Source organism: Chanos chanos, chromosome 10 (assembly GCF_902362185.1).
Source record: "Chanos chanos chromosome 10, fChaCha1.1, whole genome shotgun sequence".
NCBI lineage: Eukaryota > Metazoa > Chordata > Actinopteri > Gonorynchiformes > Chanidae > Chanos > Chanos chanos.
Window position 1 is genome coordinate 25,741,615 of NC_044504.1, and position 139,226 is coordinate 25,880,840.

The 139,226-nt window shown below is 40.3% G+C and overlaps 5 protein-coding genes across 6 annotated transcripts; 1 reads left to right on the plus strand and 4 right to left on the minus strand.

Moving 5' to 3' along the window:
* Positions 1–3,233: 3,233 nt before the first annotated feature.
* On the minus strand, positions 3,234–4,842 carry c1ql2 (complement component 1, q subcomponent-like 2). Its single transcript, XM_030786916.1, has 2 exons — positions 4,252–4,842; positions 3,234–3,413 (listed from the first exon to the last, which is right to left on the minus strand). Exons 1-2 carry the CDS (start codon positions 4,837–4,839, stop codon positions 3,234–3,236), a joined length of 768 nt encoding a protein of 255 aa, XP_030642776.1. The 5' UTR covers positions 4,840–4,842.
* Positions 4,843–38,929: 34,087 nt separating this feature from the next.
* On the minus strand, positions 38,930–71,959 carry epb41l5 (erythrocyte membrane protein band 4.1 like 5). Its single transcript, XM_030786041.1, has 26 exons — positions 71,811–71,959; positions 70,831–71,042; positions 66,794–66,898; positions 65,925–65,967; positions 65,147–65,225; positions 64,960–65,004; positions 64,240–64,292; positions 61,732–61,852; positions 61,040–61,127; positions 60,481–60,569; positions 60,269–60,359; positions 57,815–57,984; positions 55,896–56,002; positions 55,742–55,760; positions 53,874–53,913; positions 53,315–53,439; positions 46,918–47,072; positions 46,418–46,503; positions 45,367–45,495; positions 44,858–44,922; positions 43,256–43,378; positions 40,771–40,852; positions 40,573–40,650; positions 40,175–40,225; positions 39,702–39,829; positions 38,930–39,017 (listed from the first exon to the last, which is right to left on the minus strand). Exons 2-26 carry the CDS (start codon positions 71,008–71,010, stop codon positions 38,951–38,953), a joined length of 2,319 nt encoding a protein of 772 aa, XP_030641901.1. The 5' UTR covers positions 71,011–71,042; positions 71,811–71,959; the 3' UTR covers positions 38,930–38,950.
* Positions 71,960–76,264: 4,305 nt separating this feature from the next.
* ptpn4a (protein tyrosine phosphatase non-receptor type 4a) lies at positions 76,265–121,588 on the minus strand. Its single transcript, XM_030785907.1, has 27 exons — positions 121,221–121,588; positions 104,387–104,541; positions 99,961–100,068; positions 98,860–98,902; positions 98,610–98,688; positions 98,116–98,160; positions 97,889–97,941; positions 94,982–95,102; positions 94,121–94,208; positions 92,514–92,602; positions 90,992–91,055; positions 89,215–89,387; positions 88,675–88,743; positions 86,064–86,198; positions 85,354–85,515; positions 82,885–83,038; positions 82,421–82,504; positions 82,251–82,307; positions 81,763–81,919; positions 81,192–81,358; positions 80,016–80,106; positions 79,861–79,922; positions 79,497–79,643; positions 79,171–79,299; positions 78,747–78,895; positions 77,870–78,005; positions 76,265–76,625 (listed from the first exon to the last, which is right to left on the minus strand). Exons 2-27 carry the CDS (start codon positions 104,522–104,524, stop codon positions 76,539–76,541), a joined length of 2,787 nt encoding a protein of 928 aa, XP_030641767.1. The 5' UTR covers positions 104,525–104,541; positions 121,221–121,588; the 3' UTR covers positions 76,265–76,538.
* Positions 121,589–124,621: 3,033 nt separating this feature from the next.
* Positions 124,622–126,237, minus strand: tmem177 (transmembrane protein 177). Its single transcript, XM_030786267.1, has 2 exons — positions 126,182–126,237; positions 124,622–125,713 (listed from the first exon to the last, which is right to left on the minus strand). Exon 2 carries the CDS (start codon positions 125,676–125,678, stop codon positions 124,746–124,748), a length of 933 nt encoding a protein of 310 aa, XP_030642127.1. The 5' UTR covers positions 125,679–125,713; positions 126,182–126,237; the 3' UTR covers positions 124,622–124,745.
* Positions 126,238–129,043: 2,806 nt separating this feature from the next.
* Positions 129,044–134,855, plus strand: mrasa (muscle RAS oncogene homolog a). 2 transcript variants are annotated; one of them, XM_030786270.1, is made up of 7 exons: positions 129,044–129,060; positions 129,332–129,390; positions 131,638–131,844; positions 132,537–132,690; positions 132,891–132,990; positions 133,662–133,741; positions 134,376–134,855. In XM_030786270.1, the coding sequence occupies exons 3-7, from the start codon at positions 131,652–131,654 to the stop codon at positions 134,473–134,475; spliced, it is 627 nt and encodes a 208-aa protein (XP_030642130.1). In that variant the 5' UTR covers positions 129,044–129,060; positions 129,332–129,390; positions 131,638–131,651; the 3' UTR covers positions 134,476–134,855. The 2 variants fall into 2 exon arrangements, with proteins under 2 accessions (XP_030642130.1, XP_030642129.1); XM_030786269.1 differs by lacking the exon at positions 129,044–129,060 and having other exon boundaries at positions 129,294–129,390.
* The last annotated feature ends 4,371 nt before the right edge of the window (positions 134,856–139,226 follow it).

Genomic DNA, 139,226 nt, shown 5'->3' on the forward strand with positions numbered 1-139,226 from the left:
CCCTTTAGTATATACATACCGAACAGCACTTTCCACGTCTGTAGGTAGATGACATTGGATTTGAACTTGGAGTATTGCAACAGCCTTGAACAACTCTCTTGGTGCTTGAAACAGGTACAGACGAAGTGCAACAGTCTACAGAGCAGGTGGAGAAGGTGAAGACTGGTATGAAGGCTGGGGTATGAGGAGGGATGGAGAGGCTGAGAGAATTTGAGAGTCTGAAGGAGATGGCACAGTTGTGAAGAGAGGTCATGGAGAGATTTAATGTGTGAGTGGATGCAGAGTTGGTAGATTGGTATACCTCTGGTAAAATCCCTTGACAAACAGTGAAACTGGCAAGAGAATGAGAGGCATTTTTCTGAAGACTCAAGTGAATCAGCAAGCAATACTGACTTGCATTTGTAAAACAGAGATAGTGAGAATACTCACAAAATGGAGGCTTTTCATCTGTTGATACGTATCAATATGGTGTCAGAGAGTCAATTCACAATCAAACATTGTTGCATGCTTCATTATCATGGCTAAGAACTGGAAATGCTGAGTGGGGGTGTCTTTCTTCTGATGGGATGGAAATGACAGACGTGTGAGATATTGAATTACATTGTAATGCTTACGTGCTTATAAACTACATTTTATTTAGTTATTCTGAAAGTCTCCAGTTCCAGTGAGAGCGCAGGAACTATGAGCACTGGTAGCCACAAAATAACTGGAAAAGTGCCTGAGTAATTTTGGTGACTAAAATGCGATTCCAAAAAATCTCTTAATCATTTATTTTGCCAAGTTGCTTAAAATGTGATCACTGTCAAAAATGCACAAACAAAGTAACTATATATATATATATATATATATATATATATATATTAATAAAACGGACTGCTCATCAGTGATTAAAATTCTTCTCAGAGCTGTAAATGATCTTAGCTTTCTATATTACAGCGAAATATTATCCCATCATTTCCAGGACTAAGTGGTGAGTCCTTACATATGAAATCTCCAACCAGACTCTTTCATGCAAAAGCCATTACCACACCCTAGTTCTTAACTTGGTGGAATAAAAAAAAAAAAAAAGCTTAACCAACACACTGCCAATTATTTCAAAATAATCAAGATAATGTAACATTTCTACATTGCATGAACAATTGTACACGGTATCTCACTGTCCTCTGTTTGCACTGGAATCACCCTCTTATGCGACCCAAAATGCTAAATGCTAAGAACAATAGATATATTTGCTCAGGAATTCAGCTGAATCCACTGACACTGTGGAATACCCTCATACTGTCTAAACTTAATAAACTTGTCAAAAGCAAGGCTGTAAACTATATGAGCCCAGAGAGAGGATCATTTTTCACCTTCTGCCCTCTCATCTATCTGAAATAAGCCCATAACATTAAAACACACCTTTCATATTCTCTATCTTCACTATGTTTGGGTATTATGTATGTCCTTGATCAGTTCTCCAGTACTGTAAATAGTGATGGTTGAGGATTTAGTGACTAAATAATGATTAACAAAGTTTTACTTGTGTTCTAGCGATCCGAAGGAAGCAGCTGATCTCCAGCTGTTCCATCCAAGCATTGCCCCTCAATCTGAAAAACCTGATGACTTATACATAGCATTAAAGACAGATTGCTCCTGAAAAATACCATGTTTGCATATTGTTCTATGTAGTCATCTAATCTAGTGATAATTGCTTGTCCTACTAACTATTCATTTGACGTGGAACAGTTATGCATACCATGTGCATCAGCCTGGCATATTTTCTTAAATGTCACCTGCAACAGTATGTATTTAGTCTGCATTGGTAATAAAATGATTCTTACATTGGAGTTATTTAATATCATTTTAGACAAGGATGGTCTGCATTATGATACCTTCCCCTCATGCTAAGAGGGTGTGTCTTAAAATTTTAATCTATGCAAGCATCACATTCAAGGTGAAAACAAACTATTAGTTGTGGTTATTCTGACTGTTGATCAAACCAATAAAGCTCAAGCACACATAGTGAGTCCAGAGGAATTTTATTACTGTTCTTTATTGAATTACTGTGCAACTGACAATTGTGAATCTGTAAATTGTGAATTGAAAAATCTGTTTTCCAGAAATAAACAGCCAACAGCACCTAATATTTAACCTTCCTCAAATAAGAAGCTAACAGAAGTGACAAAATCAACAAGAAAATAATAATGAGTCCCAAATTCTGGATGCCTCAAACGGACTGTCAGAACAGAGTCCTCTGAAGCAGCCCAGATTTCAAAACCATTTTCAATGTTACAGACTTGCTCCTGCCATTGACCACACCTGTCAGTCCTTAGGACCAACCTCATCAGAGGCTGTAGAACAATACACTTAGAAACTGATCCATCCATAATTTTAATGCTATAATAATACAAACATCCCGAACATCCAGAGGTAAACATCATTAACTTTTGTGGGTGCCTGTTACACATGACAGTATCCCTTTCTAGGCTGTCTTACCCTTTGAGTTATTATGTAGAACTACACATCATATACCTTCACGGTAGTTACATCACATGTAATAATACATAACTTACGGGCAATTCATTTCTCAGGGAGGGCTCAGTCTTACTGCAGCACATCACATTGTTTATTGCAAAATATTAAGTCAGACCACTTAGTTGGGTTGGGGACCTCGAAAGTGGTATTGAGTGCACTCACTTTCAGAAGAAAAATGGATGGTAATGATGAGGACATCTGCAATCTACTCAGCTGCTGATGGTCTGGGGGAATAAAATACACATTTTCTCACAAAACATTTTGCTATAAGTGAAAAAATAAATATACTTACATCTTCTGGAAAATTCCACAGAGAACGCTATTATATGAAACAATTTTATTGTGATAGGAAAGATATACTGACAGTGCAATGTTTGATAAAGAATTACTGGACGAGACATTTTAAGACGTAATTTGAGCCTTCGAGAACAATAATATGCTATCAGGTAAATATCTTGCTGCTAACTCTGTCGACTTAGTAGACACATATTTTGAATAGATTTTTTTTTCTGAGCACAACACACCATCAAACAGAAAAAATAAACACATTCAAAAGAATTAAATCTCACAGCGGCTATTGTCCCACACTGATAATCCGTTATCCCACATTTATACAAGAATCACGATATCTTATAGGAGTGCCAGACTCAAGGCAAGTTCGTCTGTGGAGGAGCCAAATATGTTGACCACAGTGACAGTTCATTCGTAGAGACTGTTCAGTCGGGGTATAGTATGAAACCCGAGAAGGTGCTATATTTGTTGTTGTTGCCTCCGTGTGCCTTGCCGCCGTCCAGTTTGACATATATTTCGTCTCCAGAGTCCAGGTGCAAAACCACACTGTTGCTTGCATAGTCGTAGTTCTGGTCCGCATCTTGAGCGATAGCACTGGCTCGGACCTACTCGAGGTGAAACTCAAAAGCATTAATGACTGGAATAAGTGAGTGGAGCTAATTAACTATTTTTAATTTTTCCTAATAGTTTATATAATCACTAAATGCGCTTCCTTTAATACGTTCTAAGACACTAGAATTCTCGTTATCTAAAGTGAGTCACAGTTGCGTGTTTTTTCCCCTGTACATTAATACTGTTAAAACAGACATTGTCTATGTCTGTACAGAGTGGTCCATGTCTTTTGAATGTTAGGGCAACCACTTTAAACCCCACTTTTAATTATATAACGAAAAGCAAGATACAGATAACTTAGATAATAACGTTGCGAAGTGCCACTTGCTCCTGTGTATCATTCAGATAGATACTGCTATATTTCCGTTGTGCATCTGTCATCCGATGATGACTCTCTGAAATAAACTTATCCAGATACACAAAGCAAATAATGCAAAATATATAAATAACTAAAGAGATTGCCCAGAGATCACGTAGATTAATGCTGGGATTATTACAATGTCATTTCGCTGAAAATAAATCACCATATGGTGCTTACTTGGACAAACGCATAATTTCAGTTAACGTGTATTGTTTGTTACACAAAATTCATGACTTAGCCGGAAAAGTCAGGTCGAAAGAGCCTTTCTTATTTTTTACGCACGATGGGGTCCTAACTTCTTTCCAAAAAAGAAGAAAAGTCAGGGCTAGGCTTTATGTTGTTTATACACAAGGATGCAAGCACGCACAGTCGCAGTCACACCTAGGCCGGCCAACGTAATGTTTTTTCTTACCATAATTTAGTTAACCAAACTATCAGTTTTAAATATAAAGGCATCGTAAAAGTGTTACCTGTCCATTCTTACAAAGATCTGCCCACATGCTTGTGCCGTCTCCCCCTCGCATCAGCACATGGTATGTGAAAAAATAAATCCCGGACACTTGACACGTGAACTTCCCGGTAGATGGGTCGTAGTGGTTTCCCAGGTTCGTGACCACATCGTCAAACCGGAGTACCTCGTAGCCCTCGTGAGGATTTTTCAAACCTACGTAAAATGCGATCTTGATACCCCCCAGTGCGGAGCCAAGCTCCCCTGTTTCGGTCCTCGCTGTCCCAGACATGATCCCGGTAAATCCTGGTTTTCCCGAGTCTCCTCTGTCACCAGGGGGTCCCCTAGGTCCAGGTGGACCTGGTTCACCCGGTGGACCTCTCGGTCCGGGTTTACCCGGACGCCCCGGTTCACCTTTAGTCCCTCGGGCAAAAGGTGGTGGAGCTGGCGGTATGCCGCTTAGATCTTGCATGACCTCCAAGGCTGTGGCGCTCGGCTTGGGATTGTATGGATCACAGATCATGCGACAGGTGCCCATCATTTCGTAGTGTGCAGAGATCTTCGATGTCTGGACCAGCAGCGGAATAGCTATGATAAGTGCCACAACCATGACGATGCCAACTATTGCGGCGACGAGTCGCTTCCTCTGGATGGCCCGAGAAGCAAGCGCTAAAAAGTCTGGTTTGCTTTTGGAGGTAATGGTGATACGTTGTGAGAGCGCTCTGAAAAGTAGAAACAGAAAAATTGGGACGGACAACAGAGGATCACCCTTTCCTGGAATACAGAAAAAAGACACAAAGATACACACACTCAAATGTGTTGTTACCTTAAGCTTCGATCACCTTAAGGCAAATTTACGCCGTGCCAGTATCGCTTGGCATCACAGACTTGACAGGGAAACTATTCGTTTTGGCATGGCTGTGACGCGCGCTGGATCTCAGGAGAAGAGTGGAGAAAGCTGCGAGCGATTTGTGCCCGTCTTCAACAATGAAGGGGAGAAAAGACGTGCTGACGTAACGAATTCATTGTAAAGCCTGCTGCAATTCGGATTAGGACTTCTATGATACTGTTTGTATCTGTTGCGTTTGAATAGCAACAACTAGATTCCCAGAGATTTTCTTGAATAAGAGTGCGTTGCAGAGGTGAACAAATTCTAGTTCTAACATATTATTTCGAAATCCTTCTGTTCATCCTTCTGTTTATCTCATTCCAATTCTGGATTTGTTCTGGTGAACAACGTTACTGCACTACGTGAATGTGCATGTTCTTATTCTGGGCTCATTTTCTGTCCTAGAGTCTTTTTTCTGAGCCATGAATTCAGCACAGTCTTTTAGGCGCCCGACTGTGTGCTTTGCAGACTAGCATCTAACTGGGAGGCTGTTAATGCAAAGCAGCGAATAAAAGAAGCCTGGAAAAAGTTCAGGGGTTTACACTTGGAAGGGGAAATATATACCAAACAAGTTTAAATGTCACCTGAAGACTAATATTAGAAAAATAACAATAGATTTATGGATCCAAAAGGACACTACAGGTAAAACAGATTAACCTTCTTTTGTCCTTGGGCTCTGTCATGTCTGCATATTAAAAAAAAAAAATCTCTGCTGAGGACAAATAACTTTTTAAACAATAAAGTCTGCTCTGGGTGAGATTATACGACACAATATTTTAAAAATTAAATGAATAAATAAATAATAAACAGACAAGTACAATAATGGCAGTCCAATTTCAGATTGTTGTGGTTGCAGATAAGTTGGGCACTCTCTGCCAATAAGTCAATGCCACAGAGTACTCATTTAGGCTGAGTAAAGGGTAAAGGCAAAACAAGTCTATCTCTGTGTTTTCCTGTGTGCATGAAGCTGTGTGATTTAAGAACATTTTTTGTGATTCACTGACATGAGGAACATCACAAAAGAGATGCTTCATATTTGTCCTTTTACAAACCATCTCTTCCACCCACAAACCCTTCTCTCTGTCTGTTCTTTCCACTTCTCAACCTATTGTTTTGACATTAGCTTAGTTTTCTACTGTGGCATCTATTAGTCCTAGTTACTGGCTGTGGATTCAATACTCCTCATCAGCGAATGTTTCTATGCATAGTATGTGCATTTTGCATGCTGAGCTGTGAGCTAGAGAGGAAATGGCCACAGGGCATTTAAGATCAGCGTCACACGTCTTTTGAGGCACAGGTTGTGACATACAGGAGAAGGGACATCAGTCAAGCTCTCATTCATCTAGAGGACACTGCAGTGTCAGTCGGATGCGTTTTTTTTCTCTTTTCATGAAGGTCTGATAGCACTGATCTGTTCACAGTTGTGCTTAGTTATCATGTATATATGTGTGTAAAAGTGACCACAAACCAATCAGCTTTGGGTTAGTTGTTGACTGCTGCTGTTATGAGAAGTGACTTTAATGAGATTTACATTTCCTCCCCTTTGACATGGCTTCCCATGTCTACATTAGGAGTGCAGATGAGAGGGTAGGTGTGTGTGTGTGTTTAAATTATGTGTGCTGTAGCTTAAACCTTTTGGAGACAGATTAAGACCTTGTCATGCACTACTAACAAGATGTGCATATATAAATCAGATTAGGCAGAACGGATCTAGCATGGTCACGGAGTCACTGCACATGCAAATGAATGCTAGTCACCCAAGGTAATGCCAATCCACTACTCAAACACACACACACACACACACACACACACACACACACCCACTTCTAGCTTTATATATATATATATATGTATATATATATATATATATATATATATGCATACATGTATGCAGTTCCCTTTGCCTTAGGGAACTGAAGAGTTTAGGAGGTCACAGTCCAGCAGGGCGTGATGGCCTATCTGTTTTTCCCTTCGTTAAGTTTACTTTGGCTGCATCATCTTCTTCCTGCTGAGTGACTGAGATTTTACAGTAGCGGTAAGTAGTTGTTGTCAGAGGAATTGCATGCTGATGATGCTGATTCTGTCTGAGCATTTCTGAGTTTGTTGTGAATCAGCCAGAAATAGTGTTTGGCAGAATTGTAAAATAATATTTAGATGCTACCACGCAAACGCATACATACATCACAGCTTACACACGTGCTTAGACATTTTTTTGTTTGATTGTATTTTACATCAGTGGAATTACTCATACCCCCACTTCATCCTTCTCTCTCTTTTCTCCCTTGCTCCCTTGCCTTGTGTAAATGTCACCCAGGCGTTTGTGGTGCAGTGTTAATGACCCCTCTGAATTCTCCGTGTACTCAGAATTGTTGAGGCCAGCACGGTCCAGCCTGCCTTTCAGTATACACGTCCAGCAATGTGACCTGACCAATCAGACATGTATGGATGAGTGTACTTACCGCACACACATACACACAATGCACAATCAGCTACTTTGGTATAGGGAATAACACACTCCTTTACACACTTGCACTATAATTATGCTAACTTTCATTAAAAAATACTGTGACAACATTCAATATTTTCAATAAAGTATACCTAAACAAACATAGTTATTCATAAGGGATGTTTTGAGTTATGTGTTTTTTTATTCTTGTTTAGTTCGGTCATGTCATATGTATGCAAGAGTAATATACATATGTAAGGATACAGTTTTGTGGGGGGTGGGGGGGGGGGTTTCAGTTGTTTGGAGGGCTGGTCTGTGCTGAAGTTGCCTGGCACATTTCGGGGTCAGAACTCTGCCACAAGCTAGAGCTGCTCTCAAACTGTCGGACTGACCAACCCCCCAAACACACACACACACACACATACACACACACACACATACACACACACACACACATACACACACACACACACACACACACACACACACGCACACAAACACAAACACCAGCTAGTGATAGGAAGATTAGATGGCTGGATGCCTTTGGTTTAGATACACCTCTCTCCTCTCCTCCTGTCTCCATTCCTGAGTCCATTTGACTACTGCCAGCATGAGCGACAGTCCCACATGTGTGACTGGGTTTTCACTGAGTGTGTTGTCTAAGGTGAGACTGCCTTTGAACTGCCCTTGGTACACTGTAAGTATGTACACACAAGGTCATGTTTGCTTAAATTAATACATAATGGTGAAGGATGATACAGATATCATTCAGCATTCAAACATTTAACCATACAATGCAGATGTCCTGTATTCATCATGTGCTGCTATGAATAAAAAATATTAGATTTGATGTTTTTGCTTTATTCTTTTAACAGTCAAGCAGTTCTGTGACCTCAGTGAGCTGAACATACTTCAGCTCTAAAACCAAGTCTGACACATACAACATGACCATCAACACAAGACTGTCTCCCTACAGCTCAGAAGCTTGTCAAGTCTTTTAAAAACACACACATTTGCCTCACTGTTGCATGAACAAATGGCTTTTCAATTAGAACTCTATCAATTCTACAAAATTTATGGCTCCTAAAATCCTGACACCTTGGTCCCAAAATAAAGACAACAAACCTGAGGTCTGAAGAAAACTGTGTAGTGCTTCTCACAGTATTCTGTCATCAAAAGCAGTCTGCACTTGGAATAGAGAATTAAAAAATAAAGTAGATTTCTTTAATTTGGCAAAACCATGCTGATTATCAGCCTAATTATTAGATTATTGGACTTCCAATCAGTCTGATTATCTAAATTATTACATTTTGGGGTAAGGTAAACAAGGTAAGGTAATCTAATCTGTTGTTTTATAGAAGGGATAAATTATTCATAGGATTTCTCTTAGAACTGAGTTGCAATCTTTGGCTGTTTGGGGTAAAGACAAAATCTGCAACAAGATTCTGACTGTATTTCTCGGTGCAATACAAATTCAGTAATTGTTGCTAAATGAACTCAGGAATAATCCGCAGGCTGCCAGCCCTGTATTGCAGGCGATAACACGATTGAAAATTTCATTGTCCTGCACTTTTTTGACCTCTGTCAAGCCAACAGGTGAGGTGAAAAGAGCTATAATCAAAACATACTTTAACAAATCTGACATTTAGTGTGTATTTATTTATAGCTGCTGTGATGGATTTGTCAGGGTTCCTGCAAAGCTCCTGCGGTCATGTTTGACATGCTGGGACTTTGTTTTGTGTATCTCTTGCTGTCTGTACTGAAATGTTTCCTCAGGCAAGGTGGGGCCTGTCTCCTCTGTAAAACACTGTGTGACTTTGCCTCTGGAACTCTGTAACATTGCCAGTTACCCACAGGAAGGCTGATCACAGAGAAATAATGTTTGCCTGAGTCCGCCTTTGAAAAGCTCCAACCCAAACCTGTCGTTGAAAATGAACTGTACAGACAGGCAAACACACACACACACACACACACACACACACACACACACACACACACATATACAGAGTGAGAACGAGAGAGAGAGAGAGAAAAAGAGGGAGAGAGAGATAGAGATAGAGAGAGAAAATAAATTTATTTATCCTGATGTAGCATTCAACCACAAGCAGCAGCTCCAAGTCAACCTCATGTGACCTCTGATCCAACCGTACCATTCTATATTCTGACCGAGAGAGAAGTAGGGAGAGAAACACAGAGGGGGAAAGAGAGGGGGAAAGAGAAGGAAACTGAACATAGATAGAGTGTTCATGTGGTTCACTGTAGACCAAGCGCAAAGCTTTCCGTTCACTTCCCGACACAGATGAAAAGTTAGAACACACCCATTTCTGTGGCTCTGTTCTGAGTCTTTCTCACCCCCAGGCGTGTCTACAATGTCTTTAAATTAACGTTGCTTTGTTTCCCTTTGTGTAACGAATCTGTGTTTGGCTTTCTTCTGTCTTGTCCTCATACTCAAGCTCAACTTTCTGAGGGAACTTTTTGTATTTCTCTCGATTTCCTCTCTCATCTGGGGTGCTTAGTTCTCTAACCTTGCAAGCAGATTAGGAGATTAAAAAGAAAAACAAAATAAAACGTAGAATTCAGGAATGTGCAGAAACAGGGAAAGTGAAACAATAAGTAAAATGCAGCTTATATACTGAAAAGAGAGAAAATGAGTGTTGGAGGGTATTTACTAAAAGAAAGGAAGAAAGAAAGAAAGAAAGAAAGAAAAAAAGAAAGAAAGAATAGGTGGGGGAGATATGTTGAACAGTGTCCGTGCCTCTGGCTGTAGGAATCTTCCAGTCTGCACACACAGTTCAGGAGAAAGCAGCTCGTTTGTGCAAAATCAGTACTACGCCCTGTGGCTCCACTGACCCAGTTCCATATGAGTGAGTCCACAGGCCTGTCAGCCAGTGATCTCATACCTCAATCTAACACACTGCTCTTTACTTTATTAGTCTGAACCTCAAATGAAGTTAAAAGCATGTGAGTTTACTGTCACATTTTCTCTTTTGAGGAAATCACGACCTGCTGTTAGCCATGACTCTGAGAATGACTCAACGCTGGTGAATGGTTTCTCACAGCAACTCCCCTGGCATTCAGCAGCAGATTATGACTGTTAATTAAGTGACTGTAGAACAGACTATCACCATCAGTGACAGGTTGGTGGCATGAGGCGCAAGCGCGCGGAATGTAAAATCTCTATTAGACCTTTCATTCATCTCACAAGGCAACCCAAAATGTAATCTAAAACAGATTTTAGAGGGTTTTCATATACACACTGCCAGACTAAGGGGCTAAGGGTATATCAAATAACATAAATTAGAGTCACTCACCTGTAGAACCCTAAGTCCGGTAGTCTGTGTGAAGCTCCCCTTGGTACACCCTAGTCCTCCATTTTTGCATACCAAAGCAAACTGCTATAGTCACATGTTTGGTAAAACTCAGAGTAAAATTAGATTTTTTTCATTTGCATTGTAGGCTACTTTTTTTTCATGTGAAGAAACATCCTGACATAAATATCAATTTTGTCATAAAGAGATCGCATTTGCAGTATTGGTACTAAAGCTAAAATGGAGAGAGAGAGAGAGAGAGAGAGAGAGAGAAAGAGAAACTAGGCAAAGCGTAATAACTTACCAAGTTACTTAATTCTTCCTTTGATCTGTTATTTGATGGGTGTAATTTTCCTATGATAATCATATTGCATATCTGTTTGCTCTATCAAGCATAATTAGGAGTATGAGGAGAGATATGGGGCGACAGACAGGACCAAGGCATATTTTGCTTGAAGTTTATCTTCTGCTCAGGGTGTTTGCATGTGTTGTGAAGATGGTGGAGCAGTTGTGACAGCAGCAGTATAAACATCACTTCCTTGACAGAAGAAAAGTGCTGTTAACCATGGGGCTAAGAGTACTCTACCTTCAGCTGTGTAATACAAACCGCATCTAGGCACGGAGGGCTTGTGTCCAGATCCTTTTCAACACTGCTACATGGACTTTTTTTGCTTTAGAACTAGGAACATTTCAGTTCAAAGCCAGTCACCAGAGTGATTAGTACCACTGGTACTAATTAGTTATACTCACACTTGAACAGAATGTCTGTTTGATAGGTATTTACCTCATACTGTTTGTCTGGCTCCTCTGTCCCAGATAGCTGTTGAAAACTGTGTGCACTTCATGCCAGCTTAAATTGGGTTTGTGGAGTACAACCTTTCAGCCTATGCTCAGTCACACAGCCCTTGGCACGACAACTCCCAGTTTAACATGCAGAGCAGTGAGAGAGCAAAGACAGCCAGAGGTCCCACTGAGGCAGATTCACTGCTCTACTTCGTATATTATAATGAAAAAAAAATACTTGTTTGTATGCATCCTAACAAAGCAGATTTTAGGAAGCAAAGCATTAAGGGTATGAGTTGATTTAGACTGCTCATGGGGAAAGCCTGCTGTGTCTGCAAATGTATTGGCTTAGCCAAGGAGAAAGGTTGCCAATTGCTCTTTTGTTTCTGTTCATTTTTAAGGATGTAAACTGCAAAGGTGGTAATATAACATGTTTTGTCTTATGTCTAACAACGACACTCACTTGTTTTTTTTTTTGTCTAGAACAGATATTTGCATAGTAGGTAGAGCTGATTTGTTTGTTTGGTTTGATTATATGCCTTGACATCAGAGGTCTGTGTTAAATATACAAAATCTCCAGCAAGACAAGGTTCCAAGCTTTTTAGCTGTTTCGATTCCGCAGTAAAAAAAAAAAAAAAAAGAAAAAAAGAAGAAGAAGCCTTCACCAATTCTTATTTATTTATTTTTTATTTTTTTGCTACGCTCACAGTACTCTACCATTAAACTATGATACTATCCAATTTAGGATGCTGATTGTTTGAATTACGTTGATAATTGTTGGATTAAGTAAATGAGTAAATGATTGTTGAATTATGACCATCAGCCATCACACCTGGTAGGATGCATCATATGCCTCAGCTTGAGGGTTGTTTTCAAATTGGGAAATGACTGTAAAACAAGGAATTCACCTGCCTGCCTTTGTCTTTTAAAATAGTGAATGTTTATGTCTGGTTATTGTGCAGAATCATCTCTGGCCCACTCCTCCATCAGATTCTCCTGGTGTGCTATAATCCTTTGCAGTCTAAGAAACACTGTTAGATCCTGCATTGTCCTGAAAATCAGCACAGTGTCAATATATGACTGAGTAAAAAAATGCGTTTCATGTAAACGTATTATAAATGTGTAGGTTTCATATGAAACAGATGTAATCAAAGTGGACTGTGATATTATGTGATGTGAAATTATATGTGCATTATTGTTAATGTGGAAAAATCTGTTTTAACCCACTCACAATTTTTGCCTTCTAAACATTTTTTTACACTAACTTCAGGGGAATCTGAGAAGATAGGTCAGGTCACATGCATTATTTACATGATTATGGAGATGCTTGTAAACTAGCAGGTGAACTGCTCAGAAATTCATGAATCATCCCTCTCTTAGTCATTGAGAGAACTTAATCCGGATATTTGTTCATTTTCAAGATTCTCCTAGAGAACAGAGTTTTCCATCGCCTTCTCATATGTAAAAAGTGTTAGTTACATGATTGACTGTGCTGTTTACCAGAAGCTGGTATGAAATGTTTACAGATTGACTGTGTATCAGACACATTGAGAATGAAGAGGTTTACTATTTGTTCTTTAAGGCAGACTGTCAGTCATTTTATCAGTTGCTGAGTTACATACAGTACAACATTCCCTCAGACACAGGATGTTACAGAGTTGAAGGCGGCATTCATTACTTATTTTTATGACAGGTTTCTCTGAACCGACCTGCGGTCTCACAGGACACATCTGTGTGGATGAAAGAATGAGCTGATCACGGGCTCAGAAAGGCTCAGAAGAACTGTAGATATTAACATGCTGACCTTTCCACCATCAGCAGTGAGAAACAGGTTCAACTGCTCTCCTGTGCCGCAAAGCATCTTGGTAGGGGATACTGACAGCAGGATTAAGCTACACAAATACAAGTGAGAGGGAAGCTAGAAGTGGTCTGACAAACGAAATGAATAATTTATACAATGATCTTTCTGTATATACTGATGTCCACAAGACCAGTCATAGATGGTGCGGTGCTGGCTGCTCTGTTTTTTTGCTATGTTGAGCACAGAGTACAGAGTCAGTAATGTGGCACTGAGGAGAGTGGGTGATGCCTAAATAACATATGTATTCATCCCATCTCTTTTTTTTGTCTGCAGCTTGGCTTTGAGTCATTGGAGATGTACTGATGTATCAGGCCTTAACTGATCAGGGAACAGCGTCAGCGCTGCGTCACAGACCGCTACTGTTGAGCCCTGAAGGGGGAGAAGAAGTTCTGGGAACCCAGAATCTGTGAGGTGACATTGAATTTCATCTGATAGAAGTGGTGTCCAAATGAAACCCATGTGGCTGATATATATAACTTTAGTTAGGCAAGTGCCGTCTTCCAAAAAGCAGATCTTCACTAGCAACCTCCTAAGTATTTTTGTATTTATAATTCAGAATTTGTAATTAAATTCTGTATGCTATTCAATTTTCTGAGATTTTTTTTTGTTTAAGACTGAATCAGAATCAGAGCGGCTCATTTATTCAAAGTGTGTCAGAAGCATTTTCTTGCCATCATTCATAAATAATAAATATTTTTACCATGTAGTGACATAGAAGATTTCAGAATTCAAAGAGGGTGATCAGTGTGCATCACAGCTGCCCAAAATGTGGACCACAGGGCAAAGTGGCCTTGTGACAACTTTTCATCTGGCCTGTCAAACTGGTTGTCAGTTATGATATAAGTCCTGCTTTTGAAAAATACAACACAGTGATTTTGCTGGAGATTTCTCATCCAGTTATGTAGAGACAACTAACAACTAACAACTAATTCAGTTGTTCTGAATTTAGAAAGCTACAAAGGTGACAGCACACCAATATCATAAACCCAAGACAGATGACAACATTTAATAAAGTTGTGTCACACACTGGTACTCTGTAAAGTGTAATTTTGCAGAAAATTGGTAAAACTTTTCTTTTAATTGAGAACCAGAGAAATATGTCTGAATAATATAATAAGTTGTTGTTGCAAGCTATGTAACATCAAAGTGTTCTCGTCCATAAACACTATGGCCATATTTAGAAACACCTGGCCACACATGTTATGATAACACATGTTATTGGCAATGTGTTTTATTTATTTTGGCTGGTTATTTACCACTCAGATACCTTTTCTCTTAGCAAGGTATGCAGTAATATAAGTTGGCTTCATTTCAGTTACATTTGTGGTATTTGAAATGTCATAGTTTGTGAGGAACTTTTAATCTGCAATAGAAACTTCTGACTTATAAATCATTAAACAAGTATGAATTTATTTGCCATAATGCTTACACACAATATTAGACAACCATTTAAACTCAAATCTGTCTGACTGATAGACGAAAGCCCAATTTCTTTCAAACAGGAGAGAAACATCCTCCAAAAATCCTCAGACGAGGAGAAAAGCTCTCAGAGGTTCAAAATCGTAAAAATAGACAAATAAATCTAAAGAACTTTCTTAGATTAAGCCCTGAAAGTGAAATTCAACAGTTTAAATGTAAAGCAGGTTCTTCAGTTAATACTATGCTTCCATCTTGTGGTCGGAGAGCAGTTATGCAGAAAGCAGTAAAGACAAATCTAAAATGCGTTCTCACCCCAGAGGCCATTGCTACAGATCACTTTATCAACAGATAGCAGAAAACTCTCCACCCATCAACACAGCCAACTCTTTCAGAACTGTACCTCTGCACTAAAGCTTTAATTCTAGAAGTGGAAGTTACATTCCACGAAAGGATCTCGGAAAGCTCATGGGTTGTCCCAAGACAGTTACTGGAATGTGGGAAGAAAACTTGACAATAAAATTTCATGCAGGCCTAATTCTTGACCACTTTATGGCCAGCCATCTAATCTGCTAAATGATTTATGCAAACCACATTTTCCACACTCGTATTTTTTTGTTTTTTTATATAAAAACAAATACTTGTCATGATTCGGCATGGAAGCTGAAAAAGCAACCATCTCCAGCATCAAACCGAGGACGCGGCTGTTGTGCTTCAGAAGCAGCCGACACACCCGTCTCATTAAGAGGAGTAAGTTCCTTATACTAAAGCTACTGAACATGGTAGAGAACAGTTATTTGAATGTGTTTCTTTTACATTATGATGATAATCTGGGAGCTGTATAGGGTGTGTATATATTTGTGCTTGCTTGTCAGATATTCTAGAAAGCTTTTTGGGGGGAGGGTGTAGATCGTGGATTTCTAAAATAATGCTTTGGTTGATGTGAGTTAAAATGTGCGAGAACCACAAGGTTAAAGAACACTGCTGTATTGCTTTCAGTTCTCCAGACAGTCATCAAGTGCTCATTTGCTTCTTTCAAATGCTCTCGCAATGGACATTATTTACATGCTGATCCCTGCTGCTCATGTTACCACTGATGGTAAACTTTTAAAAAAGCACAGAGTCTGTGCCTTCAGTCTGAAATTAGAACTGTCATTAGTGTCACTTTGACTAATGGTCAGCCTGTCAATCAATCAATGAGAAAGTCTGTACCTCTGCCAAAGGCAACATCGCTGTATGTCAGCCTTTTTTGTCCTTTTTCACTTCATTTGCACACACTTGGCTCTAATACTGGTTATTCAGCACTATTTTTGGCTGATATCTCGGAGGCCTCCTTACCTATTGATGTTCATTTACTAATTGTCAGCGCTGATATATCAGAAAATTATGGATCTCTTAATGTTTGCCACAGATGCAGTTTTTTTTTCTTCACTCGTGCACATATGAAGGGTTGCTTACCCTGAAGGAGTTAGGCTGTTGCTATACGTATTGAAGTGCTCTTCAAAGTCCCATGGAAATTCATTCCAAATTAATTTTGTCCCTTTATATTTTTGCATGAAAGCACAAAATACGTTCCCATGAAATTAATATTTGAAGGTTTTTGTAAACTTTAACAGGGTCATTTTCCAGATAAGAAGACTAAAGTTGTTTTGATGGTCATTGAAGTTTTTGATGAGTGAGTTTCATGTGAGAATTGCTTTTAAACAATACAACATAATTCACGGCCTTTCTTATCAATCTTTGTGAAATGAAGATAATACAATAATACAGAGGAATACATTTAAATACAATAAAAAAAAATTTCAAAAATTGAGAAACTTTCTAAGCATGCAAATACAGACCCCCACTCCTGAAGGAATGGAGCACCTTTCAGTGATGTGTCAAAAGAAACAAACAAGCTTTGCATTTCATACAAATTCAGGGAAGATTTGCAAGTCAGTATTCCTGTCAGTGTTGTTCTTGTGCTTACAGTGTTTTTGGTGTGAGTGAGTTCATTTGAAATTTTTTTTTTTCATGAAACTGAAGATTTGTTTATCAGATTTTTAAAACAGCAACCATTATTCATACATCCGATGTTTGGTAATCTGCCCCGTCATGTGACAAGACAGACTGTGATTGGTTGGTTGCAGTTCATTTGGGGTAAAAAAGCTACCATTTGAATTGGCTGTGTCTTTATAAAGGTAAGAACATTGTTATAGATCCCTGTCATCCTAATACAGGCTGCACAATGCTCTTGGCCAAAGAATCTCCACTGACTTTATACCAAAGAGTCTCTATGGAGAAAAAGGCAACATTTATTGTGTTCCTCATGGGTCTCTGTGGTCTGAGCTCCAGTTTTAGGGAACACTTCTTTGTGAAAGATAGAATGAGTTGGCGGGATGCTCAGCAGCACTGCAGAGATCACTACACTGATCTGTCCACCATCAGCAGTGCAGAAGAGGCCAGGCAGGTCATTGCTTCTGCAGAAGGTCTTGGTAGGACTACTGAAAGCTGGATTGGACTTCGCAAAAGCCCAGGAGGCTGGATGTGGTCTGGAGGAGGAAATGTATCATTTACAGACTGGAGCCATAACCAACCAGACAACAGTGGGCTTGATATATGTGTTGACATTCACCAGACAAGTAATAAATGGCTTGATGTTGACTGCTACCACAATCTTCCCTTTTTCTGTTTTAAGACACGGGAGCATATCGTGGTGCAACAAAGAAAGACATGGGAAGAGGCTTTGAACTACTGCAGGCAGAACTACACAGACCTGGCCATGTTGAGCTCAGAGTGGAGAATGGATCATGCAGTGCGGGAGAGCCAGGCTGCTCAGACAGAACACCTTTGGACTGGACTGCGCTTTTTGGCTAGTGAATGGCTTTGGTTAAATGGAGATTCGATGGACTACCAGGCCTGGCCTGGGGGAGTGACACCCCAGTGTCCTGCACTAGACCACCGCTGTGGAGCACTGAAGAAGGAAGAGAAGCTTTGGGATCCCAGAAACTGTGACGAGACACTCAACTTCATCTGCTACCACGAAAATTAAGTTCAGCGATACACATGGTATAAATTTCTCTCCACTGCTGTCTCAGTTTCATTTGCTTCGAGACTCTCCACACACTGCTTTATCAAATCCTGGCTGAGGAAAACTGCTCTTTTTGCATTACTATACTTGAGTAGCATTGTACAATAACCCTTTTTCTGTGATTAAAAGAAAACTGAAATACACTTTAGTGTTCTAATATGTAGCTGAGTTGTTAATATTGAAGAAGTTTTTTTTCATATTTATTCTTATTTGAAGCTTAAAATGGATGTCAGATCCTCCTTAAGGAACAACATACACAGATGTTACATGGAATCTGGGCTGTTTTCAGAATGATTTTGAGAATCAATCGAACAAAATGTTTGTGTGATCTTGATTTATGAATTTTAACTGTGTTATACCTCTCTTCTTATGCTCAGTGCCAAATCTCCTGAGAGAATTATATATCACTACTGTTTGGCTAAATCACATATTTCACAGTCCTCTGGACCCAAAATGATTCATTAGTTGTGCACATTGTGATGAAGATGTGATTATACAAGACAGTTTGTAGAAACAGAGAAACTTGTTTATTAAAAGAAAGATAAAATATTCTGCCTGGCATACCACAAGTTATTAGTGCTTTTTAAGAATCTCCTATCAGCATAAAACAATATTAATTGAGAATTGAAAAAAGGGGGATGCCAATAGGAAGAGCTAAATAAATTAAAGGGACTAGAAGAAATCGCAACACCATTTTTATTACTAATGATCACATTAGTAGACATTAGTAGCCAATGGTTTGAACATTTTCCATCCCAGCTGGCGAGAGAGGACTTTTGCAAAATACCCACACACAAAAGATAAAGTGGAAACTAAACTAAGAAACTGAGTGGAACTGTAGGACTCCTGACCCTACTATTATCGACGTGAATGTCGTTCATATTAAACATTAAACATCATCCAATATCTCACTAATATTTTACCAGCTTATTTAACATCAATGCTGTCGCAAAGGCTTTTCTGAGAAGACGCACTTTTTGCTGGAGGGAAAAAAAAAAGCTTCAATAAACACACAGCGTGTTCTCCCTACATTCACAAAGGTTATTAAATCAGGAGAATACTTTAGTAATTTTTTTTTAAAATCCTCACCAGATAATATGATCTTGTTATTTTTCTGCTCATGCAACAGTGACAGTATTCCTACTTCAGCGGGTGTGATCTGTAAGTTCCTGTCTGTGACCAAAAGCAACAAGCTCATGAACAGAAAATCGTGGTGAGCAAAGACTCTGTTGGTACTTCGGCAGTGTGAATGTCAACAAGATGACATTCACTTCATTACTCCATGCAGATGATATCATAAGGGTCTCTTCAGTTGTTTGATTTAACCATTCATTCATTGGTTCCAAATATCATGTTGTATCATTTTACAATTTTAGAAAAGAAATATAACGCCATCATTAATGTCAAAAAAGGCAGAGCTACATACACCAGTAATGACTGAACAGTTCATTATTGAACATGAATATGTTTTTGCGATTTGCACAAAAAGGGAAAATCCAAATCTTAAAACACATAGCAAACAGGGTTGAAATCCAAAAACACACAAGATCAAAACTACATGAGCAAAAACACAAAGCAAACATGAACTCGCACCTAAAACTGTCTTCTTAGAAACTTGAACCCGAGACCAAGTACACAGAGGAAGATGAGAACACTACAACATTCAAAACATTGAGGTATCCAAATGACAGAGCCCTGCAATGGACTGGCAACCTGTCCAGGGTGTTTCCTCGCCTTTCACCCAGTGAATGCTGGTACAGGCTCCAGCACCCTGCAGGACCCTAATGAGGATAAGTGACTTAGACAGTAAGTAAGTGAGAGTGAATGACAAGGCTGGATACTATGGAAACCTGGAACAGAACATGTAACAGAAACAGACACAGGACGCACATGACACACACAACACATGCATGCATTCTAGCAGGAAGTAACAACATGTATTTTGAAGATATAACTATTTCAGGAAATTAAATGCTTTGTATCAGTGATGAGATTTAGATATTCAAAATTACATGCCCAAGCAGGTTAGAGTAGATACTCAATTTTTACTGAAGATTTGTTATAGCTCAAATTCAAATGTATCAATGTTCAAATGAACTTTGCTTTGTTTGCCTGTGTCTCGAGAGCTATATTTCCTTAGCAGAACAGAGACACGTCTACAGCTGTGAACACACTGGGCTGGTGAACTCAGTCAAATCATGTGATACTACCTTTGTCACACATCTCAAGGCTACAGTGACCTACACTACTGTCTGTACACATAAAGCACACAAAAGGCAACATTAGTGTCTGTGCATACAGGGCATATGAACAGAAACATTACTGTCTGTACACATAAAGCACACGAAATTTAACATTACTGTCTGTACATGCAGGGCATATGAACAGAAACATTACTGTCTGTACACATAAAGCACATGAAATTTAACATTACTGTCTGTACATACAGGGCATATGAAAGGAAACATTAGAAGAGCAGCACTCCTATGGAAGTGAAGAAACAGAACAGAGATGGGGAGAGATCACAGCTGAAAATGCAAAGGCAATTCATTACTCCATTCCCATATTAAAATACAGTGTGTTTTTGTAATGATCCAAATGTCAAACCTGTTCTTTCTGTATTAGAAGTTAGCTGAAGCAAAACTAGCCATACAGACAGGGCCGGTCCAAGCCTTTATGGGGCCCTAAGTAGAATTTTACTGGGGGCCCCCAACCACCTTGGCACCAATGCTATTGACTATTCTCAATGCTTGATCATTTGCACACCTACTGTAAGTCTGACACACCCATTATCAATTTTATTAGTTGTAGCTGTGTTGCTTACATCATACCAATGTCACCCTGGCATGTTTTACCACTCTGTGGTTTTTAATGCTAAAAAGTGGAAAACTCACAAGAGTTGTCTGGTGTTAATGTGCATTTTAATATTCAAAGTGATACAGTACTGAATGTGATGTACTGAAAAGTAACAAAATAAACCAACAGACAATGCATTTACTGCAAACAAGTTAATCACTTTAATTGTTTTTGGTTTAAAAAATTTGCAATGTGCAAAAGTGCAGAACATTTTAGGGCCACATAGATGAATAAAAATTCTGAAATTTCGAGACTAAGGTGGTAATATTACGAGAATAAAGCTGTAATTGAAAAAAAAAGTCATAATATTACGAGAATAAAGTTATAATTTAATGAGAACAAAGCCATAATATTTCAAGAAAAATTCATAATACGAGGACAAAATTGTAAAATTTTAAGGAAAAAAAACCCCAACATTTTTTTACAAAAATATTTTACTGACAACCAACAAAAAGGGCGCAGGGACAGTCAATGGCAGCCTGAGCTTCTAGCAACTGCTGTTTATCTCAGGCGTCGTGCTGTGCCACAAACATGACAGCAGGTAACTTTACTTAATCATCTTAGCCCAGCTGTTCAGAAGTAATCTGATCAGAGATCGGCCGTCGGACTGGATCAAATCTTGAAAACAGGTTGCTCAAAAGAAAAAAAAAGGATTCTGAAATCAGATTAGATCACGTTATCCCATTTTGGTTTTGATCTGGATCAAACCCTCAGTATGTGTTTTTCAAAACTTTTTAGCAGGATTGGGATATCTTTGATCCAACAAATCAGGATTATGCTGATCCCCATAAAATAATCCCCCAAACAACTGTCAATATCAAGCAAAAATAATATATTTAATTGTAACTGTCATTTACCACTGTATATTAATTACAGTGATACAGCCATCAGAGATGAACCAGTCAAAAGTAGTTTCCAACAATTGTGTCTGCCCTGTGATGGACTGGTGACGTGCAATTGGGCTCCGGCACTCCCTGTGACCCTGATTAGGATAAGCGGCTTAGATAATTAGTGAGTGAGAGAGAAAATAAAATACCCATACACTACCCATAATGCATTGCCCTTAAAGAACCCACGCTACATTTGACAACTTTTTGAACAACTGAGGGGTATTCCAGAAAGTGGGTTTAGTGAAAATTCAAGAGTTAGTTAACTCAGAGCAAGTAATAAACCTCCTAATGGAAGAGCCCAGTGGCTTTGTTTTGCTAGGAAAACGAAGCCATAGGGCTCTTCTATTAGGAGGTTTACTACTAACTCTGAGTTAACTAGCTCGGAGTTTTCACTAAACATGCTTTCTGGAATACCCCCCTGGACCCTTATCATTAAACATTTGATAGATGTGGTTTGGCTTGTTGAGCAAACACAGCTTTACAGTTTTGTACCTCATTTGCAATGCAGGCGGCAGGCTGCTCTTCTGGTATTTGCCCTCTAAAATAACACGTAGCCTAAAATTATGACTTCATTCTTGTAACATTATGACTTTTTTTGCGTAAAATTACGACGTTACTCTTGAAGTGTCGTGACTTTTTTCTTGTGAAATAACGACTTCATTCTCATAATACTGCGACTTTATTCTCTTTTTTGCTGCTTTTTCCATCGACACAGAGGAGTGTAGTGCAACCAAAAGTTAGGGTGACTAACTGTACTTGCATCAAATTGCAGCTAACGTCCGCTACACTACGCATGCGCATGAATGTAACACCAGCTCTCACAGAGGCAGCAGGGATTGATTAAACCAGTAATATTAGCTAGTCAGCCCGTTAACATAATATTGCGTTTTTGCATGATTATCATTGAAATATCACAAAATTAAATAAATAAAAATATTTAAACTCGTGGGACAGTTCAAGTGCTCTTGAGGGCCCTCTCGTGGCCACAGGGGGCCCTAAGCAGCCGCTCAGTTCACTTCTGCTTCGGGCTGGCTCTGCATACAGAGTTTGTACTAGTGAATCTGTGTAAATGAGCAGTGAAATATCTAATAACTAATTATCTCTTATAACAATCTAATAATCTGCAATTCTGAATTGCACTCTCTCTCTCTCTCTCTCTGTCTCTCACACACACACACACACATATGCACACACACACACACACACACACACACACACACACCATAATTGTCTTTGCAAACTCATCTTTGATACACTACACTGTTCACTCAGTGCTGGTCTCAATGTCTATGCTGTAGACATACTTCTCACACATTGAAAATATGCTTATTTACAAATGATGTAAGTTTCTATATTTTGCACAACATACATACAAGTGTTTGTGTCAACACTGTAATGTAATTTGACTTTCATTATCTTGGTGAGTGTCAAGGAGTGTGGTGCTTTGTGTGGATGGTGCTTAGTGGATAAAAGTGTAGATTATAATGTACTGAAGCTAGGGGGAACCTTAAGTTTAGTCCAATACCTACAGCCATGAAAAATCATACATGATTACAGAACCTGGTTCAATAAGTGTATGTAAAGTTAAAGCATATTCAAATAGAAAATTGAATGGTATCTATAACCTTTATCACTTTATGGGGAGAAGTGATAAAGAAAACTCTCTGGATGAGAGAACAGGGACCATTCACACACTACAGACTCCTTGGATTCTGTCAGACAAGCAGTGTATTATGAAAGAACAATGCATGACACTTTGACTTGTTAGACTGAGAGAGAACATGGAACATTGCCAAAGAAAGAACAAACAAAGTCTTGTTAAACCGCTGTACATGTGCAGCTCCAAGCAGTAGATTTAGAAAGTTACAAAAGTGATAGCACACAAACCAATGATAGATAAGATTTAATTAGGTTGTGTCACACTTTGGTACTCCGTAAAAGTGCCTGTTTACAGAACATTGGTAGTATAAAACCTTTCTGTATATATTTGAGAAACACAACGATATAACTTAATAAAATAATCATGAGGCAATTATCTGAAAAAGAAAAGGTCAGCTGCTATCACTGCAAGGGACGTGACATCAAAGTATTCTTGGCTGGCCATAAATAATTTGTATGGTCCTACAAATTCTTTGTATTGTTTTTTAATTTGTATTGTTATTTACAATTCAGATACACTTTTGACTTAATAAAGTACATATGACATGCAGTGATATCAGCTAACATTTCAGTTTAGGTTGTGGTAGCTGAACTTTAATGCTTTATGATGGAGTCTTGTTCTGCAATAGAAATGTCTATCTGATTAATAAATTATTCAGCTAGTGCTGATTTATGGTATATTGTGTCTTAATGTTTGAGCATAATATTGGGCAGTTATTTAGACTTCATACTCTGCTTGTTGGTCCTGTGAGACCAGTGTCAACTGCTGCCTTTATTAAAGGAAGTGTGAAGTGCTTTAGTCGGTTAATGGTACACTGCCATCTTGTGTCACAGCACCAACGCAGTAGCAAGGACAGATTTTAAAATGTATTTTCATTTTAATCAATGATGAATTTGGATTTGCTATACATACTAAATCGTTAGTTTGAATTGAGTATCTACCCTTACCCCATTTTTGCCCAGGCATGTGTTTTATTATTTCTAAATCTTCTCATTGCATTGAAATAGTTAAATTTGTTACATCTTATAAATACACGTGGTGCAAAAGTTTTCATATAAGGTATTTAAACTAGTTTAACAAAGCCAAATGTTAAGTGACAATTTCAATATTACTTCTTCAATACTTACAGGTAGAGAGATGGATGGATGGATAGATAGATCGATAGACAGATAGACAGATTTATTCAGTGAAGATTTAAGAACTGTCTTAATGTTTAAATTGTTGAGATATTTTGTTCAATCACATGTTTTGGCACAATCTGAGAGAAAATTATTTTGCAAATATTTATACTTAAATGCCCATTTCATTTCAAATATAAATGAAACAAATAATAAAATACATCTTTTGAAATTTATGTCCAGTCTTGAAATGGTATTATTCCAAATTCGGCGGAAGATGACCCTCAAACCTTTTTTTTCTTTTTTCTTTGCCGCTTTATCTATTTATTTATTTATTTATTTATTTAAATTCAGAAAAAGTGTACTTCAGATCGCTCTTCTTACTTTACACAGGAGGTGGCTTCTGTGAGAGGGGGGTGCTTAGTTAACAAATTAATTGAACAAGTCGAAGTTATGTTAAATTCGTATAAAGTACATCATTTAAGAGAAAAGAAAAAATGGTTACACGGTACCACGTTCATGCAAATTTTTGCAAGTGGTTCACACAAAGAAATTCGTAAAAATATAGGCTATTCACGTTCAATTACCAACTAACTGTTGCATGATTATGAGTTTATGTAGCTTTGTCTTTTTACACATTCATGATTATGTTGTATCTCCTTTCTAAAATTATAAAGTTACACAACGTGACGTTTTGAACTGTGTAACTTTATAATTTTAGAAAGGTTGCTAATGTAGTTGCTAATGTAAATCAAACAACTGAAGAGACCCCAATGATATTATCCATGTGAAATAACGAATGGAGTGTCATCTTATCGACATTTACGTCACTGAGGTGCAGGCAGAGTCTTTGTTAACCGCGATTTCCTGTTGAGGAACTGGATAATTTTAATCACAAACATGAGCTAGAAGGGCATACCCGCTGAGGTAGGAATACCGTCCCTGCTGTATGGGCAGAAAAATAACCCGACCATGAAAAATTCATAAATTCCGGTGAGGATTTCAGCAAACACTTACTAAATCATTCTCCTGATGTAATTACGCTTGTAAATGTAGGGGGAACGCGCCTCACTACGCATACGACTGTGTACTTGCACTTAAAACAAAAAGCGCATCCTCTGAGAACGGCCCTGCGACAACACTGATATTAAATAAAATGTTAAAATATTGGTTAGATGTTAGCTGATGTCTAACGTTTAATGTGAACGTAGATAATAGTAGGGTCGGGAGTCCTACAGCTCCACTTAGCTCACCTGTCTCATCTTTCTTTCTTTCTTTCTTTCTTTCTTTCTTTCTTTCTTTCTTTCCTCATTCTGCCGTTGGCAAAATTCTGCTGGCTACTGATGGCTATTAACCATTAGTAATAAGAATGGTGTTGCAGTTTCTTTTAATTCCTTTATTTATTTGGCTCTTCCAGTTGACATCCCCCTTTTGGAAATCTGGAAATTCTCAATCAATATTCATGTTTTTTACGGTGTTGGGAGATTCTTACAAAATACTAATAACTTTTGGTATGCAAGGCAAAATATTTGATCCTTCTTCAAGTAAGCAAATTTCTCTGTTCCTACAAACTGTCTTGTATGTTCCCCCATCTTAATCAGATCTTCATCACTATGTGCACAACTAGAGGTAGTCTAGAGGTTAGAGGTTAGAGAACAGGGCTTGTGACCGAAGGATTGCCGGTTCGATTCCCAGGACTGTCACCCACCAGCTGTGTACCCTTGGGCAAGGCACTTAACCTACAAGGAATGCTGCCCACTGCTCCTGCATCTGGTGTTGTGTGTTCACTACCTCAGTGTGATCACAGAGATTAACATTACATTAATCATGCTGGGTCCAGAGGACTGTGAAACATGTGATATATAATTCTCTTAGGAGATTTGGCACTGAGCATAAGAAGAGAAGTATAACATAGATAAAATCCATGTTTGCTTAATTCTCAAAATCATTCTGAAAACAACCCAGAGTCCAGAATGATCTGTGTATGATGTTCCTTAAGGAGGATATGACACCCATTTTAAGCTTCAAATAAGAATAAATATGAAAAAACTTCAATATTAACAACTCAGCTATATATTAGAACACTAAAGTGTATTTCAGTTTTCTTTTAATCACAGAAAAAGGGTTATTGTACAATGCTACTCAAGTATAGTAATGCAAAAAGAGCAGTTTTCCTCAGCCAGGATTTGATAAAGCAGAGTGTGGAGAGTCTCGAAGCAAATGAAACTGAGACAGCAGTGGAGAGAAATTTATACCATGTGTATCGCTGAACTTAATTTTCGTGGTAGCAGATGAAGTTGAGTGTCTCGTCACAGTTTCTGGGCTCCCAAAGCTTCTCTTCCTTCTTCAGCGCTCCACAGTGGTGGTCTAGTGCAGGACACTGGGGTGTCACTCCCCCAGGCCAGGCCTGGTAGTCCATCGAATCTCCATTTAACCAAAGCCATTCACTAGCCAAAAAACGCAGTCCAGTCCAAAGGTGTTCTGTCTGAGCAGCCTGGCTCTCCCGCACTGCATGATCCATTCTCCACTCTGAGCTCAACATGGCCAGGTCTGTGTAGTTCTGCCTGCAGTAGTTCAAAGCCTCTTCCCATGTCTTTCTTTGTTGCACCAAGATATGCTCCCGTGTCTTAAAACAGAAAAAGGAACAGGTAAGTTCGCAGAGAGAATCAAACCATTTACCAGATGCTGGGAGTACACGAACACATGTGGGAGGATGAACTCTGTCTGGTTGGTTATGGTTCCAGTCTGTAAATGATACATTTCCTCCTCCAGACCACATCCAGCCTGCTGTGCCATTATAAAGTCCAATCCAGCTCTTAGTAGTCGTACTAAAAGCTTCTGCAGAAGCAATGACCTGCATGGTCTCCTCTGCACTGCTGATGGTGGACAGGTCAGTGTAGTGATCTCTGCAGTGCTGCTGAGCATCCCGCCAACTCATTCTATCTTCCACAAAGAAGTGTTCCCTAAAACTGGAGCTCAGACCACAGAGACCCATGAGGAACACAATAAATGTTGCCTTTTTCTCCATAGAGACTCTTTGGTATAAAGTCAGTGGAGATCCTTTGGCCAAAGGTATCTTACAGCTTGTACAGCAGGATGATAATGACCTTTAACAGTGTTCCTTTCTTCCCTTTATGAAAACACGGCAAATTCAAATGTTAGGTCTTTGAATCCTGGTAAACTGCAACCAGCCAATCATAGTCTGGCTAAGCTCATCACTGCACAGATTACCAAACATTAACCTGAATATACAAATTGAGGTCACCTTTTTGAAAATCTGATAAACAAATCTTCATTACCATCAAAGCAAATACAAATGAACTCACAAACAATTTTGACAGATTACTAGCTTGTGAAGGCTCTGTGCATTTGTATGAATGCAAATCTTCTTTGTTTGCTTGACACATCATTGTGAGGTTGTGAGCTTTCATCAGCATGAGTTTTTGCATTTGAGTCCTCAGAAAGTTTCACACTGTTTGGGTTCTTTGAAACACTGAAACTTTTTTAAGCTAAAAGTTGTATAGTTGTAAAGATATTTAACGCTTGTTGTAGCGCAGATACTGAAACGTTTCTATATCTATGTGTTATTGAGTATGCAAGTGACAGTTGTCATTTTGCATGCTGCAGATTAGCATTTTTGCAAATTATGGTTTGTTAAAAAAATTTCTATGAGTAATGGGATTTTGGAAAATCAACAAAATAACGCCCATGGTAGTTAAATAACTGCTTGACCCGAAATCGATTCTGTTGAATAAAATGGATCTGTATGTCATCTCTGTGTAGACTTCAGACCCATTATATCTCTATACATTTATTGATGCACACAGTTGACCTTGTTACACCATATCCTATCACTATACACACCAGGGAATGCAAGATATTCACCGCAGTTACTGTTTATTAGATTTGATTACATTAGACTCAACTTAATTGTGCAGAGTGCAAGAACACAGCCACATGCGTCCAGCCAAAAGGGAATGTGAAGTAGAGTCAGTGTCAAAAAAAGTCAAAAGTCAAAAAGTCAAAGCATTTATTGTCATACAAGTTTCCCCATACAATGAAAATCTTACTTTGCCTTCCACTCTGAGTGCCGTTTATCAAAGAAACACAAAGGTATAGAAAGTAGAGATAAAGGAAAATAATAAAAAGATATAAAAATATTCAAAGAATACTATGTACAATACACAGAGTGTGTCGAAAAAAGAAGCCCAAGAAAAATGATCTGGGAAAAATGATCTCAAGTATGAATTGCTTTTTTTAAATCAAGTGGTACATGTAAAGGGCAGGCCAAGAGAAGAGCACAGAGACAGGAGCGACAGTACAGAATTTTGCTGTTTATTGGAGGAAGCATCAGTTCATTGTGAAAAAAGAGAAGAAAATTCATTAAACTTTGGAAACCGAAAGTGAAACAAAATAAAGTGAAAAACAAAATAATTCTATACAGCTAAACAAAGTCTCTGGCCTCCGTTGACAGAGGTCTAAAACCAGCAGAAACCAGTTTAGCCTTTTAGGAAAAATAAATAACCAGTTCTCTGGTACACCTGGACAACAGACAGGGACCCTAAACAGGGGCAAAACACAGGAACAAAAGACAGGGACAAAAAAAACAGGGAGCTCCCACATACATACATATAGTTTGGTGGCCAGCACCAAACAACAGACAAAGGGGGTAACAAACAATAGAGTATAACTAATTTATAAATATATAAGGTTATAGTCAAACAAACATATCAACTGAAATTTACACAATGTTATTTAACAAATAATCTTATTAAAGAAAACAAAGCAAAACACATTAAGAACAATTAGGAAACACAGGGTGATGTTTGGTCCCCTCAGGTAATTAAAGATGGTATTTCCCACAGCCTTGCCTCTTGGAACTCAATAAATAGCCTGTGTTTCCACACGTACCTCTTCTCTTGACGGACCAACCTGGAAAGATGACTCAGGCAGGTAACAATGGATGAGGGTGAGTTACAGAGTCCCTAAGCAACTACATTTGTGCACTTAACTCAGAAACTGAAAGTAAATAAAAGGTTGTGGAAGACAAATGGTAGTTTGTGTTATTATATATTGCATATTTTGTGTGTATGTGATAAATGAGGTGGAAACTACTGATGTCGTCACAGTACAGGTTTCACTGTTTCTTACAGTTCAGCAGAAAAAACAAAAACCATTACGACATGGAATGAAATACTGTAACGCTGTCAAAGTTGAAAGTAAAAAGTGAAAAGGTGAAAAGCCACAAAATGAATCACCCCCTTCACAGAGCATACACAACACCCTATAAGAGGCTCCAGACGAAACTACAACCTACTTATGGCTGTCACATATGCAACACTACCTCACCTGGAACCTTTCTCCATATGTTTTGGAACTGTCCAATTATTTTTAACTTTTGGACCCATGTGAACTCTGTTTTATCTGATTTACTTGAAATTTCATATGATCCTAATTCAGGTTTGTGCCTCCTTAATGATAATTCTGATCTCATTTTAAAGCAAATTCAAAACAAAATGATATTTGCTGGTTTTACATCTGCAAAGAAAACAATTGTAAAACATTGGTTTACACCTGATATATGTATGAAATCATTCTGGATCCACAGCCTTGTCAACATTGTAAATCTTGAACATACTACTGCACGACTCAATAAGGCTCGACCAGCAACTGTGGAAGCTTGAAAATCCTTTTTGTCAAATATAATTTTCTGGATAAGGGCCAATGACTGAATGCCTGCAGAACACTATGTATTGCATGGTGTATACATATGCAAAATTTACCTGTATTATCACTATTGTAATAATAGGGATTATCATTCTGTCTTGCTACTCCTCTTACCATTGTCCAAATATCTGCCTCCCCCCATTCCCCATTGTTGGACTGTTTGAAAAAATCGATAAAAAATTTTGAAAAAAAAAAAAAAAATCACCCCCAGGTCATAATTAATTTACATTAGTATGCTGTCACTCAACCTGGGCAGAAGCCTGTAATCCCACTACTCCATCCCGATCAGGGCTGGGCTCTAGACACAATGGGTAAAAATTCAACAAACACATTGTGTGCGTGTGTGTGTTTTTTAATCAATAATGCAGCAGCTTTAGGTGTCAGCTATGAAAGATTGATAGACAAAGGTACAGGAAGAAAGAATAAAGAGATAAAGAGAGATTTCAACACAGAGAGAGGAACACAAATGAGACAAAAAATAGATGACTGGGAGGGACAAAAGCTGCAAGTAAAAAAAAAAGAATGAGAGAGATGTGTCAATAAAAGAAGAGAAAAGAGAAACATACAGGAAGAAAGAATGCAGGGAGATTTCAACAGAGTGAGGAACAGAAACCAGAGTCCAGCCTACACTTCACACACAGCATTGTCTTTTGGGTCCTGCTGATCACAACACGCTGCGAGGAAAACCTCCATGTCCTCAATGTTGTCAGACAGAAACATGAAGGGGTCCTTAGGTTCAAGGTCCTCTCCCTCCAGTGCCACCCTCAAGGCGTTCTGCTGGTCCTCTTATTCCATTCGCAGGAAGGTTGGCTCTTTTACCTATCCTGCAAACACCCCCAAGGTGCTGCAGGCCCACTGTACAGCCAGATGGAGGTCCTTCATGATACTGGGCTCCTCCTTCGACAAAGTAAAATACCTGAGGTTGGGATTACCCTATAACATCAGCTGTTGGTATGCCATTACCATACGTGAGTAACAACAACAGACATGCTAGTCAATGCATGCAGCAACAAAATGCTGGATGGAAAACTGAAGATGGCTGTCAGGTGAGTGTTGGCCATACCCTCAGTGGGTTGCTGCGGGTATGTCTGCAGCAAGAGGCTCTAGTCTTCCAGCCACCAGTGCCTTTGCCTCCTCTGTCCAAAAGGCAAAGCGCTGTCCATGCCTTCTGAATAATCAAAGTATGGTACTTTCAATGTAGTGTCATCATGAAGCAGACCGATGTTTTCCTGTTTAAAAGTTATCCTACCCTTCAATGGAGAACCTCTCTATGAGCTGAACACACCACCACTTGAGAATGGATGCCATGTCTCTGTAATACACATGAAATGTTGGTGAATTGCAATTGAGTTTTCATGTGTACCTAAGTTACATGAACTACAACTTACTTCCGGGAAGTCAAATGGAGCGCCAATGCAGATGCAGGGGGCGTACTGTGAAATAGAGAAGCACTTTCCAATCATCGTGTTCCTCGTTGACGTATTTCCTGAGGGAATACTCTCTGTTTTGGTTGGTTTGCTCATCTTTCACCATAAGAATACACAGTGAAATGAGTAAATACACATTCCAAGCACACAAAAGACTGACCGTTTGAACACCGATGACCTATCCCTTTTTGAGTTGTAGAGATTTCTGTGACAACTGGCTGACTCCCAAGACTCTGCCCTCCTCGCTAATATTTTTAGTCTGCTGGTGTCCACTGTTTTCATGCTAGTCTCCCAGCACACTGAAACAAACGGATGTATGTGATAACACACTTACTTGGCCATTGATTTGGGGATGGTATGCACTGGACACTGCATGTTTAATGTTCGGTGCCTTGAAGACTCTGCTATTAAGCTGTCAGTGATTAAGAAAGACATAACACTGCATCATGCCCTTGCATCATACCCTATATCAGTCAGTGTCAGAAATGAGGCAAGATAAGCAACCTAAAACTGACATTACATAACATGTCATGATTTTTACCAAGTGCATTTAATTTGCAATGCCTTAGAACATCTATGTGTAGGGGGAGAGTATAGGAAGTGAAATATAATGTCCCAAAGTTGTACTCTCAACACATACCTCATTCACAAATTGTCTCCCTTGGTCTGAAATTATTTTATGGACCATTTCAAAAAAGTACATTTTGGATACTAACGCTGCTGACACCTCACTTGCAGATTTGGTTTGCAAAGCCTCTGCAATGACTCATTTGGTGTAAAGATTGGTCACAGTGAGAACATACTGTTTTTTTCCAGCTGTCTTACTTAGAGGGCAAATATGGTCCATTCCCACCACTTCCCATGCCTCTTTAACCTGTGGAGATATATGCAGTTAGCACATTACCTTGGATAAGTCTTTTCACTGCATTTGTGCTTTCGGCAGTAGACTCTACCTTGACTGGATGCAGAACTGGTGCCACCGTCTTAATTGGACCGTTCAGCTGACAGTGACAACAACATTTGACCTGATGTAGGGATTCATTGTTTAAAACAGAAAATAAATGTCATGCATATTGAAAAGACAAGACTAATAAGATGTGAAATCTGAAGTTGAATGAGGAGTAAATTGTAGAATGATCTGGTGTGCACAAGTGCTCACAGCAAGAGCACTATGTGAAAGCCATGATGTTCAGTTCAATCCTATGAAATACTCTTTACCCAATACATCTTTCTTTACAGTGGACCAGTAATATCTGGCAACAACCCCGTCTGTGCTGCTCCTCAACACCATTGTGGTTGCCCATGCCAGGATTGCTGTGGCACTCTTCCAGTTCTGTCTGCTTTTGTTCATCACAAGGAACAATCAGCCTCAAGGGCCAGTATAGAATAACTGATTGTTTAGAGAGAGAGAGAGAGAGAGAGAGAGAGAGAGAGAGCGAGAGAGAGAGATTTACTGTGTTAGTAAGATGTGCTAGTAAGAAGTGTCGTAAAAGAGATTAAATTTTGCGCATATGCTGATTTTGGCGCATACGGTTTTCCGACTTGTTGTTGGGAATGCAGTCAACTCGGGTGTGACATCATTCCCAGCTCCGAGTTCCGACTTCCGAGGTAAAGGGAATGCAGCATTACAGGTGCTTCAATCCCTCCATTCCTATCTCCTCTAGCATAGGGTACACTAGATCATCCTGTAGAAAGCAAAGGAGATAATTTCGTTCCACAATTCTTTGCGGCAGCAACATTTAAAGCAGCGCACCATTCGGCCGTTCACGAAACCAAACGATTAGGTGAATGTAACACAAACTGTTGGTATGGAAGCTGTTGGTATAGTATCTCATTATTTAGAGATAATATGTCGTTATTTAGAGATACTATCTTGAAATATTGAGATAGTATGTGGTTATTTAGAGATAGTATCTCATTACTTCGAGATATTATCTTATTATTTCGAGATAGCAGACTAATTCGAAACTGAGATGTTTCTGATCTCTGGTGGTCAGTCCGTAAATAGCAGAGGAGACTAGTGAACAATTAGCCTAGAACAGTAATGGATTCAGTCATTGAAAGCTATTACAAATTGTGAAATTCTAGGCCTTTTAAATGACATGGTTCATTACGTCGTTTCCGTTCATGACCTTGGGCAAATGATACAGTTTGAAAATGAGGCGTGGCTGCAGCTGGATGTCTTGATGCACGAGTCGATGACGGCGCATGTCAAGACAGTTCAGGAGGGCGCGCATTAATCCTCTTGAACATGCTCATTAGCCGAAATTATTTACGAAGATCCATAAGGTATGCTCGTGGTGTTCAACACAGCCTACACCTCATTAGCACTCATGTGAATAGAGAGAGCAAGCGTAGGCCCTAGTGTAGCCTTAGTAATGTTGTCTAGTGAAATTCTGAGTTCTGCTTTAAAAGGCTTACAATCCTAACAATTCAATGCCCTCAATTCCCGCGATGCATAGCTGATGGATAATTTTGGTGTTGGTTGGTTCGGGTTGCTTTCAGACCAGTGGACCGCACCAGAGTTCGCAAGATGATGCGGAAGTAGACGACCCCTCCAAGGGGTCTACGGTTCGATTCAAAGGCTGCAGGTGTGAAAGTACTCTCAATAACGACATAACATCTAAATATTTTGAGATACTACCTCTAAATAACGACATACTGTGTCAAAATAAGATGAGGATTAAGTCAGGGGTGCCGTCCTGTTTTTATTTTAACTGTTGTGGCCTGTAAAGCCCTTTGATATTAGGCTCTAAATAAGCTAAATAAAATAATGAGATACTATCTGTAAATAATGACATACTATCTCAAAATAACGAGATGTGATCTGTTTATTTTTCTCTTTTAAGTGGCGGAAACGGGCTTCCATAGAAAAACAGTTAAAGTTCACAATATGAACTTAAATAATTTACTAACAATTTTCCAACTATTTCTGAGTAGGCCCAAGTCTCAGCACAAGCAGTAGTAATTGCAAAACAAATTAAATTCTGTTTTCTAAAAATGGATCAGATCAACATGACCGACAAGGGATATACATGAGACGTTTATAGCCGGATGATGTTTTGAATTCAACATGTTTGAAACATAAGAATAGTAGTAGATTTGAAAGTCTAAAATGTTATTCCTATCTTGCATAAATTTAACAATTATTTTCATACAATCATATTAACTGGGATTCAAGTCGATAAATATGAGTGGACAGGAGGGTGAGTGTGAGCGTGAGCAACCATTCACTTCACCTTTGTGACTGGTAGCCCATATTCCTTTTTTTAAATTAAAGTTTCATCCTTGGCAATGAAGAAATATTTTTCACCGGCTTGTCCACGTTTATATAGCCTGCGTGAAACAACAGGGTAAGAGCACACGAAGCAAAGTATCTACAAGCGCTTTTAGTAGTCCATACTCGGAACATTGCAGTTTTACCACGGTAGACCCATGTCAATAACATCCGCTGTCACATAATTACGTAATCTAGTGTAAGTGCAGTTGGATTCTCTTAGCTCCGTGGTGGTCTTTTCCTAAGTCCTTTTTACCCCCTTCCCCCCCATCTTTCCTGGACCTGGTGACGTTTTCCATTGAGGTCTAGTAATGATGAAACATTGTTATCAACACGTTGTATGACGTATTTCTAGACGACTATGGTCTTCGAAGTGTTCTAGTGTTTTGACAGACCTTTGTATCAGCCACAATCAGACTGGCCCTACTGGCACTGATCAAAACTGTCAGGTGATCAGGCAGCAGTGGCAACACATCTGTGTAAACCTTATAATTGACCTTTATCACCCAAAGAGGAGATGATGTAAAAGAGGATGTTGAGCGTTTAAAAGTTTCTACAGTTTGGGATCAAACAGTGAAATAGAGATTCATATAAAGAAAACTCAGCCAAATACCAGACATACCATTGTCTCTCTCCTTCATGAAGAGGTTACATTGCCATTATGCTCTTATGCACTGACAAACTAAATCCTCAAGAGGACAAAACATTTTAAAACCCTACACTGTAACAAATTTCTGTGGTTTTCACAGCATTATTAATGTACAATGACATTTTTGCGAGGATCGTTTGTTTTCTGAGCCTCGTCGAAGGGCAGACTGCAACAGCTAAGTTGGATAGATTTTTGCTAGCCTAACTTTAGCATACAGGGGTCTCATTCCCAACCCGTGGAAGTATAATAAATTTGCACCATTTGGCTCTTTTCTTTTTTAAGTGATGTCTATAGCAAGGTTCGAGGGGTGACCTAATGTTGGTTGTCTAATGGTATGTCTGTCAGTATTGCATGCCACATTTTAGGTGTTTTTATGTGATTTGCTTTTAATGTGAAAAGTTAAACCCTGTCAGGTTGAATGCTGTACAGTGTCAACTTAATATTCAGAAGAGTTCATTCTGGGAGCAAAGAAATGGATGCTCTCCATTGAGGGCAGAGTTGTCCTCCAACTGAGTGACCATTAAGATTTCACTTCTGCCCTGGCTGTCCTCTTTGGGTCATACTATGTGTTCAACATTCAATGTCCAGAGGAGGCAGCCACATCTCTGGAATTTATTCAGAGGTAAGCACTTATTTGTTGTTGATATTCTTCACTACCACTCTATGGGTGAGAATCCGAACTTTAACCAAATGTTTTCTCCCTGTCGGGGTTATGTATGATGTCTTTTGTGTTTACAGATTTTTTGTCAGGATAAATCCAGAGGTACTGATTGATTGACAGGCTGACCATTAGTCAAAGTGACACTAATGACAGTTCTCATTTCAGACTGAAGGCACAGACTCTGTGCTTTTTTAAAAGTTTACCATCAGTGGTAACATGAGCAGCAGGGTTCTACATGTAAATAATGTCCATTGCGAGAGCATTTGAAAGAAGCAAATGAGCACTTGGTGACTGTCTGGAGAACTGAAAGCAATACAGCAGTGTTCTTTAACCTTGTGGTTCTCGCACTTTTTAACTCACATCAAACCAAAACGATATTTTAGAAATCCACGATCTACACCCTCCCCCCAAAAAGCTTTCTAGAATATTTGACAAGCAAGCACAAATATATACACACCCTGTACAGCTCCCAGACCAGCATAATGATTAAAAAGCAAGACATAATAACAGCTGTATTTGTGTTCTCTCCAATGTTAAGTAGCTTTAACACAAAGAATTTGTTTCTCTTAAAGAGATGGGTGGATTGGCTGCGTGTGAAAAAAGCAGAAAACAGCAATGAAGAATCAGTTAAAATACATTTTATTTCAAAGACATCCTAAAAATAATACAAAATGATTAAAGTAAATGTACAAAGAATAATAATGCAAATCATTGTGGTGATCTCTACAGATGTAATAATATCATAAATACACATGGTAAAATAGGGTGCACAATAAAAAAAAAAAAAAAAAAGCAGGGAGAACCGTATGTCTCAAAATAACACGAAAATTGCACTTTGACTTTCAGTTCTAAAACCAGTGAGTACATGTCTACATGGGGAATGTTACAATAGAACACAAATATAGACTATTCAGAACTGTCAAACATTGTAATCATTACTTGTTCTTATGGCAAAAACAGCTGTATGTATGTGTTTCAAACAAGAGGGAGAAAACAGACCATTTTAGCTCAGTGTTTCTCCAGAATATTCCAGCATGTACAGCAACTGACAAAGAATCATCATTTCATAAAGTCATGTAACTGTACTGAATCCCATGTAACAGACAGCAGCAAGGGCTAAAATAATACCAGGAAATGAAGGTCCACAGGAAAAAATTGCCATTTTGTAGTTAGTAGTGATGTGAAACTGTTGTTCTCTAATACTGAACAGTTCTGTTGTGTTTGCCCAGTTATCCAGTGATGTAAATAGACAAGGACATGGCGGATATGACTCAGGAGGACAGAGATGAATACATGAAGCAGCACTAAACTTGCCGTTTCCTCTGACTCACATGTGGTTCAAACAAGACATCAACTCAGTCAACAACTAGTTCATAATCAGATGTGTTTGTGATGTCTTGCTACCAAAAAATAAAAGAAAATAAACAAACCAAAAAAATGTACACTTTGTCACGTGTAAATATCTAACAGTCCTTTCTCGATTAATTAAGAGATGAAGCTTTTCTATATCCAGTGAGAGCTGCTGCAGCCTTAGAGTCCTACTGCATTCACACAGTGTAAAGACTTCAAGACGGTTTCCATTACATCCAGTGACCAGGTCTAATCAAACACAGTAGGTGTACATGTAAACAGAACCAGTAGCTATGTGCAGTAGACTGAGAGGAAGCACAGCCCTCAGCATAACTGTTACAAAAATTGCTAAATAAGGCAGATCACTCCTACAATTTGAAACAGGGCAAAACAAACAAACAAACAAAAACAGCTTTAATGTGTAATTAAGATAGGAAGAGCATTGCTCAATCATTCACAGACTGCATTTCTTTCCATGCTACATATTGTCGTGTCATTATCCAGCAGCTACAGCGGATATGAGTTTAATGAGAACGACACTAGTTTTTACTATCATGTAGAAAACAGAAAAGCAAAGTAATGAATGAAAGTTAAAACGACTGTAGAAAATACTTGATTTCATATCAGTTCTTTAAATAGAAGTATCCAGTGTTGGTGTTCCTTCATGGTCCGAAGTAATGAAAGAGCAAAGCTCTCTCATGTGTGTCTGGTCATCACATCAACGTCTGACAGAGGTACTCTGCTCTGTTCTGTGGACAGTTGGTGACTGTACAGTTCCACAGATTACGCCTCAGTAAATGAAGTTCCCTTTTTGGAAAGTTGATGACATCCAAACATTGGCTGTGGAACTGTTTCAGCATAGGCTAACAAATCTTGATTGCGCGGGTGTTGCTGTTGTTCAAATGGTGGTCCCAAAACACAGATACCATGTCCTCTCAACCAAAAGATTTGTGCAAAAAATGGTCTTGCATTTTCTGGTACCTGGCTAATCTTGGATCAGGTCTTGGAAGCACCATTAGCAACAATCTTGTCTTAGTGCAGATGGCTACCAACGGAGCATTTGTGACCTAGAGAACAGCTGAGAGACTATTCACGTTTCAAGTCCAAACACAGTCATGCTGTGCCGAAAGATACTGGAGTGGCTGTAGAGACAACCAGTAGCACTGAGAGAAGGTCAGGGCCATCTAAAACTTAAAGCACAGTGAAGAACTAAAATCTGATGTGATCTTAAGCGCGGATGGCACGGAATGGGTTGGTTCAGTCCAGGGACAGTTGTCTCCCCCCCCCCCCCCCCCCCCCCCCCCCCCCCCCTCCCATGTTGTGCCTCCAGCTTTCAAAGTTCAGTGGTCAGCAAACCTTTGGGCTTGGGGTTGTCTTCCTTGGGTGGATTAGCCACAATACTGTTAGAGAGAGAGAGAGAGAGAGATAAAACACCGGCCATTAGCGCTGCTAAACCCTGTTGATATTGTCCTCTGACACTGATCCATACCCAGTGTTTCTGGTTATTACTTATTTCCATATTATAGCTTAGTGTTAAAAGGGCTTAGCCTTTAACTGACTGCCTAAGCAACTAAATAAAATGGCCTGGACAACAGTTACAAATATGTTTGCTAACAGGAAGGTCTTACCTTGAAATGTACTTGCTGTATTAATAAGGATTTTTGAAGAGCCTGTGCAGTGTCTCATATGTTTATAGAAACAGTAACCTGAGTAACCTCACCAATGACATTTCAAAGATAATCTGCATTCTAACATATATTTAACTGCACTCTCACTCCAGATTAAAGCTGATCTACCACAGTCAATCATAAAGATGATTTCATCCCGTAGTCTTTTATTTGCCATTTAATATTCTACCCATTTCAAACACATAGATGGACACTTTGCATGTTGTTTCTCTGTGAACCTGCTTATCTTTTCTGTGCACATCAATTTAAAAATCTCTAAATATGGTTGTTTTGCTAGTTGCTACAATGCAAACCGGCTTTAGGTCTAAACAATTAAATATCGAGCTTCTTAAAGTTTTCCATTGCCCCCTGCAAAGAAAGCAACAAAGGAGTGCTAAGACAGCTCAAACAATTTACCTGGTGGTCATCACATTGTGAGTGTGAGGGAGATGAGGTTGTGTGGCGAGAACACCCCCCTCAGGATGGAGAGGTGCTATCTTCACTGTAGCATTAAGGTCTAGGAGGCCGTTAGAAAAGGTACCAGGCTGTCAATAATGGTAATGAAAGGAGAAAGGCGAATGTAGTCAGTCGCGCACAACATGAACTGTGAGGCAACCAAAGGAAACTGGGCAAACAGAAAACTAGGAAAGATTCACTTCCCAGTGGTGTAAACTACTCAACATGAGGGGAAAAGTCTTGGATTTATGCATTTAACGAGAGCACTCCAAGTTCTGAAGTCATCTGATTTAGTGGACCAGGGATGGGTCTGAATGACTTTACTCATTATGAATTATGTATACACTTAAGTTTTTGTAGAAAATCAGATTTGGTTTAAAAGACACACTTGAGCCAGATTTTGAAACCTTAAATGGTCTGTGGATGAGACTCACTGTAGTTGTTGGAATGATCCATCTAGGTGTTATCATAGGTTTTGGCTGCGCCTGGGAGGAACAGAAGAAATATTTTATCATAGAAATTTCACTCAACATACGGGCATAGTTCCATACAGAAAACTGTATTTAAAATTATATTAAATAATACATTAATTTGCACAAGTTGTTTTGAGCTTAAAACATAAATTGACAGATTTATCAACAAATAAAACAGTTTTCATTTGATGACAAGATCTCTTGCTTTTTGAAAATGCATTACAGATAAATTAAAAATAGCGCTGGTTTTGAAAGCACACATGCTTTAAAGCCTCTTGAATTCTAAGTAAGCACCAGCTAATGAGAGAAAGGTCTTGTGCAGTGAGCAGTGCTGGGGGAGAGTGGGTCTATAGACTTACTACTGGGGTGGGGTCTGTGAAGTCTATCAGATTATCGCTCACAGGGGCTCCCACTGGCTCCTGCTCCTCTGTATTGCCCTGCGTCAGGAGAAGCCAAATAATGCTTAGATAGAAAAGAGCAGGCTGCTGAATGAAGGCTATGCAGGGCTGGAGTAATTTTCCTCCCAGAACTGAGCACTGTGCTTGAGTGTCTGTTACCTGTGTGAGCACAACCTCAGTGACTGGCTCAGCAGACAGTGAGGGTGCAGAGGTGATGTGGTCTTCCGGCTTCACTTCAAGGCTGTAGACAGAACCCACGCAAAACAAGTTACGGTTTAAGTGACATTTATTGATACTGTACATTACATTATATGACTCTGGATAAAGTCTGCGACCTGACTTTGGCTTGCACTGGATTCATTCAAAGGACACAGATAACAATACAGGCAGGAAATGACTCAAAGGTATTGAGCTTTCAATTGAGTTATCTCCTATGCTGTACAGTAGGAAAGGAGTAAGGATTTTACTTAAGTTTATCACAATGTTCTCTCAAGAATATGACAGGATTTTCCCCTGAGGTATATTACAGTGTTCTCTCAACATATTACAATTACAAAGATATATTATGGTCTTTCTATCAGGTGAATTCCTTAAGGACTATTATAGTTTTCCCCCTAAATATATGATGGTTTGTCTTGCAGGTTGATTACAGATTTACCCTCACATCTACTATTGACTGATGTGATTATTTATGCAGATCTGTTAGAGAGAGAGAGAGAGAGAAAAAGTGCTAGTCTCAATAAAACACAAGTAACACAGCCCTCTTGGCAAACTGAGAGACAATCTGAGATGTTCCTCCAGTGCCCCCACTAGCTTTCCATTGAGAACATTCATAAACAAACAGCATTCTACTTTAACCTGAATGTCGGTCCATTTTAAAACACAGTAATCTAATGAATTATGCCGGAGTGCGTTGATGTAGGTTTTGTGTGATCAGCATGTTTGAAAAACACCAAACGATGCTGAAAACATTTCTGGTGTTTTAGGGGTAGGGGTCAATCACTGAACCAGGGTAAGATTTCCATTCATACTGAGGGGGATGTATTTCTATCTGATAATTCAGTTACAACAGCCTTATAAACAGGTCATTTACTTAAAACTGTAGCTGAACCAGTGCACAACTCTGCAGGTCATCTTCTCTCACTTTGCTACTGATCCCAATGAATAGGTTAGCCCACAAACTCAAGGGCTAGTAACCCCAGCAACTCGACCCACCCTGTTTGTGCGTTTGTCTTTGTGTGTGTGTGTGTGTGTGTGAACCTCAAAAAAATTCCATCATTACTTGGCTGATCACTGTCCCTTTAGCTTGAAATTACTCTTAAGGATTCATTTTTAGAAAATCACAATAGAGACTAGTGCGCAGTACCTATTTTCAGCCAGCTGATAGTTAAATGATTATCAACAAGAGACCAATTACATATTTTACATGTTACGCTGCATTAGGTTAAGGAATTATGCCATTCCTTTCCTGACAATCATTTTTCAGTTATCTGAACTATTATCATGACTTTTTTGTTCAGATGACCCAGAGCCCCTCCTATTTTGGCCACACTAAGTAACGAATACTTTCGGTGCTCTGTAAAGGTCCCCCTCCATTTTAGAAACCAAATTATTCTGCGCCAGGATGCTTGGCACAGGAAACTCAGCAGCCATGGAGAAGATAGACGCCCTGGAAGGTTCTCCAAGTTAAGGAGGGAAGTCGTAAGCGTGTGAGAGCACAATTTTACATATGACTGAAATTACTTGGTTGAAAAAGTATCAAATCCTAAATGCCTTTGTCTTCTGCAAATCAGGACTGAACTGCTCCATGTCAATGTGCTCAGCTAATTGCACAATCAATCTGTTGCATCTGAGCTTCCACAGTTACGTAAGGACAACATGTTTCCAGGCAGAAATTGATCATGTGACCTCATCATGGTTACACATCAAAAGATCCACAAGGGGGCAACAGACAACTGCAGATACCATAAAAACAACAGGCATCCATCACAACATTAAAGTGAGTTGCACTGTAGCTTGTTAAAGTGAGGTATCCATTATTTTTCTCTTTCTTCCGACGAGAGCAGGTAGAAAACCCAAATTTGTGGGTCTTACTCAGACATTGCCAGGGTTTGGTCCCATACGACCTATTTTTCCCCTTAAAACATGTCAAACGAACCCCACCACAATGCAGGAAGCTTTCCCAGGGTGCCCTGCTGGAGGGCCAGGTGGCCCCTTTAATCTGGGCGTGCCCCAGTTTCTGCTTGTCTGCAGAGCACCGTTTCACACACTGTCCCAGGAGGATTACAGACCAACATACACCCTCACATATCCCTCTTCTGTCTTAATCCACTCATGAGAGAGAGAGAGAGAGAGAGAGAGAGAGAGGGAGGGAGGAAGGGAGAAAGAGTGAGAGAGCATCGAAATCACATTCTCCATATTGCCAGTACAGTCTACACTCATGTTTCCCCACCCACATCATCAGGCTTCTCATTCTCTGTATTTAGTTCTGCTTCTCCCTCTTCCTTGCTCTCTCTCTCTATCACACACACAGAGACACACAATCTAACTGGCAGAACACACACACACACACACACACACAGACAGACAAAACACCTAAGGTGCAGGTATATGTCTGTGATAACCAGCTTTACTGTGGTCTCACCTGCTGGTGGAGCAGGGGAGCAAGCCTGGTTTCACCAAGTCCCAGGACTCTTGCCGCTCTGGCCTCCCACTCCCCACTGTCAAGGAGGAGGTGCTGCCCATTCGTCCACCACGCCCCTTCAGCCTGAGTAACACCAAGAGCATCCAATCAGAGGACAGCACATTACATCTCCACGGATGACACATAGCTTAAAACTTTATCATTCATTGTGGAAAACAGAAAAAAAAATGCCTTACATTTAAACGTCAAACTGGTCCAAAACAAACTTATATGACTGCGATATTCAATTTTTGAAACACGTCATCTGATGGAATGCCCCTTAACACTGTTTTTACACACCATACAGTTAAAACAGCAAAAAGAGGTTAAACATCTTTTTGAATCTAGAATCTAAAAATGTAGACAAAACCTGTGACTTGTGACAAGGCTTGTGGGTGTCTTAGGACTATTTGATGAACTATGACTGTCAATCAAATGTCAGCTAAAGACACAACAAAAAGAACAAAAGAATGATTCTGTGTTACATATGGAAATCACACCTCCCACCACATTTTGCCTTTGTGTTGCCATTTTAATTTAAGCCACTCTTATTCAAAGTAATAAAAAGTAGTAAAATACTGACGAATAACAAATAACAACCTAATATACAGCAAGAGGTAGGGTTTTATAGAGGTTGTATTTATATTTGTTGTCTAAGGCACCGTGACCTTTAACCTGAACTATATGTTTGTGAGGATTACAAATACTGGACAGAAAGAGTGACTAGTGACTCAGTGTGTGCTCACATACTTGTGTGGATTACCACAGCCAGACAAAGGCGGTGTCTTTCACTGGGTCACTGCTCTTTGTGTCAATCAAATGCCAAAGCCACACCCCCTACTCTCCCAAGCTAACCAGGGAGCTTGTGGGCATCTCATGCTGATTCAGGGCAATGATGTCATAAAGGAGTTATGCAGATAAGCCTGATGAATATTCCTCCCATTAAACAGCTTTGCAGTGTGAGGTGGTGACTGGGTTGCGTAGCATGAGGCATGCTGTGTAGGGGTGACCCACAGAGCTGAGAGGTAACCTCTTTAGCTAAATTCTAGGCAAAACCAGGGATGTTTCCCCCCTCCGACTGTAATTTAAACAACAAAGAACACACACGTTTCTGTTTCTGTATATTTAGTACATATTTAAATGGTCAACAGCATCATAGGTTGATGTCTGGTGTACACCTGGTCCACCATCGGTTGGAGGTCAATCAGTTATATGTTTGTGCATGTCAAATGTTAAAATTTCATTTACAGTCACAACTATTTCAAATGTACAGTGTAGCTCTATCTTACTATTTTGAGGAGAGCAGTTTTTCCCATGATCAAGGACCTGCTACTCAAAGCACAACTGTACAAAAACATGCCCCACTGCCCTTCAAACATGAACCCTACTAAGCTGAAGTGAATGTGTGGAAAGGACAAAAAAAAAAGAAAAAAAAAACAAACTAAGAGGGAGGTCAAGGAGAAGAAAGAAAGGGTGAAAATCTATAGCTTTTCTGACGGTATTTTATCTCATCTTGGAGTAACACCACAGGACGAGTTTTGTGGGTTTTTTTCTCCACTTTACCTGGTGGCCGTCTCCTGCAGGTTACAGTTCTTATCTGCAGTCGCACCCAGCTCCTCTCTCGTCCCCTAACATCAGAGAGATTAGTGCCATTCAATCAATTTCACATATCTACAGCACAGTGGGTCTCAGACCATCTTTGAAAAAGAGCAAACAGCACGGGGTGATCACTGCTTCCATCTATGATAAGATGTTTTTGCAATAAAACAGGTCCGTTTCAGAGCTTTAGCTGATCCATGCAAGTCCAGTCATGGGGAGGGTTACTTCAGCCTGTCATGGTCTCTCTCCTCCAGACTTTTGAAAGAAAAACAACAAGTGACCTGAATTCTGAAAATATGACATTTACATTTGTTCACTTAGCAGATGCTTCTATCCAAAGCAACTTCCAACATGACTGGGGGTGTAAGAGGACTAACCGAAGGACGCCAAAGAATTTACTCTGTGTGTTTTTACATAAAGGCCTTCAGCCTGTCAGACAGCAATGTGTGGTGTGTTCCTCGCCCATGAGGTACCTTCAGAGCAGCCTCTGCCTGGGCTTTGAGAATATTGCTCTTCATCTCCTCAGAGACTTTGAGTGGCGGTAGGGAGGGGCTGCCACTCATGCTGTTTAGACACTTCTCTGTCAGCTTAACCACATCCTCCTGATAACACCCAGAGAGGGAAGGTGTAATTAGTTTTGAGTTTGTTTATTTGTACATGAAGAGAATTCTAAACAAAACACATAATGACATATAAAATGAGTGTAAGTAATCCAGAATTGCGCATATTTCATTAAACCAGTTGAAGGCATTTATAACTTGCTACTTCCATTCCATGGTGTGGGAGTTCACATATAATAGCTAATGAACGATATTTTCACTGCTGGGGCTTTGACACAACCCACATAACACATTTACCACAGTGCTCTGTTTGCCTTAGCAGAACAGAGACACTTCTACAGCTGTGAACACACTGGGCTGGTGAACTTTGTCAGATTATGTGACGCTACTACCATTTTCACACATCTCTCTGCCACAGCGACATACTGTCTGTACATACAGAGCACACGAAAAGAAAAATTACTGTCTGTACATACAGAGCACATGAAAAGAAAAATTACTGTCTGCACATAAGGTATATGAAAGGAAACATTAGAAGAGCAGCATCGCTATGGAAGTGAAGAAACAGAACAGAGATGGGGAGAGATCACAGCTGAAAATGCATAGGCAATTCATTACTCCATTCCCATATCAAAATACAGTGTGTTTATGTAATGAGCCAAATGTCAAGGCTGTTCTTTCTGCACTACATGTTAGTAGAACCAAAACCAGTTTGTACTAGTGAATCTCTAATATCTGTAATAAGCAATTATCTCTTATAACAATCTGCCAGTCTGAATAGCAGAAGCTGTCATTGATTCAGTCAGTGAATTCTGGGCTTGCTTTGCACTGCATGTCAAGTTGTCTGAGTGGTCTTTACCAGCTCTTGTTCTCAGTGGTTTATATGTAAGCGTGTGCAGGCAGGTAGGTGAGAGTTTGTGTATGGGGAAACAACCCTCCCACTCTTATGGGTGGCTGCACTGACCTGGTTGTTCATGTTGACGTTGACTCGGGGCGGAGCAGAGACCAGGGTACTCTCAATCTCCAGCTGCTTCAATCTGGCAGCTGCATCTGCAGGGACGCATGCGTGCACACACACGCACGTGCACACACACGCACACACACAAAATGTCTTTACAAACTCATTTTTCATACAATGCACTGTGAACTCAGCCGGTCTGATTGTCCTCTATGTCTGAAACATACTTCACGCACATTTCAATAAAAATTAGCTAAAACTGACACGTTTTCATGTTAAGTATAACATACACAGAAGTGTTTGTGTCAATACCGTAATGCAATATGACCTTCGTTCTCTTCATCCTCAACTACTGATTCATTTTAAGGTAAGAGAAATATGGCAAGAAAGTGAAATACTGACAATCCTGAGGTGAAAACTGATGTGAGAATAGGAAATCTTACATTCAGCTTTAAGTGAAGGTAGACAAAGCACTTGTGATTGTATGTGTACACCAGTTGACTTACCAGTGAGAGACATGCTGTCCTCTGTGACTATACTAGAAGCAGAAAGAGCAGCACCGGGGCCCACCTCCTCTGATAGGCCTGCCGTTGCCATAGTAACAGGTACTCGGATGACTTCGTCCACGCAGGTTTCCAGCAGGTCAGTCACCAGCGGCATGCTTGGAAGAGGAATGGAGGAAAATACATGAGAACCAATCAAAACGCACAGAAACAAACCCTTAGTGCGTGAGGCTTCTGAGGTCCTCTTAGACTGGAACAGCAGACATGACTTACCTCAGACCTGCTGGACTCTGGCCATTTTCTGATGACAAAGATCCTTCACACAGGTTTTCAAAAATTCAAGACTGCAGTGTTTTGTAATACTGTGGATTATAATACTATACTGAAGCTGGGAGGAACCTTTGAGGTTAGTCCAATACCCACAACCATGAAAAACCAAATACAATTACAGAGCCTGGGTCAGTGAGTGTATGCAAAGTTAAAACATATGCAAATAGATTGAATGGTATCTATAACCTTTATCACTTTATGAGGAGAGGTAATAAAGAAAACTCTCTGGATGAGAGAATGGGGACCATTCACACACTACAGACTCCTTGGATTCTGTCAGACAAGCAGTGTATTATGAAAGAACAATGCATGACACACTGACTTGTTAAACTGAATGAGAACGATGGCACATCGCCAAAGAAAGAACAAACAAAGTCTTTTATTACAATGGCCATTGTGGTGGGCCTGACTTCTGTTTGGTAAATGGTGAGAAGAAAGAGTGTCCCTCTGACACAGTGGTGTACTCTAATGACTTCGCATTTTACACAGGCCTCACAACATTCACTCAAAGACCACACACATAGATACAAGTCGTCTGTGTATTATGAAAGAGAACAGTCTTGCTCAGTACAGTCCTGAGAGGATTCAAGAAAAGAAGATTCCTGCTCTGCCACTCGTGAGTTAATTGGAGGGATAGGGAAGGATAGTTCAGGAAAGGAAGTTGCATTCCATACGTAACCAAGGAGAGGAGAGTCACATTCCACACGCGACTCAGATGAGTCTCAAATAAAAGCTTCAACGTAAGTATCCACTCATATATAAAGTCAGGGACCTTGTTCATACAGGAATTGGGAGGAGAGAAAGCCCCAAAAGATACGGAGAAAAACAATGCATGCTCCTGGGTACATCGACAATAGACATAAAAGCAAGAATTCATCATTCTGACCATGTGCCAGATAAGCCTGTCTTTTCTCTGTTATTTCAGCAGCGGCTGATAAGTCACGTTACTAACCGCTGAGTTTTGTAACTCAGCAGCTATTTTTCTAAGATGTTCAGTGTTTTGTTTTAGCTGTAGAAGGTAATGCATTAACTCCTATACTGCCTGTACAACACCACCAATTCACCGTCTGCTGTGAGTTGGATACAGGTCTAGTCTCGCCTGTCAAAATGGATCCTTATGCATGCCAGTGACTGAAATGGAAATGTTGGATTTAACAACAGAATCTACACACAAAACCTACTTAATTTCACACACAAGTCCCTTTTTATGACCGATTTGTCAAAGACAGCAGACTATTAAGATAGAAGTCTGAGAAACAACACGCAAAATTAAACATGTAAATTCATGTGTAATGCTCTGCTTGTCAAGGTTCAGAAATAAAAGTGGCAAAGAATATTTAACAATACAAAGAATAATTAACAATACAGTTTTTTTTTTTTATTGTTCGTCACTATGACAGTGTAATATGAAATGTAGACATCCTTTGGTCAGAATCTTATTGTAAACAAAAGGCTACAAAGTGGTCACTGGTAAAGCTGTGCGGATAACATTTATGTCCATAAACAAATGTATGATTTACATTAAATCAACCCAGAATGAAGATATGGGACACATTGTACACTGTTTAAAAATACAACCCATTAAAATGATAATTTCACTCTGATTGGACAATTTATTAGTAAACTGCAATATGTAGCCATATATCTAATGAATACAGTTAAAATATAAATAATCAAAGATGTGGTTTGGTTCTGATTTGAAGTCATATAATAATAATAATAATAATAATAATAATAATAATAATAATAATAATAATAATAATAATAATAATTACAGTAATGTGCGATGCAAGTGAATGGAAAATTAACAGGTCTAAAAAATATTATACGTATATGAAAAACAAAACAAAACATTGGTACAGCAATTTATTTGGAGAGGATAGGTGAGTGATTCAAAGCAAAGTCTTGTCTCCAGGCATTAAAAAAACGAGCCATCTCTGTGAGGTGTCTATGACAACAGGCAGGGCTCTATCTCTTCTTAGCTTCTGTCAACAGCCTGTCTATTGTCCCATCCACTCATACCGTCTTAGCCAGGCCAGTTTCAGTGGTAGGGGAGGGGCAAAGGCAGTTTCAGTGGTTTAAATAAGGAGGGGGGGGAGGGTAGGTCCATTGCTTAAGGCATTCAAATTCCACTTGAACTCAGTTACAGAGCTGTGCCTTGGATCCTCCCTTGTAGTGGGTTTCTATGCAAGGTCTGCTGGGGTGGGTGAGTGCTCGTGGCATCAAAGTGAGATGGAGGTGCAGTCAGGTTGTCCCACGGGTGTCAGCGGTGGGATCAGGGAGGAGGAGGAGGAGGAGGCCTGAATGGTAGCATGGATTGTGGGTGAGGTTAACATGAGATGTTAAGAATGCTAGGGAGTGAGGAGTGTGCAGACGAGGGGAGGGTGAAGGGAAGGGCAAGAAAGACAGGAGATAAGAAGAAGGGAGAATTCTACAGGAAATGAACAGATCATACTAAAGCAGAGTTTACAGAGACCTTGAGCTTGCACAGCCGTGTGCAGATAGAGAGATATACTGAATACCAACATGCTCCAGCAGTTGTGTAAAGGTATCCCCATGACTCCCCACATAGCCCTTACTATACTATTATCAGATTAACGTATAAGGAAGAGGAATTGGTGTCTGCCCAAAAAAGAAAAAAACAAAACAGTAACATTTCAACAACTTTGCAATAATTGGTCCAATTAAAAAGTTTGGAACAATGTCTAAATGCCCTCTCAAACAGAAATCTAAGCAGGACACTATTGGAACCCTTACTCTTGATAACACTTGGTGAAAATAATCACGTAATCTCCCGTAAAGGATAAGCCTACAGATTAACTGTGTCTGGTTGTTTGAGACACATCTGTACACTGTGACCTGGGGACTAGAAGGCTAATGGCCTTGACCCGCTCTAAAGCATGTAGCTGACAGTTACCTAACTGACTGGCTGCACTGGAATTCCTTATGCTGCACTGAAGTGTACAAATCTATTAGACGGTCTGGTAGGTAATGCTGGGCTCCCATTCATAATGCAATGTATTTGACTGGCCTTTGATGTCAATGGTGAACATTAATTGTGTATGAGCATGCTAATTAGTAGTTCCAACTAAGTTTTTTTTTAATCTGGTGGAAGAGTTCAAAGTTTCAAGAAAACAGAGGTCATGATAGTAATTAACAGATGGCCACACATACGCAAGAAACTGGTACAGCTCAGAAGGGAAATACATAGGGCAGTTTGATGAGAAATGGAAAGAAAAAAAAAAACTTCAAAGAACCAGCATAGCTTTGAGAGAACACTGGCTGAAAAAGCCATCATAAAGCAGAGGTCAGCTGCAGGTTAAAAGGCTACTCTGGGACAGTGGTTAGTTAAAGTCATGCATGGTGGTGATGAATTGAGTGTGTGATGAGATACATTAAGAATGTCTAGGATGGAGAAACAAGGGGATTCCATGCTAGATCAACAAGGCAAGGAGCCCCAGAATCCAAACACAGGTAGGTTTTTTTTACTGGTCCTGTGGCATGTTGTAAGATTTAATTCAGGTGTTGCTGTACTTCAAAGTACATGAAGTGGTTTAAGAAACATTAGTCACTATTTTCTGAAAGATTACTTCTACTGATACTTTCTTTTTATCTTCTTCCTTAAACAACAGATATTTTGTTCTGTTCTCAGTGATAAACTGAGGGTTTGATTTAATGATAACTTGACAGAGGTCTGCAAACTCCCTACAACAGCTTCCTTTCACATTTTGCAGTGACTTTATCATGTTGGCACAGGAGAGAGTCTGAGGTTATTAAATCATTCATTATTTAAATACTACCCTGTAAGGGGCTTTCAATTCCAACCAGCTCATCAAGCCAGTCTTGCAAATCTCTTTTGGCCACATGTGTTGTAACTGCACTGAGATCCTATGCTTAAAGTAAACTTTCTTTAAATTGCAACTGTGAGTCCACACAAAAAGTGTGCTGCTGGTTCCTCACGGCATTAAATATGCATAACCCCTCGTTAAACTTTAACGATATTGCTCCACTTGAAACAAGTCAAAAACGTTGAATGTTTTAATTCTGAAATTGTAAAGGTTCTGAAACCAAGACCGAAACCGTGATACAAACATCCACGGTCTCGTCTCGTCTTCCAGAACCGTGATCCCCCCCACCTTATCTCGCTGCAGGTGCTGCCTGTTGAGCTCTAATTACGTTACTAATGTAACAAAACTCCTTTTTCAATTCACAATTAACACTATAACACATGTAAATCATTAAATTATTATTCTATCTAAAGTTAGGGGAGGCTGTATATTTGTGTTAGGGGTGTAACAGTACATACATGTATTTGGTACAGGATGTTCGGTTGGGTTGTGATCCGAGTGAATATAGTCTAGCTTTAACCACACACGTTATGTGCAGAACTTTTTTAGGCTTTGATGGTCAGTCGACCGAAACATCAGCAAATGAAGTTATACTTGACAAGATACAGTGTGCCCTCTCTTCTGCGTTTCTGTGTGCGAAACAAAAATTAAAAACTCAGTTTCCTCTCCGATTCCATAATGGAGGCATAACTTAGCAACTGAATTAGCGCATGTTCCATGATGCAGCCTCGTAAGTGTGACGACCGCAAAGCCAGAGCTTGGGGACCCTCCCATATCCTTCAGGTCTCCTGTTTGGGAGCATTTTCCAGTGAACTACAAGTGGATAAGACAAAGGCAGTGCGCCGGCACTGTTCAGCTGAAATCGGGTATATTGCTGGCAGTGTGTCGAACACAATTACTCGTTTGAGACGTCATCATCAAAACGTGAATATCACTGGTACAATGAAAAAACGGAATGGCCAGTTTGCCACTGTTTACAAGTTTGTACAAGTTTATAAGTTCACAAGTAAATTCATAATAAATGAAAATAAGTTTCACTATACTGAAACCGTACCGAACTGTGACTTCAAAACCGAGGTACATACCGAACTGTGACTTTTGTGTACCGTTACACCCCCTATTTAATTCTACCTGTGTTTGCTTATTAATCATCTGAATCTGTCCTCTGTTGAAATTTCAAGTGAAGGTGACATGAGCGACATGCTGTGGGGAAGCTTGTTTTTAGAACCTGACAGTGTATGAAGGACTGTCAGCATCTAACAAAACAGGAGCTCTGCAAGGACACGAAGTACTGCTTGACTGATTGCTGGGTTTAGGTTTGGAGAGTTATCAACACGAGTAAAAGATGAACAAAGAGAAAGCTGAGGACAGTGCCTTTGCTCAAATACATGACTAAACAGCCATGCTGATGGCAACAAAGCCCTGCATCCACTGATTGGGTTGGTTTGAAGGAGAATCACGGAGAAGCAAATATTCCCAATGAGAGGACGGATAACCCACCTGAAGACAATCATAAAAGACCACCCAAGATAACCTGATTGGTTGAAGCAAGTCTACAGAAGGCTAATAACTTAAGGGTACATACCTCACAGTTTTGGTTTCAGAACATCAGACTAGAACAAACAGTGACAGTGTTAAAAGAACACCATGATATTCCAAGTTGAAAAAAAAAAGGAGCCACGCTTACATACGATAACAAAATATAACTTGGTTTCTATTAAATACATTCATACACACAAACACACATACACATGCAGGGGTGACATAACAAGCCTTAAATCTATAGCAACTGCGTAATTTTGTTTCTTAATCGTTCAGACAGTGTAAAGCAAAGTCTTTCATTGTGTAGTAATCTCCAAGACAATGCTTGGAGGAGAGAGGCTTAAGAATGGGTTTCTCTCTTAATGGAAGTGTTTGTTTTTGCCAACACAGTGGGATCCAGCAGTAGCTGCGGTCTACTCAGAGTCACACAGTCTACTGGTGAAAGTGCCGGCACCACCTGTCAAACACCAGCTCAACACCCACCGCTGTCTGTTTCCGGCTCTACACACCCACCAACATCAAAGCAACCCCATCACCATAAGCACCATACACGTCAAATAGAAAGTGAAGAAGTCTGTGGGTGTGGATAACTCTAGTAAGGCAAGGACTCTTGAGTGACAGCAGGGTGGCAGATTAACCAGCTTAGCGTTCTTATTGCATTAAAAACTGAAGCCGCTCACCTCCTCTTTTCCGATTGGCTGCCACCAGGGCTCCTAGGGAGGGTTTCAATTTCCATGGGGCCAGGGACTGAAGGTGGACCGGGCACCACGGGAAGCCCTGACCAGGGGGGGCGAGACTGAGCAGGCTGGGGAGAGAGGTGAGAAGGGGACACATTTTGATGCTACAGACTTTATGTAAAGAAAATGAAGCAGGTTTGTCTGGCATATGATGCAATAATGGAGATGAAGCAGTAACACATTGACCTAGATCCTTCAGAGCTGTGAGAAGAAAAGCAGCTGATTCAACCACAGAGGGAAATAACAAATGGCACCATTTCACAAGTATTTCAACTCAACTGTTTTTCAAATGCAATATTCTCTCTGTGTAGCTACTATATTCACATTATTGTCCATATATATCATGAAAAGAAAAACTGGTGTGTCTGGATCAGAATCTCAGCCTATTTGCAATGCTTTAACTGGATTCAATTTCCACTGAATTCACTGGGAAGGCTATAGTTTGTGCAATTCTTCATCTGTCCAAGGAACACTTTTAAGATTACTGTGAAGCATGCGTTACCTTAGTGTCTTTGCTGGTGCTTAGTCCATTGTTGGGTGGTCTGGAGATAGCAAAAAGGGCATCTAGGTGAGTTTTGGGTCAAGAGTTCATTGTAACAAAACTCACAATCAACACTTCAATACAATCAATACTGATGAGCTCCTGTTGACTCTAAAGAAGGAACGCTTCTAAAAACCAGAAAACTTTTTACTGAAAAACCTGTAGAACTTACCCCTTCGCATAAGAAAGTATACATATTGAATTACTTTAGAAATTACTACATACATTAATGTAAGTAATCAAAAGAAGAACCAAAAGGTGCTGTTTCGAAGGAAATGATTAGAATATTATTAGCTTTAAAAAGTTTTAAAGGAAGGGGAACCCTAAATATGGCCTATGTGTAGCCATTTATCTCTACCCAAGCCATCCACCTCTGTTTAACTTTGTATGCCCCTTTACGTGCTAAAGTTTGCATGTTAAGTATTGTATATTGTTGTAGTTACAATGTATCTCTCTCTCATTCTAAATTTGCAAAAGTTGTAAAGTTGAGAGAGGATCTCAGCATCAGGTATTTTTTATGCACAGGAAAAAAAAAATTCTTTGTCAAGTTTCTCTGTGAAACATGACTGTATGTGCAAAGTCCTTGAATTTATGATGAATTTTGTTGAACCACTGGAGTCAGCAGACAACTCTCCTGTGGAGAAGAGGAACCACCCCCAGGGTGTCTCTAGAACAAAGCAGTGTGTTCCCTAGGGGCAGCGCCTCATAGGGATGTAATCAAGTGTGGATAACTCCTCAGGTTCTCTATTTTCTGTGAGGAATGCACATACCTTTTCTTCCCCAAAATGTATGGAAAATCAGGGAAATCATATACTCATATATCATATATCAACTGTTTTAACATTTACTACATCATGTAGAATCTTTACATTTGACTTTTTTTCTGCCGCACAGGTGACACAATACTGTGAGGGATGCAACAATAGAGAGAAATGACTAGGAACACATGAGTAATGAAGCTGCCTAAACTTGATGATGACGTAGAAATAAGAAAATATTAAACTCCTGATAAAACTAATCATAGCTATTGATTGTATTTATTCATGTATAACATTTTCATTTCTTAATAAGCAAGGGATGGTCTTAAAGGGTAACTGAATTAAGAGAATAATATATTAAGCACTTGCCAATATCCTTTCAGGAATTTATACATTTATATGATGTGTGTGTGTGTTTTTTTTTTTTTCCTTCCATCTGTGTCCAGGCAACAGTGACTGTATAACTTTCAGTAATTAAAGCAGTTTTGAATTCCTCTAAACACTGCATAGTAAAATGATAGCTCTTCATAGTAAGCCTCAACCAACCTAATTTTCTCCATATTTGCTTTTTTCGTGCTACATTTTATGTGTTTGACTAGATTGAGAGAGCCTGAGCTGACTTACATTGTTATCAACCTTCATTGTGACATAGATTCAGTCTGAGTGGGAATGTTTTATTGAGTGAAACCAGTTAACTTAACTAGAAGCTCTCGCACATTCCATAGCCCTCTGGATATGAAGCAGAGTGTTACACAACCATGGTATACAAAGACCTCTTTCAAATCAACAGAAGTGTGTCATACTGGGGAATCATACTGCCAGGACCGTTTTATCTCCTAAGTGCGACAGTTTCAGCATTTATCTGGCATCAAAGACTGTGACGATGAAAAGCAAAGTCTCCGAGAGGAAAGAAGACCATGTGACATGTTCATCCTGTTGTCTGATTCACGTCCTAAAAGACTGTGAATTATCAAATCTACATAGAGGGATTTTCTTGGTGTCTGTGCCCAGTAAAACAGTCACACAAATGAGATTCTCTCTTAACGATCAAAAAGAAAACAGAATACTCACTCTGGCATTTTGTTTGGACCTGTAGGGCAGAGAAAAGACAGACTGAACAAAACTGCACAACTTACATAAAAACAGACGCATATGTGAGATTGCATTTGAACAGTTTACAGTATTTATACTGTATATTATAACAGCACAGTTGGTAAGCACGCACCCCTGTTCTGCATGGTCCTTCTGGAATAGCGCCGACTTGGTCTTCTCTCGAATGAGGCCGATCGCCTCGCTTTGTTGGCCTTTGTGGTTTGATATTCAGTTTTTCCACTGGGAAACCAAACACACAGCACACCTACATAAGTCTCCCTTTCAACACTGCTTCAATGAGTCCCCAGATGAAAATTCAGCTGAAACGGTGTTTTGTGTGACATTGAATAAAGACATATACGGGGGCTATTTTTGAAAGGGCTTCAGGAAGAAAAAAAAGGCAGCCACCATTATCCATTATTTAAAGAAAAACTTCCTTTGTTCTCTGAAACTACACCATCCCTGGAATCTGACAAGGTCAGAAAACAATGAATACCTATTAAAATAATTTAAATGAGTGAAGAAAAGCTTGAAAGGGTGGGGGCAGCAGAAGCTAGACTGCAGGAGGAGAGAGCTGTCCCAACGGGATCTCACTGGACTATGTCGGAGCACAGAGCTGGCAGCTGAAGATAAGATCCAGTTCCAGGATTTTGGAAGGGGTTGGGGGGTGGCATGTAAAGAACAGATCTCAGAACATGGAAGGCTATGTTATTACTGCCAGAAGCAAAAACAGGAAACACAGTGCAGTGTCCAGTAAAGAGAAGAAAATACATTCCACAGCGGGGCTGAAGACCAAACCTTGGTGAACCCCTGCATTCACTGATGTGCATTCCAGTCAGATAAACAAGGCACTTCAACAGTACTCCTAATGAAAGTCTCAGACCCATGATAACTCAACCTATATGTGTCTCTTTATTGGCTTTGTTATGGCTCTTTCGACTTTTACTTTTTTTTTTGGCCAAAGTTACTCTAAAAAGAGTATTCTAATAGATTTGTCAGTCATAATCAACAGTTCTCTTTCAGCTGATTCACTCGACATCACACCATATAGGAATAAGCCTTCAGTGTACTGTCTTGTTGCCTTCCTTCCAAGTTTGTGACCAGATGTTCAATTCAAGTCACATCAATCTATGACCTGCCCCACCCCCATCCTGCTGAATAGCCAATTAAAATTCATCTCAGGTCTCACGCTCCGTTACTGACTTTTTCATGATCAGTACTTGGAAGCTATTAAATTGCAAGGGAAAACCATTTAGTAACAATAGTGCACCGATGTTCAGATACTTCCGAAGCAGTGTCAATAGTTACATTTTTGATAACAATGGTAACAGTAATAAATTGCAGTTGTTGCACTATACATCATGCTTTTCATCCCTTTATAACACATTACGAACAGCCATATTCTAAAATGCTTGAAGAGCTGATAGTGGAATGGGACATTTTTTTAAATGTGCAAAAATACATATTTTTTTGGTCACTTTTTGTTATTTATTTGTTTGTTTGTGGCTCTGCTGAACTGGGCCATGACTGAGTACCTCTGTCTCAGACTGAGCTCTTCTACTGTCTGCTGCACCCAACAACTGCTTAGTGTTGTCTCTGACTACTGATGAATTAGTAACTGAACTGCCATTATAACACCAGGTCCTGGAAACAGGGGGGGAGAGAAACAAATGAGAGAAGGACTTTGAGCATGGACTGGAGGAAAGGTTCACCAGTGTTTTTCTTTTCTTTTTTTTTTTTTTCTTTTGATGAATTATGTGACTTGAACAATACTTGTATTAGCATCCTTATATTTAAAACGACGGCAGTCATATGAAACCAAGACATGAGCCAGCCAAATCATGGCCTAACGAAGTTCCAACGCTTCTAGCTAAATCCGTCAACAGTTCAGAAATGAAGAAAAACGACTGAACCCTTTTAAATTTGAAACGCGCATTTGATATGACCTTGGCTCTCAGAGTGGGACTTAGAGACACAAGTGATTATCTCAGGTGTCTTCCATGCAAACACAATAACGTCAGGGAAACTGCTACAGCTCCTTCATGCATCTACCTGTAACGGAAGCGGGAGCCCATGCGGATAAATCCGGAGCGGGCGGAGCTCTTGTGGACGGGGCCCCGCAAACGGAAGAAGGCATGGTGCTCCACAGCACACTTCCACAGGTGTTTGCAGGCCTTCGGGTGATCCATACGGAACACAAAGGTGTGTTCCTGCTCCTTTCCCTAGAGAAAAAAACCACCAACATTCCTCAAGGGGAAAAAAAAAAAAATCTCCAGATACAAACAAATTCAGGCTTAGAAAGATTTTTTCAAACACAGTGTAAGCCATTTATAACACATGGTACATCTCCTGCATCCAGACAGGCCAACTGAGGACAAACTGCGAATCGCTCTTACATACACAGTGGTGGTTCTCTCTTTGAACAGGTTCTTTTTCCGTTCAGGCAATTGCAGTTTTCATGTGACTCGAAGGGCTAGATGAATAGGTTACCCCGCAGTGTACAGATGCTCATTAATCTAATTTCCATCAACCCTCATGAGGCAAATGAAATTCTTTCTCGGGCCTTAATCAGCTGTGCCTTGCAGTCACTGCTTCAGCAATGCCCTGCTGATTCTTTGATATTCAACGGTATGCTAAGAGCGTATCATATGATAAAGGCTTACGAGGAGAACAGCACACAGCTTGACACACAGCAGCCAAATGAAGACAAAGGCAAGGAACTCCTGTGGGAAGAACACCTTAGAGATGAATACAGCCTTGTCTAAACGGCTGACTGAATAAATCAAACCCTGATTTAGTGCTTTAATGCTCCTCTCTTTTTCTCTTTCACACAAAACATAATCAGTGACACACACACACACACACACACACACACACACACAAAAGACTATACTTTGACTCAAACATGTGAACACAACAGCAATTCTTTAATTTTTGCTCACTTTCAAACCTTTCACATTAGATTGAGTCTCACACTGCAATCGTTTCTTATACTTCACTCCTCTCGCAGTCACGGCAGCTTAAAGTAAGACTCATTCACCATACATGCCGCTCAACGACTCAAACGCTGACTGAGGCTCACGTTGTGATCATATCAGAGTCTCTGTGGATAAGGGCTCATTGTCTTCTGGTGTAATATGATGGGAGTGCTGAAGGGTGGCGTGAGAGTGTGAGAGATGCTGCCTGCCCCGGTCAGCCTGGCTCCAGTGATGAGTAGCACTTTTTATATGTTAGCGGCTCTGCTTTTTAATAGAGTGCTAAGTGCTCCACATGCCACGCATGCCTGAGGGGGGGGGCAGTGTTTTATCAGGTCTTACTGGAGAGCCGCCAGCACCCTCAATCAGCCTATTGCATCAGTGAGGGTAAGCTCGCCGTACTACTCTACACGCCTGTACGCATACAAACCAAAAGACACATGCGAGGAAAATGCAAGCTAACAGCTCTATGGTATACATGTGTATACATACAAACCAAAAGACACATGTGAGGGTAATCCAATCAAATCAGATATGAGCTGCTTAAAGAAACGTATCAGTATGTGATCATATGCCAACCAATTTTCTATGAATGATGCATTTCAGCAGACTACCACTGGCTACACTCACAGTGAACAGCTTAAATAAAAATGTTCTGTTCCACAAACATGACTTTTTTTTGTATTTACACAAAGAATTCTGACAAGGCACAGGCGCGCGCGCGTGCGCACACACACACACACACACACACACACACACACACACACACACTCTTCACTGCTAATGAGCCCATCCTGGGAGGCAGATTCAGATGACTGGGCAACAGGACCTGCTGCAGGTGGAACTAAGAGCATTCCACGAAGAAGTGCCCACTCTTATTAAAGAGGCTTTCAGTGCAGCCAGCCTCTGGGCAACATAATAAAACAGTTTCATTTTCAGCTCAATCCTGGGTAACGTTAGAGGATTTCTTACAAGAATCCGCACGACAGGAACACTTTCAAGTTTTAAATATATCTCTAAAGCAAGAAAAGAAGCTCTCAATCCCCAAACACACCCCCCTCCCCTCAACTCCACACACAGGCAGACAGAAAAAGAACAACAAAAACTATTTCGTAGCTGTATTCCACTGGGAGATAGAAGCTTCTCCTATTCAAAAACCAGCTAAGGTCATGAACGCTTGCACTGCTGAGTAGTGTAAATACAAATGTTCTGTCCTCATGTACATAAAACTGCAGGTCAAACTGCTTTGGTTAAGGCAGATATTACTGGACTAAGACAGTGATCATAGGTAGTAAGGAAAACCTTTTTACGTCTTACCATATTTCACCGTGATAACACGAGGCTGCGACACAAGGTACAGAAATACACTGTGATAAACGGCGGAATTGAAAGAGGACAGACTGGAAGCAAGAGACCGCAGCCGAGAGTCAGCGCTAAGGCAATACCACACACTAATCCTCCATTGGAAAAGGGTAGCCGGGGTGGAAGGGAGAGAAAGAGAGATAGTAGTAAATAATAGTTTGTTCTTTACCTCCTCTGTCTCTTGCATTACCTGATTGTCATCCTCCACCACTACCAGAGTCAATTTGTTTTTCTTAAAGTCCAGGCGAGTGATCTTCGGCCTGAAAAGGGATTTAAAAGCATCAACACTCACTGCGATTTCATCACTGACCTATGCTTTGATTTTTAACATGGTGTGCTGAGCAGATTTAATCAGAGAGAGAAAAAAAAGGCAGAACCCACCAGAAAAAAAGGCCGATTTTTGTCTCCCCCTCAAACACCAGGACTCCAGTGGGTGTCAGTCCTAAACTGTATTCGTTTCCATCTCGTGCCTACAGCCACAATACAGTGAGCAGTGCAACATGTCTCGACACATCACCTATGTAGATCTGAATATATCGGTATATCTGTACTGTATATATCTGTACACATGATAAACGAGAACATCTGTCCAGGTAAGTGGATAACAATCTTAAATTTACTTGAATTTCTCTAGAAAAATGAAGAGATTAAACCAGGGGAGTATTTCGCAAAATAATGCCCAAGTGTGTATACGGGTGCGGACAATCATTTATATATCTGAAAACGGCATCACCAACTAAAATTAATATGACAAACATTAAACAGAGAAAGTCCATGGGGCAGTGTTGCTGACACAGCTAAAGCTGGGTCTAAAACTACAACAAGATTTTCAAAAGTAGAATATCCATTAACAGTGACATTTACTCAATGACTGGAACAAATCTTTTCCAGGAAACAGCCCCTGTGTCTTAATTGGTCAATACAGCCAGCGTTTGTTTACCTTCACCATATGCATGTCTACTCCATACATCTCCAGCCACTTGGCTTTGTTCAGGTAGTTTATCTCAGCCTGAGCAGGAGTCTGCCCTCTGAAAGGACAGATAACACAGAGTTAGAGATCACAGGCCAAGGAAAGGAGTACAATACGATACGATACGATACGATATGAGAGGATTACACTTTGAGTTTCTTCTATAATAAAAGACACACCAGTTACGAAACGTCATTGGTCCAATTAAAGATGCATCGAGGGCAAAGCTATGCCACTTCACAAATACACAGATTACATTGGCTTATAATGCATTTGTATGAGCTTTCTTATCAGTCATGCTTTGATTCAAATTACTCCTGTCCCCAAAGCAGAGGTGTACATTACTATAAAACATTTTAAAAACACAGCACATAGAACACCTGAACTAAGCTACGTGTCTCCCATATGTTCCTGTTTAAAGAGGTTTCAGTACAGACTTTACAGTCATGATTTATGTTTATAAACTGCTGAGGTCAACAGTAGTGCCAAGGCCGAGCGGATGGGGTAGATACCGAAACGATCTACAGCACTGCCCTACATATGACTTCAAGAGAATACCTACATCTGCTTTAAATGCAAACTTCCTCTGAAACAGCAGTGTCTACCGTGGTATTAGGTGATGGACTCAGTTTTTATTGGGGGCATGCCGCCTCTTGCATCACCTGCACTCTTTCCAGGCGTTATAGATGGCCAGCTCCATCTCCTCTGTCTGGTCTGGGATGAAGCGGAATTCTGAGACAAGGTCAGAGCCGTGCTCGGCAGGGTCGCAGTCGCCCAACTCGGCTTAAAGGTGAAAGGGTCAAACATTAATTGAGAGTCCGTGGTATTGGCCTAAACACTACTCTTCCTTTTTAAGGCAAGTTATCCTGAAGATTTACATTTAAATGCATCATCTTTTTTTTTCAGAATAAACATAGACTCAGTGTCAATCAGAACTAGGATAACTAGGCAAACAGATAAAGTCAGGGCCTAAAAAAAAAAATTCTTTCAAATCATATAACAGAACGGTGTGTAAGTAGATATCTTTCAGAACATGACAATAAGACGTACTAAAATTTGTCAGTCGGTATGGAACCTCCTGTCACCCAGTTACAGATCAGGTTTAAGGCTATCTGACAGCAGGTCAGAGTGTGCCCAACACACACATGCTCTCTTCCAGGTCATCCAATCATATTCTGCCAAGAGATTACCTCCTTGTCTCTCTGTCAAGGAGTGTTTTTTTTCCAGCTAGCCATCACTGACTGTTCACTAAAGCAAGTGCCTAGACTGGTGCACAGAAAAATACCTGGGACTGCAATTTGTGTTGCGATAGAACTGAGCATTGCAAATAAATAGATCAGACGGCAGTTCCCCATTTAGTGGTTGTATGAGGTTCCACTTCACAGAGATTGTATGACTGTGCCCAAGTGTATTGGCCTATTTGTAAAACTGACAAAGCAAAACTAAAAAACAAAACAAAAAACAACAATACAAAACAAAACAACGACACCCCCCCCCCCAATCAAGCACAGCAGGATGTGACTGTAGAATTTCACACCAGCATGGGCCATTTTAAAGTATTGTCCCTCAATTCAGGCTCGTGAGGCATTTGATCAGAAAGGGTTTAAAACTCAATTTTGTATCTATCAAAAGCATAAAACGGATGCGAACAGTGCCTGTATGACTGTGCATTTCTGACAGAAAAAGTTGTGTCCAGCAGTGTTTTTCTCAGCGCTGTGCAGAATGCAGTGTGTGTGTGTGTGTCTGTGTGTGTGAGAGAGAGAGAGAGAGAGAGAGAGAGAGAGAGAGGGAGAGGGAGAGAGAGTGAAACATGTGGCATCAGGCCTGTGGTCCTTGGATGATTTCTGTGAGAAGACAGAGTAAAGGAGGGGTGCGTGGATTAGGGGGCCTTTCTCTAAGGTTCAGACTCTAATGAGCTGGCATTTACCCCAGAGAGAGACAGCAAGAGACAGAGAGAAAAGGAGGGAGCAAAGCAGAGACACAGTGAGAGAGAGAGAGAGAGAGAGAGAGAGAGAGAGAGAGAGAGAGAGAGAGAGAGGGAGAGGGAGAGGGAGAGAGAGAGAGAGAGAGAACCCCTACTAATTTCCCAGAAACTTCAGGACAGAAGTCTGAAATCCAAGACAATCCAACTGTACAATACACAGTGAGTCTCTCTGGAGTATATACACTGCAGAATCACTCTCTCTGGGGTATATACACTACACAGTGAGTCTCTCTGGAGTATATACACTGCACAGTGAGTCTCTCTGGAGTATATACACTGCAGAGTCAATCTCTCTGGAGTATATACCCTGCAGAGTCAATCTCTCCGGAGTATATACCCTGCAGAGTCAATCTCTCCGGAGTATATACCCTGCAGAGTCAATCTCTCCGGAGTATATACCCTGCAGAGTCAATCTCTCTGGAGTATATACCCTGCAGAGTCAATCTCTCTGGAGTATATACCCTGCAGAGTCAATCTCTCTGGAGTATATACCCTGCAGAGTCAATCTCTCTGGAGTATATACCCTGCAGAGTCAATCTCTCTGGAGTATATACACTGCAGAATCACTCTCTCTGGAGTATATACCCTGCAGAGTCAATCTCTCTGGAGTATATACCCTGCAGAGTCAATCTCTCTGGAGTATATACCCTGCAGAGTCAATCTCTCTGGAGTATATACCCTGCAGAGTCAATCTCTCTGGAATATATACCCTGCAGAGTCAATCTCTCTGGAGTATATAGACTACACAGTGAGTCTCTCTGGAGTATATAGACTACACAGTGAGTCTCTCTGGAGTATATAGACTACACAGTGAGTCTCTCTGGAGTATATAGACTACACAGTGAGTCTCTCTGGAGTATATAGACTACACAGTGAGTCTCTCTGAAGACAAGAAGCACAAGGGCTGCAACTCAGAGTTTCAGTGACAATATTGTCACATATCAACCAACATGAGACAAAACAATATTCTCCCAAGTCTTTTGGTTTGACAAGGTTTGATCCTCCTACCCAAGTATCCCATTAGGATCATGAAATCTTAAGAGAAAGGTCATGGTAAACTACAAAGCATCTTTCATGTCCTATCACAGCAACTTCAAATGGGTCTATGTGTCCCTTGCTCTATGACTGAGTGTAGGAGTGTCAAAAAATGCTCTATGGGTTGTCTACATGCAGAGGCTCCACTTACCCTGTAGGGAGAAAGCTGCTAACTCCACAGCTGTGTTGAATGGGCACCCCAACCTGCATTCAAATAGCAAAAGACACACTCCTTAGTCATTAGATTGATATGAGCTTTTAGCTAAATACTTCTCCAATTTACTTATAAAGCCACATATAAGGCTGTCTTTTGCTAAACCCCTAGTCTTCACAGGCATGTTCTGTTACCTTTACATTGATAGTGCATAAATACATGAGCAAATAGTAGCATCGGCCTGACTGGCCACAATAAACAGATCAGTGTCAGCTCTGTGGCTGCTTATAGAAATCTATCACTAGAAAACAGCCTAAGATTCCCAACATTCAACAGGCTCTTCATGTAGACCTTCCAACATTCGACAGACTCTTAATGTAGACCTCCCAGACCCTACCTTACAGCTCTCTCAGAGGTTACTAAACCCCAACCAAACCAAAATTGATACTAATAATTTCACAATCTGCTTAGGGATGTAAATAATTCTATTCCAGTCATTAAACGCAAATCCCTTAAGCTTCTTAGTAGCAATGTTTATTAATGCCCGTGATATGTGCATGTATGTAACGTTGTCAACACGGACTGGGAATTCCAACCATTTTCATTTCTGTTCTGAGAACAAAGCCAACGTGATACAGGCGATGTGCGATTTAAATGGCTCTCGCGCTGCTGAAGAGGAAACGTTTAAAAAAGGTTTCAAAAATGCTCTCTACTCACTTGCCACTGAGGATATCTTGCTTCAGCTGCAGCACAAAAAGGTATCTGTGTGGAGGGAGCAAAAAAAAAAAATAAGACGTGAGGATTTTCTTTTTTTTATTCTAAAACAGTCTCATGTGAATGATACCTGCAAAACTGATAAACACAGTGGAACAAAACCGATCATTTTGGAACATATGGAACTTGCCTTGTTAACTCCTCATGAAGGTTGTTGGGTTCTGAGGAATAGAACTTGACCCTCATGTGAAGGCAATACGGGGGCCCAACTGCAGCATTTGAAAAATTACAGGCATTAATACAATTTACACCCGTTCATTAAGCTAATGCTGTTCAACAGAGGAGCTGTCATTTAATATGTCAAAAGTCACATGCTTCTGATACAAGCTCGTGGTTGCGTGCCCAGTTCAAGGTCACAACATCAGAGAGCTGTTCTGCACCCTTCCTGCTTTGGGACTATTTCTCTTTCCGCTACAAAAATATTAATGAGCATATTGTTAGCTCAGACCACGGCCTAACACACTATGCCACTGGAAAATACATGAAAAAAGGCAACCCTACCACAAGACAGAAACAAGCAGACAGGAAGACTACAGGGAAACATTAAAGGGAGATGTATACTGACAACTGAGTGTAAACATGCGGGATATTGGGAGGAAATTCTTGTCTACATGAGCAAAACAAAGCAAGTATATGAGTGACTACATAACTTTCTAAAGGCATGATGCTTAAGCGGATAAATCTCTCTGCTGTCTACATTCTACACTCCTTCACATCTTGATCTCTCTTTCCTCTTTATGGTTAGATTGTAACTAGTCAGGACTGAGCCCTGGATAAAATAAACTCTGAATTGAGGCAGTCTAATGTTTAAAGTCAGTTTATAACCACATACCCTGTTTATTATGAGGTCAGGATATACAAGCTCCTGACTGAGGGACACTGGTCAGATGATGAAGTGGTGTACTTACTTTTGACTTGCTTTTTAATGCTTTTTGTAACATCCAGCCAATGCTGCAAATAGAGGAGAACAACACATTTAACCAGTGATACCAAAACTGATTCAAAGTGCCAACAACCTACAATCAAATCTAAACATATAAAAAACATAAAAAAAAAAGAAGAAAAAAGAAAAATTCAGGCATCACTCTGAGCTCAAACTTAACTTCTATAGAACAGTAACTGGCCAAGAAAGTCTGCCAATTTCACAGTGACCCTAAAAAAAAAAAAACCCTTGTTGACCACCCCGATGTTGTCCTACTATATTCAACCTCTGATATCAGTAGCATATGTCACAGTGTTCAAAATAAAGCCATACCTCCCAGCAAGTATTACGATCGATACAGCTTATCAATATAGCACTCGCACACCATATTTTAACCCTGTGCAACATGTCACCGTGACAAAAATATCTGACGGGGAGAGAAAAACGCAGCCCATGCTAGGCTCCCTTCCTGAAAATTCCAGAAAGTTGTGTTTAATTTGCTGGACTTGGCTGGGAGTTCTGAGGCTGTGAGGCATGAACAATGCAGAGGAGAGAGGGAGGGAGGGAGGGAGGGAGAGAGAGAGAGAGGGAGAACAGAAGGTCCCACTCTCCTCTCCCCCACATTCCTCTCATCGACACTCCCTCTCTCCCTCTCTCTCTCCATGCTCTACACAGTTGCAACTGGAGCTTGGAACCCTGTTCTGCCATCATGCTGACTAAAAATGGCGTAACTGGATAATCATTAACTTAGATGAGCATTTCAAAACTCAAGCAGGTTGATTTGTTTAGTTTGACTGTGAGAGTCTTCAGAACTACTCTGAAACTCACTGCAGAGGTACTGTGATATTCACTCACCGGTACTTGAGCAGAGTCCATGAAGCGAAGTCCAAAGTAGTCCTTCTCTACAATGTCCAGATGATACATGATCTGGTCAAACAACTCCTCACCTTTGGCTTTTTTCTGTAAACAGAGAGTGAGAGAAAGAGAGAGGAACTTCAAAATCTTGCAAAGAAGGAGGCACAGTAAAATCATATCTTTACCCTAAAAGAACTAAACTCAGCAAAAAACATCCAATCTGGTGGGGAAAAGGTGTCCCTGTCAGTCACTTTCTGTTATGTAAACAGTGTTACAACCTGTTGAAATATGTAGAATCAGTGATGGCAGTATTAGATCTTAGACTATCCAAGGCAACTGCTGTGGGGACCAGTACAGAAACAGCAAGATGTCTGTACACTGTTAAGCCCTGTGGGAGAGATGACTGATCCATTACAGAGTGGGCTTTTATTTCGCTCGTTTGGAGACAAAATGCTAATCTGTAGACGCCCCAACATGTAACCCTCCTTCATAGCTGTTTTGTACATTTGTAGAAAAATACAGAGATTATTTCACTAAATATGGCATATTTGTCTCAAGATTAAATCTACAGCAACTAGCGCTGCCTCTTAGCACTAAATTTAACATCCAGTAACAGATGACTTAATTTCACCACAACAAATTTGATCAAATTTTCTTTTTTTTTTTCCCTATTGTCTCTGAAATGTAAGGGTCTTTAAGAGATGAAGCCTGAACAGCTGGAAAATAATTTAGTGCAAGCACCTAAAGAACTTCAAAACAACCACGTCAGGATCCAATGCCGGAATGAGCAAAGGCTGATCATTTTTCATTCTGCTCTCGGACAAGTCGTACCAGCCTCTGCACTGCTCAAATGCAAGCGGCTTCTGTATAGTAATGCCAACCAGCAAACAGTAGCGAGAGCGGCTCTGTAGTTACCATGGTAACCCAGAGTAGGCCCCAGCAACTGTTCACTCCCACCTCTACTCAGCCTGACTTTAAAAACTGTGCCTCTGCACCATCTCATCAGACAAGTGATCCACAGACAGGCCAATGAAAACAAAAGGATCCTAGATCTTTGCGTCCTGCTCTCCCAAAGACAAAGGCGAAAACCAAAGGAGGGACTTTGCACTCAGTTGTTTAAGTTGCACGTCAAGGCGCATACAAACTCAAGGTTATGGAGTGAGTATGGGATATTTTAAAAGATAAAAAATACAGAAAACTTCCATTTTGGTTTTGTTTGTATTTCCACCCAAGGTCTACGCTGACACAGCTCTCTACTTGAAATGAGGAAAAACAAGAACCCTGATAGAGATGATTCAGACTCACCGACCTAATCTTAGCCTAACAGTTATCACTCACACACTAGTACACTCATCGTCATGGAAAACAACGCAAAAAAAAAAAATGTTGAAAAAAATAAGGAAAACCAAAATAAAGACTTTACAGACAGGTACCAAGCGCATCTGCGTCAAGAAAAAACGAAAACCTCTGGGCAAACAGATACTCCCATTAGCACTGAACCTGTTGTGCCCACTCGTGCCTCTTGATGATGGGAGATGGTTTGGTGACAACGCCGTGAAGCATGGTTTTGGGCACGGTGCTTCCGTAGCCTCAGCTCTTGAGTGCGGGGCATGGCGGACATGCGGACACTCACGCAGGCCCCAGAGAGTTGGCATTTCGGATAAAGCGCCCCAGCAGGGCTGTGAGAGCTAACACAAAGGGCCCATTGTGTGCTCCAGTGAACCCCCGGCTCTGGACCCACATTGTTCACCCAAGGGTTTCCAGTCTGCCAGGCACACAATCTGCCTTCAGAGGTGGAGTAACATTCCTCGGCCTGCTTCCTACATGCAAGTCATAGGCAACTAGGCAAGGGAGAGAACAAAGAGGAATGAGATATGGCCCGAATCACTCCTTCAGAGTACATGGGGCTCCCCCTAAGTGAATGAGGCTCCACTCTGTTGGTTTAGATTTGGTGGGAAGGATGCCTTGGTGTCAGGGCTGCTGAATCTTTACAAATTTACAGCCATCCTTTGACTGTGCCACCACTTTAAGAAAGCATAAGAGGAGTAACCATGGGGAAGGTATCTGAGATGAATGGTTGAGACTGGATCCTGCTAGATGTTTGAGCTGCGTGATGACTTCTTTTCTCAGTGAAAGCACGGAGCTGATCTGATTCAAACTAGAAAACTGTTTGTCCACCTGCTCTCAGACAGAGAAAGTTACATTTATGTTTTTGGTACATAATTCAACAGAGGAGGACTCCTTTTAAAAGGGGGAAAAAAAACCCTTGAAAACCCCCAAACCTAGTTTTGAACACAAAGATGTCATCTGAATGTTTTGAACTCTGGGCAGCATACCACTGCTATAGCCCGTTTACTTTATGCTGCAACTGTGATGACAGTGATAAGATTGTTTACTCTCAAAAATTAAGAGCTATTTGTCAACAAGTGTTTATCTGGAGTTATCTATAGTTTGACTTGACTATAGTTAGACAGAACTGGTAAACTAAATGAACGGAACTGCACATCTGTTGCAGAACAAAGCTAATTCAGGGCAAGTCAGAGCTGATTAAAATCTCAGAGTAATTTGAACCAGAGCATGGAAAGAATGGCTGCACTTGCTACTCCCATGACAATCAACAGTTTCAACTGTGACCCCATGAGAATCTCTGCTAACAAACCACTCAGATCCCTATCAGCTAAGGGCAAATGTAGAACCACCACCACCCTTGTATAACAGACATCTACATCATCTGGCTTCTGCACTTTATCATTCAAGAGCCAAGAGTCAATTAATTGAAGAGCCATGTCTGTGTGTCATCACCATGACTCTGACTGGATGAACAATGAAGTAAATGTAAATCGTTAGGTTTAAGTCAATTACCCATAGAAAAATGACACTGTACAGCTGACACATTAAGAACAAAATGCTGCACAATCAAACACAGGTACAAAATTACTGATGGCTTGTGAAAAACACTTTGGCCCACAAATGAATAACAAAAACAGCTGCTTCATGTATGTGGAGTTGTTACCGTTAGTATCACACTTCTCCAAACAGACTTTTGTTCACTGGTGGTGACAATGACTCATAGCTGTAGTCTTTAATCACAGAGGAAAAATATGTCTTACAGAACTGCTGCATTCACCGCTGCCAATTCATCTGCACAAGAAACCCAGCCAACTATATTCCCATAGACTCCAGGCCACAGCCAGCGAAAGGGCTGGGATTTCAACCTCACAGAGAGTAATCTTCCAGTCCTGTGTCATCACTCCAACCTCTGGGAGGTCTGTTGTTAACCACAAGTCAATCCACAGGTGGGAGACTCCTTTAGTGCTATCCCACACATGAATAAACAGAGGCATAACGGGCTGGAGGGTCTTCCTAGGACTTCTCCATTCACCATCCACAGGACTAGGTGTTTTGAAGGATTCATGCTATTATGACTGACCTGCATCTATAACCAATCATGTATGATCAGGTGATCACAACCACGGGGTTCGAGTCAATCTTTCTGTTGTTCATTAACATGCAGAAACTAACTCATAGTCTGTAAACAGCTTATAAACTGAGAGTGCATCTGAATGGAACAGTGCGTGGAGTCCAGCAGATTTTGAGTAAAACCCATTGAAACTTTGAGCTTGTACTATTGTGACAGCTGGTCCTGATAGAGCAAAATGAACTACAATGGATTACAAACGTGTTCCCAAATAACAGCAGGTAGCAGAATACACACCTGGAACCAAAACCTGCTCAACAACTGATATAAATACTTCTCCGTTAAGAGCTGCAGAACCACCTTGCGTAACAGATCACAGACATAAGATTGTGAGATTGCTACACCCTGTGAAACACCAGAACCACATTTGTCACTGTGCCACATCTACCAGTCAACAAATGAAAGACCAAGAGATTCATATACCAACATACACAAAAGCAAAGTTCATTACCGGCATCGCTGCGGTGCAAGGTGCTGCGAAATATTCTGGAAATGTGGTAACATGAAGCCAGTACTTTCCCTTACAAAGTAACGAATTGGGAATCAGACATGTACTTACAGGCAGGTCGACACTGACATCTGTGCCATCTAGCAGGGAAACTCGACAGGTGATAATGGATTTGGCATCACCAGCGGCAGGGATATGTGTGGTGGCTCTTTGGGCCTCTCGGAGCCTTGCTTTCTCTGCGTGCTTGCGGATGGATCGCCGGCCCAGAGTCCGGCGGAGAAAACTCAACATGGTAAGGAGCTAATGAACCCTTCCTTAATCCTCTGAGACACAGAAACAAGAATGTTATAACAAACCAGGTTTACGGATACATTTTTTCCTCTTTTGTATTATTATTTTATTTCACTCTACTGATCATTGTGCAACAAAAATGAAAAGAATAATAAATACGTTCAACATGAAACCATCTCAGTTAAATAGGATCAAGATAGAACTACATGTAGATTGAGTGCATATTTTGCGAAGACTATTATAAGGGTTTTCAAATTACTCCAGTGAAGCTAAGAAATGGGGTACGATTAACCTCATGCCCACTTGCTTCAGTTTAGATAGTTGAGGTGAACTGTTTGACGAGTAGCACGATAAATATTCTTCTAGGACTTGACAAAATCGTGGAGACTTAAATCGGAATGGTCCTTGTTAGTTCAGAATCTTCCGTAAGTAATGCCTATTGGTAAATATGATGATTTGAAACGTATGTGTGCTATAGTATTTGTAGTTAAAATTGTCATAATCTGACATTTTAAACTACCGGGTGGCGATGCATTCAATTACTTCATCGCAACCTGTTGCGCTCTACAGAAGTGGCGAACGTTATTGCCACAAAAAATACATTTACCCTCTAAAAGGGGAAAAATCTTGATTTCAAAACCTTAAACACTGAATAAAACTGTAATTTACGCGTTCATCTTATAACAAAAATACGAAAATGCGAAGTTAAAGACAGGAGTTTTAAGTTGTGTTGCTGAAGAGCGGTCCTTACGGAGATTCCCACTTGTGGATCCTACGTCCGAAGACAAAACGATACTTACGAGAGGTTTGTCGCTATTCCGTTAAAAATATTCCTTTTGTAATTGCAGCAGTCAACAGAAAATATTTTTGTATCGCCAGCTATCCATGTTTAATCCGTAATTCTCCCAAAAACACATATCCCAAAGTACAATAGCTAGCTAATTTTCCAGGTCCAAGAGATGAGGGAGGCTGAATTTCATTCCGGAAATGACGTTAGCACAAAGCCCTAACAAAAGTGGATTTGCATTTAAATGGGTTGATCGTAGGGCCCTTTCTGTGTCCCATATCATCCAAACAGGACAACTGACCATTTAACAGAGGATAACGATATCACTGCAGTGTTCTCCTTTACATACTCAGGAAAAACTCAGCGGAAACGCTATCCACGTGGAAATAAAGGTATTTACATAACTTGTTAATTATTATCATGAAAGTGCCATCGTTATGGTGTCATAGTTATAATTTAGTTTAGTTTAGTTTAGTACACCAGTTAAGGTAACAAAATCCCCTAATCTAGTGTATAAGAACCTCCTGAAGTTTTCCTGATCCAAAAAGTGTCTTCATTATCATGCACAGACCCACTGATACCAGTTGTGTGGATCTCTAACTTTTAGTTGACTTTTCATATGTATTGCTTAATCTTTCATGCACACGCAGAAATGCATTTGAAAGACAGATCTACTATTTGTTTTTGTTACCAACACAAACAGTTATTATACTGGCATTACTACAATTATATCATTTAAAGATGTCATCTGCTGTAAAGTACACAGGTAATTACAGGTGTCTTCTATTTTTACAACAGCACCACCCACTGGTCACTGTGCTTGTTTTGACCATTGGCTCAAAAGTTCTTTACGTTAGGTATCACATGTTTCGATGACCAAAATGGTTTTTATTGGTAACCAAAGTCTTGAGACACCTGGATCCTGTGGGTAAGATGTAAGTAACCAGTGATATCTTAAGGAAATGGCAAACTTCAGATATTGATCACTCAGTCACTTAAAACCAATGGGCATGGTGAATAAGCCATATGATTTACCTGTCATCAGTGGACATGACAAAGATCAGATTGTGCTTGTGAACACTTATAGATGCCTGAATGGTCAACAGGTGATTGAATATTACTCCGTAAATGTGTAGTAACCTGCTGAATTAAAACAGGTGTATTCAACAAAGTCTATGTCATAAATAGGCTGAGATTCACATAATTTAACAGTTCTGTGGCAGACGTTTCCACAAAATGAACTGTTGCTGTCTAGAGAGGGGCAAACCCCAAGAAACAGACTGCTGAAAATTGGTCTAGCTTAGTATCTGTACAACTGTCTGCCCACAAAAAGATTTTGTTTCGTGATAGTTAAAATTGAAAAATGTTTCAACAGCCAAAATAAATAATCATTTTCGTTATGCTGTAAAGATGCTCGATTAAGTTTGTCTCAACAGAAATATGGATTTTGATGTGCGAAAAACATTTCACAAATTACAGCATAAGAATTTACAGCATAAACAGCCATGGAGGCAGACTTTTTCTCATTTTTAGCAGCCACACTTTTAATAATTCATATCTATCCATATAAACATATTCAAAGCATTGTCAGAGTCCTAAAGTAAGTAAATGAATAATTGAAGAAATAATCAAAGACCTCTGGTCTAAGCAAAGGAACACTGAAAAAAAAAAAATCCAGTTTTTCACAGAGGAAAGATGAACAGAAAGCTCTCCAGCAGCCTTGAAAACACCGACATCACAAGAGTGGCATGGGTAACATCAACAGTAGATTCTCCTCACCTCCTTCTATGTAAAAATACAATTTAACATAACACACATTTGTCCCTTTTATTTTAAAGATTTTTAATGTACAACATTGTATTTACAAGGTCTAGTATATTTACAAAAAAAAAAACCCCCAAAAAAACCCCCAGAAAACAAAAAAACGTGGCACGACGTACAATTGACTGGTCTCTCCTCACAAGTGTCTTCAGAAAACACAAAATGGATAACTTTAAATAAAATCTCTATATCTCTATATCTTTTGATCATATTTAAAGAATAGTTCTCTTGGCTTCTCTCGCAGCTGAAAAGTGCTGTCTTTTACCCAAGAAGAGAGAAGCATATCGTTTAGAAAAGTATGTGTCACTCTCTCGTCTATTTTACCTCCGAATACAAGCGGTAGCGTTAACTGCACTATCTGTTTGAATAGTTTGATGCTGGACACATTCAAGAGCACAAACATCAATTGGTCCTAAATTTAAATTCTAGATTAAGCCTGAGATCCAACTGGTTTCAGAGCACAACCACGGAGTAGCCTTGTTTGATTCAGGGCGAATCTGAATTCAAAACAAATTGTTCTGAATTCAGTTTAGCAATGTCAGAGATGCTGCTCCATTTCGGCAATAGTGAGCCAGGTGAGACGCAGTCTTGTTAACGGAGTGACACTAATGATGACTTCTGACAACACCTGACTGAAAATAATCAACTTTTACGGGAGAAACAGACACCACTCTAATTTTCATTTGATAAAAACTTATAGAAATACCCATTGTCCAGAACAGACCAAGATTCTTTCACTCCTGAAAACATTGTGTTTGTACTGTACATTTACACATACACAAACACACACAGACACACACAATCTGTGTGTTGTGCGTAGGGTAAGAGGGTCGGCACTATTCTGAGTTTTCCAATAGTCATAAGGAGAGGGCCAGATGAATTGGAAGCTACGCTGCAAATGTTCCAGAGCGCCACCTACAAAGACACGCTGACTCAGCAAAAATCAGGGCAGCACATGAGAAAAAAAAAGTGCCTCCGAATGAGAAACAAAGAGGTCAGCTGTACGGGAAGAAATGGAAAAAAAAAAAAAATTACAAATACAAACATGATTTAAAAAACAACAACAAAAAAACTCACTTCTTACACATGTCATTTATGGTATTTTTTTTTTTCCTGACAGAACATGTTTTGCACTCTTTCAACACAAAATACTCTGCAGTTTCTACATAAAAGGACTCACATATAAAATTGCCTCAGGTAATAACAAACTACCACTGAATCCTTGTTAGGATATACACTTATGAAAAAGGGCTTGAGGAAACTGAATTGATTTCTGAGACATCATTAATGTGCACTCCACATTCTGGTATTGACACCTACAAATGTAAAGAGAAGATTATTGAAATACGAGCCTTATAGAGGCTCCTAGGGTATGTCTATGCATCAGATTCTTGTTTAAATGAATTTAATGTTTGTAGCTGCAATATTTAAAGGCAACAGCAAATGACCAATCAAAGGCAAGTGAAGGTAAATGCACTCCTGCCTATGAAATAAAAAACAGAAAACAACAAATCAAAACAAACAAACAAACAAACAAAAATGGTAAAGACGGGCCAGATGTAGTCTACAGGGCCAAACAGAATTCGACTCACCTCAGAGAACAACATGTCACTCAAGTCTCATCAAAATACCACTAAAAGCTTATTAGGACTTTTTTTTTTTTAGCCCTTGCATCGGTTTCCTCACACCTAGACCTGTTTACACCGGAAAGGTCTGGATCTGTAGAAACAATATGGCAAGAACCACGCTAAAAGCATGAGCGTAAGTCAGTCCCATCCGGTTTAAGATAAATGCTCAAGAAAGATGGGGAATGTGAAAATAAGGTGGATATCTGGTGATTCGCTCATCATTCAACGTAGAGAGGAAACTGTGATAAAATTGATTGGAATGAAGTCATTGAGTGTGTCCACCCCTTGGCTTGACTAACTGAAAGTCTGTGGCTCCCGGCAGAATAACTTCTTGAATAATTTCAGAGGGTTTTACTCATATTTGACACATGACAACAACAATGAAACTGCTAAGCCATGCCTGAGACAAAGCTGTCAATCATAGTCACAGTCACTTTGAGAGTTTTGTACCAGATATGACACATGTTAGAAGCATTTGTAATGCAAAGTGCTCCAATGTACCTGTCAGCTTCTTGGACAAAACAAAAGACAATAAATTAAACCACTAGCAACTTCCTAAACAAAAAAAAAAAAAAGAAGGAAAACACAAAATAAAATCAAGCTAATTCATATATCTATGATTCTCACTGGGGAACGTTAATCTTAATATGACAGTCTTTGTTCAATAGACCAGGCTCCACATGAAACTAAAACACAATAAATATCTTAAAAAAAAAAAAAAAAAGACATCTGTCCATGTCTGTTTAGCAGATTTTGTTTTCTGTTTGTTTTCTGAGAGGCAACCACACATTAAAAAAAACAAACAAACAAACAAAAACAAAACAACACTCACTCAGTCACGGGCCTGCCCTTATGTATGTACTTATGGCACCACAGCAAGCTCCACTACTTTCATTATTAACACGCACACACATATACATATATACATATATGTGTATGTGTATATATATTTATATATATATAATTTTTTTTTCTAAAACCCTGAACACTCAATGTCCCTACAAGTACCAAACTCAACTTTGCTGGATTCAGTTTGTTTGTCGTTGTCCTTGTAGTTTGGCGTATTGTCTTTTGCCGGCGTAAAGTGCAACAGTGCTTAGTTTTGTCCCATTTTCCTGGCTCAGGAGGGTCCTCCATTAGCTTTGGGGGTGGGGTGTGTGTGTGTGTGTGTGTGTGTGTATGTGTCAATAGGTTGGATATATCTATCAGTGGAGAGGAGTCTGCAGATGATGACAGTGACTGTTGGCATCACATCAGTGAACGCTGGCATTACGTTGGTACCATATGCGTCTTCAGTCGTATAACGTCGACTTCAGGGGCTTCACAAGACCCTCCTCATACACCTTCAGAATGGCTTCACACACAAATTTGTATTGGCTCTGTAAGGGGAAGATGAGGAGAAAAAAAACTTTAAGCAAGCACTGGACAGCTGAGTCCTACAGGTCTACGCTGCAAGAGTTCTTCCTCGTGAATAAACGGCACAGTTCTGTTAGCCAAAATGTACGTGAATGCGTGTGTGTGTGGTTTTTTTTGTGTGTGTGTGCGCGTGTCCACACATGCTCATAAGAACAATACCACAACAGCCATTGTATTCTATGTAACTTTGCAGGATATTGTGCAATTCTACCACAATAACCTTTAGAGAGTTTGTGAGAACAGTCAGGGCACATATAACGGGCAGCATCGTATCTGTGTTTGAGGTGAATGTCTGCTAGACTGAGTGTGTGTGAGTGTGCGTCCTCTGGTCTCCTAAGTTTGGTCTTGTGCTTTCCTGCCTGCTGGGAGGCAGTCCTCATTAAAGCGCTGCATATCGTAATGAAATTAAAGCTGCAGCACCTTCTCAACCTCTGGGACTCTCTGCTGCCTTTTACTTATTTATTTATTTTTCTGTTTCTCCTGCAATCTTTCTTACTCTCAGACTCTCTCCAGAGAGTCTACCTGTATTCATATGGTGCAAATATCCTCTGTAAATTACAGTTTGTCTGTGTCATCAGAATTACACATTTCAGGGACTTATGTTAAGATGGGGTATGAATGTGTATGAATAAAACACAACAGCTGCTGGAACTCTCTAGGAATAATGCATAAGTGCTGAATCCCCATGTTACATTGATTTGTATTTGACCTAGGTCAAGCATGTCTTGCTGAGACAGCGTTTCTGAAAAAAAGAAGAAGGAAAAAAAAAAAAAAAAAAGAATGTGTCCCAAATGGATGTCAGTAAAATGACTAATATTGAAATTTTGAGCACTGCAATGACAAGTCCCATACCTGTCCATTTAAAAAAAAAAGACCACTCCCCACCCCCCAAAATGATGAAAGTCAAAGATCTGTAATTAAAAAAAAAATGTGTATCACAATAATCTGTGATCAAAGTCGTCGTTCTGTCTTACGAATGTTTCACAAAATCACAAAATGTTTTATGCAAAATCTTCATTCTCCTTACAAATAATTCATCAAAAATGCCAGCACAGGATTCACTTGAATATACAGACATTACACGGAAGACGCTGCCAGTATCTGAGATACATAATTTACGATTTATCGTGGAGGGAGGGGAGAGAGGTAAGGGGGAGTGACAGAGAGAGAGAGAGAGAGAGAGAGAGAAAGAGAAAATCGGACTTACAGGGGTCTGAATCATCATGGCTCTCTGATCCCTCATGGTTCTCACTATGTCTAAGGGATACACAGGCTGACTGCACTCCATCAAGCACATCGCCGTCTCCATGGTGATGAGCACTCCCGTCCTGCCAATCCCAGCGCTGGGCAGAACAAAGGGGGGAGAGAGAGAGAGAGGGAGAGAAAGAGAAAAAGAGAGAGAGAAGGAGGGAGGGGGATGGGAGAGAAAGCCAGAGAAAGAAGATAGAAAGTGATTAGTGATTTCTGTAGAGCCTCAAGGGAGTGTGTCTAAAGCACAGTTATGAAAAAAATAATATTGAGATCACCAGGTTTTGACAATTGTTGTGGATGAAGAAGACGTGTAAGGCATGTTAAACACGGCGAGCAGAGCGGAAACTAATGGTGCTTGAGGAAGGGGGGAATGGGGGGGGGGTGTCAGGGAGGCCCACAGACCATTGCTGTGAGTTGAGGGAATCTCTGGTTTTTAACTCCGCCATGGACTCAAGCTTTTACCAACCATACCTGACTGTCACTCCCTACAACTGGTTATACGTTAATGATTTTAAAACGACAGCATAATCCAGAATATATGATTCGACTACAAAGCAGTCCTTGTCGCCACAAGAACCATAAAATGTTGGTGAAGATTTGAACTATATTTTGGCTAACAATTCCCTCTTGGCCAAGTAAAACAGAACAGTTGCAAAAAAAAAAAAAAAAAAAAGTCATTCAAAAAGCAAAGGAATATTTCATTTCAAAATGAGCTGAGATTACACTGCTAATCTCTTAACCACACAAATCCCTCCAATATTACAATAAATGAGACTAAAACTCATTGCTTCTGTGCCAGACTCTACATTCATATGCGACCAAGCTGTTCTTACCTGCAGTGAACCACCACTGGCTCATCCTTGCCAGCCCTCTTACTCCGCACCAGAGCCACAAAGTCCAGGAAGTCAGTGGAGTCGTCAGGCACACCGTGATCGGGCCATGCCAGGTACTGGATCTGGGTGAGTTCCCTGCTTTCCCCACTCTGGGACAACAGCACACAGAGAGCAGCTACTCAGACCGTGACGTGGGGCCTTACTATTATTTACGTAAACAAGGCTTAAAACAAGCGTATGGATAAGTGCTGCTGACGTGTGTGAAGTCAGTGTTGCCTTTTTTAAAATCACTGCTGTCAAAAATTGTTTTGAAATCAAATTATTTGGAAAAAAAAAATCCTTTAACGCCGCATAACACGCTGCACACTTTGAACCCATGTCCATTCTGTTGCAGAATACGCTGAATAAAGTATAGTGAATTTACCTCAATATGGTTAAGAGTCATTTCTCTGACCAGAAAAGCAGAGTTTCCCTCTTCAGTCTGACAGGAAACCCGGAAACCACCATAGGTAGCAGTACCTGAGGGATTGGGCCAATACTGATGACATTTCACCTGCAATGAGGGAGGAACAGGTCAGTTAGTGCATCTAGCTAAAAATATCTATTCAACCATATACTTATAAAAAGCATCATTTTAAAGAAGTGGCCTTAAACGGATACCAGGGGGCCAATGACTGAACGCTACAGAGTACCACACAAAACAGTAAACCTGAAGCAGAGTAAAAACAAGGAGAACAGGACACCACATACTCTGCCTCGCTCCACCTGAGTGGTGAGCATGACCACCATAGAGGAACCCTGCTCCCAGGTCATCTGCCAGAAGTCTGGGCATGTGTTGGGCAAAGGTCCCTGGCAGGCAATGTAGCGGTTGATGAGGCTGGAGCCAGGTATTTCCATCTGAGGAGATCCAAGCAGAACAAAAATAAGAGAGTGGGGATATTTTTCTCTCTCTCTCCGTGTTTTTGTGTTTGGATATATACGTGTGTGTGTGTGTGTGTGCGTGTGTGTATGTATGTATTTTTGAAGTCTGGATAAGGTCAGTAGTTATTTTCGCTCACATTAGTGAAAATCTGATGGACGACTGGAAAAAAAAACAACAAAAAAAAAAACTCACATTGATGTAATTTGCATTGATGTAGTCATCTGTGCCCTTTAGAATGACCCGTGTTGCATCATCTGGTACAGAGAGGTAAACACAGTGTGAGTTCACTTCGCCTGCCTCATGTGAAATATCAAAGGAAATGTACATTTCAGGGTTAGTATACTCACAGGGTGAAATGTCTCTGTAGCGGTTTTTGGAAATATTCTGAGGTAATTTGGCACAGGACATTGTCATCCCAGGCCTCTTTCGGTACAGTTGCTTCAGGGGGAGAGAGACACAAGAGTCAATGAACCATCTGAAACATCTAATTGACAAATCTCTTCAAAATACATTGCGTGCGCATTCTACATGTCCCGTGATCCTTATGTTTCCTAACCCTCCCGCGGTCCTCTGATTACATGAGGCTGCAGACGAGGATTGGAAGTCTGAAATACTATCCTTAAAAAAAATTGAGAGCGTTGCTATTATTGTCCCTGGAGAGAGGAGGAGTGAGTATGTGTAGCAAGAGTGCTGTGTTGAAGATAAGCCTTTTGCACCTGCTGGAGCTGCAATTCAAAAGGTGCTACTCACATTTGTAATTCCACAGATGAATACACAGTGCTTTCTAGAAACTCAGCTACAGTCTGCTGCTTCTTTATAAAACTGAGTCTTCACCGGTATAAACACATTCAAAACCCCTTTCCCTAACTAAGACGCCACAATCACTACCTTCCACGTAGTATTACTAAACGCAGATTAAGCAGAAGTTTGAAATCTCGTATCTTATTCACTGTAAATAGAGGATATGATAGGATCTAATTATGGAGCTAAGCAAGGTTTTGAATACATAAATAATGTATGTATCTGTATTAAAGCAAAGGCATCTGCTGAACTAGCACATTCTTCTTTCAGACGGCACAACATACATCACTCCCACAGCCATACATTCTGTTAGATTATTCACCAGTGTCTGTGTGTGTATCAACAGACGATTAAAGCAGGGTACTCAGACAGGAATGTACTACAGTGAGATTGCTTGATAAAACACAGGAAGCAATAAAAAGCTTCTTGTTGATACGACCACATCCTGGCCACTTCCTCGACTTCGCAGAAACAACTTAACAAGGCTTTAAACAAAGACACGATGTTCTGGGGATTTCTTTGCCTAAATAACAATCTATATACACGGAGTCATTTTCACCAAGTCTACACAATCTTATTAACGTCTAGACTCGCTGATGAGCGAGGTCTTTTCTTTTACGCGCGAGATTTTTTATTTTTTTTTTTTTGTCTTTGGGAGGGAGCTGCTAAAAGTTCATGTTTTCCTCTCCGGCTTTCACTCGAGCGCATGGCGAACTACTTACATCAAACTGGGCCAGTAAGGCTCCGCTGTTCAGGCCCTCTTTAAGCTGCTGCATGGAGTCCTTCCAGGCATTCTGGTCAAGCTGAGATGGGTCTGTGGGGGATTTCTCAGGAATGTACTGGAAGTCTGGCTCAGTCTCCAACTTCTCTTCCACGACATCATAGATAGCTGGACCAGAAACAAACAAACAAAACAAAACAAAACAACAACAACAAAAAAAAAAAACCAAAGAAACAAAGAAAAAAAAAAAACAGTTTAGTGCTGTAATGCGACAGATCTGTGTGAGTCTGCGAACACAGACCACATCTGTATGGCAACAGTGCAGTGAGGCTCAAAAGATGGAAAAGAAAAAGGAAGCAGGGCGGCTAAAACACGGGTGTTATGTCACCCAGAATGCGGTCTCAGCATTTGAAACAAGCTCTTAAGTCTTAATGTGGGTCTCCTCATTTCCTAAGATATGATACCAAACCCCAAAACAACTGCTCCATCCTTATAGAGATAACCTTTTCCCATCCCTCAGCACCACCTCTTCAATGAGCAGAAAACAAGGTATGCCCAGGAACAGGTCTTACCATTGGGTCTAACAAGCAGGATAAGTTCACCAGAGTGACTTTCACAGCTGGCTTTAATGAACATCACCACTTGGTCGTGAGTGTGTTCTGATATGTCGCGTCCGTTTATCAGCACAACCTGGTCACCCTCATTCAGTCGAGGCACACAAAGATCAGCCTGAAACGCAGATTAGTGCAGTAGTGATTTAGGGATGGAAAAAACAGGAAATGGAACAACTGGAAACGCCTTTCTTGTTTTATTAAAGGAGTAACTGTGTCACAAGGAGCTCAACCGAACCCAAAATCGGTTGTGAAATTGGTTGTGCTCAATTGAAAATAGCAGCCCAAAAGTCTGACCTTAGCTGGCCACTTCACTAGCTCACCTATAGATGGCACTCTTCTGTGTTTATCATCAGCAAATGTAGTGTAGACAGCAACTCTATCACTGTTAGTATGGGGTTGGGGGTGGGGGTGGGGGGTGTTGGATGATGGGTGTAACTGTGCCTTACCGAAGTTCCTGGGGCCACTCGAGACACAATGACAGGCATCTTTTGGTCTGAGCCACCCTGAGAAAGATAAAGGGAAAGGGGGAAAGGGCTAAGTGAACTGAATCTCGGATATTTAACTTATCTGGACGAATTGACTGAAGTTTGTAGCAGGAACAAAGGACATATCTCACCTTCACATTGAAGCCAAACCTGCCGTTTTCATCTGGTTTCATTTTAATCAGCACCAGATTATCATGAGGAACAACTCCATTGAGCTGAGAACAGGAAAGGTACAAATATCAAATAAACGAGAGACTTGAGAAGCTCAGCAGGATTTTATAGTTAGGTCTTGGTTTTCACGATCCAGTTTGCACCGTGAGAGGTGCCAGAGAGCCTTGTTGCATTTTAAACACTTTTTCCAAGGGAGCCATGAGTGAATTTAATTAGATGCCTTTTGGACCGCAAATATCTCACCAGTTTTTCACTGCCACATTATAACCACAACAGAGATGAACCAAAGCAGGGTGGGGCTACTAAAATATAAAAGTCAGCAGGGAACCAGCTTTAAGATGAAGATCACACAGAGAAAGGCCTTCAACTAGAAACAAAAAAAAAAGGCAAAATGGGCTAAAACTAGACATCTTGGGTGTCATACCGTGGTCTTGTCTGTTGCCACGGGGACATCATACATCTCATTGATGTGGTTATCCAGATCTTGTTGTGAGTGTGATAGAATGAGCTGGCTCAGGTTCTTCCTGGACTGCTTAGGCGGTAGAGCAGGCGGTTGGCCGTCAACTCCCTCTGGAGACCTTGATATAGCGAGAGAGAGAGCGAGAGCAAGAGAGAGACAGAGAGAGAGAGAGAGAGAGAGAAAGAGAGAAAGAGAGAGAGAGAACAAATTTTTAGTTATAAGATACTGAGAAGATGTGTTAACCCCAGTATTCATTCCTATATATCTCTATTAGTGCTGGAATTAAACTTTGTTCTGATAACAAATTCGTGACACGCTTTATCTGGGTCACTCTCTCTATATAATGGGAAAACAAACATACTTAATCTGCCAGTGAGGGCAATCTGTTCCTGCACATTTCAGTTTATTGTTTCCCTGAGTTGAAATGAATACATAATGTAATTAACAAGTCAGTGACCCACTGAACTCTAAAAACACAAAAAGACGTTTATGCACGCACACTGCTTGCTCTCTATACAATGCTCAAAGAAAGAGCTACACTCTCTCTCTCCCTGTATGTGTGTGTGTTTCAGAGTCCAGAGGGCCGGTCAGGGGGTCAGGGACCCTCGTTTGGCCTCTCCCTGCCTGTCAAGGCAGTGTCATCACACAGGGGCACTAAAAGCTGAAGGGGAAGCTACAGCAGGGGCGAAAGGTTCAACCAAACAAAACCCACTGTGCTGATATCAACCACAGAGCAAACAGAAGGTCAGACAGCGGAAGTGACAGCTCACTCACGCTGTAATGTGGTCACTCCCTGTACACTGAACATAGGAGACCTTGTCAACCTGTTTGTACAATAAAGAAAAAGAGAGCAGAAAACAGAGTGGGAGAGAGAGAGGGAGAGGGTAAGCATGCATAATCAGACTAGGCTTTGTAAAGCTGCTGGGTTCTCTCTCTCTCAGGAGGCGTGAGCAGGTGGTTATGTCATCTTCTGGAGCTGTGACAGAGAGTTTAGCAAATGCACCAGTGGTCGTTGGATGAGTGCGCGCATGTGTATTAGAGCAGAAAGCTTGTATCTGAGCTATGTCCTGCATTCTGGTTTTCTGAATGATCTGTTGTTATAGGAGATGATGGGAAGATCCTGTCATTTGATATCAGTCAAAAAATGCAATCTTCAGGCTTGGTTTAATTCGGCGATGGGTCCAAAAGAACGAGCACGGGAAACTGCTCACTTCATGACTGGATGGCACCGGCTCTGGTTTTCAGTCGCAAGTTTATGAATACAAAGAATGAATCCTGACATACACGAAGATGAACGCCCATGTTTAAAATAATTACATAAATTTACATAATTAACAAACAGAAGTTCTTGATGCAGACAGGAGTCTGATGCTTTGTACTAACACACTGAAAAGTAAATAGGAAATTCCTAAGACAGCTTAAAGTCAATGGCTACAAAAGAAACAGAGAGAGGGAGGGGTGACACAAGGGAAGCTCTGGGGCCTGTGCATTCAACTATTCAATGAGTTCAATGCATCAGGGCAAAAAAACAACAGTATGCCATGCAAATATCCTCTACCGGCTAGGTCATTAGGCTTCAGTATAGACAGGACCTATTCAGAGAAAATACAAAGAGCTTGACAAGTTTTCCACAACCCCCAAAAAGTCAATGAATGTACTCCATGGCCCGAGAGCTGTAAACAGATTTTATGGCATCTTGGTGGGTGTTTTGCTTCCATTTAAGACTGTTTAATGACACCGGTGGAGAGTGGGAACACTAATTGCAAGCCACAGTCCCAAAAAAGGTCTTTCTCAATAGTCAAAACAGAAATTTTAGTGCCGCCAGTCAAATGCGCGATTAAGTAATATCTTTGCTCATGGGGGGAGGAATATTACTGCTTACACTCAACTGATACAGCACAATTCATTAAGTCAAAATTGCTCAGTGTGAATGAAAAGAGTTTGAGCTGTAAAATACTGTATAAAGCAAATTATTCTATTAAAAGTAATGGAAAACAACTGAGCTGAGGCTTCAAAACCACTGCCAAGTTGTTAAAATTGCACTCACATCCCTGTTTGCTGGAACGGCAGGATAGACTAAATTGAGATTCGAACTTTAAATAGTAATGCAAGCGGTTTCATTAATAATCCTGAACTTTGCCCTTGAACATCTTAATCCAAACTCCCTTGTTGGTAAGTAACCGACAACGTGACCAACAGTAATCCCAGAAACAGGTTCAGCCTCATTGGCCCGGCATGAAAAAATCCCCTAGCAACATGTCACCCTGACGATGGTTAGCTGAAACCATTGAGAGTGGATTCTATGAGGATTCTGGCAGGAAAAGAAAACTGACTGGCAGTCTGGAGATACTAAGGACGTTCTGTAACTCTGATGTCACACAAAGAGAGCTTTAACAAAATGAGCAAATCATCTTAATGAGGAGGTGGACTTACGGGGTAGAGTCCAGGCTGATGCTGTTAGCCTGGGTGGAGGAAGCTGACTTGTGGTTGGAGAAGGCTGGCAGACTAGGGGAGGCATGGATGACATGATCTACCAGGTGACCCATGGAAGACGGCCGGAGTCGCGGCCCCTCCTGGACAAACAATGAGTTCCTACTGCAAACAGATAAGAAGCAGCTGTGAGCATCCACCGGAACTCAGTGATTCACGCTTTCAACCAAAAATAGGACACGCAGCAATACCGCAGGACGATGAAGATTCTGCCTGCTCAGTTACACTGACTCAAATCATTTTTTTTCCAGATCTCTCTTATTTCTTCAGAACTGCCTTTTACATTCCTCTTCCTTCCTCTCATCTTTTTTTTTTTGTGTAATTCGCTATTATATCCATTTATTTCTTGTTTCCCTGCTATGTCTGTTTGGTACTGAAGACTTCTGATTTGGACTCCCTCTCCCTCTCCAGCTCCCCCTCTCATGTCTCAGTCTGGCTGTGTCTCAGCTCCAGGTACTCACCTGTCTGAGTGGATCACATCCTCCTTGCCCTCCAAAGGCTCATTCTTCAGTCTTGTGCCTGACCTTAAACTGCTCCCCGCTCTGAGCTTTAACACTACTGATACATTAGGGCTCCTGGCCAACTTCCTGCATATGGCATCTAGGCTTGTGTTTGATTCGTGTTCCTTTGATCGCCGGCCTGTGTGTACTCACTGGTTTGGGGTCCCGGGTGGAGAACGGGTAGGCAAGCTCTGTGTTTCCAGTCTCTCGTCAGACAGCGAATTCCTGCTCACCGCCTCCCAGTCCATCACTCCCATCAGCTTCCTTGCCAAGGGCTTACTGGGAGACCTGTGTGAATCAAGAAAAAAAAACAACCACACACACACACACACACACACACACACACACACACAGGAGTAAGCCAACAATCAGATCAGTCATACTCTTCTGAATGCCCCACCAAGTTCCATACGACAAGACATTGATTTTATTATTATTATTAAAACATAACCAATGATCAGGACTAAAAAAAAAGCAATTATGTAACCACTAACTATGATATTCATTCAGTTGACAGTGATTTTAATTAGTTAGTTTTTATAAACTGACCTGCGCACAGTATTTTTTGTAATATTTAAATTCCCTCTTTTTACTTCTCTGTATTGCAAAATTACACTTCAGTCTACTTGCTCACTGCATTAGTTCACAGCTAACTCTGGGTTAATTAAGACACTGTCCATTGTGTCTGCTAGAAAACTGAATAATATAACCACCAAGTAGGAACACAGAGAGCGCAGAAAATCATAGGGCGATATACAATTGGAGTACACAAGCCAAAATAACAATTCTCTAGAGAAGGCATCATCGTGACTCAGTTAAGTGACTGCATTTAGCAATCAATTCTACATGATCCAAGTAAATTAACATGTTTTTCATGAGTCTTTCACATGGAAAAACTGAACTTCGGTCCCTGTGATGAAACTGACTCACAGACACTTTGACTCTTTCTTTAAGTCAGATTAAATTTAGAAGTCTCTTTAAATTTACAAGGCTCTGCATTCTTTGGTCTATTCTTCTCCTAGCAAATTTCTCCATAGAGAGTCAAAATTTATCAGCTAGGCTTAAAAATTCTCAGAAGTCTGATCTTATCTTGTACTAGCAGACAAGCTTTAGCATGGTTAAATTGAAAGTGTTCTGTTTTCCATAGGAATGTTTAACTGCTTATAGTCAACTTGACTTGTGACAGTATAAACCGCACGTAAATCTCTTTTCTCTGAGTGGAAATTCCAGGAATAAGTATTTTAACCAAAAGGTTTGATCCTGTTATACAGCTTGGCATGAAATAATGTGCTACATCCTCTTTGACCATCAGGGTTTCAGTCATCTGACCCTTAATGAAGCCGCAGTAACTAGTCATTACATTTCCAAACAAACAAAGTCAAAATCTCAAACTGCAGACATCTACCTGTGTTGTTGATGTTGATGTAGTTGCTTAAGGCATGAAGGTAAAAAATGTCATAAATCTTTGAAGAGAGTGAATGCCATAAAGCTCATTTCAGATAACCACAACACAAAATGACCAAAAGACCACACAAACTCAAAGTATGGATGTTAAGAGTAACTGATTGGGGACTGCACACCCTTTTGCATATTTGGATCTATGTGGAGACAGGGCCTACATAAAAATATGACTTAACTCCAGGTAACCACTGATGGACTGAACGAACAACCTAAATGTCAGACAACACCAGTTCTGACCATCTGGCCGCTTCACTCGGCCAGTTTACTGGAGAAGCCTCAGCATTTGACAACTGGAGTCACAGGTACACTTACACTGTAAACCTTATACCAGCACTGTCTGCCATGAAAAAAGTCCTCTGGCATTTTTTTTTAACGCAACAATGTTCTCAAGATTAAAACATTACCTTTCAGGTCAAAACTTATCTACCCTCTGTCAATCAGTTCTGTGACACCACACAGAACAAGGCATCATTTCCATGAAACTGTTACCGAGAACAAACACTACTGTACTCTGTCTCCAGAAATCTATCCTTTAGAACCTACAGATTGAAAAAGTTGACTCCCTCGGTCCTGAGAATATTCCGGGCCAAAGAATGAGCGGTGTGTTCTGCTGTCTAAGTTTGTTTAAGCCATGCAAACCCCTGGCTGTAGTCGTCAGGCACATCTGATTCCGCTGCCCTGGGCTGAGTAGCCAAGACGGTGCTTACACAAGAAAGTTTTCAGGAGGGAGTTTTATTGCGACAGCCAACGCACATCGTGGCAAATTACCTGTGCCTCACCACCCTCACCCCTCTTTGACCCCTTTCCCTCCTCATCTCCAGAGCTGTCAGACAATAGCACAAGTAGTCTAGCTTATGATTTTCACAGGAACAGGCATATCTGAAGACAGTTTAAATGTATGTCCTTCATACAATGACTCTGCTTTTACCAACTACACTCCTAGTCTGAACACTATTACCTCTCTTATACACGCCAATGACTTAGTCAAGGACCTTCGTAAGGACTCTGAGATTTCGTTAACAGTGCACTGCGTTAGTAAGACAGGTCTGGATACACTGTGTTATTATGTGTAATGGTACAGACAAGCATTTTTAACCACTGGAACAATTAATTGGCCACAGTATCATCAAACTGGAGTAAATCAGAATCAGCAGCACCTCTTGAACCATGAGCTGAGTAGCTAATGGCTGCTTCTGAAGTGTTTGCATAGGCGAATGCTTCTGTAATATGACATTGATTGTTAAGGACATATGATCATGCAGAGTAACGCTGTAAATTGGCAAATGAAAGATTGAAAGATTACCTGGCAAACACCCTGTCTTTAATCCCCTTCTCCTTGCCATACTGCACAGACTGCGCCTCTGTCCGTCCACTGGAAACAAACAACAACATGCCATCATTGTTTTAGGTATTTCAAGTATGTAAGTGTCTCAGCTGTAGCTTGTAATTTGAACCAACAGTAAAGAATTTGCGCATTCATTTACCCCTTCATTCATTTTCTTTCTATCCACTCATTTTCTCCACACCACAAAATCAAACCCCTCATTAGACCAGAATTTCATTTTAACAGATGAAATGTGTTTGCACTGTATGAGTTACCAATTCTAAGCACTAATATACTTGAGAAGCAAGTTAAAAATGAATAATTGAATGCTCTGTGTTTTTCAAAACAGTCTTCCACAGAACTTAAAATGGTCAAAAAGCATCGTGCATTTTTAAAAAAGCTTCTCTCATGAATGCATGCAAGCTGTAGTCAACAGTGTCGGGTAAGGTTAAGTGCAATGAAGACTGCAGTCTACACCAACTATACTGAATCACAACACTGAGGGGGGGGTTCTCTTACCAGTAACGGAACTTGGAACCTAGGCTGAAATAGTGGGCAAAGAAATTCTTTTGCGGGGGAACGGGCTGATCCAAACGGAAGAAGGTGTGGTGCTCCACACAAGCCTTCCAGAGGTTCTTGCAGGCCCGGTAGTTGACCATGTTGAAGCCCAGTAGCGTCTCTCTTGTCTCACTCTGCAGAAAGGAGATGATGAGAAGAAGAGGGACAAACAGAGGGGGTCAGATAAACAAGGACGGAGGCGACATGTTCAGTATCTTATTATCCCGAGAGGAAATGACACGACTTGAACGATACACAAATAGAATTTTTCAAGGAGAAGTGTTGTTCTTCCATGCTGATGCCATCTGGCTCTATCAACATACAGCAGAGGGCTGAGGGCTACAAACAAGACGAATGTGTTAAGCTGTGTGTGACCCAGGACTGAGTGTGTGTCAGCATGTCCAGCGCCTCCCGTCTTAAGAGGAGCAGCGGGTGGAGGAGTTAGGCTGGTATGATCTACCAGGTCAACCAACGGGCAAGGAACACCCCAGAGGCACCCTGTTACAACAGATTCCTTAAGATCAGCCCAATCCCCAAAGGATACTTGCTGCATTCAGGTCAATCACTGGGCATGAGCTGAGTGAGAAACAGGTGTCAGTGCTTGGAAACAGAAACTGAGTTGATGTGTCTCTTTGAGGGTTTGTTTAATCTTTTACTCAGTCTTGTGTTTTCTTTCTTATATGAACATCTTCTCTCTTCTCATCTGAGTCTTTCTTCTCTGCTGTTCACTGCATGCCTACTCCCTCTTCCAAAAGCTTCTCTTTCATATCTGCTCCATTCTTTCCTCCACACGGGCCTCCATTTGGAGCGGGCGGTAGTCGGTAGAGGGCTTTGCTCTTGCGAGACCTATTTACACTAAAACTGGAGTCTTTGAGGCTTCATTGCTCACTGGAGACTGCAGAAGGGAGTGGAAATGGGAGGGGTTGGAGGGTGAGGGGTGGAAATGCATTTACTGCTCTGTTTTTGGCTCCATAAATTGCGGGTCTGCGACCCAAGCCAGTGCCCGCTGCCGACCCAATCAGGCTTACTCAGCCGCGTTGAGCCATCTGGGCATGAATTATGGATCATGACACTATTGAGTTCTGCTTTTAGTATAACTGCCTCTGAAAGACCCCCTACATTATTCAAGCGGCCTGGGTGCTTTCAGGTCTCTAGCAAAAGGGGGCTGTAGCCGTGGAAACCCCGTACCAGTGTGTGTGTGTGTGTGTGTGTGTGTGTGTGTGTGTGTTGGGGGGGGGGGGTGTACTGAAGGCCTCCGGCACCAAACATGATTCTTGATTTCAAATCACGTACGATTTCCACTCAAGCAAAATGCATTATCTATTGCTCATAATTAATAAGCAGCAAAGATTCTACTGTCTGTGCCATACCAGCAGGGTGCTAATTACACACACAGCAATACACATAACCAAAGATCAGCCATGATATGGAAGCAATGTGGCCTGTTCATTTGATACAGATACTCTGCTTAAGCACTTCGTTAATGCAGATTATTATTCATGGTCAACTTAATGGCTGACATGGTACCACTGGATCTTTTTCTGTATTCAAATGGTCATCAGTAGGCAAAGAGAATGCAGATGAGTGCTGGTATTTCAGCTCAGTAGAATTATACAGTGACAGAAAATCAATATTTAGCTTTCTCTGAATGCACACTTTTAATATACCTCCTAAAGCTTGGAGTTCAAATTTATAATGAAAGTGAGACGACCATATGGAACAGGAAAGTAATACCTACCACTTCTCTCCTCAGCTGAACAAAGAACTGTTTGCATTTAAAGGATATTTTCACAATCTTTAACCTGAAACAGAGAAAGACCAATAAATAAATAAATAAATAAATAAATGTGTTACTATTGCGGCAATATTGAGTCTCTAACAAACGTGACAAGAACAGAATCAGAGCCACTAATGATTTCTAAATGTCTCCTGACCTATTTTACCCCCCTCCCCCAAGCTCCACAGACTCCTACTAAAGCATGACTCACAGTAGAGTTAAAAATACCCCACATTATCATCTCACACACACACACACACAATCATGCACAAACATTTGCCCACAAAAACACACGTAACCATACGCAGTAACAATGTCACGTGAAAAGAAAAAAAAAAATCAAACACGGTGACACACACAGATACACATACATGACTCATGCATGCCAAGCTCTGGTTCATTCATCAGTGAGTAAAAGACATACAGACACTGAAAGGAGAATGTTCACGCCACAGAAAAACACTAACACACACATACAGATACATACAAACGCGCGCACACACACGCACACAGTCCATGCCATGAAGCTCACTCTCTTTGTCATAATCAATGTCTCTCGATTGCCTAGACGAGTGACATGGTAATCGATAAACGCTAGTAATCACCCTGGAGGCGGGTTGCGCTCTGAGGACATAGTCAGTACCCTTCTCTCAGCTAAATTTAGTTGAACTGGAAAGTAACTGCACATCTATTTTAATGGTGGATGCCTGGGCTACACGCTACAGAGGCAGCTGCCTCTCAAGAACTGGGAGTGTGTTGTCAGGAAACAGCAGGGGGGTGGGGTGGGTGGGGGATTAACTGTCTTCTGGCAAGGATTTGGGTGTCGCTATCCCCGTCCCTCGCCATTTTGGGGTTGAGCCCAAAACACTGTGCTGAATATTAACGAATTATATCAATCAAGGAGCTTCTGGCCAAAACAATGAGTGTTCACAGCAGAAACATCAAACCCCAAAGATCATGGGCCAAGTTCCACAAACGACGGGCTTTGTACATAGGGAGGCCTACATGTACCAATACTGTGTTCAGTATGATGAAATGCTGTGGATTACAGTGGATTAGATAGGTGGTCTTGGAAAGGTATACTCCATTCCAGGAAAATACATATTTAAGAGACATATCAAGTAAGCATTTCTGAATGGTATGTTTTCATGTCTATAATGACAATGTCTAAATAACGGCAAAAAAAAAAAAAAAATCTGCGACAGCAAAAGGAAACAACGTACATAACCTATGCTACCTTCAAATATGTGCTTGATAACATCCTATTTTACAAATGTTACTTTTGTACATGACCTTCATTTACACAGACACACACACAAACACACACACAGACACACACACAGACACACACACAGACACACACACAGACACACACACAGACACACACACACACAGACACACACACAGACACAAACAAATTCAATATGTCTTTTATTGGCCTAAATTTCTTTGAAAAAAATTCTATTTTGGAGCATTTACTTACCATGGAAAGTAGTTGATTCGTACCCTGTTCTTGTAAATGACTATTCCGGCCGACATCACCCCAATTAAAATTTCAGTGTTGCTTTGATCCTAGAACAAAGATAGAAGGGTAAGACATCACTGACAATCACTGATCACAAAACAACTGAAGCAAGTCCACTTGCTAAAGAGCATTATTGTCACTAATAGAGAAGTGCCTTTTTAAACAACTAGCTATATTAAACTGGTTTATCCCTAATGAAAATAATCACACTGGATGTGCGGTGCATAATTACTAGGGAACATATGCAAAAATGCATGACAGTTTATTAAAATGCTTTTAAAAATGTCTGATATTTGGATTTGTTATTCAATATGACTGTGTTTGGTCTTAGTTTTCAGTTTTGCCTTCGAAATGCATCCATCTCGACCAGGCCAAAAACCTCACTCTAATTACTATGATGTATAAATTAATGTCCTCTGGTTATATCTGAAATCTGACTGGCCCATGACCCAAAAAATTGAAAAATGCAGTCCCAGCAAAACACACACACACTATGACCAACACCCCCCACTCCCTAGCCCTGAACACAATTATGTATACATTTCTTTCTGACATGTCAAAACAGAACTTAAATGTCTCAGACTCCCTTAACACACACGCGTGTGCACACCACACTCACTCACACACATGGACCAAGATCTTTCTCCTCGCTCCAGTGTCTGTGACCAGAAGAGTGTGATACTCTCAGCAGGAAGAGAATCTCTGCCTCCCTCAATATACAACAAAAACGGTCCTCACTAAAGGCCCTCTGACAGGAGTATGCCCTGACTCAAATGCCACCTCGCACAAATGAGATTCCGCATGTAACACACACACATACACGCGTGCACAAACACACACACACACACACACACACACACACACACACACACACACACGCTAGGCTCTCTGACGCTTCAGTGCCCTGATACTACTGCCTCCACACACAAAGGAGGCTCCATATGTCAGAGCTCCGTCACTCCACCATGTTTCAAACCAGGCATTCAGCTGGAAAGAAAGCTGTGCAGGATGATTCAATAAGGAGAGCACACTGAACATACATGTGCTGCATTGAACACACAGCATGCATGCATGTCATTCTGTCATCTCCGACTACACCCATGCCTTTTATTCATTCTTTACTGTTAATAAAAACCTTTCTATAGCACATTCTGGTCAAAATCACGCTTCTGAAAGCTTCAGCTTTCAAGACAATGGACGTTTTTGTTTGATGTATTTGATAAGTACAGGTTCTGAGCTCTAAATACTAATCAGTTTAAGAGAAAGCCCGGTGGTACTACTCCCCTCTCACTACCGGTCTTCTGCTTAACTTGGGAGAAAAAGCTTAGCCAATATGGTACATTCAGGCTAGACCATTAAAGAGCCAGATGAAAAGACAGGCGCTGTAGAACTGTGGCATGTTTAATCATTGCAGGCTGTGTTAGGACCTTGTAAGACTTGAGGTGCATGAGGTGTGTATGTCTGTGGCTGGAGGAGATGGAACCAGTTAGTTTTGCTCATGCAAAGCAAAAAGAGTGGTTATGATGGACAGTGTACTTCTCTGAGACTGGGAAGAGTGCACTTACCCTTGCATAGTGCAATTCCACTCCATAAAGCTCCAATGTCCGTGCTGTGTTTAGGTAATTAAACTCTGACTGGGCTGGAGTCAGTCCACTGTAACATGTGAAGAGAGAGAGAGAGAGAGGGGGGGGGGGGGGGGGGGTAGATTAGGAGGAGAGTAAAAGGTGGGTAAAAGGAAGGAAGACATACTGAGATGAGAGACTAAGTCTGTAAAAACAGACAGGTAAGGGAAATGGTGATCAGTTTTCTTGTAAACGTACAGACAGCCAGCCCACGACTGCGTGACATGGAACTGCTGACGTCAAGGGAACAATGAGTACCTTGCTCTAATTAGACCACAAAAGAGCATGCAAGGAAACGCAGGTGTATGGTGGCAAAAGTGTGTGCATGTATGCGTGTGTGTGTGTGCGCGTGTGTGTGTGTGCGTACCAGGAAAGCATACAATGTTATACAGTCCTGACTCATGCGACATTAAAATGCGTGCAGCTTTAAAAAAAGTATGTGCGCTCACTTCCCAACTGTGTACCTCTAAGAATCAGTGTGTGAGAAGAGGAGCCTGAATTTGAGTCTGTGGGTCCTTTCACCACACATACTGTCAACTGGAGTAGCACCCTTGACAGAGGGTTCTATTCACAAGCACTCAAACTGCAGACTGACAATATGTCGCATAGCGAAAAGGATTACAGGTCCCCATCCTTATGCCTCCTTAGGGGAGTGTGTCTGTTTCTGTGGGACTCCTGGTCAATGTATCACAGTTAGGGCTCTATTTGAACCTTGAATCCTACAAACTAGACATACACAGAATATCTCATTCTGTGGCATTGCTGGTCATGATGATAGGGACCCGTGTGGCTTGGCAGGCTTACCCGTGTTGCTGGTGATATTTGGCGACCTCTTTGTCAAATCCCTGGGGTGGGTTGGGGATGAAGCAGTATTCGGAGAGATAGCCAGGAGGGTTCTCCGACTCACTGTAGTCTCCGAGTTCGGCTACACGCCACAAAATAACAGACCATTAGTGATGGTAATTGAGTATGGGTGAAGCTTATGCATGTATATGAGTATATGGTAATGATGAAATATGCATCACAAAGTTGTAGTTTCTTCAAAGAAAATATAACCTAATGATAATAGTGGTTACATATAGCCTACATAATTCTCTACCGGTTCTAAAACATAAATAAACACATTATGATATCAGAGTTCATTGCAGAGAGAGTAACACTACTAAGACACCTTAGACGCCTCAGGACCTTTATACAAGCTTATTATACCTGAACCACAGACAACACATAACTACACGTAAAAAACAGTAAAGAACATGTATAATATTCAATACCTGGCACACACTATGACCATGTAAAGGAAAGCACATCACAAAGAGGAATGTTCTCATAGGCTGTGCACATTCACCACTGTCAACACCTGGTGTTTTCAGTCCAATATTTAATTTTTTGGAAATTTTAAAGAAAAAAGTAAAGCCTTTGAGGATGCAATGCGCCAAAATAGAAACATCCATAAGATATTCACCATAAATTCAATGATAAATTGGACTGTTTTAATGGCAGCAGAATTCTGCATTTATCAAATCGGGACTGTTCTTAGAACCTACTCTGTCACGGTCCCGAGCGGGAACACTGGATCCATTTGAATGAGGTGCTAATGACAGAGCAGAAAATAGCATTGGTTCATTCGAACATGCCTCTTGGCCAGTGGTCCATGACCATACTGACGTAGAGACCTACCAAGAATCAATAGTAAATTCCCCTTATACACTGAAAAGACCACCATTTCATTCTCAGCACACGTCTGATCACAATTACAAGAACATGGCAGGCTTAAGAGAAACTACACAACTCTGATAAACCTTTCAGGCTTTAAACTTCACTCTTAGTATAAAGACCTTCAAAGACCTATTCTAAGATATACAAATTGATTCACATGCAGTTCAAGCAACGTATGTAACTACAACACTTCCCTGACTCCTATGATATAGCCTATAGTCAAAAGAAACCTAAACACACAAAAAGCACGAATATCCGTCCTTGTAAACTGTGACAGAACACCAACGTATGTATATATATATATATATATACATATACATACATATATGTAAAAAATAATAAGAAACAAAGAATTATCTGGGGAGAAAAAGATATGTGTTGGAAATTAGCCAGCTGGTTCAGTTCCCCTCTGACCCACATAGAGTCCAAACTGCTGTAAAAAGCCCTGGAGAGTCTCGTGCTCTCCAGCAAGGGAGGACAAAATGTGTTCACCCCGTCAGTCTGTCGGGAGTCATCATTATTAAGGTCAACGTGACGACGAGAGGTTGGTACACACAGCCCTAAGGCTGAGGAGCTGAGGCTGTCTGCTCAGATTTCCTGTGTCACAATGCCCTGGTATGCTTTTATATCATATTAGGTATGATACGCTCTTTGGTGCACCCCTTTGATGTATATTGCATTACTCTTTGCTGTTTCTTTCAAGGTCTAACGTTATGACGGCTGCCATGCAACAAAAAAAAGGGAGACAATACTAAAAGCAGGTACTGCCCAATAAAGAACAATTACATAAACAACTGGAAAAAAAAAAAGAAATAAAAAGATAGGGGAAAAAAAAAATAGCAAGATGAATAAAAATCCATTTACGTCTGTAGCGGATAATGTTAGCGCCACATTTTATGACAACCAGTTTTATATTTAGCACCATAGCAGTTTCGATTTGATTGAACTGTGGCTATGAATTTTTTGATTGTGGCAGATGTAGCCACTCAGCGTCACATACAGTAGCCACAAACCTCATATATTAGGTCTTCTGCAGAAAGAGTGACTAAATATGTTATTGGACCATAGCATCGCACAGCTTCTGTTTCAAATAATGTTGCTCTAGGGCCTAAGAGGGGGGAATGCATTCTGTGCTCTGGCATGTATATTTGGCTTAAGGCCAGCTTGACTCTCACAATAAATTCATAGATAAGAATCAATCAGGGACAAAGATGGAGGGAATGACATTTCTAATTATATTACTGAGGCCCATCTAAATTGCTATCAATATTGCTGAAACAGAGAGCAGATTAAAAGCGATTTCAAGCTTCACTGAAAATGTTTTGTTTCATTGTGAACACCAGGACAAATTGGATTTGACATTATAAATGTTAGACAAACAAGATCACAAAGAATGAATTCTGGAAATGATGAGAAGTTATGATGTGGCAGCAGAGGCCAGTAAGCAGAAACAAACCTTTGTTCTAAAAAGATTAAAAAAAAAAAATCTTTTCAATACAGTAAAAACGCACACAAAGTGAAGAAGTAGAACATAAAAGACAGGATTCCTCAAATTCAGTTCAGGAGATCTGGAGTCCTGTTCGTTTTCAAATCAGTCAAACACCGTTCTTTGATTCGCACACAACTAAAGAGAGCACAAATCTTTTTTTTCCAGGTAAAAATCGGTTCTGTGTGAAACAGATTCTCTCTAGCCAAAAATAAGTAATCCAAAGAATGACTAGTAAAGATATCTGTCACCTATCTATCACTTGTTGTGCCAACAGTTTTGCATAAGAAGATAATATGTATGTTGAACTATGTAACCAATCCAGCAATCAGTAATGATTTAAAAGCATTCTCCGGTGACTGAACTTCATTGACCTTACAACCACTCAGGATAGACAGTTCATCCAGAACAGCCATTACAAACAATAAAAACATTTCATAAACGCTTGAGTAACACCAATGCTGGTATGAGTGCATTCTTTGATGGTAAAGAGAAATTCTACTTACATTGAACAGCATATGATGCGAGAAGCGCGGCAGTATTGTGCGGACAGGGTAGTCTAAAGGGAGACGCATTACATGTGTCATTAATCCACAATGGCTCATCAGTAAAACATTGCTGACTATACTGACAGTGTGGCTCATTCCCTGAGGTCAAGTGTTTTGTGCCATGTGCTAAATTACATGCACATTTCCAAAGGATCACACAACAGCAATGGGGGAGGTTAACTCACCTTCCACTCAGTATGTCCTGCTTGATTTGAAGAAAATACAGGTACCTATAGAGAGAAAGAGGGGAGGGGGGTTGAAACCTCAAAATGATGAAGACGATGTCTCATCTTCCTCATGGACTGAAGTCTACATAAAATCAATGCCACGGTCAAGCACTGAAACAGACTTCTAGATTCAGTGTTAAGGTGTAGAGTCTTTTGCAGCTACAGTGTCTTCAGTTAGTGGGTGGTCTAACCAATTCTCAATCTTCTGTGCTACAGACAGTTGGTTCCATTAACATGCAGAGATATGCTAACCTTAAATCTTAAAAATACACTGAGGATCACTATGTCAAAAGTGAGGGATTTTTGATAACATTATCAGATATTTAAAGCTGCTAACATTGTCGAGAAAAGCATACCAACTCAGAGGTGACAGTGACTAATTTCAAGTCTTCTCACAAAGACCGTGTTTGAGTAAATTCGCCATGCTGCAGATCCAAGAGCTTTGCCCTTACCTGGTGTATTCTTCCTGAAGTTTATTGGGGTCGCTCACAAAAAACTTCACCCGGAAGTTCAAATGATGAGGAGATCCTCCTAAAAAGACCAGCAATTCAGTTAATGTACTGACAATACAGATAAATGACTGTGGTGTAAATATGTGTGTGTGTGTGTGTGTGTGTGTGTGTGTGAGAGTGGTTGGGAGTATGGATCAATGGCTTGCATTAATCAAACGTGTAGATTAAAGTCTTGTTTAAATTCACTCACTTTTTAATTGCTTCCTGATGGGTTTGTTTGGATCCAACCACCTCTGTAAAATATTGATGAGATAGGGAGGAAAAAAAACAAAACTCAATAACAAGGCAACAGGCCAACAGATCCTAAAAACCACTCAATAATTCACTAGGCTTGTGTTCAACAGCAAAGAGGAGGGCAGAGTGAGCTAATCAGCTATCACACAATACAAAGAAACTTTAACTGTTCAAAGCAAAGTGGACTCTCTCTCGCTTTGAACCAGTTTCCAGAGGGACGAAGCAGAATCCAGTGAAACAAAGACATACACTGGCCACTTGGATGAGCAATATGTTCTTTATGTGCGCTGCGGTCTTTGCTTATGTGCATTGCAAAACTATATCACCGTTTAGCTTTGCCTTGTTGTTAATTCTCAGATATCGACGTCATTGTCGTTAAGTGTCACTTCTTGAAAACTATAAAAATGAAATACATAGATCTATTTAAACAAAACGTTTAACCAATGGGACAGATCCCCACCCACAACAGCAAAATCAAACAATAGCGCACGGTTTACAGACAGCTGCGAGGTCAGAGAGTATAAGTAACGCCTCGTCTGACCTGTGGTTAATATGAAACAACATGCATGTGTGTTGAATCACGCTCCCAGGCTGTGCAGTATAAGAGTAATGACAGGGTACTGAAACAGAGTGCTATCTGTCAGTGCAGAGTGTTAATCTCACCATCAACTTCACAACCATGTCATCTTAGCCCCACCTATTACATCTTTTTTTTTTTAATCTTACTTTTTCATGTAGTAGCACAAACAAAAGAATAATTCATTACAATGAAAGGATTCTGTGTAACATTCATTTCCAGACAACTTTCAGATAAATTATTTAGCTGTCTTTACCACATTATTCACTGAATTCAAAACTCTACTTCAAGAGATCATACAAAATAAGAATAGGATTTGTTTTTAGTATTTCAGTGGCTTTGTCCTCATTGTACTTCATGCACACAGGCATTTTAATCAGTGCTATGAGAGACACATTACAGCATGTGTCAAGTGGGATTTGATGCATGCTCTGGCCAAGTCACTACGCACGTCTGTGCGAGTTTGACCAGTAAACTCACCGGACTGTCAGAGGAATCGTCAGCCAGATGCAGCCCAAAATAATCTCTCTCAGTCAGCTCCAGGTGCTTAAAGACTACATCCAGCAGGACCTGTCCTTGATCGTGTTTCTGTACAATAGAAAGAGAGAGAGAGAGAGAGAGAGAGAGAGAGAGAGAGAGACAGAGGGAGAGAGACAAAAGTCAGTGAGTCAGATAAAAAAAATGAGTGGTCAAAGAAAGATAAAGGGGTAGAAAGGATGGGGAAACAGCTGGAGGACAAAAGGAGAACAGGAGAGACGGAGAGCGGCAGGATCGCTGGTTGAGCTGCAGGCTCTGTGGGAGCTTGTTTCACTGAGATGTTTGGGACAAGTTTTATCGGCTGTCAGATCTGTTACGGTGCCTTGGTGGCAGAGTCAAGTCACAGCCCATGTTTTTACTGCCCAAAGAGTGCCAGGCAAGCACTTTCTCCACGCTGCCATGGATCCCGTGAGAAACACTCTGTGAGCAATTTACTCGGTGCACTAGACCATACACACACACACACACTCTTTGCAACCCTCCGGACTGGAACCTGTCCATGGACACACGGTTCACATACTCATGACACACACTGCCTGGCAAACTCAAGACACACACTCTAAAACCCTGTGTAGAGGACTCTGTGAGATGAACACACATGCACACCAATGTACAGACACACAGCTGACACAGAGCGGGAAAAAAAAAAGAGAGAAAAAAAAAAGAGAAAAAAAAAAAAAAAGAACAGCTGCATCAGCGCAAAATGAGTGACAGCTCGATCTCGAGAGAACGGGCGAAGGTCTCACACCTCTGTGGAGGCGCGAAACGCGCCCTGACAGTGAGAAGACACACGAGCCGCTGCCACATTAACTGCATTAAGGCTCAGTCAAGCTCTCACCCCCTCCCTAAACCCCATCATTCTACAGGCACAGTCAAAGCAAACAAGACATGGATAAGAAGAAGACCCTGACAACAGATCTTCAAGATCATATGTCATGTTGGCATCATCCCAAAAGAAAAAAAAAATAACAAAGGAAAAAATAAAATTTCACTGGTGTGACCGATGCACTCCTCCCACTCAAACTGAAAGATCGAAGTCTGCACAAACACAGGACAGAACATTTGAAATACCCCTATTAAAAACTAGCTACTATTTTGTCAAACAAATCTCTACATTCACCCGATTATTATGATGATGCGCAAGACATAGCGGATACTGCACTTGCACTCAGCTTTAGGGATTAAAACATCAGGAAATGCTTCCTACTAAAAAGTAGTAAAACATTTTTTCAGCTTACTGTAGTTGCTTAAAAAACGAAACCCAGGAATTCTAAACAAAATCAAAAACGAAACGTGTTTACTATGCAACTCTACTTCTGGGATGCCATTCTGGGAAGCTTTGCAGGATTTTTTTTGTTTTTGTTTTGTTTTCATTTTTTGCCTAATCCACCTATCTACATATGAGATAATCAAAACAGATACCGAGACACTCCCCTCCAAATGTTTCCTTTGATCCTCCAATCATGGGAAAGCTCTGTGGAATACAGGCCTATCCTCAGTCCTGGGACTGGAAGCCTTCGGTGGCATTCTCTGTCCTCAACTCTCCGCACAACTTTCCTGCTGACCTGCATTTTCACATGGTGATTCCTAATGTATCTGTACAGAAGGGATGTGTAGATTTACTGCGTTGTGCGTGTGTGTGTGTGTGTGTGAGTATACGCATGCGTGTGTCTTTCTCTTTTGGACAGATGTGTCTGAAGTGGTTTTCCGCAACAGAAATGACAGGTTTCCATTGTAGAATGAAGACAGTGTAGTGTAACATGTTTATGTCTGGCCCTTTCTTTCTTTATATATATACACAAGCTCTCAGCAAAAGCTCACTTTTTCGGCTCTCCAAAATTGTTAGTCTAAGTGAGAAAAAGTAAGCAATGAAGGAAAAACAAATCATACACTATTTACATGAGCTGAGGATACATGAAAGAAAAGACAAAAACAAGTGAGTGCTTTTTTGCACGCGCAGACACGTTGACAGATGTTATTTAACATTTTTACAGAAACTCCATGAAGTGGCTGAGTTGTAAGGCTCACGTGTAAGGCTAAAAACCCCCGCGGAACAACAACAAACTAGTACAATAACAAAAAAAAACAAAAAACACACACACACACAGGCTCTAAATCAGCGAGCACATACCTCCAAATGAAAAAAAGTAGTGACTGACATCCGAACAGCGTGGTGCTAACATTAATCTCCATCATCAAAGACAGAAGAGGAGTGAACAGAGGAATGAGTGAGTGTGTGCATACATGTATGAGTGTTTCAATGCACAGCATTAGAAACCTGACCTCAGGGAGGTTTTATCTTTCAAATCTTATAAATCTTAATCTTATAAAGTTTGGTAAGAGCTTTAATGCTACTGGAGTGTAACACTAATGCAGTGAGATAAATGGGCACCACACGTAAAGGAGAGAAGAGGAAAGGGGAGGAAAGGAGGGGGGGGGGGGGGGGTTGGCTGGGCTGTGGTATGACAGAAATGCAAGCAGACGTGAGACAGCTTGTCTTTCACATCTCCAGGCAGACACGGAGGCTCTGAGGGTTCCCTCAAGACAAGGTTCTGAAGCAGGGGCTCTGACACACACACACACACACACACACACACACACACACTTGAGTCAAAAAAAAAAAATCTTCATGTGTATTGTTATTGTAGAGATATGCATGCTTTTTTTTTTAAGGGCACTGAAAGGTTATATGTTTGTTTGTGTGTGTGTGTGTGTGTGTGTGCGTAATAGTTTAACTAAACTTGACCAAATGAATTTGATGTAATGTTCCTCTCAATATATCGCCCATTGCCTAGGAACAGACAATACTTTGAGGGGATAAGATGCTTTAAACACTTAATACACTTTGCTTTTTTCAAAAATTTGCCAGTAAAGACATCAATCCTAGTATAGAAGTCTCCCTGCTCTTACAGGTATGCCTAGCTCTGTTGTTTTTGCATTGATCATTCCAGACGTAACTAACTCCCAGGCACCCAAACAAAATGTAAATGTTTATGCAGCCTTGTCGGTTACACCAACAAGCAATCCCCCCCCCGGTGTCCCTCTCTAAACTATTAGTGCTTGTGTTTCCATTCTCCACGGGCATGCTCCTGGGGTATCTAGGTCACACTGAGGGTTGCATCAGCCAATTTGAATGCTAGAGAGGAAGAAAGCAAACTTGATCGTCTATACATTCTATAACCTCTCTTATCATTTGAGAACTGATTTGCCCTGAAAATGTAGGCTACGATGTAATACAAGGACACGAGAAGCAGTAAGGAAGCCTTGATTAACTGATTGTTTTATGAGCAGTGGTTGTAGCCAGGAAACCGAGCAAACACGAGACACCACCCGGACTTCAATGCAGAGTTATTATCTGCTATGATGCGTGGCAGATTAAGATCTGCTTGGAGATTTCGGGGACTGCGTGGGCAACCCTGCACATGAGTGGTTAAAAGGACTCAACGCTACATAATCCCTATATGCACCAAGCACCAATCTTTATTGTTTCTCTTTTAATATCTTAGGACCCGTTCTTTTACATTTTTCTGCTTTTCAACGGATGAATATCGGACTACAATCTGACCTTGAAACCTCATAGTCAAACATTCATTTCCTCCTGACACACTGTGTTTGGAACAGATGTACCGCTAGATTTTTTTTTTTTTCTTTTTTTAAAGGATGGCTGAGACCGTGAAATGTTTCAGCTTGGCTTTCATTTACAACAAAACTATCCAAAATGTTGAAATCTGAAACCGTGTTACATCCTTTCATGACGGAATACGAAAATACAGATGTTGCAATCCTTATGTTTTATGACAACACGGTGATTCAGTGCCGAAGATTAACACCCTCTGCTTCCTGGCTTGTAGATGTATTTTCCTTAGGAGTACGAAGCCTCGCAAGCAAGTAGCTACTTGACAGAGGGTAACAGCCCATCAGGCTCCTCACTCTACTGGAATGTGAGGTATGCAGCCGTGAGCAACCGTACCCCCATCCACCTCAGCCATCACCAATGGAATCAGACTGGTGCTTGTGGCCAATACAGGAGGCACCATGGATCACTCAGGGACTCAGCAAACAGGGTGACAGACCCAGCTCTAAAATAATAGTTGTTGACATGGCAACGGTAAGCTTGGCTGGGTGCTTAAGTGGGGGGTGAGGAGTGGGAAATGGGGGAGTTGGGGGTGGATTCCCATGGATGAGTTGTAATTCGGCCGCACAGTGTGGTATATCTGACCAAATTGCCGTGCAAAGTTCAAATCAAAAAGATGACATTGTGAAACAGACCACGCGCTCGGCTTGCAAAAGGTTTTTTAGGAAAGAGGTCATGAAGTATTGAGTGTTACAAGAAGAGGCAGATAATGTCTGTGTAAACCAGGGTACTTACATTAACCTTGAAAGCCTGGACAGTGTTATCCAGGAGAAAAACGTTGCAGACCACCTCGGTGTGCTGTCTGTCACGTGCCAGCTCCGACGCCCGGACATTGTAGGATCTGCCAGCAGGCAACCGGAAGCGTGCGGTCATTACGGTCCAACCAGAGTCTGTAGCAAAAAAGATGAACAAGTGGACAATGAAAACATTCAGATCTGATTGCTACCTACGACAGTATAATTATACCACAGCTTCAACACTGCTCCGCAGCAACAACCAGTGTGAACTCCTGCATTCCACAAGTAGGATTTGAAAAACTCTGTTTGCATCTCAGGTTTGAGTTAAATATATCACTGTCACAAATATGAGTTCAGTGTTGAGGGCATCACTGAAAATGAAGGATCTGAATGTATATCACAATCAGTATATCAGTATTCCTGACACATGCTAAACGACCGTTAGATTCACTTCACTTCAAAATAAATGAATAGATAGAAGGACAGATTAGATAGATACACAGATTAGACAAACAGATAGATAGACAGATAGAAAGGGAGATAAACAGATAGTATTTTAACAACCATAACCCCACAAAGAAACGCCATGGACGCTTTTCTTTCCTTAACCGTTATTCTACAGCTTTAATCACTAAAGTACTCCATTCAGCGTTATTCTTTGCGTTAAATAGAAAAAAGGCCACACATGACATGCAGTACATGGGGTGATGAAGCTGTTGCCCTTTCTGACTGACTACAAAGGCAATACAAGACTAAATAAATACAGAGACTACAAACTCACTCACTCTCACTCATTATCCCTAGTTAGGGTCGTGGATGGTGCTGAAGCCTATCCCAGTGCTCATAGGGCGAAAGGTGGGGAAAGACTATGGACAGGTCGCCAGCCCACCGCAGGGCAGACACACAAACACACTCACACACACATTCATACCTAGGGGCAATTTAGTGAGAGACTACAAACTGAACTGCTCAAATGTTGAGATTTTGGATGACATCATACTAAGACCTGCAATTAATTCCAACACCAATGATTTTTCCTCCTGCATGTTTTAACATGGAAGTAGCTTCCTTTTAACAATACTTCATACTGAAAATTCATAAAGCCATAATGCCTTGCCCTTTACTATGGCATTCTCTACTATGGCATCCTCTACTGAAAAGCTCTCAGATCTCAACTTCTAATGCAAACTTCACCAGAGAGATGTCCAATCTCACACTGCTGGGATAAGAGCAGGTTTCCTGCATATAATTCGTATAATCCACTCATTTTCAATTTGTTCCTCAGGGCTCCCCATTCCTGTGCATCTTTATTTTAGCCCTTGGTTATCCCAGCTGATTGAGCTAATTAAGGGCCCGATGATTAGTTGATCAGTGAAATTAGGTATGGCAGTGCAGGGCTGACAAGAAAAAAATGTGCAGGACAAGGGGGCCCTGAGGAGAAGCTTAAAGACCAATGGTAAACCATTCAGGACATTTGGGTAATTACTGCCACTGTCTGCACATACAAGGACTCTTCAAACACAGTGTGCAGATTGTAAATGCCCACCCCCCCCCCAAAAAAAACAACAACATGTAAGAAGCAGTGGCAACAATTCTAATCAACGATCAAAAAGTCGCTTACAAGACTGTAACAATAAACATGCCGTGAACTACAGTGCATTATAAAATACACCATGTTAAACACTGCGGACACAACCACAGGCAATAAAACGTGAATAAATTAATAAATAATACTCCAAAAAATTTCTTCATGCAGTTCTTGAGCCAAAAAAAAAAAAAAAGACGAGCACAACTGAGTAGCACTTCATGGCCCCACATGCCAGCTACCGTAGACAGCGAGAGAAACCGGAGATTTCCTGTCGTGTTGTAAAAGCAAGGTCACCGGCAGAGTGAAACTGCAGAGCGGCAGCGTACGCGTGAGGAGAGAAAGAGGTGCAGCCCTCATAACTACACATCGGTCATCCTCTGAACACGAGCGCGGACGACATAACACAACGGCGTGAGATAGCTGGAAGCTACATAAAGATCAATGAGTGTCAAAAACGTATATGGAGGGAACAGGAAAGGTTGCCTGAGGAGTGGGAGGGGAACCATGGTAGCATCTGAACTTTGAACTCCTTTTGAAGACAGGGACACCACCCATTGTGAGGCTGTCACAGAATGGATGGGGAGAAAAAAAAAAACCCCGTGCTAATAAATGCTGTGGGGGAGGCTGCTGTGTGAAACTGTTTTTTTTTTTTTTTGGGTTGAAGTGAATTCACAGATCTCATATAAAAGCCCATACAACACCGCCTGAAGCATAAAGTCAGGTATGAGTAAACATTAAAAACACCTTTCAGTCACTGAAACAGAAATGTGGACAGATTACCAGGAAGAGGTTATTTCTACAGCATCTGACAAGAGACAAGGTTTTTTTTTCTCTCTCTCTCTCTCTCTCTATAAAGGCGTAAAGTCATGGGCAAATCATATTCTTCTACAACATGAACAAAGACAAAAAAAAAATCAACTGACTAATCTTTTCTGTCTACTCATGAACAAGTCTGGTCAACCTCAAAAGGCTATTCAGGTTGACCAGAAATAAGACAGACATTAGTTTAAGAATGAATAACATCGATGAGAACTGCAGAGGAGAGAATAAATGCTTCCTGTTACGTGCACTCATCCATTTAAGATCTCTTTGTTTCTTTTTGGTGAACCTGTCAAACTACTAATTACTGTCTTTCAAGGGATTTCACAGCCTGACATTGGATATGAGAAGCTCAGATGACTATTATTAAACGCTTAAAATAATGCGATGACTTCTGAGATTTCCGCTTCTGTTTTCCTTTCATTTTGCGGAGCATATATTCTTACCGCTGAGCCATGAGCATTAGAATAAATATTATAAATATAAATATATAATAAATATAATAAATATAACAGTAAACCACAGCATTTGCTTTAGAAATGTCTCTAGAAAACGGCTAAATGTCCTCATTAAGTCTTTTAGACATTCCTGCTCTCTCAAAGAATGTTTAGAGGCCTGAATCACATGTCAGTGTCTGTGTTCTTGATTTTCCATGTGTTCTTGCTCACTGAACCCTGTGTACAAATGGCAAACTTACAGCTGAGCAGCCAGCAAGCCCCAAAGGGAGCACAACACAACAGTCTTAACTTACAATTTTACAACGGAGGGGGTTCCACACAGCTTTTAATGTATTCTGAGCATGACGACGGAGCTGCACAAGGGTTAGTGTGTGTGGTGGTGACCACAGAGCCCTGGTGCCCACGCACAACAGACCTATCCCTCTGACCGTGACCTTTACACGTTTATTTCCTGTGGCCGCGCCTGGCGAAGCCACTGCACGGAAACAGCACATTTTCTCACACGTCGCAGCAAACGTATTCATCCACTCGTTCATCTGAAATGGTCCTGATGTTTGTTGTCCTTTTTTTGGGGGTTGTTTTTTTCCTTTTTTTTTTTTTGGACACATCAGACCATGTCGACCACGGGGTGTCTCTGAACTGACGTTCACATTTATGTATACAGACAGGGAACAAAAGCACAGTTTTCAGCACAGAACCCAGATGACTGTTAGCAGCTGCAGCGGAGTATTAGCGTGATGAAAAATGAGAGCAGCTCACACCATCTTTTTTTCGAACGCGTTGATGTCGAAAGTTCAACATATTCTTCAGAGATGTGGATCCGATAATTGACTCTATGGACATTCAAACAGCATGTATTGAACCTTATATGTTTTGTTCATGGTGAACAGTGCACAAAATGCTTATCTCAAAATTAACCTAACGTCACAATATAATGTTGACAGAGAAAGGTCAACAATGGCAAGGAAATTAAAAGACTATTTTTGCATCAAAACCCAAAATGTCAACTTTCTTGGATGCATACAGTGAAGCATTCAAGCACTGGCAGAGCTAAATCTGAAATGGTGACATTTCTGTTTTTTCATGATCATTTTAAACTAATTAACACAAAACACAAAACACAAGACTTTTTAACAAGACATACAGGCTGGGCATGTCAAAGATTAACTGAAATTTGAATATTTTGAGGGCCGTTTATTCATTCAAGTATTTTGTGTGTTGGTTATTCTATTTCTTCTTTAGAAGGGGAAAATTAAGCAAAACGTTCTGTTTCTCCTTAGCTGATCCGTAACTTAACAGAAACAATCTTTTGACGAAAGCTGCACATTCCAGTTATTTTCATTTCTGCTTACAGTAGCAAGTTTAAATGTTAAGGGGTCATGTTCTGATCACGCTGCGAATTTCCACCCATGTTGCCCTCAACCTTGCACATTCCTGCCCAGCAGCTGCCACTGTGGGGAGGCCAGGTGCGCCCGGGACCTCCTGCAGTTACCACCGCTCCACTTGTGTTAGTCTTTATACATTTGCAATAGGCTGGCCCTCACGCAAAGGTCTAGGCTAAACGCTATCCAGAACTCCACAGCTCCCGTGAATGAAAGACTACCACAGAGAGATCGATACTCAGTGAGTGAATCACACTCTCTTCATTAGGAGATTGGATGATGCCCCGGGGGCCACCGTAGCAGCCGCTCAAACGCATTTCTAGGGGTAATAGAAGAAGCTATGGTCTCGTATAAGGTCTAGCCTTTTCCTGGATATTCATTATTTATTATCTACCCTTGGTGAGAGACTATCAGGTCAGTAGTAGCTGCATGTATTACATGTTAATACCTGATTCTGCGACCACACTTCTGTGACATATCACACATGAAAGATTCCCAAGCAGTATCAGATTTCCCTTCACTCTGTCCAGGGTAATGGTCTTGGCATGAATGTCTGGAGGCTCTAAAAACTGTCAAGCATGTTTGGAATCAAATCATTGTGATAATCAAACAGGATGTCCCACTTCTGTTTATGGATATGTTTATTTAATTTTGAAGTAGCCTAATTTCTCAGAAAGCATAAAAGGGAATTGACAAAAACAAAGCTGGTCATGAGGCTGCGTACCCCCCCATTCAAGACATGTGTCAACAAGATTAAGAAGGAAAAGGTTGTTTTGTTTTGTTTTCCTCCAATCTCTTTAACCTCATCCAAATACTTCTGACAATGACCACAGATGAAAGAAAACATGGCATGATCATACCTCTTGGAATAACAGACGGTAACACCGACAGACATGTAGTGTAGGCAAGTCATTTCACAGCATACGTTGTCACTCTATCTCTGTGTGACTTAAAAAGGAAACGATCCGAATGTATTATCATTGTTCGAAAAAAAACAGAAACAACAGGTGCAGGTTCATATTCTACATACATACATTTTTCTCACAACTTCACAGTATAAAAAAAGCAAAAGGCAGGGCGCTCACACCTCCAATACTTTTGACACCAACTACACCATTGTTCAAACTTAACCTTTGCCTGCTATGAGTTATGCAGTATTGTTAAGTGATGCATCGCCCTTGCTTGGGAACACGATATGTTGCACAGCTTGAGCAGTTTGGCCGCGCATTGTGAAGCAGCGTTTTAACCAGGAGGATAGCCCTTACGCGAGTGGTCCCTGGCTTAAAAGCCAAGCAAAACGTAGCTGAAGACCGCTGGCAAAAGGTGGAGAACAGAAATTTGAGAATCAAGCGATGTCCACGGTATCTGTCTTGTCACAGCAACAGGCTTCTTCTTCGATTCTAAGCTAAAACACATGTTTGAAGCTCAAGTAAGCAATGTGTGGGTTACAACATCAGATAGGAGAATATTTTAAAGCATATTCCAGTGTTGATTTAATGGCCTAAATTTGCACACCTACTCAGTTTGAACGCGGCTAGCCACAAATATTCAAGGGACCCAATGACAAATGATGCAAATAGTCAGCCCAATGTTGCAATGTCAACATCAAAGGTGCATGCTACTTTCAACCGCTGCTGACTGTGAACCAAAGAAACACACAAATATCACCAAAGTAAACATGTCAGGCCTGTTTTTTTTTCTTTTTCTATTTATAGAGGAGGTACAAATGCATGCGAACATGACAGCTCAGTCACCATCTCGCAAGAGAGAAGTGAGAGAGCCACCTCAGGGACTCAAAACATTTTTATCTGGAAAAGTCAGCTTGTACATTGGTATAACCACAAATTATAAAGAAGGCCTTGGTAGGCACAACCTGAACGACACAAGTAAAATGTCACTATGTTTGTATATCTACTGGAAATGATTCTCGTTCATTCTGAGAAAAACCAAAGAAAAAAGGAAGACAAAAACACCCTTGTTGTTACTGACTTCTCTGAGGGAGATAATCTGTTGGGTGTACCACTCTGAGTGGTAACTTGATATGAGAGTAGACAGACCTTGTAGCTATGCCTCCTGACTGTGGAAGCCAACATTCAAAGTCTTGCAGTGCTTGACATTTTGCAATCAGCTCCAAACATACATAAAATCCATATGCTACATGTATTCAGCGCACTGACTTGATAGTCTTTAAGCTAAAGAAACACAAAAGGCTAGCAGATGACTTATAAAAGTATTTGGCATCAAAAAGATGATGCTAACATGACTTCATCACGAGTACTACCACCACTAGTACTGCTACTACTAATAATGATAACAGTATTAATAACAACAATAATAATAACAATAATAATAATAATAATAATAATAATAATAATAATAGTAAGAAGAAGAAGAAGAGGAAGAAGAAGAACAGGAGCAGTAAACTTTGACACAGATGTCTAATGACATCAAAATTACACTTCAGAATTAGGACTACATGCCTCAGTTGCTCTAGCAATAGGGGTGTTGTTTGGTAACAGCATGCAATACACCCCAAGTCTATGTGTCCAAGGCAAATTTTGAACAAATTAAATAAATTACGTCATGTGAGTAAATAGCTTCCAAAACAAAAAAATTTTTGGTGTCAATGAAAATCCTGGTCATGGCGGCCATTTGTTGGTGGGTGATGCGAAAACGATTCAGTTCTTAGAATCTTGCATCTTCTACACATCATCCTCATCCAGCAAGCAAAATCCTGCAGGCTAATTTCCAACATCATGGCCCTAGTTTGATTAGAAAACTGTTAGCGTGACAGTCGTCTGTGGTTTTACGTTATTAGTAGTGAGCAATTTTCACCATTTCTCATTTCATCAGAACATGAGACCAGTTTGCTTATAGAACTGATGAAATTCTTTCCCAAAGCCGCTCATAACACACATGGTTTACCACCATACCTTCATATGCTAAATGGCTTGAGAACCACAGCTGATAAAAGCATGATCACCATCGTCTTAATCTCTAACCACACGGTTAGATTCTTGCATGTCTAATATAGCTGGAAAGAGAGGCATTATGTAGTATTCCAATAGCCTTTAAAGTTCAGACAAAAAAAAAAAACAGTGAAGAATTCCTACTTCTGTAATTAGCATTTGTAGTGATTTTTATAATAATACTGACTTTAATATTCAATTGGCCCTTTGCCCTGGTGTTTGGCTTTAGCAGCCTAATAAATCAAATCTGAACAGAGGCTTCTCTGGTCAAGCTTTTGTGAGAACTTCCAGGCCTGCAAAGCTCATCAACACACAGTGATCAACACTCCAGATAAATGTTTACTGTCTGTTCATTTTTGCTTACTGTGGTTTTTCCTGGCCTACCAATAGTGCAATGTGATAGTCAACAGGCAATCAATATGTTACAAGGAAAATCCATAAGTAACAAACTTTTTTTCAGGAAAACACCCTTATCTGAAGATGGGAAAAGCTCTTCTCACTGGTTCAAGTCATGAGGTTGCATGTGACAGCGGTCATCAAATCGGCTTTCACAATTAGCCTGACCGTAACCAGAATGAAAGCAATAAGACTATACCTTGACTAGTACCCCACGAAGAGGTTGTTCTCTCTCGCGGTCTTGAGGCAATGTTGCACAAATACTGCTATTTGTTGAACACGAAGCAGGAGATGCCTCTATTCAGCTTACTCATCTCCCACAAATACGCCTAAATGGGTTACCATGAAAGGCATTCCATCCTTTTTATGTTCAGGACAAACACTTTTTCTTCATCAGCCCTGAGCTAAAGGTCACCAGTAAAGAGTCCCCATAAATAGTGCAATATGCAGAGAGCACGTCCTAAGGCGGGAGGTGTGGCAAGACAGGCAGAGTGTTCTCCCCCGACTCAGGTGAGTACACAGACACACTCTTTTAACCTAAACCTTTTCAACCTGTACAACCTACAGGAGCTTGTAACCAGAACTGAACAACACATATACACATCCCTCCTGCCGAGGATTTCACAGAGCCTAACATTTTTGCAGCTTCTGACTACATTTGGCACAGCAACCACAAATACAACGACTGGAGGAAGTAAAGAGAGGAAAAAATTTTCCAACCACTCCGCTTCAAAAACAGTTCAGATGTAGACAGGAGGAAAGAAAACAACTCTGACAGAGGGGAACTTGTGGAGAAAGTACTTCAGAAGGCATTAAAGCAGTATTATAAAGCAGCATGTTCTTATTTAATTTGGAAACAGGTTCACTGCTCATTCCACCCTTCCCTGTAACCAATGCATTAAGGTTTCAGTGGCTAAGACTGAAACGTCGCTCATATTTCTCATGTTTCCACCACTGTGATGCTTGTTTCAGCTCAGTAGTATTCAAAGCCACCTGTCAGTTGACAACACAGTTGAAAACAAGTAACGGCATCTACACAAGTACAAAGCAAGTTATCAGTACCACCTGTATGCAACGCTGTGACTGGAATTCATCTTTTTCGAAATCAACTCCAAAACGCCTCGGAGAGGCAAGTTATAGCAAGCACAGCAATTGCTGCATAGACAGAATTCAGTTCTCCAGCAGCATGCCAAGGATACTAGTGAGCTGAGAAGCATTTAGATGTGTTTGGAGGGGGGGGGGGGGGGGGGGGGGGGGTCCTGAGCATTCGAGCAAGGCATGACATAGTCCTCCTTGTTTAAATCTCATCATACCTCAGGGTTGGCCTCATCGTGACAAAGTGGACCCACAGGTTGGCCATTAAAGAGTACTGCCCTGACAGGGCTGAATGGGAAACAGAGGTTGTGGGTTGTTTCAATGGCCATTTTTAAGTTCTGAGGAGTTACTGATGCTATTTATGCCATCAGACTAATCCTGCTTTTCTTGTCACCTTCATTTCTTTCAACATGCAGTTGGACGGAGCCAGAAAAAAAAAGATAGAAAATTGATTATCATATTAATCTGACACTTTACATAGTATAAAGTCATGCCACAAACGTAAGTTAAGTAAATTGGCTCAGCAATAACATGGAACGTTCAAACCTCAGTCACTGACACTGTCAGTTATTACTGATGATGTTGGTCATTGTTGACAGTAGATGACACCTTTATATCAGCTCATCTCTGTGCTCATCTCCTCACTCTGCTTGTTCTCTGAACTAACAGAATCAGATGCATGTTAAAAAAACCCTCCTTCATGCCTCCCGTTTTAGACATAATTGTTCTGTCAATTTTCTGGCATGGGATCATGTGTGAACACAAACTGGAGTCAAAATTCAGGGAAAGCTGATCTGGCAGTTTTCCAGGGCCAAACCTAGACTCAAGTGTAAACAAAGCCTTAACATTGTCAGATATGAGGAGTATCTGTCCTGTGACTTGCTTGTGGCAAATTGAGTCAGTAGAAAGCTGGTGGACCACCGATAAGCCATTGCCGAAGCATCATATGTAACTACATCAACTGTCCACAAAACATGCTGTACATGAATAACAGCTCTGATGGACACTCTGTAGGACCTGTTCACTTGCTATTACACATCTTCCAGTGAACCCATTAAATGTCACATCATGCCTTTCAGGGACTTTCATACTGTGTGTGAACACGCTTGTCCAGGAAATGTTCCAGCACCGGGGTGCAAGTGTAAAAGGGAAAATTGTGCGGCATTGCCGTTGTAGTTAATCGGTAACGTGCAGTGTCTGAAAGGTGCCAAGGTCTTCCTCAGGTATCCATGTCTGTGTGCATTGTTGAAAGGGCAAAGGCCTCACCTTCATTATTACTAATCGTCATAGAGCAATCACCATAGATCGTGTCAATCCTTTAATGTGCTTACCTTTTTTATCTTCAGAGCCACAGTAAACTCACTGACAATCCATGAAACCACTACGACAGCCCAGTACATCTAATCTCTTAATCTGACCTCGGCTTCTGTGGACAGGCATGCAATGCAAACCCACATCCTACACCACTTCAAGCATTCACGCAAACAATGTTTCTCAAAGTGGACTCTGAGGCTAATCACAGAGCATAACATTTTTAGCTGCTGGGCTAATACAGAGGATCACGTCCTTAAAGGATTAGGATATAAAGATTTTATTGTTCATGGAAGTACTGTAGTTTGAATACATAACCATGGGAATAAATCAGTATGTGAAAAGTAGATCTGATAATCCTCATTAATGGGCTGCAAACTAAGTGCTCATAAGTAACAGGTACCACAGGAGAGTATCAATGTCTCTGAAGCCCTCCGAACGGATAGCATCTCCACAGAACATTGCAACCTGGTTTAGTTCATGCGACTAATCTGGTTTATTTTTGGCAAAATTAGACTATATTCTGGATAAATTTTAGACAAGCAATTCCTAACCACTGCACCACAGCATACTGCATAGTTTTATTTTTAAAGAGTAAAAATTATAAATCGGTTTTAAATTCAAAATTCACTGTGGATTTTATCCAATGGTCCTCTAGCAAACGTAGTCCTAGGAGTCCAAGGACATAAAAAGACCATAGCAGTAAATAACACTTTCAATATCTACAATTCTTTAAAGCATTTAACACATATGGCTAAATATGGTCACCATATGGGATATCACAGTATTACAAAAATAAAATCTGCAATGGTTTACAAGCACAAACACATTAATGCTCATGTCAGATGGAAAATACATCTTAAAAACACATTTTATATAAAAAAAAAAAAAAAAAAAAAAAAGGCTTCATGAAATATTCACACCTCTGTTTTGATTATCTTTGCGCTGTTTCCTTGTAAAAGATATTATATGAGGGTGTCACTGATGAATACTTCAATAAGATCTGGGAACTAAGATAAAAAAAAAAAAAAAAAAAATTCTGGCCACTTCAGTGGTATGTTTGTGATGACTTTGCAGCCAAGTTTCAGCATTCTGGCAAAGTGAAGCAAGTGTTTGGCCAAAGTGTCATTGCACTTGATGAAGCTTGTGATTCCACTGACCTTAACAAGTGTTCCTGGAAGTACATAAAATGAAGCTACTACATCAAAGCTTCGTATTTAACCTTGGGCAGAAAGTTTGTTCAACATCAGTACTTCCAGCACCAATTCAATCACCAAAGTTAAACTGTATTCCAAATTATTTCAAAAAGTTGAGTTCTGTTCAAATCTGACTGCTCTCCAAATCAAAGTTCCAGTTTCATTTAGAAAACTCCAGGTGCTTATATTCGTTGCTTGTCCTCACAAAGCATTCTTATTTCAGCCTCACAGGCACCGACATGGTGGTAACTGTCAGCAGATTATAAGATTCTGTCTTTCCATCCATATTTTACAGATCTCTACCTATGCCCATTAACTCCTTCACTAAATATGTTTTCTCTATCAGATAAATCCAGGAGATGACGTGAACTCTAAAAACGTGGCTTCATTGTCTTTTTTATCGCCACATATTTTGTTGTTGTTTTATAGTAGTTTTTTAGTCTTTTTAAAAAGGGTGGACAAGCCATCTTTGAGTACTTCTATTGATAAGAAGATATTTAATACACCCTCTTTTGAGAAGGCAATCTGCAGATGTTAATGTCATTCAGCGTTCTTTATCAAGTGAGTGAATACTTTTACAAGCTTACTGAATGGGATATAATTAAGCCAGTGTTTACTCCATATGTTGAAAATACTCAGATACAAAGTGACCTACAAACAACACACTTAAACCTAGTTCCAAAAACAAATCCACACAGTATACAGTGCAGTGCCCTTCCGTGGCATCTTTTTAGGAACAACACACCTTCGTGACAGCACGCAAAGGTATGTGTTTCTCAGAAACTGGAAGTAATGGCAGCTTGATTATTCACAGGTGGTTTCTTCATCTATTCCCTTGACATTACTCATTCCACTCCAAGTGCTTGTCTGTTAAACCTTCTTCACCTGTATTCTGACTAATCGTTGATTGGGAATATGAGAGGCGTACTCTCTACTGGGGAAACACATTTTAACACCGTATGACTAAAATGAGGTTTGGTTCCATAGCAGTGGGTGATGGTACTAATGATTCACCTTGATTACTCATCAGACGACCAGTGATTCTTGAGTAGCAGAATTATGCCGCAGAGAGTTTCATACATTTACCAACAAAGATAACTTCTTCGTTCCCATCTCGTCCATGAGAGCTTTACTCATTAATACTTTAAATATCTCATTGTTACTCTCAGACATGTCACCAGTCTTAAATTAAAAATGACTGAGTGGGGGAAAAACCAGGACATCTATTTTTGCCTGTCTGAAAAAGGCTTGCAATGTTCAAATAAGGAACCTACGAGGAGCAACACAGTGACACAATTTGGGACACAATTTCACAATACACCATACAATTGAATAGCTCTGCAGCCCTCACTGACAATTACTGACCTCTGACCACTTCACTTTCTTTAGCAAACAAGAAAACAGTGACTCTGAATACGCTTCTGCAGCCTAATCTTTTTTTGGACGCTGTGATAGAGACCTGCGGAGAGTGTTTTAACGACATTAAGTAAACTCGTCCACGTAATGCGCTTTAAAAGAACAATCCTACGGCCATGCAATCAAAGTTACATTAACTGTTTACTACCATTTGTATAAGGCACAAAAAGCATAATCTATCACCATGTTGAGACGACCAGTATGAATTTTTACATGGGAATGCACAGGAAGTCTTCGGTCAGTTATTAAAAAAAGAATTAAGCATATTTAAGACCGCAAAGAAGATGTCTGAAAAAGTAATCACGGGAGTTCATTTTTACGTTAATCCAAAAAAATACCTGCCCTATTCTTACTGTATTCCAATATGCAGCTTAATAAATAGACCTACTCAGTGAATTGACTAGTCAGCTAATGTGGTTAACTTTTTCTGAATGGCAGTTTGTCGCAGTGCTCAAGTGTCACCCCAACATTACAATCACTTTCAAAATTAAAGATAAGATCTCTATAGCCAAACAATCATTCCTATCAAAATAGCTTTTGAGTCTACGAGTCATCTAACCAACCAGTTTTGCTTGAAAATGACAGCAGAATTCACGCTGTATCTGTCCAATCAATGTGTCTACATAACGCACTCCAGCCATGCAAAAGCACACAAGTCTATCATTCAATCGCATAAACACATTGATCACATACACAAAGATATATCATACAAATCAGGGAGAATGAGGAGAGTATACCAGATTCCATCTGGTCTGTTTCAAAGGAGTCTGCTGCACATTTCTACAAGATTCACAGTGCTGTTCACTAAAATGCTCATTTTGTTGTCTCTATTGCTGAAGCAAAATAACACAGATTCTTTTGTGCAAAACATGATGTGAACATGTCGGATGATCTAGCTGAAAATCTGTTCACCTGCAAGGTGTCGTTAAAGCTGGCAACTGCTCACACGTGCTATAATGTAAAGGTCAAACTGAAAACTTCAAGAATTCTCTTTCTGGTTGGCAGCTAGTAAGTTATCTTTGGAAACAACACGAGAAACAATATTTGGGAAATGACAGTCTGATAGAGTTATTTTGCATGTATGCACAGATGTCAGCCCTTGACAGTAAATGTACAGGAGGCACCCCGGAACACTGAAACAACACTATACACTTTCACCATTCACAGGACAGCAGAGTTAAAACTCATAAAACTGATTGAGGTATCATAACTGAAACTGGGAGCAGTTCAGATGTTATTTTGTTACTCATTAACAAAGTGCAAATACTATACTTATGAACAGATCTGACATCATGTGGGAACATTTTACATTAATGTAAAAGCGCCACTTCTCTATTACGATAGAAAACATAAAAATATTCAGGACTGCCAAATATTTTTTAACGATATTTTACGCAGGACGAGAAGTGAAGCAAGATGTCTGTAGAGGACTGCAGCTCTATTTTTTTTTTTTTAAAACGCCATCAGTGATGTAAATATTTGTGGGAAAACGGGGAGGTTACCACAGTGCCCTTCACTATAATTTTTGGACTAACTTTGTCGGCGCAATCACAAGAATGTCATGCTCCCACTGTAAATGAGAACTAGTAGGTGAAAATAGTATGCTGTGTGAAAACAAAAAAAAACAGTCTCAGTAAAGAGTGTGCCAAGGGAAAAAAAACAAACAAAAAAAACACACATACACTGATGTGAGCTCATGAGACAACAACATGCAACTCCCCTTAACAGACTCTGACACACACACATACTTTTGATTTTAACATTCTACACTGAATAACTGACCTATCCGTCCTTATAACGTGCTAGTTATGAAATTAGGAAATCAAAACATTAGCCAAAACACCTATGGTTCGGAGTTGTGAGGGTGTGATAGACGGATTGTAAACACAGCTGTGTTTTGCCTTTTCTGAGATTTGCTGAAAGCCGGGTGATATGTGCCTAGCGCTCTCTCTCTGTTTTGGATTGCTACACAAGCAGTCACTCCAAGTGTGCTGACAGAATGCTCTACACTCATGACAAACTGGCTAATCATCCATCCTCTACATATCCTTTATGCCAGAAATTCAGTTCAAAAGCAGGTCAGAGAAAACCTGTCAAAAAGGCATCTCCAGTGGGCATGTCTCCTCTTGATTCAGCCTCAAGGAGCCTGGCAAAAAAAAAAAACCCTCCATTTGGACACACACTCTTATTTCACCCAGCAGATACCAGTAGTGGAAGCAGCGCAGCCTAAATTACTCAGCTGCATGACATGGACAGCTTACCTGTCAATGTACATTTAAAGTCCAGTTATAAAAACACATCACTCTGCCCATGTCATATTGACACCGTCCTTATTATAAACTGAGTCACTCAGCTCATTAATTATTTACTGTTTTGTATACATCCATGCATATCCAATTTGTCAGTGTTTAATTAGTGCAATAACCACAACAAAAACCATTTAAGAACTGAATGCTCCATCTACGACTGTAAATAGAATAGAACAATTCACTAACTGAAGTTTAAATCAGCGTGCTAAGTGTTTCTTGCATTTATACCAAGATATAATCAATGTACATTCCAGGGGTGCAAATTAGAGTGCCTATTCTAAGACAGCGACCCAAGGCTTGGGACACTAGCAGCTTACCCCTTTGATAACTGTGATTTGAAGGGGAGGCATAACCACTGGAGTTCATTGTGGGTTACACGCTGAAATGAGTACCGAGAAAGGCCTTCCTGTTATCAAACACAGAACATCTTGTCAGCAGTCACTGTTGCTATACTGCAGTCTCACACAAGCTGCTTCCTTCATCTGGGTCAGTGAGCTCTGGCTACATCTTCAGTCTCACTCAAATGTGCTTGGTCAGGCACTGTGTTTGCCAATCTTGACGGGGGCAGGTGCGGTAATTCCCAGCTAGGCACCTGCCACCTCCCCTCATCCCATTCCCATCTCTAAATTGTGGTCATGGCTCAGGTGTGTGTCAGTGTTTGCCAGTGCCCTAACCCACAAGCTGTATTCCCCTACCAGCTGACTCCCTGAATTTACCCGATAAACGGTTCAAAATAAAGTAAATTAAAAATGTAAACCAATCAGTCAATGTAATATCCGAGTTCCAATGATACAATCAAACATGTTGCCGAATGATTCACCTTAAACTATGAGGCATTTCTTTCAGTAAAGAACAAAGCAAGAATAAGTTGTGAAAGTTTTAAGGATAAACATCCTCACGCACACATTACAAGGCAAATATCTTAAGGTCACGGGGTCTCAGAATGAACCTGATCCCAAGATAAGTGCAGAACACAGGGGAGGTTGACACAGTGTGATTTAAGTGCACTTTGAAACAGCAATTTATGGCACATGACGGCCTAAAATCATGCAGAGACCTGTTTGTGATTGTCCACATTCTCGTATGGTAAATCTTGCAGACTCACAAACCCACCATGAGAGGATTTTAGACGATGACGTCACCCAAATGGAGCAAGAGGCATGAGAAATGACTGATTTACAATCTCCTTGTATCTGTAAACCGCAACATACGTACAGGGATACCCTTCAGCTGGAGAGAAAAAACACCTGGCGGTTCATCACTTAACCTTAATCGTTAGGAAAATGATCACAAATCATCAGATCTTACAGTCAAAAAATTCGTGCATCGAAATAATGCTCCGTCATGACTTGCGACTGTCACTCAGCAGATTAAACAGTGTTGTGTAAATTCGCACATTATGCCCGAGCAAATTAAGGGTTTGGAACCCTCCTCGTTGCAAACGAAGAACGCTGCGAAATGATAAGCCTCTAAATTATCTTTCATGAAAAGGTAAATTGCATTATCGAAATACAACATCCTGGGGATAACAAGCTTAGCTACTGTAAGCTCTATATCACCCATACCTTCAGAAGCACGGGATCTGCGGGGTTTTTACAACGTCATGGCACAATACAATATTTCCGTCAGTCTAAAATTAACATTATGTTTAGCCAGGTACAATTTCGAGGAGAAATGGCGGTGGCATCTTTATATGCTGGCAATAAAACTTGCAATATATTGTGACCTCAAAACAGCAAACAAAACGTTTGCAGCTTAAGTAATAATCTAAGAATAGTTGCCATTGCCATTTATTTAAAGCAGCTACAACTTGATAGCATAGGATGGTTTAACATATCTAATATAGACTTCACTGTTTTCCCCCTCGCCGTAATAGATGATTGGAAACCTTACCGTCATAAACTGCTCCAGGGGTGTCCAGGTTTTGGAAAATTTGACTTCGTTAAAGACGAAAATACTAGGTGACAGACTGGAAGTCCCAGTTCAGTTCACCCGCAGCGAACCCCGACGAAACCTCATCATTATCTCTCCAAGCCTCTACATACATTCAACAGCAGGGCCTCCTGGCTCCAATGTCTCGACACAGCGACAAATAATCCGCAAACAGGGCACAAACACCATTAGCTAAGCCGTACTGAGCAGTCATCCAAATAAAACGAGGCTTTCACAATCCACTAGATTTGACAATGCAACGATAGGGGCGTCCTGGATGAAGCAAAAACTGCATTCCCGACTTAGTGCGTCTCTCCGGGATCACTGACTACTCCAGCTGTCTCCGTTCGACCACGTTTGCGCTCTAGCCGCAGTAGGAGCAGCAGAATAGAAACGCAACATGGCGCAATCTCCGCAGCGCCACCAGCGCACTGGGGTGGAGTCACAGGGTGTGGAGGCGGGGTATTCACTTCTGAACCAATATCACGAATGCACAGCACCTTTATCAGCTCAGGCAAGAGGTATTTTTGTTACCAGACTCATTGCGTTAACCTCATAGACTGACTGCGAACACGGGATTAAGTGCGTTTTGCTGCTGAGCTGGCCGTTCTCTTCATGATCCATTTGTAATAATTTCAAGATTGGAAATGTATTAGAAAAAAAGCCACTGCCAATTAGAAATCGCCCAACGATTTGATACAGAGTCTACCAGATTCTCGACGTAATTCAATAAGATACTTGTGGCCATTAATTCAAAAGTTGGATGCGTCAATTATTGGTGACAGTGATCACCCCACTCCCGATTTGCAGATCCTTTCGTTTGAGAGCGGCTGATCTAATTGCCTTGGGACCTGTTCTGCCTGACTGTTGTTGATTTCAAAATAATTCACGATCAGATCAAATCATATAAAATAACGTCATACACAAAGTGGACAATGGGCCGCCAGGTGTGCGTGGAGAAGAGCGGCATCTTGTGGTTTTTTAAAGAAAACGCATTTAGCATTTGAACCACTTCGGACGAACACTAAACCTAGGTAATTTAGCCATTTGGTTTTATACAATCTGTTTCAACGGAGGATAGTGAGCTTTAAAATGCTTTTAAAATTAGTTTAAAAATAAATTTAAAATATCTGTCCTCAGAACACTCGTGTTCACAACGAAATAGCCTACAAATTAATGTATTAAGCATGATCAAACACCGAAACAAAGTTTCCACTGAAAGATTATATATCATAAACATTTTAAGGTCCTTCAGGGATTTAGACTGAAGCTTTGGTCAGATCATATATTTTACCTTTTTGTTATGTGTGTCAGGACGTTGTCATGCTACTCGACTTCTATTGTAGTTTTATCCGTATAATCGCAGCTGCAAGCAAAATTTCCTTGTGGAAATTTCATTCTGTTGCGATATTTACTTGCCTCGCCTTCTGAAAAGTGTCGCATACTCTTTCCAGAACATACCTGTAATATGTTAGAGACAACCATACTTCATGGCATGGTTTTCTCCGATGTTATGTTTTGCATTTTGTGGATCATAAATTGCAATTTCAGACCACAAACATTACTGCATACATCAGACGTCAAAATGCCACTGAACCACGCAGTCTGGAGTTGTATACAGGCTTAGCCACACAAGCCTCCTCATTTTAAAATTTTTACTTAATTCGATTAAAACGTGCTCAAGTACACACGCGCACACACACCAATGTTTTTACTCTTCGAAGTGGTGGCGTGGGATGTGTAAACAACCTGGGAGAAAACAGTCTCTTCGTTTTAATTTCCTGTCTGTAAGGCAAATTGAATATCTGGAAAAGGACTTGTCATACACACAGAGACCATAGTAACAGTACTTATATTCAGTCTCCAGCTGTGTTAAAAGCTATGATCACAGCTGGATTACTTCAGCCTTGGTTCTCATTGCTACACGTTAGTAATGTGGTAAAATACTATATACATATATATATGTGTGTGTGTGTGTGTGTGTGTGTGCGTGTGTATATAATATTTTTTCTTTCTGTTGTTGTTCTGAAATCATCATTTACAGCACCTTCCACTACTGTATGCCCATCTGAAAAATGCAAACCTGTCCAAACGCTAAATTATAAACACTTCAGAGACTAAAGAGATGAAGTAGTGTAGTGACTAACCATGCAAACAGAAAAAGAGTACTCCAGAGCACTGTCAGCAAGAAGTTTAAATTTGTAAACACAGAACCTGAATGATCTGTATGTAATACGTGGTTCGTTCAGTACGGCCCGACAGTCTTATCTGCCGCTCCCGTGCCTCAGCTGCCTTTCGTGAACAGCACCACTGGTCTAGACAAGCCTTTCCTCTTCCTTACTCTTACTTGTAATTGGTTTCGCAGCCATCTCTCCTAAATCAGACGCCAAACAAGACGGCTGATTAACACGCCTTAAAAAGCATATTTTGGTGACAGAGGGACCAAAACCATTTGAAGGCCTTTGGTTTTGCCAAGCTGGGTTTTGCACTTTCAGCACACATTTTCAGACCTCATGTATTATTAACTAATGAGGAGACATTGCTCAAAACAGCCAAACATAGAAGAAAACACAAAAAAATCCATGTACAGGTACAAGACTGTCACATTAGTGGAAAGTGCTCATTATCTCAACATTGTCACTGACACAACAGAAAGCTGCTTAGCCCAAAAACGGTGTAAATTTTGGATTACAGTATTAATTATTTGGTTCTATTTATGGAATACCTATGAGGAAATAAACTGAACATGCATCCACATATTGGACATTGTATATTATAGGGCTCTGAATAAATTATGGGAAAAATCTTATTTAAATCAGTATGATGAGGGTTGTATATATACGCCTGGCAGCCCAAGAGCACTCTCAGTGCTGTTAGGTATGCTGCTCCATAGACTGAAAACACAGCACAACTTTCTGCAAAAATTTTGCTGCTGGTCAAACTTGACATAATAATGAGAGAAGAGTCTCAAAGTAAACTCTTATTCACATCTCTCTTACACGCTTATGCAGCTGTGGGATATTTCTCTGGTGTTCTTTACAGAACTTTGCACACCATTTTACACGTTACAGAATATGGCATTCCAGCGGACAAAAGTTATTGGTCCAGTCCTCATTAAAATCTCATTCAGTAAATGGTACATATTAGTCTTGTACTCTTAGCCAAAGTGTGCATGCACACACTTATCAATTTTGTTTCAAGAACAGTTACACAACTGACAAATCATAACCAGCTTAGGGGTGAAAATCATTTATGTAAAGAGCTACAAAACTAATCATACCAGGTCTAGACATTTCTGAGGGCTTTTTGCATATTTTTTCTGTGTTTTTTTTTTCTAACATATGAAGATTGGCTAAAGTTTGCAGGCCTGAAATACTTTCTTCTTCTTTAAGTGCCAAAAATAAGAATCCTCCACATTTCTTAATATGTGTATTTTATTGGTCTTGAATATAACCTGTTGAAAGTATTTCCAAAACTTTCTGTTCTTCACACTTTCTCTTCCTTTAGAAGATTCAGGATACCATCCCGTCTTGAGGTATATGGAGCATGCTTCAGTCGCAGTAAGTGAGCGGGAAACAGGTTACCACTCGGTGCATACATCTCCTCTCCTTTTGGACCCATTAGAGAACGCAGAGTCCTGTTTCTGGACAGAATTTTGTCATAAAACTCCACACCACCCTTGGCATAGTCACGGGACACACTGGCAGCACGGCGGTCTGAGCTGTAGTCCAGCCACTGGCTGACAGCATCAGAGGCCAAGAAATATGACACGGCTCCCAACCCCAGAGCCACTCCACTCACAACTCCCCGGAGGATTATCGATCCTCCATAGAGACCAAATATCTGCTTGAGGGCTACACTATAGACCCAAACCCCAGCGAGACAGGCAGGGGCCACTGCGGCGTGCAACACTGGCCCACCCGCCGCCAGCCGTGCCACCTCCCTCGCCACCGCAAATTTCTGAGCTTCCGGTGAGAACAGCAGTGCCTCCTTAAGGGCAGTGCCTTTGTTGCTGTCCCAGTCCACTTCTTTGCCATTAATGAGGATGGTGCGGTTGGTGATGCCTTCAGAGTCCTCGGTGGTGCTGTTAAAATTGGCAGGGATGCCAATCTGAGCACCCGTGGGAAACCACGGAACTCCTGCTCCAACCGGGTGGAAGCCAAAGGCGGCAAAAGCGGTGTAGTTGTTAGGCAAGCTAACGGCTGTGTCCTTCAACACCTTCTGAAACAGGTCCTGCAGTTTCTCAGACAAGGTAGCTGGTTCTCCTTTGTGCCAGGCCTGATACAACTTTCTATAGGTTTGATCTGGGAAAACATGGTAGATCATGTTGACAGAGAAGACGCCACCACATCCAACAAGAAGCAGTGGTGTCCTGTACTTCTGCAGCAGTACGGAAAACTTCAGAAATTGCGAAGCCATGACCTAGTCTGATTGATATCTCCAAAAGGATGTGTCTGCACAGAAAAGAAGAAGCACAATTACACAATTACTCGCCTAATAACTATAGTTCAGTATCAGTAAGTAAGGGATAGCTGTGGTCAAGCTTCCTAAACTAATTCTACGACTCTCCGGTGATTATAAACTATGCGTAGAGCTGAATGACATTTTATTTCTTACACTAAACGCACGTACTTCCCAAATAGTAAAAGTTAAGTCAAACTGAGTGCTATCCACCGTTTTACAGTTAAAACGCATGTATTCACAACTGAAGTAGATGATGGGAACGAAATGTACCTTTACTATGGTCTTGTAATATGCTGAAGTAAGGTCTTGTCTCATACGTTAGTGATTACAAACAATATCAAAAACCTATCTACGACAAGATTTTCCACTAAACATTGCCAAAATGTTTAAAATGACATACTATGACGTGACATACCGCGGAAGCATTCCGATTAATGATCTTAAATGCTGTTACTTACTTTCTATTGGACGTACATCTCCACAAGGGCAGATACAGCAGCAATCCACCATGCAAGGTATTACGAAAACATGCGACCGTCAGCCGTAAAGCGGGTCGCAACACAGCAGTTTGTCGTAAACTAGGAGAGCGACGAATTTATCTGGTCGGCCGAATTTATCTACAGCGGTGCATATTTCGTGCGTTGTGTATTTCCAGACGGCTGTACCGTTGCGAACGGGCGCCCGAAAGATCAAATTTAAAACTAACATTTGCAGGTAGAAATGTTTCTCAGAATTCACATTGTGCCTTTGATGTTGCATCTGTCGAACTGAGACACTAATTACCATATGATACATATGTAGAATATGATACAGTTCCAGTTGTGCACGCTGATATAAAGTGTCGTATATACTTTGATTTACACAGCCTAACGCTGATTCCAAATTTTGCAAGTAAAAGTGAAAGATTAGTAAGCCTAATCTAAAATTTAAGGTAACATTATATCACGCGTTATCTTTAACTTTTGGGGCGCTTACAAGAATAGTGATACATAGATGCAAACAACTGTGTTACGTTTGGCGCGAACATTTGTGAGGGGTGGAAGAAACAAAAATTAATAGATAAAAATGGAGGCGATGAAAATGCATGTGAATTGAAAAATAGAGTGATCAAATGATTTGATTAATTTAAAGCTGATTTGATTAAAACAGTGGTGATACCATGAAAACAGAGCCATTTATCATTTAAGGAAAGTAGCCTCAAGGGTGGAAGTAACAAGTATTAATTGCTAAAAACGGAGGTGATGAAAATGCATGTGAACTGAAAAATATAGGGGTAAAAATGTATGTGAACTGAAAAACAGAGTGATAAATTGTCAATTGATTTGATAAATTTGATTGAAATTTTATTTGAAACAGTGCTGCTATTCAACTCAACTGACATTTATTGTTTACAGCAAGCGATCTTTGTTACTTCCACCCAAAATGTCAATCAAAAACTACGCCCACTGACGAACTGATCGAGTTTTTGACTCTCAATTTGCAGGGAGCGGAGGACATTGTGCCTCTGCTTAGAAGCTGAAATTAAGACGGCAAGTTCTTCCCTCCTTGCAGGTCTCATATATGGATATGTCAGTTCTCACAAGAGCAGTTCACGAGCAGGCAGGCCTGTAAGTTGAGAGCCAAAAACTCAATCAGTTCGTCAGTGGGCTTGGTTTTTTGATTGACATTTTGGGCGGAAGTAACAAAAATTGCTTGCTGTAAACCATAATTGTCAGCCGAGTTGATTATCAGAGCAGCACTGTTTCAAATAAAATGTTGATCAAGTTTATCAAACCAGTTGACAATTTATCACTCTATTTTTTCATTTCACATCCATTTTTACCGCTCTATTTTTCAGTTTACATGCATTTTCATGGCTTCCATTTTTATCAATTAATTTTTGTTCCTTCCACCCCTCTTACTCACATGAACGATCCACTTATCACAGATCATTAATATAGCCCCGTGATTAAACCACAAGGGGGAGCGTTCATTCGCAAATAGCAGATATGAAACAAAGTGAAATTTTAGTCATGTTGGTGAGCAGGAAAGAAGCAACTGGACCTGAAAGGGGTTCAAGTGGTAGGCTAATTCTGATGCACCTGATTCGCGCGGCAACTGAGAGGAGACAGAAAGAACATGGAATGGCACTGTGTCACGGACCGAACACTCTGAGTTTAAGACATACAGGCTTATAAATATCATACAATGAACTGACTGTAAATCGATCTGATGAGCAAAAATCCAAACGGGTTTTTCGCGATATTGACTAGGCTATATATGACGAGTGTATGACAACATGAATAGAGGGGATGGTGATTTCCAGCTTGTGAAACATTTCCCAAAAATCTATATAATCAACAACGTCAAAAACTGAGTTTGGAAGTTGGGGGATATGGTATCCTCACTTGCAAAGAAGATTTAAATTTGCACCGATAGTGTGTCACCTGTGTGGTGCACACTGGCTCCATTGAATTTATTTTTAACGGGAAACTTATGATGAAGAATTCTAAATACACCTGTGATGAGGAGATGCAAAGTCCTCCATGTGCCTCTTTTCCATAAACCGATTAAAACAACGATACACAAAACACTAGTATTATAGAGCAACTGAGCAGTGCTAGAAAGGACCGGTGAAAGGAGTTATTCTGTTGAAAATGTAAAACAACATAATGTTTAGAAGAAATCAGTGCTCATAGTTAATCATGAAAACTCAAATAATAAGTGCAGGGGTGCAGCATTGTTTTCAACCTTTCTAAACCCGTAAAGTTATCGGTGATTTCAACTTGCTTTCCATGGTAATGTTACAGTTATTTAGTGGTTGCGCTGTACAGGTGCGAGGAATCTTCTGCATAGTTCCAACTCCCATGACATGCAAAGCCTCTGTGCGTGCCTTTGTTGTCATTTAAATAGACTCACAGGCATGATTGGGACTGACCCTAGACTGACAGCAATAATCTGTTATATCTCAGTAGTGACAGTAGTGACATCTCCCCAGTAGATTATTTAGGGATTTTCCACTTTTCATCGAACATCTTGCATACGACAGCAATAGTGACCTATGCAGATAATAAACTCCATATAAAATTTGGTTTATATGTCTGAAAAAGTAGGCATCCTCACGGGGTGTAAATCCTGAAAATTTACAAGTCGGCACTGTGAAAAAATATTCAAGAATTTGTCGATTTCAGTGGAAAATAAGATCTCACCCAGTTTCAACAACGCTTTTGACTCAAGTACCACTTTAAGAGTGATGAGGGCTGCAACACGGAACAGTCCATTTTCTGGAGAAGGGAAATCTATTCACATCACATGTTGCAACTGTGGTCGCCGAGGGAAAACGGCTCCCCTAGAACTGGTGAACATATTTTGAAAGACTATTAATTTTCAGAAAAGACTACTGAAATATCTTTACGCTCACGTTTACCTAGAGTTTTGTTATGAAAAGCAAAACGTACACCCCGACGCCGTTATTCTATTTATAGTATCATCACTTGCGATATAAAGATTGTTACACTGTAATTTTTGGTCGATTGATGAGAGTGGCAGAATTTGTTGATCCAAAAGGAAGGATGAATACAGTGTAGTATAAGTTTGGCAAACATGTTGACGGTTTTCTAACATCGCAGGACTAGTGATGTGGAAGACAAAATCAGGGAATTCAGCCTGTTTCCGATCCTATCTGTTGGTAAGTTGCTTTGCTAATTTTTTTTATATACAAGTTTATATAGCCTATTCAAACCATATTATAAGTTTTAGTAAAACTAACTTTTCTTGAGTGAGTTTTCTGAAACGTTGGACTAATATCTGTTATATTCAATATAACGGCCGAGGTTATGGGTCGATACATTCATCTTCATTTTGCGGAAATAACCCCAAATTGTTGTGGTGTGTATAATGTTGTTCGTTTTCGTGTTACAAGCAAAGTTAGTGCACTTGCAAACGTCTGTAATGTGTCCGAAAACACTGCGTGGGTTGTCCATCAGTGTTACTCTTTATTTAAAGAAATGTCAAAGCGTGTATGCTTTTTTTAAAATGTGTTGTAGACGCACCGGGTGTCCACATTTAAAGGAAACTTCTTTCAACAGCGAAATTAGCTTCCCCTTTTCGCACCATATAAAGTAGATCAAGCAAGAGCAGCAGCTGTTTGATATTACCGGGAAACTGTTGAGAGAATTTTTATTTTTATGTTAGCGATCTCATTCATCTGCGTGACACAATGATTCCTTTTAAGAAGCACACAGCCTCTTGCTTCATCTAGTGAAATGTAGTTTTCCCGTAATAGATACTCACTCAGTTTGATTGCTCTAATGACACTTATAATCTACAATGGTTACTTTTTTGTAACATACGGGTTGTTTGGAACTTTAAAGGATCAATTCACCCAACGGTTGATGCTCTTGACCACACAAAGAACACCCTTTAAACTTCAGTGATGGAACACGCAAAGCCATATTCAGCCTGTACCAGGCCAGAGTCTAGGCTAACTTAGATATTTGCAAAGCAGAGGTCACTGATTTGATCTGAAGAGAAACTTAAATGTTTTGCACAGCCATAGATTTCTAGTCTCATCTGCAACTCGGTGACCACGTGAGTCAGGAACATGTACGTTTCTTTGTTATATGTGACATATGACAAAACATGTTTTGATTGCTTTCAGAAATCATGCAAGAGTTTTCTGATTAAATCAGAGAAAATTCTTTAGACTGTTGAAATGGATCTCTGAAAGGCTTAATGCTATTTTCCACATGTTCATAAACAAGAAAAATAAAGCAACTTGTTCATGGTATTTCAAGGGGAATGAAGTGTCTTGTGGTTCCCTTGTGAAAAAGGATCCACCTAAATCAAAAGGTCCTGACAGTGTGAAACTAGGAAGGAAACTCAGTTCTTCCTGACATTGTGGGCTGCAGGAAACTGTGGCTGTCAGCATTTGATATCCATTTCCTGTGGCCAGGCTCTGTGTGCCCTGTGTCACAGATCACTGGACTCGTCTGTCAATGTGTCAAAGTTAGTGTATGGCAAGTGGGTCGAATCAAAATATCTCCTATTGGATGCCTACTGCATTTGGAGTTTGAGAGAGTATTTTATTGAGCTAAGAAGATAGTGTCTAAATGTTTTCTTTGCTGGGCTGGTGGATCATATCCCATCAACGTATTTTTTTGTTTTATTGGATAATGGTTTGGGATCGAAAAGGTTCAATACTTATCAACTGAACTGAACTGAATTAATAAGTGAGGTTTTTGTTTTTATTATTGCTCCTAGATTATTAGATTATTGTAGCTAGATATCTGGTGCAGGATTCTTTTCATCTGCACAACTTGCAAGCATCTCCATAAGAATGTGGTGCATGCAGAGGCCCACACTGTTTCCCCTAAATTTGTTTTCAGTGGTGCAGGTGCACTGATAACAACAGGAATTACTGAAGTCTGATGATGGGGCGTGAACTGTCTTGCTGACACTTTAAGAGCATGGCCAGTTGGGGTTTTTTCACCTGTGGTATCACTGAGATTTAAACTCACAACCAAAGCAATTATGTTATTGGGTAGGGTTTGTGGCAAACCAAAAGATAATCAACGCTGAATATAATGTGGTGAAGGATTCACATCTAGCATCTTGCACAAAATAGCAAGAATTACAAAGTACAATTGTATGTCTTTGTAGATCGGCTTCTTGGGTTGTGTGAGATTTTATACTTGTCAAAGGAATGGACCGTTACCTCTGAAATCCTGAGTGGCCAAGCATCTGAAAGTACTTTTGCTTCAGATAAAAAAAAACAGTCTATATCACCAGATTTTGTAAGATATAATAATTATTATTGCTATTCAAGCTTTTGATATTTTCTACAGTTGGTTGATTTGAAGGTGAAGGTTCGGTGAGGTAGCATAGACTGGTCAGCAACGGCAGTGGAATATCAACATCCTATTCTGTCTTGCAGGTGTAGCTGTTGTCATGGCAGCCAGCGCAGTCCCCAGTGACAACCTTCCCACATACAAGCTTGTGGTGGTGGGAGATGGGGGTGTTGGCAAAAGTGCTCTCACCATCCAGTTTTTCCAGAAGATATTTGTGCCTGATTATGATCCAACCATCGAGGACTCTTATCTGAAACACACTGAGATTGATGGCCAGTGGGCCATCTTGGATGGTAGGTATCTTAAATGTGTCAGAGGAGAACAATTTGTTTTCAGTAGCTGCCATGACACCACGTCATTTCCATCACTATATCATAAAGATTATTGTTGCTAGTTCTGTTGATGGGGTAAAATCTAGATTAAATAAATGCATCAGCTATATTCACAAAAAGTTAATATAGTCAAATCTGTAAATTAATCAGTAAGGTGCAGGTTGCTCCGGGGCACAAAACGGCCAGATAAGTGCAGTTCCTGTTTTAGGGTATAGTTATACATAGCTAAGCATGAGATCACTACAGCGTCATACAGCACCACAATTAGTGCAAAGTCTGTGCTTTCGATGAATAGCATGTATAAAGTAGATGATAGAAGTGCAGTACGTTAAAGGAACTATACAAAATGATATAGCAGTTCATGGGTGAAAACAATGATCAGAATAAATGAAACAATATGCTAAAAAAAAATTGTTTATATGCAAAACAATTTGGCAATATGCAAAACCCTTATTTGTTACCTATGTATATAATAACAGCTGCTACTTTGACAGTTCATGTAGGGCAACCTAAGTTCCACACAGGCATTTGTAATCTAGTCTGAAATATAATGTGATATAATTCATTACTTAACCCTGATTTAGACGGACTGTACACAAATTTATTACACAAATTGTTGATTCTGAACATACATATGCATGTTTTTTCTGTAGTACTAGACACGGCAGGACAGGAGGAGTTCAGTGCCATGCGTGAGCAGTACATGCGAACGGGTGATGGGTTTCTCATCGTCTTCTCAGTGACAGACAAGGCCAGTTTTGAGCATGTCGACCGCTTTCACCAGCTCATCCTCAGGGTGAAGGATCGGTGAGGGCTGCCTTTTCATAAATTTACCCCACCAGAAAAAAGATTTTGACCCCCCACCCCCCAGCCCCCCCTCCCACACACATGAAAACTGTCGTCTTCACAGAGTGTGGTGAAGATATAATCACCAGATATAATCTCTGTCTGCCTCTCCTTAGATTTACTTTTTTTTGTGTGTGTCTCTCCCCTGATGCTGCATTCAGGGAGTCTTTCCCGATGATCCTGGTGGCTAACAAAGTGGACCTGGTGCATCTGCGGAAGGTGACTAGTGAGCAGGGCTTTGAGATGGCTGCCAAGCATAGTGTAAGTGTTTTCAGACGGACAACATGGGGTGGGTGTAGAAAAATGATGCTTAAATTTCTTTGCTTTACTCAGACTTTAGGGGTGGTTTTTTGGGGGGGCTTTTTTGCAAGACAATGAAAAGAAAAGGTCTCAAGGAGATTGGAGAGAAATGATTAGGATCAGGGAAATCTCCATATATTTAAAAAATGATTTTAGACTTAGACTTTTTCAGTTGACATTTTGGCCACAGAAATCGTATATTACTTTATACCATTATACATCATAGTTATAGTCCCTTTATATAGTCTTTTCACAGTGTATAAAGAGGCCTTAAACCATGAACTGTTTTTTTTTTTCCTTTAATCAAAATGCAAAACCAACCAGCAGAAGAAGGCAACTTAGATGGCAGACAGTGGGATGGGCAGCCTTGAAGCCCGTGTGTTATTTTTGAAATGTGTTTTTGTGTGTGTCTGTGTGTGCTCTTTTGAGGGATATTCTAGTGGTTCTGCTGACTCAGACCTAGCAGCAGGCTGTTATTATGGGATGAATTGTGTAGTGAGGGCATGTGATTGATAGAAAAATGGCTCTGCTATTTTTGGATATTCATGGATTTTAGAGAGCATGAGGAGTGGAGGAGAGAATTTCAACCGCACAAAGTCATTGTTATTTTTTTTTTTTTATTCCTTTGACAGATTACTTACATTGAAACAAGTGCCAAGGACCCTCCGATGAATGTGGACAAAGCATTTCATGAGCTTGTCAGGGTAATCAGGTAGACACACCTTTCATTTGTGAGCACTTTATTAATTTTCTGGGCATTTTTTTTTGTTTAGCCTGGTGGCATGCATGAATCAGAATTTCCTCATGAAAAAATGGTTTAGGAGCTATTACTGAGTACTCATAAGTTGTTTGGAAGATGTTTGTGAAGCATTTTAAAACAGTATGTGCTGCAGAGCAGTCAGCCAGGAGCTCTGACAGGACTGGATCTCAGAAGAGAACCATTTCCTGAATGAATGCACCAGTGTAATTTCTGTGGAATTTGCTGTGTTGATTCTCAGTACAGTCATATCCTGTCTTAGGGAGCACTTAACTGTTTTAGTGAGATTTAAGACAGGGGTGGACAGGGAAATACGATGAAACTTGTCAGCAGCTGCTTCAGAGGGGTTATCACACACTAACCATCCTTTTTTTTTATTTTTTCAATTTCCTCATCCACTTTAACCCTCTGCTGTCAAACACTTTCACTATCTTCTTCCTCCCTCCCTCCCTCCCTCCCTCCCTCCCTCTCTCTCTCTCTCTCTCTCTCTCTCTCTCTCTCTCTCTCTCTCTCTCTCTCTCTCTCTCTCTCTCTCTCTCTCTCCCTTTCTCTCTTTCTCTCTCTCTCTCTCTGTTTTGTGATACTGCAGGCAGCAGGTTCCAGAGAGAAGTCAGAAGAAGAAGAAAAAGATGAAATGGCGTGGTGATCGGGCCACAGCCTCACACAAACTACACTGTGTTATTTCCTGACTACCTCTCCTATCTTCTCAAAGTTCCTAGAGATGAAACACCCCCCTCCCCAAAAAAGAGAATATAGGAGGAGGAAAGACTTTTCCTTGTCAGAGAAGATGATGTTGAGTCACGGAACCTCCAGTCTCTCTCAGGAAAGTCTCCCTAGTAGGGAGGCCAGTGTTTCCTCAGCGTGGAGGCATCTAAAGAGTCACAAAGCTACCACAAGTTTGCACTTCAACAAAGAAAGGATCGTAGATCGACTAAATAACTGACCTGATTTAATGATTGTTCTCAATGCTGTGAGCAGAGTTTTTGTTGTTGGGGCTCATAAAAGAATGTATACGTTTCTGACTGGCTAAATGTGATGTGATATGATGTAGACAGTTGTATAGCTAAATATAAGTGGTTTTTGGTATTGATTATTGCTTATATTCTTTGTTTGCATTGTTTTCAATGAACCCAAAGCAAAGCTGGCTTTTTTTTTTCCTTCTTTTTTTTTTTTTAACCATATGAGTCTATGAGTGTGTGATGATGGGCACACTTTGAAGGATCATTTTAACAAGCGTGGCCAAAGTATAGCCAGTAATTTGCACCAGTTTGTACCGAACACTCTTCAAGGTGTGTTAGGAATTTTTTTTTTATACCTCTTCATACCAGTTTTTGATACCTCCATGCTAGTACTGTTAAGCACAAAAAGGTATTGGCTCGTCTTGTTGGAAGGCAAATGGAATTTCTATTGCACTAGTAAATAAGCAGAAATCTCCTTGCACATTCTCTTTGCGTAAGATATCAAGTTTTAAAGGGACAATGTTATTTTCCTTTATAATAACAATATTGTCATAGACATTGCTATTGATATTTGGATTCTGTCGTTCTGAGGTGCTTTCAAACATTCTTATCTCCAGAATCATATCACAATTATGGACGTGTAAGTGTGCACGTGACACCCGACTTGGCCAGTTTTGTCTGCTCCTTTTAGCCTGTAGTGCCATGTATGCTTTCTATAAATGTGCCATGCATAAACAAATAAAAGTTTGAGGAACGAATTGTTACAATGGCATTTAAAATTGACACATCATGAATACGGCCTTAAGAAAAATGTTAACGTTAAAGGCTGTGTAATAATATATATTTTGTAAGCTGATTTCCACCAAGTAGCCAAATGATTGTATTGACAGAACATTAAAAGATCTGTTGGTGCCATTGATTTGAATTTTACCCAGCAAATAGCAGCAGTTCCTTATTTTTATCATTTGTATTAATTGCTCTTCAAACTGCCTTGTTAACTCCCACACTGAAGTGCACTGTATTGTACTGAATCATGATGAACTCTGAGAAGAAGCCAACACGTGTTGTCATAACCAGGTGCACAGATCATGTAATTGCATTTGGGTCTGCCTAGAATTTCGCACACCCAGACGCAGAGAACTTTGATCACTGACCAAATCTGAAGAAGCTGTTTAGAATTGTGAGTGTTATATTTCTAATAATGTTTTTTATTTAAACCTGTATGAAAGCTAACATGCAAAATATGAGACATGCATTCATGTGAAATATAGCTTAAAGCTGTTAAATAGCATTCAGTATGGGAAAATGTCCTTAATCCATTTTACTCGTCAGAACTGTTCCATTTGCTTTGCTCTTCAGCCTGTAGAGGAATAACAGGTTGCAGTTTTCATTCACATCTGAGAAAATTCCCATCGTTTTATATTAGGTATTCAGTGCATCCCTTGTGGTAATTGATAAATTACTGATATTAATAATTCATTAACAAGGCCAACTGCCCACTTATAAAACAGGGTTTCCTGTGCTTTGCAAGTCAACAAACTCTAACAGAGTTAGGATTTGACATCTGGCCCTGCAATTTAATGAACAGAAAATCAAGTAAAAGCATTATAATAACTAGCCTACTATTCTGACATTTGTACATCAGGGGCAAACTGGTACTTATAGACATAAACAGGGACCACCGAAAAGTTATGCCTGTTTTGTAAGTTCTCGCTGATTATGTAAGGCATTTTAATGAGATACATACAGTGAGTTATGTGTAATTAAATAAAACTTTGAAATGCTGTTTTTTTTTTCAACGACCTTGCATGAAAACAGTTGCTAATTTCTTTCGGGATGTTGCTGTGCCATGATGTTAGTTGGGTTGTCAACTGACATTCAGGAGCTCTACACAACACATTGTATCATTTCATATCACATCGTCATTGGTTGCTTTCAATGTTTCATCTTTCAAGTTAAGATTACAAATAGCCACTTTTCCTCACTGTATTTGGCTGACTGATCAAAATGTTCCCATTTCACTTTTTCTCCATATACCGAATAAAGACAACACAGACTTCACTTTAGTGTTCTATTGAGCTGTTTGCTTGGAAACGTTGGTGTTTCTTGAGCCCGACTAGGAGGTGCTATGGCAAGATATTAGTCATAGAAAATAAGGTAACTACTCAACAAAATGAAGTTTTCTTTGTACATTTTGTATCTTTTTTGTTTCTTGAGCATTTTTAACTTTCTTATGGATGTCATTTTGATTTCAGTCTGTTGTTTATTTATTATTTCTCTACCACAAGTAATAACTCGTTATCAGTAAGTAACAACCTCTTGACTTCCTCCTTCTGAGCTCCAGGGGGTTAATATGAATAAAGATTATGAGAAAACTACAAGTCCTTGGGCTTCCTCTTTTAACGGAATGTTTGTATGTGTGTGAGGGCTACTGCACAGACAAGCTTTGTGCAAGAGGAGACAGAGTCTTGGTTTCTGTTCCTTGTCTCTAGACCTGAAACAGGTGCGAGGACAGATCTGTAATTTTTTCTGACTCGAAAGAATGAAAAAGCAAAATAATTTTACAATCACATTTAAGCAGCTTTTTATCAGTTCCAGAAGATGTTAAATGTGAAAGCCTGGTGCATAAAGTATCTAAGTAAAGAGTCATGTGTGGTGTACCCTCAGATGACACAGAGTGTGGTTGGGGGAATTTGTTCCTATTTTACTGTGCAACAATGGGTCGCAGCCTCGTGATAACAAAAATTATGGTAAGTGTAATGTCATTGCCTACACATTTTATCATTATTTGGCACACGCAAACCCACCATAACTGGTGTTTTCCAAAAAGACTTGTTAAAGTAAAAAGTCACTAATCTAAGGAATATTTGATTAAGCTCTGTTGACGTGTGGCTGTTTTTTGTGATGCAGAGTGTAGCTCTTCCTCTATTTACAGCTGCAGTCACAGACTAGAATCATTTCAACCATCCCCCTAATGAAAGGGGTATTTCAACAGAGCTAAGATTTATGAATATTATTTTGACTGCACCCACACAGACTGCATAATTGCCCTGTGAATTATAATGATTAACATAATTTCAATGGCAGTGTCAGATTGGTTGTTATAATGATATGCATTATAACGACACTGGCTACACTGGCTACAATAATATTAATATGTTTTACACATTGTTTCACTTTGTAACAACAAATGTTTGCTTATTTGTGTTTATTTTTAGTTTATTTAAAGATTTTAAAAACCCATTCCTATAAATATTTGGCTCCCCCTTGTGGTCAATGGATTTTACAGAACTCTATGTATTTTAAAAAAAAAAAGAGAGAGAAAGAAATTTTAGTGGTTTGCATCTTCCATCCCGCCCTTATGCCCAATAAACGCTGGGATAGGCTCCAGCACCCCCTGCAACACTAATTAAGATAAGCGGCTTTGAAAATGAGTGAATGAGTGAGCGAGTGAGTGAGTGCATCTTCCATTTTATACAACTACACCAAAAACAATGTGGCAAGCTCTTGAGGAAATGTTGGAACCAAAATCACACAACCACATTCAAATCCACAAATGCAGGGGGGTGGGGTCATGAAATCAGCTTTGAGGGAAGCTCTTCACCACAAAACTATAAGCTTCTACCTTATACTTCATAACCAAGCAGGAACTGTATCTAATTTAATAAAATATGGAAGTGAAATATAGGAGTCCACTCTTATCACTTATTGCTTGACAAATAGCTCAACACATAACTATGTATTCCCATACCTACCTCTGACCTGTAGATGGCATCACTGGATCACCAACATTTTTTTTGTCTCCTCTGAATGATTTCTGAGAGAGTATGGATCATATTTATTTAAAAACAACAACAACAACAACAACAACAACAACATGAACAAAATTATAATACTGAATGTCTAACATGACAATCTGTCTGACAAATTTAAAATAATCTTACTGTATATCATCTGCATTCATAGTCATTGGTGGCTTACATCTTATGGAACTCCAAACACAAACAAGGAAGTAAGGAAAACATCAACACGATATCTCTTGACAGTTATATCATATCATATCTCTGCATAAGCAGTCCATAAGACATATGTGTGTGACCTCTAGGTATGGAAGCATGTTTCTGAAGATTTAGTATGTTACGGTTGTGAGACAGTTGTGAGCTGTGTGTTTGTCTTAGTGCTGAGACAGAGTAAGGTCCAGCTATGATTTAAAATGTAAGAATTCTGACTACAAAATCACCCTATCACATCTATAACCATGAAGTATTTTGAGAGAACAGTCATGGATCACATAAAAAACAGACTCCCCACAAAACTAAACTCTTTCCAATTTGTATATCATTGTATATCATATATGTTAGAATGCTGTTTGTTAACTTCAGTTCAGCATTTAATACAATCAACCCCCGGAAGCTGACAGGGTAGCTGGTCTGCTGGGCCTGAACACCCCCTCTGTAACTTGATCTCGAACTTTCCAGACC

Bases quoted from the DNA above. Each gene is read 5' to 3' on its own strand.
- mrasa (XM_030786270.1), top strand. From the start codon at position 131,652: ATGGCAGCCAGCGCAGTCCCCAGTGACAACCTTCCCACATACAAGCTT. The intron at 132,691-132,890 runs GTGAGGGCTGCC...TGCTGCATTCAG, and splicing joins ATCCTCAGGGTGAAGGATCG to GGAGTCTTTCCCGATGATCC. The intron at 132,991-133,661 runs GTAAGTGTTTTC...TTCCTTTGACAG, and splicing joins AGATGGCTGCCAAGCATAGT to ATTACTTACATTGAAACAAG.
- tmem177 (XM_030786267.1), bottom strand. From the start codon at position 125,678: ATGGCTTCGCAATTTCTGAAGTTTTCCGTACTGCTGCAGAAGTACAGG.
- epb41l5 (XM_030786041.1), bottom strand. From the start codon at position 71,010: ATGTTGAGTTTTCTCCGCCGGACTCTGGGCCGGCGATCCATCCGCAAG. The intron at 60,570-61,039 runs GTAAACAAACGC...TTGTGGCTGTAG, and splicing joins TAGACATGCATATGGTGAAG to GCACGAGATGGAAACGAATA. The intron at 57,985-60,268 runs GTAAAGAACAAA...TTTTTTCTCTAG, and splicing joins TAATGCAAGAGACAGAGGAG to GGAAAGGAGCAGGAACACAC.
- ptpn4a (XM_030785907.1), bottom strand. From the start codon at position 104,524: ATGACCGCACGCTTCCGGTTGCCTGCTGGCAGATCCTACAATGTCCGG. The intron at 92,603-94,120 runs GTAAGTGCACTC...TCTTTGTTCTAG, and splicing joins TGGAATTGCACTATGCAAGG to GATCAAAGCAACACTGAAAT. The intron at 79,300-79,496 runs GTATGTGGTGTC...CCCTCATTGCAG, and splicing joins CTCAGGTGGAGCGAGGCAGA to GTGAAATGTCATCAGTATTG.
- c1ql2 (XM_030786916.1), bottom strand. From the start codon at position 4,839: ATGGTTGTGGCACTTATCATAGCTATTCCGCTGCTGGTCCAGACATCG. The intron at 3,414-4,251 runs GTAACACTTTTA...CACCTCGAGTAG, and splicing joins ATCTTTGTAAGAATGGACAG to GTCCGAGCCAGTGCTATCGC.